Source organism: Leopardus geoffroyi, chromosome C1 (assembly GCF_018350155.1).
Source record: "Leopardus geoffroyi isolate Oge1 chromosome C1, O.geoffroyi_Oge1_pat1.0, whole genome shotgun sequence".
Classification (NCBI taxonomy): domain Eukaryota; kingdom Metazoa; phylum Chordata; class Mammalia; order Carnivora; family Felidae; genus Leopardus; species Leopardus geoffroyi.
Window position 1 is genome coordinate 56,521,747 of NC_059328.1, and position 141,387 is coordinate 56,663,133.

Below are 141,387 nucleotides of genomic sequence, written 5' to 3' on the forward strand. Positions count from 1 at the left end.
AAAGGTAGTCTAGCCCATTGACAGCAGAGTCTTGAAGCTTCTTTTCCACAAAGGCTTATAAGGCAGTACTGTTCATACACAACATGTCACTAATTTTCTTAACCCTGTGAGATTGTCCCTAGTCACCATAAAGAAATTTAGGCTCATGGGGCACCTGGGTATCTCAGTTGGTTAAGTGTCCAACTTCCAGCTCAGGTTGTGATCTTGTGGTTTGTGGATTCAGGCCCTGCATCAGGCTCTGTGCTGATAGATCAGAGCCTGGAGCCTGCTTTGGATTCTGTGTCTCCCTCTCTCTCTGCTCCTTCCTCCCTCATGCTCTCTCTGTCTGTCTGTCTGTCTCTCTCCTAGAAATAAACATTAAAAAATTAAAAAAAAAAAAGAAATTTAGGCTCAGAACTAAATGACTTGCTATAAGGCACACATATAGTAAATGGTGGTGCAAGACTGCCTGCCTTTCAGCACATGCTATCTCGTAGAGACACAGAATGAACTGGGAATACAGAGAAACTCCTGGGGCTGTCACTTCTGAATCGTTAGAACATAACACAGAAAACTCATGCTTTTCCTGTCCCCACACCGCCACCTTAATATTTTCCACCCAGTATACTTGACTGTGGAAGTCAGTCTTCTTGGGGGAAATAAAGTGGTGTCATTAGGAATATACCAGCTTGGGTAGGGAGAACTATGTTATGGAGGTGGAGGAAAGAATTGGTGCTGAGTAGCCAGTCCTGGTGTCGGCAAGATGACAAGTATAGATGTGCCCCACCTCATAGCCAGTGTTGGAACTTATTCTCTGCTGCCTGGCCTCAGGGACCCCCAAAGTTTCCCAGCCAAAGAACCACCTCAGTTTCAGTGACTGAGAATGGTTCTGCTGATCTACTTGCCATTCCGTTTCCCTGGTTCTACAAAAAAAAAAAAAAATTGTTGGGAACACTCTCACTTTAGGAATAGACAAAAGAACCTTTGAAAATCTCTATAAGCAGAGCTGTACTAGTTGTTAACAGTGGTTACTCCTGGGAAGGGGAAGATTTTCACTTTTAACAAGTTGTATAGTATTTAAATTTTTACGACAGCATATTAATTTGCATTAAATAACACAACTAAATACTTTAAAATCTATATAAGCTCTATCAACTGTGCAATGAAAAAAAAAATCAGTATTTTGCCTTTTGACATTTCTTACAAAAACTCTCATTGATGTCTATACTATTACTTTCCTCTTCACAACTTTATGTAAAAAAGCACTTTGAAAGACAGCACAAGATGATATTAACAGTCTACCATTCAAAGTTGAGTGATACTAATTTGTGTCCTGGCTCCCTCTATAATTTGCTATGTGACCTTAGGCAAATCACTCAACCTCTCTGGACCTTGGTTTCCTATGATACAACTTGACTAAAGAATGCTTATAGGTTCTCCCTTATAACTCATTGATAGATTAGGTGATTATTTCTATTATGTTGCATGGTTGCTAATAGTTCCTTGGAATCTACTCTCTTTGCTGTTTACTAGAACTCCCAGCTACAAAAGATATTCCTCAAACTTCCTGTAGTCAATGCGATATGAACAGAAGTGATGTTTGCAACCTCTGGGTTGCACCTTTAGAAACAAAAAGCATGTCTTTCTGCTGAATCTTGCCCTCTTTCTCTTTGCTCAGATGCTGACTAAGGATATGTATTAGCAGTTCATCTTCAACCACGGGGAGAGAACAACACCATCCTAAATGGCAGAGACAGAAGGAACTTCAGGCTTTAACATTAAGAAGCTACCTTTATTATCCCCTATTTAGTTAGGATGTTTTATGAGGGAGAAATACACTTCTTTTTTTTTAACTTATTTATTTTTTGAAAGAGAGACTGAGAGAGAGAGGGGGGGGAGAGGGAGAGGGAGAGGGAGAGGGAGAGGGAGAGGGAGAGGGAGAGGGAGAGAGAGAAGGAGAGATAGAATCCCAAGCAGGCTCCATGCCATCAGTGCAGAGCCTGATGTGGGGCTTGAACTCATACTGTGAGATCATGACCTGAGCCAAGATCAAGAGTGGGACACTACCAACTGAGCCACCCAGGCACCCCTAGAAATATACTTCTACCTTGTCTAAATTACTTTTGGTAAATTGGGCATTTTGTTTTGGTAGTTAAAGTTGGAATTTGGAATTGCAAGGAAAAACCAGGTTTATTATACTCTACCCAACTATGTTTCAATTTGTCTTTCTTTAATCCCTTAGTTTAACCATGTCTACTCTTCTTAGCCGCACTGATTCTCTGTGGATTTATTTTTATTTTTTCAAAGAGAGAGAGAGAGAGAGAGACAGAGTGCGAGTGGGGGAGGGGCAGAGAGAGAGGGAGACACAGAATCCAAAGCAAGCTCCAGGCTATGAGCTCTCAGCACAGAGCCTGACGGGAAGTTCAGACCCACGAATCATGAACCTAAGTTGGATGCTTAACCAACTGAGCCATACAGGTGCCCCTTTCTCTCTGTGGATTTAAACAAACATGTGGTCCTATAGCAGGAAATCATAATCATAAACTCTAAGTATATCCTTGTTATGACAGATAGTCAGTTTTTTTTTTTATTGTTGGTTGGTGGCCAGGTAATTATTTGTGTATATGTTTTATCAGACACACAGGATAGAGAGTAGAGTGAAGGACCTGTATCTTGTTCTTTTTATCCACTATAGCAGTCTACACAGAGCCTAGCATATTGTAAATGTTCAACGAATAAATGCATAGTTTTTTTTTAAGTTTATTTATTTAGTTTTGAGAGAGAGAGAGAGAGAGAGAGAGACTGTATGTGCACATGTGTGCAAGTAAGTGGGGGAGGGGCAGAGAGGGAGAGAGACAGAATCCCAAGAAGACTCTGCACCATTAGCATGGAGCCCAATGTGGGATTCAAACTCATGAACCATGAGATCATGACCTGAGTTGAAGTTGGATGCTTAACCCACTGAGCCCCCCAGGCGCCCCAATAAATGCATAGTTAATGCTCTTGTGAAAGATAGAGGGTGCATCCAGTAAAGTTGGGTAAGAACCCTGACCTCTGGCTTTTATAGATCTTATGATTGAGGCTGATGCCACGTAGCTAGTCAATAGGGTGATGGCTGCATCATTTAGTTCAGAGATGGGTATATGACAAGGCCAGGTCAATCAGAAGCAATTATTACAAGATTTTTGTTTAAAGTGTGGACAAAGAAAAACTTCCACTCTGTCGGGGTTATATCTTGGAGCTGCCAGGAAACAGTTTTCTCCCAGAAGTGGAGAGCCTTCGTGGGAACAGAGACCACCTCGTGGAACAGAGCTCACTCAGAGGCCAAATCAGGATAACATTGTCTCAGCGTCTGGATTCAGCCCTACCCATGAATTTTTCAATAAAATGAGCCAATACATTACTCTTTTTGTTTACTGCAGTTTCAGCTCATCCTGACTAATATATAACACGTAGGTTCTGGTACCAGATTGTTACTCTTGGGGAATCATTTCACCTTTCTGAATGTTGAGCATTGGATTTGATTTCTAAAGTGCTCTCGAGCTGTAATTTCCACGATTCTTTCTTTGTGTGTATATGATTCAGTTAGGGTAATGCTAGTTGCTTTAGCAGATAGATACTAGCATCTCAGTAACATAATACAAAAGATGTTCATTTCTCATTCATATAAAGTCCAAAAGAGGTATCTGACTGGCAAGTGTCTCTCCTCCAAGTAAAGATTTAGGGCTTCTTTTATCTTGTGGGTCTGCTATTTTGACCTGTGGGCTCCCAGCCAGGGAAATAGAAAACAAAGATGGTATGTTATGGAGGGATGGAAGGTTATTGGACAGGTCTACAATTAGCACTTATCACTTTTGCTCACACTCCATTAGCTAAAAGAGGATCACATTTAATTACAAACAAGGCTGGAAAAGCTTCCAGGAAGGAGAAAAAATAGATTTGGTGTATAGCTACTCAGTCCCTGCCACAGTGAGCCCTTGACCCATGCTTGGTAGCTGGGCTCTGTATCTGTAATTCAAGCTGGTTAACTATATGTTATATCCCAGAAATTAGTCCTGTTGGTCCTGAAAGGGAATGCAAAGAGAAATATAGCCATCAACAAGTTGAACAAACAAAAGTTTGTTAGTAGAAAATACTGAAAGGAGGTCTTTAGGTCTGATTGAACTTCTAGGCTTGGTTGCTATGAAGTGGTAAGAGAGGGATGGTTGGACCTTCAGGCTGTGTTTACATTTGAAGGGTGGGGGGGACAAAGACATAAAAACACCAATCATCCATTCATCCAACAAAGCTTTATCGCACATCACAACTCTGCTGGGAAGCAGCACATTTAAAGGTTATTGATAGTGCTGGTGGCATTAGATAGAGCACAGAAAGGGTGAATACTCAAGTGCAGCTCTCCTCCACAGTACCACCAGTGTTGCCTCCTAGTGGCTTCCTTGCTGGTTTCATGCCTCTCGCTCAGGCAGTAGGGAGTCTAGAGAAGTGACCTCCTGTCTCAAGACATGGTTTATAATTCCTTGAAATGACAAATTCATGCTCTCTTTCAGGGTGTCTCGGAGGCAGTGGGCTGCTTCAGGATGAAGATGAACATCTCTTTCCCAGCTACTGGCTGCCAGAAAGTCACTGAAGTGGATGATGAACACAAACTTCCTACCTTTTATGAGAAATGTATGACCACAGAAGTTGCTGCTGACACTCTGGGTGAAGAATGGAGGGTTATGTGGTCTGAGTCAGTGGTGGCAATGAAAAACAAGGCTTCTCCATGAAGCAGGGTGTCTTGACCCTTGGCTATGTCCACCTGCTGCTGACTTCTACAGAGCAAGGAGGACTGGAGGAAAAAATGCAAATCTGTTCAGGGTTGCATTGTGGATGCCCATCTCAATGTTCTCAACTTGGTCATTGTAAAAAAGGGGAGAAGGATATTCCTGGATTCACTGATACTACTGTGTCTCATCACCTGGGGCTCAAAAGAGCTAGCAGAATCTGCAAACTTTTCAATCTCTCTAAAGAAGATGATGTCCACCAGTATGTTGTGAGGAAGCCGCTACACAGAGAAGGTAAGAAACCTAGAACCAAAGTGCCCAAGATTCAGTCTTGTTACCCCATGTGTCCCCCAACACAAGTGTTGGCATATTGCTCTAAAGAAACAGTGTACTAAGAAGAATAAGGAAGACGTTGCAGAGTATACTAAATTTTTGGTCAAGAGAATGAAGGAGGCCAAACCCACCAGGAACAGATTGCCAAGAGATGGAGGCTGTCTTCTCTGAGATTTTCTACCTCTGAATCAAGTCAAAAATGAGATTTTCTGGGGCACCTCAGTGGCTAGGTTGGTCAAGCATCTGACTCTTGATTTTGGCTCAGGTCATGATCTCACGGTTCATGAGTTCAAGCCCCACATCAGGGTCTATGCTGATAGCACGGGATTCTCTCTCTCCCTGTCTCTCTTCCCCTCCTCTGCTTTTGCTCACATGCTCTCTCTCTCTCTCTCAAATAAATAAATAAATAATAAAAAATTTTAAAAATGAGATTTTCTAAGAGTAACAAATAAGTTAGACATTAAAAAATGACAAATTCATCTTATTTGGTACCTTGCAACTTAATTAAGGAGTATTTTCCACTATGGTGAAACAAACCAGAACCCACATTTGAAAGAAAAATTCTCTACCCGATGTGCAATATTTAAAAAGTCATATATAGAAATGCCTGACCTTGACCACTCAGCCCCTCATTTCTCACTTCACTGTCTTTATCTTATGCATTACCATATTTATGCTTCCATTTGAGTCTCTGTGGCTTAAGGCTGCATTTGATTTTTTTCTTAGCTCCCTTTCCTGCATAATGTTTTTTTTTTTTCATACTTCTCTAGGCTATGTGATTCTGAGTTAACACCTTCCATATAACATTCCTCTCCAGACACAACCCAAACTCTCATCTTGGAGGGCAGTTCCTGCTCAGACTGCCAATATCACTGGGGTAAGTTCCACACACATTCCACACCACTCTAACAGCTTTTATCACTTGTCCAGTATGATAGTATTTGTATTTTTGTCCGCCCATCACTCTTACTCTCCCTGCTTCTTCTGGTAACAGAATCCTACATAGGAATTACCAAATGATGCAATAAGCTTTATGGTCACAATGGACCAGAGTTTACAATCTATTTTTTAATGTCTGCCAGAGCCATGTGAAAAAAGATAAGAAAGGATCTTATTTCTTTTCTGAATATCTCAACCAGTTGTATGCTTCCTTCATTTAAAAGAAAAGCATAAATGGAAATATATAACACACTGAGTTTTTCTCTTTTTTTGCTAGAGAAATATCTACAATGTTCTATGTGCATACTATGACTTCAGGGCAAGTGATCCTCAAGTAGCTGGGTTTTTTTGTTTTTTTATTTCCTACAAAAAAGTCTACATAGTTCACAACATTTTCTCTCTTTTTTTTAATGTTTATTTATTTTTGAGGGAGAGATAGAGCACAAGCGGGGGAGGGGCAGAGGGAGAGAGGGAGACACAGAATTCGAAGCAGGCTCCAGGTTCTGAGCTGTCAGCAAAGAGCCTGATGCGGGGCTTGAACTCATGAACCGTGAGATCATGACCTGAGCCCATCTATTGTCCTGGCATAATTTTAACAATGCCACTTTCAATCTCAGAAGAGTTCCAAAGTAGTTACTTCAACTAGATTAGATACAAAAGGGATCTTGTGAAAATAGAAGATAATTAGAGGTGCCTGGTGGCTCACTCGGTTAAGTGTCTAACTCTTGGTTTCGGCTCAGGTCATGATTTCCCAGTTTTGTGGGTTAGAGCCCCGTGTTGGGCTCTGCAGTAATAGTGTGGAGCCTGCTTGGGATTTCCCTCTCACTCTCTCTCTCTCTGCCCCTCCCCGGCTTACTCTCCCCCCCTCTCCCTCTCTCCCTCCCCCTCAATTAAATAAATAAATAAATATTAAAAACTACAGGATAATTAAATGTTGAAATGGGGTGGGGATATCAGAAAAGGTTATGTAATTTTCTTTACTGGACATTCCTAAAATTAATAGTCAGCTGAAGGTTCTAAGAAAATTTGTCTATCCAGAGGGTGGACAATGAATTATGTTTCTGATGCTGTCAGAAACACATAAATTTCAATAGAGGTCCTGGGTAAACTGATAGTCATAGAGATATAAGTTCATGTTAAATAATTCCAGAAGTTCCTAATTTATGCTAGAATTATCTTAACATTTGGCCTAATGTCTTCCTTAGTTATGTTCTTGATTTTTTTTTACATTTATTTTCTCAAACCGCAGGTAGGTATCAGAATCCACCCACTGTCTCTAAAAGTCTCTGAGTTGTTCTCACTTACCTGTCATATTTTCAGGACCCCCAGGAACAAGTCACAGAGGTTGTTCAGGCAAAACGATCCAGGAGTTAAAAACAACATGGAAGGCTTTCACCGCCCCTTGGCTTCTGATCCAACAGCTTTTCACTAAAACTGTCTTCACGGGTGTCAGAATAACACCTAGCTCATACATCCTACTTCTTGGTGCTTCATTTCATCCTATTGCTTGAACAGAAGCTCCTGCCTTCTTGGTTTTTGTGGTGCAGGCTGCTAACTGTTCCCCAATATCCAGTCTCTCTTTTCACCATGTTGATAGCGCCTTTCCCCTCTATTCCACACTTTGTTGCTGGTAATGTGGCTGCCAGCTAGAGATTAAAAACATTTGCTAGCCGCCCAGGCTTTAACTTTTTAATGTAAACAGAAGGTGTGTATATTATTTCCACATTGTTTGCTGAAAGGAAACTTCTTGCCCTGGACTTGTTCTCTTTTTCCTTCCTGAGAACTGTAAACAAGATGTGCCAGCCACCCGGCTTTGATCACGCACATAATGACAGTGCTCTAGGGCTCTGCTACCCAACGCGTAGTCCTTGGACTAGCACCATCAGCATCACCTGGATCCTTTTTATTTCTTTATGATGATTTTTTTAAGTTTTTTTTTTTTTTAATTTTAGTAACCCCCAACATGGGGTTCAAACTCATGATCCTGAGATCAAGAGTCACATGCTCTTCCAACTGAGCCAGCCGGGTACCCCCCTCACCTGGATGATTTTTAGAAATACAGAATCTTGGGCCCCATTCTAGGCCCACTGAATCTGCATTTAGCAAGATCCTCGGGTGATTTAAATGCACATTAACATTTGAAAAGTACTGCTTTAGTAGAGGATGATGAATCAACAGGATAGAAGGAAACTAGGTCTCAATTATTTTGTTAGAGCACAGCTGTCTCCTCACCTGGTCTGCCTACCTGTAGACTATTATGAGAGAGCAGATAAAATTGTATCTTATTTAAGCCATTGAATTTGCGGGTCCCTTTTTGACCTCTACCCTAACTTATATGGTTATTATTCCTTGTAAGAGCAAACCTCCTTTTTAAGCCTGGGCTGAAGTCTTATGGAGAAAGAGATAAGAAAGGATATTTCTTGGGGTGCCCGGGGGGCTCAGTTGTTTGAGCGTCTGGCTTCAGCTCGGGTCATGATGTCACCCTCCGTGAGTTCAAACCCTGCGTCGGGCTCCGTGCTGACACCTCAGAGCCCAGAGCCTGCTTCAGATTCTGTGTCCCCCTCCCCTGCTCACGCTCTGTCTCCCCCTCTCTCAAAAAAATGAATAAATGTTAAAAAAATTAAAAAAAAAAAAGAAAGGATATTTCTTTTCTGAATATCTGGAGTACTCACTCCACCCCTTAGGAGAGTACCTATATTTAACTCAATCTATGTTGATTTATCTGGGACTGGGAGAGTGGGGAGTGCTCTTACCCCATCCTCCAGAGTATCACTCTGCACATTGCAATGATCATTTTTGGTCTCCTTGAGGATGCTGAGTTAAGAAGTTCAATATAAATATTAAATGAACTGAATACACAATGTCTCCGGAGATGGTTTCATTATTTTTTTTCCAGAAGACCCAAATTCTAACTAGCAGCATTAATCAAATAGACCACATTCATCTTAAAGTACATTACGGCAAGCATGCTCTCATTTTAATATATAGACTCTCAGAGACTATTTAATTTAACAACCACCATTTCTTCTTACTTCTTCCTTTCCATCTCTAGTTTGGTAAATGTGTTCTCTAGACTTGCAATTCCCCTGCTTTAATCCAACAAATATTTACTTAATGCCTCTGAAGTGCTAAGCATTATATTAGATGCTGGAAAAACAGTAGCGAATTAGATAAAACAGATCTGGTCATGTATAGCTTACAGTCTAATTGGGCAGAAGACCAACGAACAAGTAATTACACAGCTGAAGAATGTTAAGAAATGGAAAGTACTTAAAATACTTGCAATAATGTTCATTGACTGAATAAATGAAGAGATAAATTAACCATTAACACCTTCACTCCATGCCTCCATGGAGATAAAGAGCACAGTTCCTTTATTTTTCCGTTTCTTGCCTCCCTCATTGCTTTGGGTTCATATTGGTCTTTGGGCCTGTGCAAGAGAAGTTGGATAATTAACCAGCTAAAAATAAGGGCTTACAGTTAATGGGCATGGAAAATGACTGGAAAGGAACTTGGCAAATGGAGATAGTTGATTGTGGCTTATTTTATTCTTTTCCTTGTCATTAAAATATTGATTGTACAATACATTAAAACTGGGAATAAAAAGGGCATGTTTGTGTGTGTGTTAATCTTCTTTATCATTTTATAAGGGAAGTGTGGTTGTATTTCCTGTGCAATACCATTATCTCATTGGGGGCTACTGAGACTGACTAATGTCATTTTCCTTCTTCTTTCCTTCCTTCTTGCCTAATGCAAGCAAGCCACTGTGACATCCGATTTCTAGTATTTGGTCTATAAAGGGCCCGTCTTTTCATTTCTCTATTGCCAAACAAAAGAGTTTTACATGTTATCTCCACCTACCTAATATGCACATCTGGTAGTCTTCTCTGAGGGCATTAAGGTCTTTTATACAACATCACTGATCTTCCTTGAAAATCCATGGATAATAGTGGGGTGCCTGGGTGGCTCAGTCAGTTAAGCATTCAACTCTTGATTTTGGCTCAGGTCATGATCTCACAGTGGTGGGGTCGACCCCCTCATCGGGCTCTGCGCTGATAGTGCAGAGCTTGCTTGGGATTCTCTCTCTCCCTCTCTCTTTGCCCCTCCCCTGTGTACTCTCTGTCTCTCAAAATAAAAATACAAACTTAAAAAAAAAAAAGAAAACTCATGGATAGCAGATAGGACAGGTAGTGGAGTGGCAACTGACAAAATAAAGAGGAAGTTGCTCAGGACATGAGATAAAAACTGAGACAAAACTGTCTCTATTGGATAGCCCCTTCTGAGGCTAGAGTTCTGCCCAGGGAAAACCACCCTGTTGATCAATTGCAGACTAGGGAACATCCCCCAAATTAGTGGCTTAAAATAACAATAACCATATTTTTGCTAATGACTCTCCAATTTGGGCAGGACTTGGTGGCAGCAGCTTTATCTCTGCTCCATATGGTTTTTGCTGGGATGGCTCGCCTGGGCTGGATGATTTCAGCTAGCTTCATTCACATGTCTGAAGCTCCAGCTAGGGTGGCTGGAATGGCCAGGGATGGCCAGGCCGATTTCTTTCTATATGGCTTCTCTTTCCTGTAGGGTACATGGACTCCTTTACATGGTGTCTCCGGACTCCCAGAGAGTGAGAATACAAGCTTCAATGCTTCACAAAACTTGGTGCAGTGTTATTTCTGTTCCATTCTCTTGGTCAAAGCAAGTCACAAGGCCCTCCCAGATTTAAGAGAAAGGAAAACAGACTGCTTCTAGATGAGAGACCCAGCAGATGTGTGGGAATAGGAAGTGTTGTTGCTAGCTGTGTTTGCAGATAATCTACAACACAGTGTCACCCTCAGTACTGAAAACCCACTGAGCATCTACAACCATTGTGAAGATTACAGTGGAGAGGGGAGATTAATGCCACCAATGGCGTGGTGTGTAAGTAGAAACATGAAGTTACGCTACTCACCTTTAAGATTACGATTATGACTGCAACAGCTAAAAGGTTTAAAATGTGTTAACCTTGAGGCACCTCGGTGGCTAGGTAGGTTGAGCATCCGACTTCGGCTCAGGTTATGATCTCATGATTTATGAGTTCGCGCCCCATATCGGACTCACTGTTCTCAGTGCAGAGCCTGCTTCTGATCCTGTGTCCCCTCTCTCTCTGCCCCTCCCCTGCTCGTGCTCTTCCTCTCAAAAAAAAAAAATTGTGTTAACCTTAACAAGTTAATATCACATGCGATACTCACATCAACCTGTGTGGCTGGTGTCATTTCTTAACTTACAAATGAAAAAACTGAGGCTTTTTTCTTTATCATAGCTTCTCATCTAACCTATATTTTCTTAGTACTTATGTGTATGAATATGTTTTGGTTCATTTTATGTATTCTTATAAGCTGTCCTAACCATGAGATGGATATATAAATAAATCAATAGTTTGGTACATAAATGTGTTACTATTTATCTATTTTAAATCAGGTTCAGGTTTAATGACTTGATCAATATTGCATATGTAATGCGAGACAGAACCTAACTCAGTATGTATCTGGACCCAAAGACCTAAAATAAGAAAATCCTAAGTGTATTCTCCATTTTAGATTTTCTTAAACTCCTGGGTTACACAAGGCTCACATGATTATTAAACACAGAGAATATGGAATATAGTAAGTAATTTTATAAAGTAATATCTTCTTTCAACTTCAGTTTAATTGAATTATATTCAGTAGATATTTATTAAGTGATTGTGCAGTGATCTGTGTGCTTGGAGCACATCGGTGCACAAAACAGATATTTTTGCTCTTGAAGAACTGAGTTTCTAAAAACGGCATCTTGTAAATAGAAAAAAAATCATTTCGTTGTGTGAAAAAGGATTTGCAAATGCACTTGTGCAGGAGATTGAGTATGAGTTTACGATGATGATTTTATTGTATTATTTTTTTGTTAAAAAAATTATGTCAAAGGAAATTGAACTTTGGCCTGTGTTCCCAGGGATCAGTGTGAGCTTTACTCTCGGCAATAGTTCTCTCAGCCTTGAACTCCTCTGGACATTTGAGTCATAGCAATGATTTTTACACATACTGACAATTCATAACCTAAAGATTTCTTCATGTTTCCTACCACCACTCTGTCCATTTTGGCAGAGCCTGAGAAGAGATTCCCAATGTTTCATGATAACCTTGCATTTTATTCTTATCCTCCAAAGTTGAATGCAGATATAGGTTGAAGTTCAATGAACATTCAGTTGAGGATATAGATCTGCCATTTAGGTGATGTCTTTTATCATCTCACCATCTTATTTATCACTTTTTTTGTCACTGTTTTGCACTTGTTATAAAATTAGAAGGACAAATGCAATAAACTATGCATATAAGAGAATAAACAAAAATGGTCGTCATCCTGGCAAGAGACACCACCATTTGAGAGTTCAAGTTCTTGCTCATTGGGTGATGTGTAGAAGTCTAAAATTAGCTTAGAACTGTCATTTTCGGAGTGTCAATGTGTAGTGTATCCAGTTTCATACATTGAAAAAATACCAATTTGAAAATTTGAGAACCACCTTCATGAGAACTGCTCGTGATCCCAGAGTTCCTACAATTTGGCTAAGAAGGCCAGACAGATACTGTAAACTGAGAGGTAACAATGCAGGGCAGCATAGGACAAAAGCCAAATAAATGATATAAGGGCTAATGGATGGGGCAGGAAACAGGATATTTTGATGCAGATGTAGTACTAGGTGCTTGAAAACATTGTATCATCTAATCCTCCTTACAATGGTTTTACTGATTAGACTGTTGAGAGAAACACAAGAGATATTAGAAATGCTTATGGACACATGATTAGAAAAAAATAAATCCAGTCAATCTAACTTTAAAGCTCAAATTATTAACATTTGAATTGATCAACAATTCAAAATGCACTGAATTCCATTGAATTGAACATTTTCCAGGTCTAACTTTTTCATAAGGCTTTGAAGATACCATAAAGGAATGTACTTGGAATTAGAAACACCTGAGCTTGAACCCTGATTCTGCCATTTCCCAGCCCTTTGGGGAAGTAGGTTTTCATTTCTTTAAATAGAAAGGATGATTGATACTCACCACATATAGAGCCTATGGGCTTAACGAGACACCTCGGTGAATGAGACGTGCAAAGTGCTTGGTAAAGAGAAGGTCCTGAGTAAATGAATACAAAGAGGAACCTGGCATGATTGTTATTCCCATTCCATCTGAGTCTGGAAACAATAGAAGAAAATGAACAGTTATCCCAGTCTGGTTCTTACATGTTCACAGGCTCAAGAAGGAGCTTGAAATATTTTTCTAAATGAGGTTTGGGAATTCTTTGTGGATTTTAATTACCCATCCTATTGCTGGACCTCATTAGCGGACATAATTGAAAAGTGACTCTGTGTAATAAGGACGACTGGAATCCCCAGCTCCAAGGCAGTTACTTTGGTGTTCCACATTCCCCATTCTCTCAGAACACACCTGCAGCTACCCCTCAAACACATCACCTTAGAAGTGGGGGAGAAAAAACTGAAATTCTTCCAATGCTGTATTTCCTGTGATTTCAGCCCAGATAGGAGCTTTTGTTTCATTTCATGTTTTTGTAACAGGTGGATAAACAGTGGCAATATAAAAGGCCTTGAGAAATTCTTGATATCGGCTTCCTTAGAACCTGTATTCTTAGCAGAGGACACTATTGCCAAGGAGGTAAAAATTGGTTCTTGGAGAATGAGACAACCAGATACTACAACGGTTTGTGTTCCTGCCCAGTACATAAATAGGTAAACAGTATATCTGTAGTATTAAAAGTTTACAGGGGGCACCTGGGTGACTCAGTCAGTTAAGCATCTGACTTCCACTTAGGTCAGGATCTTACAGTTTGTGAGTTCAAGCCCCGCGTGGGGCTCTGTGCTGACAGCTCAGAGCCTGGAGCCTGCTTCACATTCTGTGTCTCCCTCTCTCTCTGCCCCTCCCCCACTAGCGCTCTGTCTCTCAAAAATAAAACAAAAACATTAAAAAAACTTAATTAAAATAAAGTTTACAGGGAGGGGGAAATTAGGAAATAAAAAAAGTCTAAAAAGGCTCCTTAAAGGACATGATAATGAAAAAAACAAATGTTCAGAAACACTGCCTTTGAGAAAACATAAAAATTCTCTAGCTCAGCTCTGATTCCAGGAAGAAGACAGGAGACAGGACTATGCTAGGTACTCTATTCAATGATGGCAATTTCCGTGGTTCCAGTTCATCATGATAGTAGTTAAAGAGGAGGGCTGTGGGATGCGTTGCTTGGTTTGAAGCCCTGTTCAGTATATACAGCTGTGTGATCTTGAGCTAGCTAACTTTTCTGCACCTCATTTATTGGTTTCATTTGTAAAATGACTATTATAATACCTGACATGTAAGGTTGTTGTGAGGGATATAGGACCCAGGCTATATTTTAAAAAAGAGCCAGCAGATAGATGAATGAATGAATGAATGAATGAATGAATGAATCAGCAGAAGCCACTTCTGCCTTTATGAAAGAATTCCGATGCCCTTTAGTCCAGATTCTCTAGATGAGCAAATCTAGGCAACATCCTCTTTGTTTAATTTTGAGAATTTTTTGAAAAATATAGAATATAGAAAAGAACAGACATAATATATATTTCCACAACATGAAAATATATGTTAGCATTTTGTCATATTTCCTTTTGTCTTTTTTATATATAAAAATTTTCAATTACATAAAGAATACATATATATGTATATACATACATACACACACACACACACACACACACACACACACACACATATGGTCCCTCTGGCCCTACCATTGTGAATCAAACCTTTAAAAAAGTGCCTACTACCTGCTAGGTATAATTTCTTTACAGGTTTTCTTTCTAAACAGGTAGCCTGAGAGTCTATCTTGCAAAGCATGATCTTCTACCTAGATAGGTAAATGTCTTCATTCAGGTTAAGACCCCAATGACATTTTCTTCATTAATTGAAACTGTTTCTTGTGTATCTACTGTGTGGGTGATGCTTTTGAACTGGGAGAACCATAGCATCAGGCCCAGAAGTCAGCTTTTCAAAATGAAAATCCGGGTAGCGTAAGACAGGGACCACGGGAACAAGCGCAAACTGAAAAACATTATGCACCTAAGGCACTGTCTGATGGCTGTTATTGTTTAAACCGCTTCTTTTACAAAGCAGAACCAGAAAGAGGCCAGAATGGGACCCTATACACCAGCTGGACTTCATACAGAGGACCCAGATATTGACCAATCAGAACGAGGCCCTTCCAACCAATCAAGACAAGGTTTTTTTCTTTTTCTTTCCCTCATTGGCATATTGTGTGGGAATGGGAACCTGAAAGGGAAGTTTCTTTACATAGGTAGGACATCCCTGCTGTTCTAGGAGGCCAGCATAACTATTTTGTTATTGTTGTGTGTCCCTTCAGCTCAAGCTCTAATGCCAATAAAACCTTGCATGTGCCTTTGATTTTGGGGTCCAACCTCATTTCTAACGTTGTTGGTGACAGTTGGAGTGAGGGGGTAAAATCAAGTCTTCCAGTTTCAGGTGGCAGTCCAGATGTTTCTCACAAATGCTAATAAATAATCCACTTCCCATACTAATAACAAATCCAACGGTGGCATTTGCAGATGACTCAGACTCTGCCTTTACAGTGTAATCTCAGCAAAGGAAGATGTGAGCTGTTCGTTTAGGATCAGACCTGGGAACCACACTGGTTTGCACACTGGCCAGGAGACCTGGCAGTGGGGAATTCTGTGGTTAGCAATTGCCTGGGAGGCAAAGGAGTCAAAGTCGTGAGTCCTGAGTGAGGCAGCCCTTGGAAATGCTGTTGCTTGGGTTCCTCAGGCACTAGGCTGTGACCCAAGGGACTGGAATCTTTTGTAAATAGCAGAGGGCCTGACTGCCCTGTCCTCAGGTGTGGTTATTTACTAATCCAAACGTGGAGCCAAGGAGACAATTTGTTTAGATAACAGAGGTTTGCAAGATAATGGCCACTGCCTGGAAAGGCATGCTCTCTCCTGGGGGTAACTCTTAGATCTTGGAATTTGGCTAAAAGGAGGAAACAATATGTAGTGCTCTTGCAGAGGTCTGGAAAACAGAGCCTTGGAGTGCCCCACATGGTTTTAATTATGGCCTGAATGGTTTTTCTTTCTTTTTCTCTCTCTTTACTGTAAAAGCAAAAATAAATATTTTAAATGTTTTCGTATAATCCACTAAACTGTTAAGTATTGATATTAACAATACCACCTACCATGTATGAAGTGCTTCTCAAGGCCAGGCTCCCGGTAAGGCTACTCTCCCAATAGCACCGAGAATGAGAAGGAGGTATCTCTCTTCTACAAATGAAACCATTTCACTAATTTACAACATTCGGACTACGTTTTCTGAGGCTTTCCTGTGTGCTAGGTCCTGTGCCAGTGCCTCAGAGTCTACAATCTACCACAACTGACAAGGGGAAACGCTGTAACTCAAAGACATTTTTTATTTTGCTTGCTGGAAATTGGTGGAGGCAAAGAGAGGAAAGAGCCAGTACATAGTACTGGCTTTTCAGCACATGTCAAAAGGCAGGGGAGGGGGGTGGGGGTGGGTGAAAGCCTCACTAAGTTTGTTTCTATTTCCAAATGAATTCCTGGGGTGGGGAGGGGTTGAGAAGGGGAATATATGAAGCTAAATGTATTTGTAGAACCTGCAGAGAAAAAACTCCCAGTTTAGAACTTCTTTCTTTTCCTGGGTAAGTTTCCTAGTGCTTGGCGCTAACTTCTCATAGAACAAGACCTGCAAAGCATTTACTCCTTTGTCTCCAACAGAGTGTAAACAAATTGTAGTCAGACTCTTATAGGTGGGGGATCTCTTATTTATCTTCCCCCTCCCCCACTGTCAGAACTTGGGGCATTTTAAAAAGCTCATTTAATTTGATGAATATGAACAGAAGAATGAATGCATGAGTGCATGGATTTCTCTTGTGCGATTCACCTGCACACATGAACATGGACTCACAGGTTCACACAGAGGCCAAAATCACATACTTCATATATATTCCCAGAGAAACCAGGTCACTGTTCTCATTACCATAGACCTCCCTTTGGTGGCGTAGCCGACTGGTGTGGTGACCTCTTCCATCCCTCCTTTCTCCAGCCCCACTGTACCAGCTCAACCCATTCTACCACCCCCACCACCATTCCAGTCCCCTCTCTTGGCTGACCCAGGAGACACTAAGGTAACTGATAAGCTAATATAACAGTATGCCCAGAACAAGAGCTCGGCAGTTTCCAAAAGTCCTGACATTTTGACTGTTTATGGCCTTGGAAGGGATTTTGCCTATCATCCATTGCCTATTAAGAAAAACTCTTATTTGGGGAATTTTCACTTGGGTAGGAGAGAGGGTGGTTGGATCCAGATGTGAGGACTGCTGAGCTTCCTCACTCAGGTGTGTGCTCAGGAGGCGGGAGGGATCAGAGGAACTAACTTTACAGCATATCTTTGATGTCCTAGACTTTCTGCTAGATGCCTAAATGGGATGGCTCTTCTAATCGCTGGGTTTTCCACGCAAGTGCTAGGATTCTTATTTTGCAAAGGAGAAAGCTGAGGCTGAGAATGAAAAGGGACTTGTCCAAGCTAATAGTTAAGAACTGACCACCTTAGGAACTACTCCAATTCATAATGCTAGGGCCCTTAGGTAAGTTTTCTTCCTACCTGATCTCTATTATATACACAAAATACTGTCTTGGTATTACTTGTCACCCAAAGATAGGCTAGATCTAGTTTTTATCTTTATTTAAAAAATTTTTTTAAGTTTATTTATCTATCTATATATCTATATCTATGTCTATATCTATGTCTATATCTATGTCTATGTCTATATCTATATGTATATCTATATCTGTATCTATATCTATATCTATAGAGAGAGAAAGTGCAAGCAAGGGAGGGACAAAGAGAGAGGGAGAGAGAATCCCAAGCAGGCCCTGCACTGTCAGTGGAGAGCCCAGCCTGGGGCTTGAACTCAGGAATCTGATCATGACCTGAGCCAAAATCAAGAGCTGGACACCTAAGTGACTGAGCCAGCCAGGTGCCCCTCCTAGTCTTTGCCTTTAAAATACATAGATTAGGGGCGCCTGGGTGGCGCAGTCGGTTAAGCGTCCGACTTCAGCCAGGTCATGATCTCGCGGTCCGTGAGTTCGAGCCCCGCGTCGGGCTCTGGGCTGACAGCTCAGAGCCTGGAGCCTGTTTCCGATTCTGTGTCTCCCTCTCTCTCTGCCCCTCCCCCATTCATGCTCTGTCTCTCTCTGTCCCAAAAATAAATAAACGTTGAAAAAAAAAATTAAAATACATAGATTATAATATGAGGGAGTAATACAAGTGTATACATCATTGTGGAAAATAAATGACTTTTAGGAAAGATAAATGGGCCCTTATGAGAATAGATAGGGGATAAGACAGTTCTATGACAATATCTGTTTAGATGTGGTTCTGATTTCTATTCACCAGTCATTAGAGTCATGTTTTCCACGGTGCCTGGCTGGCTCAGTCAGAAGAGCATGCAACTCTTGATCTCAGGGTCTTGAGTTTGAACCCCACGTGGGATGTAAAGATTACTTAAATACAACTTAAACAACAACAACAAAAAAGAGTCAAGCTTTCCTGGTTGCTCCCAAGGGTTAGGGGATTTATGACAACTGAGTCCTCTTGTGTTCTTTTGGGAGGCTCTGCTCTTAGTCACATAAGGGAGTTAAGGAAAAAGCCCTTCTCAAATGCCTTCAGTTCAACATAATTTTTATGCCATAGTGAAGTCTTCTAGGCCCCTTCAACGTAAAGAAAGGCGATAATGTCTTAATACTTAATTTTACTTTATGAAAACTATGCCAGGGACACACCTTACCTTAAATTAAGCAGGATGTTTTCACAGGGCACTTTTGGCTCCCTGGCATTTGGAGACCTGAAAAAGTTAACCACTAAGTTCATAGCTTCTTCTTCTCCTTCTGTTTATCATCTTCACCATCATCATCTTGCTCACTCTTCTCTGAGCCTGAGGTCAGAAGAGAACTGAGTGTGAGAAACAGCATAAGGGCCAGCATTGGGTTTGCAGATGATTGCTGGCACATTACTTGATTTTTATTTATTTTTTATTTAAAAAAATTTTTTTGAAGATTTTATTTAAAAAAAATTTTTTTTCAACATTTATTCATTTTTGGGACAGAGAGAGACAGAGCATGAACGGGGGAGGGGCAGAGAGAGAGGGAGACACAGAATCGGAAACAGGCTCCAGGCTCTGAGCCATCAGCCCAGAGCCTGATGCGGGGCTCGAACTCACGGACCGCGAGATCGTGACCTGGCTGAAGTCGGACGCCCAACCGACTGCCCACCTAGGCGCCCCTGAAGATTTTATTTTTTAAAGTAATCTCTACTCCCAACATGGGGCTCGAACTCATGACCCCAAGATCAGGAGTTGCATGCTCCACTGACTGAGACAGCCAGGTGCCCCTGTCTTCCAGAGATTCTGACCTAAATGTAACATCCCCTAACAGAGTGGCAGGACCATTTAAAATAAAATTCTGCAGCACCTGGGTGGCTCAGTTGGTTAAGCGACTGACTCTTGATCAGCTCGGGTCATGATCTCACTGTTGCATGATCGAGCCCTGTGTTGGGCTTTGCACTGAGTGTGGAGACCGCTTGGGATTCTCTCTCTCTGCCCCTTCCCTGCTCGTTCTCTGTCCTCTCTCTCTCTCTCTCAAAATAAATAAATAAACTTAAAAAAAAGTTCTTAGAGGGATGTATCTAAGGTTTATAATCTAGATAGGTTTATAAAATAAATATAGGTGGTTGGATATAAGAATGAATCTCTGGGTTCTCATATCCAGGAGCCATGGTCCTGGCTTCCAAATCTCAGGCTCCAAGGTGGAATGATGAATTTTCTAAGAAGAAACACAGGTTTAGATTTAACTATTGGAAATGAGGGCAGAAATACATCAAAAGGGACCCCTGGAGTGAGAAGCATTAAAAATAAATTTTTTTCCGAAACTGTAAGAATCTTGGATTTTGACATGTTCTGCAACTGACACCCAATGAGCCCTTAGGGTAGGGAGGTAGTACTTTTTCCCCTCAAATGTCCTAGACTAATTTGGGGAAAAGAAAAATGTTTAATTATTAAATTAACATTTTTTTAGATTTAATAAACTCTAAAAGAATAATAACCATTATAATAAATATGATCATTGATATTTTCATCATTTCTGAAGCCTTTTCATGGATATTTTATTTGAAAACAATAACATCAGCTTAGTATATCATATCCACGGATGACTTCTAAATTGGCAAGTCTAGGGGCGCCTGGGTGGTTCAGTCAGTTAAGCATCTGACTTCAGCTCAGGTCATGATCTCATGGTTCGTGGGTTTGAGCCCCGCATCAGACTCTGTGCTGACAGCTTGGAGCATGGAGCCTGCTTCGGATTCTGCGTCTCCCTCTCTCTCTGTCTGCCCTGACCCCACTCACACTTTGTTTCTCTCTCAAAAATAAATAAATGTTAAAAAAAAAAATTAAAAAAAAATTAAAAATAAAAAACAAATTGGCAAGTCTAAAGAAATAGGCCAGTGCTTGAAAACAGGTTTTGGAAATTAATCTTTCTCCCCCAATGACAGTGTTTAAACATGGATTTGTAACACAAGCTCTTTCTTGTAATAGTGCAAAGTGAAGAAAACAACAAAAATATTTTACAACAAAGTGAAAATTAAAAATGAAATAAAAATACACACTAGGACCACTGCCAGCCTCGAAGGAGCATTTGTGGAAATTTGAAGAAAGCCTGTTTCTTTAGGATGTACAGAGCAGGACCACAGAGCATACAGCTTGGCCAGGGAAACACAGCTGGATTCCAGCCCCCCAAAAAACACCCTTTCCACTGGGTGCCCTTGGTTAAGGCACAACCTGCCCAACATGATGTGCCCACCCTGCAAAATAACATGAAAGTATACTGCCATTTGTGTACATATATACACACACACACACACACACACACGCACACACACACACACACACATATCCACACTTATACAGACTATCTCTGAAAAGATATGCAAGGAATTGGTAACATTGGGTGCCTCTGGGGAGGAGAACTGGTGAGGAGGGTAGGAAGCAGACATGTTTCCTCAAATATCCTTTGGTGACTTCTGAACTGCATGATTATTGTATGTATGCATTACTTATTAAAAATATAAAAAAATTAAAGGAGTTTTTATTTTGAAGTAGGGGATAAAGCAAGTACACAAATGAATCTTAGAAACCGTGGGATAGAGTAATGAGGCTGTGGCCATCAAGAGAAGAGTGGGCACTTCTATTTGGGAGGGTCAAGAAAGGGGAGTGACATTGGTCATCTGTTTTGGGGCCTGGATAAGATTTCAGTTAACAGACAGGAGGGAAACTGAAGGAGGTATTTTAAGGGGAGAGAGAATGGTAAGGGTAAAAACTAGAGATAGCCAGGAGACTCATCCCCAGAACTCAGTAGGCCAGTTTGTAGTGTAGTGGGTCTGTGTAGGGAGGGGTGGTGGATAAAACTGGCAGGAGTCTGGAATCATATGTGGAAGACTTTGGTTTCTAGGCTGAGACATATAAAACTTGCATAATAAATGAATTAAAGATTTGTAGTTAGAGATGACATCAGATCTCTTCCTAACAGGTTTATATATATATATATATATATATATATATATATATATATATGTATAAATTTTTCTTGGAAAAGGGATTTTTTTTAAGTGTTTATTGATTAGCAAATGCTGGCAACATTGTATCAGTTATCTGAAGTTGTATTCTTTTTTTTAAATGTTTATTTTTGAGAGAGAGAGAGAGAGAGCAAGCATGAATGGGGGAGTGACAGAGAGAGAGAGGGAGACACAGAATCCAAAGCAGGTTCCAGGCTCTGAGCTGTCAGCACAGAGCCTGACATGGGGCTTGAACCCAAGAGAAGTGAGATCATGACCTGAGCCAAAGTCGGACCCTGAACTGAGTCACCCAGGAGCCCCTGAGGTTGTATTCTTTAAAAAAACTTTTCCCCCAATTTTTCTACACTAAGTATTTACTAAAGTATTATTAATTTTAAGTGTACTAGAACCTAAAAAAGTTTTAATCCCATCTATGCTAAGTAAGAAAACTGCAGTATAACAATTAATGAGATCAAGAAAGGGGAGGAAAAAACCCACCCAATAATGACCCCAAAAAAACAAAATCAGAAAACATGATTTTCTAGATTACAGGTCAGGTTTTGAGTGAGTATGAGGCAAATAAAAATAGAATTCCAATTCCGAGATTATGACTTTCTGTATTGCAGGAGTGTCTCTCTCTTTTTAAACCTTCAAACATATTAATTTAAAATTTTGTGTGCATAAATGCTTTTTGTAGGTTAAGTCCAGAAAATGAACTGCAGATATCATATCCAAATTCTGGAGGAATGGAAAATGTATTTAAATTAAAATAAGAAGCTTAAATTGGATAGATGTGAATGAAATGCTTCATCGAAGGTATCCATAGAAACCACTTAAAATAAAGAGAAATGTTAATTCTCTTTGTAAATTGAGCTCCCGGAATCAAAATGAGAGTGAGACATTTAGTATAGGTATGAATACACTTTGGCCTTATCTACATGAAACACACTAATTGACAATTATATTTTTTGGCCATGGTCTCAACTGATAGTGACAACTTATGGCTATAAAACTGATGGGATTCAGCTAGTAAAATAGCTAAGATACATTGGCCTAACTTGTTGATTTAGTCAGCCATGTGATCCGAGAACCATGGCTTTAAGTGTCCCAACCTTTCAGCAGTTTTTCAACAGACAAGAAATTAAACTTTACCACTTTATAGTGATTATATAAGCCGTGTGGGGACACCATTAAAAGTAATTTGTAAAAGAACAAATTTTCCTATGTAAACTTCCCAAGCCAAGTCTCCATTTTTCACATTCCCATTTTAGGTGTGTGTACTAGCAGACATGTTTTACATTGCTGCAGTCACAATGTTTGGAATTCAAAATTATTTCCCTGTTATACACACACACACACACACACACACATATATATATATATATACACACATATACACATATATACACACATATAACATTTTCTGGTTACTAGATTCTTAATTCCTTTTATTATTTTCTATTTATTTATCTATTCAATTTTAGAGAGAGCGAGCGAGCACAAGAGGGGACACGGGCAAAGGGAGAGAGAAAGAGAATACTAAGCAGGCTCCACACTCAGCACAGAGCCTGACTTGGGACTTGATCCCATGACCCTGGTATCATGACCTGAGCCGAAATCAAGACTTGAACGCTCAACTGACTGAGCCACTCAGGTGCCCTCTTCTTAATTTCTTAATTTTCCCTTGTCACAATCAGAAATGATGTCCCTGAGTTGATCATTTGGGAAGTGCTAACTGTTCATTATTACTAAATATAATAATTCATTATTGCTAACTGCATGGCTCTTTCTTACTCCTCCCCATTATGGGTAATTTTATAATGAACTACTTTTGACTTCGCTCATTTCATATTCCAGCTGATGTACACTAGGCCTGCTGTTTTTAATGGCCTCAGACATTCCCAACCATTTTTGCTACAGGACATCTTTCTACTCTTAAGAATTACTGAGGTTCTAAAGAGCTTTTGTTTATGTGAATTCTATCTACCAGTGTTTACTGCATGAGAAGTTAAATTGGTACATTTAAAAATACTTGTCTTAAAATAACAATGACGCATTCATTATATGTTAACGTAAATAACTTCATTTTTATGAAAAATGACTGTGTTTTCCCAAATAAATTCAGTGAGAAGAATGGCATTGTTTAGCATTCTGCAAATCTTTTTAATATTTGTGTCAATGGAAGACAGCTGGATTCTCATGTCTACTTCTGCATTCCATCTGTTGTAGTATCTCACTTCACGTAGCCTCTGGGAAACTTAGTGAAAAAGGCATGAACATCTTAGTATTATCATGAAAATAGTTTTGGGGCACCTGGGTGGCTTAGTTGGTTAAGCGTCCAACTTCATGATCTCACGGTTCCCGAGTTTGAGCCCCATGTCAAACTCTGTGCTGACAGCCCAGAGCCTGCTTTGGGTTCTATGTCTCATTCTCTCTCTCTGTCTTTCCCCTGCTCGCACTCTGTCTCTCTCTCAAAAATAAATAATAGAAACACTAAAAACAAAGTTTGAAAATAGTTTTGACCTGAAAGGATGTTGGTTATCCCCAGGGACTTCAACCACACAAGTCCCCAGGGACTTTCAAACCAGTAGGTTTGAAAACCTACTGGTGCATACCCTAGCAAATACACAAAATTCTTACATGGCTATGGGGTGATATACTTTGTAGTCCTCGAAGACACTTCCCAAAGAAAAGTCTTCATTTATTTTGCTGTTTAAAGAAATTGATAACAGTGATTGTTTATTGTCAAGATCTCTTCCTATTTTCCTTTCTCTGCAGGTCGGTGAGTACTCACTGAATGCTAGTGAATTAAGTTCCAAATTTAATAGGCGTTAATATTAACTTTTCTAGTTAGAATTGAAGTGTTTCAGAGTTGGAAATGCTCAGAGAGAAACACAGTATCTATCATCTGCTCACATACGAGATGGGGACTTCTGGTTGTATGTAAAACAGTTTTAGGTGAGATAACTTGAGGTAGTACCATTGTTAAGTACTACCTCAAGTACTTACTGATGTTAAGTAACATTGAGTAAGGTAGTGAGAAAGGTGTTTCCAGTTGGAGTCTCTTCCCACCTGGTTACATTGAGGAGAAAGTCTCAGAGTGTATTTGTTAATATGTCTTCCATATACTTTAACTAACTGCAATGTCTTTAACTAACTTGCATATTTTCCAATTTAACATAAGGTTAGCCTAAGTCTTAGAGCTAGCCTACGGCTGGCAAGAGTGTCTAGCTAGAATTTAACGTTATTATTTTTAATCATCTCATTTTTATTATTACCATCTATTTAGAGCAAGTCATGTTGGTTTTTAAGTTTAACTTACTTAAAAATATTTAGTTTTTAAAAGTACATTGATTTAAGGAAGAATAGTTATTAAATAATAATATGAGTGGTATCAGTAATAAAGTGAATGACTGAGGTTTGGAAAAAAACTGCTTTAATTCTATCTTCAATTTGCTGGTGGTGAAATCAAGGCATAGAAAAAATGGATTTGATGGAAGTGGCCACAGAGACGCTGGCCTCTTTACTGTCCGTCAAGAGCTCTTTCTACTACAGCCTAAGGAGTGCTAACGTCTAACATTTAACATTTCAGCATTAGGGCCTGCCCCGGAGGCCAGACAAATCCAGGTTAAAACCCCTGCACCATTCCAGGCTGGCAGTGTCATCTTGGACAGAAAGCTTAGCTTCTAACTCCTATGTTTCTTTACTTAGGAAGTCAACATAATTCCTATTTCACCTTAATACTTTGCCAATATTAAATGAGATAATATTTTCAATGATTTAAAATGGCTCCTGGCAACTTAGTCGACAAAGCTATTTTTATTAGCCGAAGTTACTCTCAGTGAACTGCAGAGCATTTGGAGCAAAAGAATCTTCTTAGCCAGGGCTTGGCTCCAGTGTGTGTGAACTGCATCTGCCACTTGGATCCTTAATTAATTAAAGACTGGAAATCATTGCATTTCTCCGGAGGAGATGAACACGTCAATGGTTGCAGGGAATGAAAGGTAAAAAGGGTTAACTGGAAAACTTGTGCAACCAAGGGTTAAAATAGCCTTGAAGCAAAAGCAGAAGAGTTCTGGCCTCTGGCTTATGATGCAAAGCCAAGTGTGTTTGCCTTTGTGAGACCAGGAATGCTTCTGGTGAGCCTTGTTTGTTGTGGAAACTGACATGATCAAAGTGGGAAGAATTAAAACGATCCATCAGAATAATAGCCAAGGCTGTATATGGACTCCCCAGACAGAGACTTGAACCTGAAAGTTCCCACTGAGGACAGACAAGCCGGCTGACAGCAAGCAGCTGGAAAGGACGGGAAAGTGTCTCTCTAGGCAGACGTGTGCAGCTGGGCAATAAAAGCCCTGAGTCTGAAACTAGATGAGAGTTCATTCAGATTTGGGGAGATGAAATGGTGAGATGGAGTGTGGACCTCGTGTTCTTCAGGAACCTTGGCAACACCTAGGCTGTGGTTTTCAGGTGTCAGCTTGTTGAGTGGAGTTACTACGTGAAGCAGGCACTTTGTATTAAAGCATTTGGGGTAAGAAAACTGCTAATTGTGATGGAGATTCTGTGCCAATGGCACAGCTCTAAGTGTTGGAGGCATTATGTCACGCTTTTCCCCAGAGCAGTCTCCAAATGTTGAAAAATTCTCATTATGATTAAGTAGAATTAAGAGTCCCTAAGTGGCTGGCATGATTTTGTATTGTTTGCTCACTTAGTCCTTTATCCCAGGATGAGGATTAGTTAAACTCTTTGATATTCTATCAAGTATGAAATGACCTTGGAGCCCCAACTGTTGCTAAGTTAGGATGCCTACTGGAGGCATCCAAGGAATTACAAGACAGAAGAGTGGGATAAGATCTTAAAGAAGCCCGGCGCTACTTACACATTTTAGAGGTGGGGAAACTGAGGCCTGGAGAGGAGAAACAACTTGCTCAATATTACACAGAGTCTTCTGCTTTTCAGGCCAAGGTTTGTCTGTTGCTATGTTAAGGAACCCCCAGAAAATGGACTATTGGCTTAGAACAACACCCACAAGAGGTAGTGTCACATTGTGGGCATATGTAATTTGAGATACTGAAAGGTTATCACACTGTTTTTATTTTCGAAAATAATAATGATCTTGCTTTTTGTCTGGGTTTTTCTTTGTATATATTGGCATAGCATTTTAATCTCTCTGCCTCCCAGGGCACATTTTACCAGGACTCTCCTGGACAGAGGCAGGTAGATGCAGAGTGAGGCTTTTACAAAGATCACTAACATGCCCAATACTGGGCCCAATGAGATAATTTAATAATCATAATACCTTACACTGAGCGCTTTACAAATCACTTTTTAATCTCTTCTTTCATTAATCCATACACAATCCTAAGAGGGAGGCAGAGCAGTTATTACCACCATCCATCTTATGGATGCACTAAGCAGGAGCCTGGTTGCTTCCCTGGGGTCACAGGCCCCAGAATAGGTGAACAGAGTCCAGCTGGGGGCTCCAGCCTCCCAGGACTGTCAGGTTGGGCACCTCTCCCAGTGAGCAGTGGCCTGGATGCCTGAATTCCCTAGGGTGCATGCTCTGAGCTCTTGACTTGATGGGAGTTTCAGGAAATTCTTTTTTGCAGAATTCATTTTTTCTTTTTTTTCTCCCAGAGGGAGGGACTAGAAGTGAAGAGAGGTGCTCAGAAGGAGCTAGAGCAGGTTGGTGGTGGAAAGGGCAGGGGGGTGGGTTGAGGGGGTGGGTGAGTGGAGAAGGCAGCCTGGAAGTCTTGGCATAAAAAAAAATAAGAACCGGGAAAAGGTTTGAGTCTGTAGACTTCAGATGTGAAATCCCAGGAAAAGGCTCCTCCTTGTCCTTTCTGTGGGCTCCCAGCATTTGCTAACTTGAGGAAAAAGTTTGACGTTTGCATTTCTTGTTATCTGCCCTCCTCCAGGAGGGTACCCGAGGAGTTTGGGTTCACAGACTTCTAGGCACTGGGCCCCATTCGGCAGGGAGGTGGGGGAGAGCCCACAGGCCTCCTGTGGAGCAGCCTGGGGATGGGAGGAGAAAGTCGGCCTGGAATCAAAGCAGTAAGAGAAACCCGGGAGGGCAGGGGGTGGGGGGGGGGGGCGGGAGCGGCTATTGGGCTGCCTCTCTGCTCTCAGCCAAGGCTTTGCCCAAGCTAATTTCCTGCCAGGCCCTAACACAGGTACCACCCCTTTCCCACCCTTCTTCCAGATCCACTCCATCTTTAACATCGCTAAGGGAGGGAACCCAGAAAAAGAAAGCTGGGCCTTATAGGTTTCTGTTTGCTTTGAAACCACTTATGGAACAAGAATCAGGGCCCACAAATGTGGCCCCTCAGGAATGACCCCCACCCCCACCTCCCAACTCTAGTTGAGTTACCAAATGAGGCCAATTCATTCTCTGGAATGTTGCAGCCCAGGCAATGATGATTGATACTGACAGGGAAGCTTTCATGTAGCAATATCCCCGGCCACCGGCTGTGAGGCAAAGAGAAAGAACTCTCTGGAATTCACAACATTCCCCCTCCAATTAATCCCCAGCCACCCCGCTGTGTGTGAATGGGTTGTGCTGGGGATTCGTAGCTCTGATGCGGGAGATTTGCTGATTCCTTTGAGCCCCCTGAGGAGAGGTGATATGGAGAGCAAATAATCAGCATGCAGCACGGAGGCGAGGTAATGAATTGGCTCGGCTGGGCCTGGCTTCACTATTTGTACACTTTTAGGCACCTCGGAAACTGGGTTTGCAGACAAAAACCTGTGCTGAGGGGCCCTCAACCCCCGACTTTTTGTGGGCCTGGACCCCTGCGGCCTCTCCTACTAGCTTAAGATTGGAGCCCTGTCTCAGAAAGGAGGAGCCAGAGGTAAAGTGCCCAGTGCCCGGATTCTGACTCTCCCCACTCCCACCCCACCGGCGCCGTCAGACACTCACCCCAGTCAGGACCAGTTTCGCTGTTTGCATTCTACTGAGTTGCAGTTTTCAGTCTAAGTCCACTGCCTTTCAGAATGCGGTTTACTTTTCACTCAGGGCTCCAGGTGCATTTCTGCGAAGACTTCGCCGCTGGCAAGATTAAGCTGTGGCTTTTTCGTGTTTGCAGAGCATTGTGACAGGCCAACGGTATTTTGTTTTGCTGGATGAGGGGTCTGTCTCGGTCCGCTTCAGTGCCTCCCATGGTACTCAAAAATAATAATAGTACCTGACTAAAATAGTAACTAACGTTTGTTGAGCACTTACTATGCAGGCACTAAGAGTTTACATGCATTATCACATTAAATCCTCACAGGGATCTCTGAAGTTGGTGCCATTCTCTGCTTTATTTTATAGAGAGGACAAAGAGGCTTAGAAATTCCTAACCAGCACGGGGTCACAGACTGGAAGTGGTAACTGGTAAGTAGGAGGAGTCAGATTCCCACAAGGGTCTGTCCCTCCGTACAACCTCCGGTTCCCACCAACCCCTTGCGTCTGTTTAGGCTCTCTAGGCTCTCTGTTGCTTCTCGCCTGGAGAGCCTGCCACATATCTTCCAGCTTCCAACCAGCAGAGCTCCAACCCCCCATCCACACTGCAGCCAGGAGGAGGGCTCTAGGAGAGACACCCCAATGGGCCACTCCCCTCTTAAACTCTTCAGAGTTTCCCCAAACCACCTAGAAGAAAGTTCAAATGCCTCAGCTTAGCACACAAGCCCCTTTATGATTGGGCACCTGGAAAGAATTAAATAAAGATTGAGGAGATAATCCTAACAACCCCTTGAAGGAGTCTGCTGGGTGGGGCTGTGAAGGGAATATGGGTCCCTTTTTCTGAGACTCCAGAGTCTCCTTCTGGGCCTGGCTCCCCAGGGCAGTTTCCACTCTGACCCTGCCCTCATCTTGTCATTCTTGACAGTTGCTACTATTTACTTGCCTTCCTGTGTCCCTCCTCCTCCATTCAGGATCGAAGGTGTTGGATGCAGATTTTACTTTTGGTTCCATGAGATCTGAAGGGAATTCACGCTGAACACTTTTATTTTTAAGGATTTTTGTTGTCAGGAACCACAGGGCACTAGACAAAAACTATGACAATGTCCCTAACTATTTGATGCTCATTGTCAACCACTCTGAGGTTTCATATTTTACGGGCCAAGAAATTTCATATTTTACGGGCATTTTTGTACACTGAATTTGGGTTTTCCTCGATTGACTGACAAATGAGCCCCTCAGGCTCTCCCACGGGTCCTGCCTGCCAGTCCCTGTGTGGTGTTAGCCACAGCATCTTTGTTTTCACAGCAGTGCTACTATAATTATTTAAGCATTTCATTATAAGCTGTCCTTATTTTATACAAACATGTGTAAAACTGAAATAGTCAATAGTCTATCAACCGTACCTATTGAGATGCTGTTATAAGTGGCGGAATGTGGCAAACAGGACAGCTAAGATCCCTGCATTATGTAATTTATGTCAGGAGGGCTGAGAAAGATCAAGTACAAACAAATAAATATGCAAGATCATGGTTAGCAGCATAAAGAAATAAAACAGGGTAATGTGATAGAGAAGTGGTGATGCTGCTTTAGATTAGTGACAGGATGGGCTTTCTTTTTTTTTTTTTTTAATGTTTATTTATTTATTGAGAGAGAGAGAGAGAGAGAGAAGAGGGGCAGAGAGAGGGAGAGAGAATCCCAAGCAGGCTCCACACTGTTAACCCAGAGCCTGACCATCAGTTGCAGAGCTTGACCTGGGGCTCAGTCCCACTAACCCTGAGATTGTGACCTCAGCCAAGAGTCAGATGCTCAACTGACTGAACCACCAAGGTGCCCCTAGAGGATGGGCTTTCAGAGCAGGTGATATGTGAATGGTAACCTGAATGGTAAGAAGGAACCATCCATGCAAATAATAGGAAGTAAAGCATTCCAGGCAAGTGCCAAGGACCCGAGATGGGAAGAAGCTTCTCTTTGAAGGCACAATAAAGAGGCTGGAAGCGATGGAGTATGTTGAATGAGCAGAAAGTGGGATGGGAGATTAGGCAGGAGATGTGAGCCAGCAGATCTTTAAGATCTTGTAGGCCAGTGGCTTTCAAACGTATTTCCCAGAGAAAATACATTTGACATTGCTTTCCACTACACACACACACACACACACACACACACACACACCTGAAAGAGAAGTTTCATGAGATAATATTTATTCTTACTACATACAATAAACTCTGATATTTTCTATTTTATTTTATTTTAAAATGCTGATCCTTCCCCAGAACATTGGTTTCACACCTTACTAAATGGCTTGGTTTGGACTGCTCTGTTCTAGACCTTAGTAAGGAGTTTGGATTTTATTCTTGGTATAATTGGAAACCTCTGGGAAGTTGTAAGTGGAGAGTAATATGGTCTGATTTATGTTTTTAGCTTTGCTGTCTAGAGAGCAAATTATGTGAAGGTGGGTGAGAACAACAGCAGGGAGATGAGTTAGGAAGCTATTGCATTGCATCTAGAGGAGAAATAGTGGTGGCTTAGACTAGAGTGATAGCAGAGGAGACAGAGAAGTGGATGAATATTATAACATTTGGAGGTAAAGCCAACATTGGATATGTGTGGAATGTGAAGAACAGAGAGGAGGCAAGGATAACTCCAAGAGCTGTTTGTTTTTAGCAATATGTAGTGTAGTCATTTCCTGAGATGAAAAATTGCAGAGTGATCAAATTTCGGGGAATGAGAACATTGCTTTGGATATTTCAAGTTTAGGATTCATACTATACATCTTATTGGAGATGTTAGGTAGGGATTTAGAAATACCAGTAAGGGTGCTTTGGTGAAATATCAGGGTTAGCAATGAAGCTTTAAGAGTCAAGGGCATATGGATATGATTTAAAGCCATAGGTCTACAGAAATTTACCTAGAGAGAATGTGTGGCTAGAAAGGAGCAGTAAATCATTAGATTTAGTAAATCTAAGTCATTAGATATACTGAAAGTCTCAGGTAGTCATCCATTGGACATAATGAGGACAACTGTTAAATTACAGAGGAAAAACCAAATCTAAGAATATATGTGAAATGTTAGCAGTATATCATCTAAAGTGTCCTTAGGAATTTTCTAATACATTTAATTTTATGTGGATTGACCTCCTCTCACATTGTTTGCATGACTTCTTGTTGAACTTTTACTCATACAACTTTAGTGTGCTTTTCTAGAAGTTCTTTACAAAAGTGGAAGACTATCTGTATACAAGATCTTATTCTTTGATTTGTTTAAAACATTGCTCTTATTCTCTCACATCTATGTAGATATTCTAGCTGAAGAAGTTTATATTCTCATTCAACCTAACTTTCTTTCTGGGGCTGGAACACATCTATTTTCACCTTTCCTGCTAAGGAGACACCATTCTTTGTCTACTATTTCCCATCTCTTTCTGTCACATAGGGTGTCAGGATGACTTAATTGTGTAAGCCATTCCAAGAAAAAAAAAGATTCTTCCCTCCTTTCCTTTCCTTTCCTTTCCTTTCCTTTCCTTTCCTTTCCTTTCCTTTCCTTTCCTTCCCTTCCCTTCCCTTCCCTTCCCTTCCCTTCCCTTCCCTTCCTTTCCCTTCCCTTCCCTTCCCTTCTCTTCCCTTCCCTTCCTTTCTCCTCTCCCTTTCCTTCCTTCCTTCCTTCCTTCCTTCCTTCCTTCCTTCCTTCTCTCTTCTTTTTTTTTCTTTCTCTTTTTCTCAAGGGCAGTGGTTTTCAAGCTTCAAATGAAATCTTAAGTTAAAGCTCCAGAGAGAAAATGAGCAATGGAATAATGGTACCTTCTTCTTTCCTTTGTGGAGACCTTATCAGCAACTTTATGAAATCTAGGTTTCCTCAAATTATTACTGAAGTGGATTCATTTCCTCTTTGAGGAGTCTTCAGGTAAGAGGAATCTCTACTGTCTATGAGCCAGTTGTTTACCCAGAGAAGGTAAGTAAAGATGGTTTCCTGTGACAGCATCAATGATAGTATTTCACCCTCGAGGAATAGTGGAGAGCCAGAGAGCTTATACAGATTGCATCTTAAAAAGAGAATCATATTTCGCGAGTTGGTCAGAAAATACGGTATGCCCGATGATTTAAATAGTTTAATACAAATACGTCGGTGTGATTTCTTTTTTCCAAAAGACAATACAGTATAGTTTAAATAATGCTCCCTCTGGAATCAGAAACCTTGAGTTCAGTCTCTGCTTTATCTCTTATCAGCTGTAAGCCTGGCATCAGAGCAAATAATGTAACGTCTCTGAGCTTCAGGTTCTTCGTCTATCGGTTGGGCAAAGAATCTTCCTCATTTGTTGCAAAGATTAACCAAGAAAAGAACACACAGAGCACCTAGTACCAGCAGTACTTGTCATGCAGTAGGCTCTTAACATAAGACAAATAGTTATTATGATTATATTGTTGCATTGCCTACTTTGGTGACAAACATGAAGACCTGGATCAGATATGACCTCCAACCCTGTAAATGCTGATGAGACATCTGGCTGATATTGAGATGGAGCATGACATGTGTCTAAGGGCTAAGTGAAATGGGTTTTGTAATATATGGTCATACCTTGGATGACTTCTCAGAAATTCAAGTCTGTTATATACCTAAAGAAATGAAAAAGCCAAAAACTTCTGGCACCTGGCCTAACGGCCTGGGTTCTTTTGAGTCAATATGGTTTGTCCTCTTTGTTCTTATTTAATAGGAGTTAGGTCCTGACCATAGCTCATTTCTACATGACTTCACCACTGGGATGCCTCCCTAAGTTTTCACAATAGCAGACCACAGAGGATAAACATAACTAAGACATAATTTCTATGGAAATGGAGGCCTGCAAAATGAAAACTGAGATTCATTTATCCGTTCTTTCATTCACTCCATAAATATCTACTGAACTTTGTGTACTGAGGACACATATGTATAGAGACTGTATCGTGATAGTGACAAGACAAACAAAATCTTGCCCTCATGTGAGGTCAGGCAATAAATAAATACATAAACAAAAAAAGATAATTACAGGTTGTGGTAAGCGTGGTGGGGAAAGTAAGCATGGTGCTGTGACAGAGACTCTAATAGTTAGGAAGGGCTTCCCATAGGAGACGGGGTTCAAGATGAGACCAAAAAACCAGCCACATGAATAGTCAAAAGAGAAGCTCTCCGGACAGAGGCAGCACCAAGGGTGCTGAGGTGCGAAAGAACTGGAAAGTTTAAGAGCTTCTAGAAAGCCAGCATGACTGGAGTATAATGAAGGAAAGAAGGGGAAACTTGAAAATTTGCTGCATCTATGGGAAGTCACTGGGGGCTTTGAAATAAGGGGAGTGACATAAGCTGGTTTTTATTTTCAAAAAAATCAATGTAAAAAAGAGCTGATGGGAGAAGGCTAAGAGTTGGCACAGTAGGAGAGCTAGGAGGTGACATGGATGAAAATGGATAGTGGCTTAGGGCAGAGAGGACTAGAGAGTCTCAGGATTTAGTTTGGAGACAGAGCAATATCATTTGCTGATAGTGAGAGAAAGGAAAAAATCATAATTTCTGGCTTAACAACTGGTGGTCTGTCGTTTTCAGAGGAAGGGAAGACTGTGATATGATCAGTTTAGGAGTTGAGTGAAGAGGGACTCATATGTTTTCATTTCAGAAACGTTTAGTTTGAGATGTTGGTGAAACCAGCAGGCAGATATGCCAGAAAGTCATTGGATGTGGAAGAAACTCTAGAGCTCAGATGAACTGCTAAGCTGGAGACAGAAGTTTAAGGATCTTTAGAAACTGTTTATATTTGAATCCAAGGGAATGGGTAAAACCATCTAGGGAGAGGAAGAATGAAAAAGGGCCCAGAATCTGCCCTTGGGGACTCCAAAATTAAGATGATTATAGAGGAAAAGGAATTAGTAGTAGAAACTAAAAAGCCATGGCCTTGAGGTAGGAGGAAAATCTTAAGTGATGTCTCTAGGGGGAAAAATAAAAAAGCTTGGAGAGGTAAGTGTGGTAAGAGTGAAGAAGTGGTCAACTGTGTCAAAATCCATTTGTAAACCCAAACTTCTCTATATGACACTCAATAGCACCCACTGGGGCAAGGTTGATCCTGGCTAAATCTCCCAAAAGTATCAGAAGGGCAATTTATTTAACCTTTTTTTTTGAAGTCAATATAAGAACTTTATTATTTTTTAATTTCAGCTTTATTGAGGTATAATTGAATTACTTAAACTTTCTGAGTGTTTCTTCATTTATAAAATAGGGGAAATACATGCATCTCTTAGGCATTTGTAAATAGTGAATAAGATAATTTATATAAACTATTCATAGAACATCAGGTATATAGTGTTCAATAGATGGCAGTTGTTATTATTAAATAGCATTATGTGTAGAAACCAGAAGACCCACATTCTAATGATTTTAATGTAGACTCTGCATTTAACAGTGGTTTTATTGGGCAATAGTAGTAATTTGAATTTCAGTTTCCTTACTAGTCAATTGGGGACAATAGTTCCTGTCCTGCCTTCTTTTCTTATAGGGCTGTCAGAAGGATTCAATGGTGTAGTGACTATGGGAGGGCTTTGTAAGCCATCCAGTACTAAGGAGATATGAGGACTTTCTATTTGTTCAGTAGAATTTCTATTTGTCTAGCTTTCAAATCAGCCCACTGTCTACACTTTAGGAGTGCTGGGAATAGGTTTGAGGGAAGCAATAGACAAAACTGGAAAATGACGTTTTTTAACTCGACCCAAACTTATCAGATTTAAGGTTCAGCTTGGGCACACTCTGTTTCCTTCATTTTCTTTTGAAGGGATCCACAAGAATCAAGATTTTTTTTTTTTAATTTTTTTTTCAACATTTTTATTTATTTTTGGGACAGAGAGAGACACAGCATGAACGGGGAGGGGCAGAGAGAGAGGGAGACACAGAATCGGAAACAGGCTCCAGGCTCTGAGCCATCAGCCCAGAGCCCGACGCGGGGCTCGAACTCACGGACCACGAGATCGTGACCTGGCTGAAGTCGGATGCTTAACCGACTGCGCCACCCAGGCGCCCCTTTTTTAAAATTTTTTTTTTTAATTTTTTTTTTTTTAAGAATCAAGATATTAATGCAAGTGCAGAGCCAGAATCTCTCTGATATTCCTTTGATGGAAGCAGAATGTTCCTACCTCAGGCCCTTTGTACTTGATGGTTTCCTCTGCCTGAAACATAATCACTTATATATCTATATTGGCTCATTCCTTATTCTTTCAGTTCTGCTCAAAATTCAGCTTATCTGAACCTTTTCCAGACCAGCTGCTTTAAATTAGCACACACACTCAGCCCCCCATCCCCCCACTTCATTTTCCTTCTGACATGGTCCACTCACTAGAATAGAAATTCCACAAGGAAAGAGATTTGTTGGTTCTTTGAGTCCTTTATTTCTAATATCTGGTGCTTATTAGGCACTGAAAAAAATGTTTGCTGAATGAATGAATAAATTAATCAGAACCTGATGACTCCATAAAGGAGCAAAGACATTAGGAGTTTAAAAAGATGTGGAGACAACCCTTAATTCTATCATTCACCACAATGATAAACTGATCAGTGTCAGTTTCTTTGGTCTATTATGTGAGGATACCTGACTATATTCCTTAGAAAGCTGTGAGGATTAAAGGAGACATGGAATTTAACTGTAATCAGAGTAGAGAATTAACATTTATTGAGCATCCACTACAGGCTGGACCCTTTACATAAAATCATTCTCATACTACTATTGTAAGGCAAGTATCATTTTTTTCCCTATTTAACTGAGATCAGTCTGAAGCTCAGAGAGTTGTTACCCAAACAGTAAATGGTGGAGTTACTGTTTTCATCTAGCACCTTTCATACCCTTTTCACCATGGGCCACTTTTCACATGTCAGTTGTTATTTTCAGGAGCCAAATGTGGAAGCCAATGCTGCATATTGAGTTGTCATCAAATCTTGATAAAAGGACAGCAGTGTGAAAGAAGAGATTTTGGCAAGTGAAACTTGTCTCCTTGTTGTGGTTAAATCTTGCAAAGGAAACTGCAGCCAACTCTCCTGAAAGTGCTGTAGTCAATTTGTAGGGTCAATAACAGCTTCCTCAGTCTCTGCCTGACCAGGGGGCTTGACTTGTTTCAGAGCCTCTCTGGAGCGTTTGGTGGCTCATTTCACCTCTGCTCTTCAGCAAATGTGGGATCTACTGAAGAAAGGCTCTACACTCTGCAGACTCCCTTCATGTGCTACAAAATAGAGACAGAAGGGCCAGGTCAAAGCAAAATCCTGGCTTTCTTCTTTCGAAGCCTGTTCTGGCCCTTTCTTTAAAAAGATTTTTTTATATATATTTATTTTTGAGAGGGAGAGATACAGAGCGAGCAAGAGCGAGCACGCAAGCTGGAGAGGGGCAGAGAGCAAAAGGGAGAGAGCTATCCCAAGCAGGCTCTGCACTTTTAGCACAGAGCCTCAATGCCGGGCTTGAACTCAGAACTGTGAGACCATGATGCAAGCTGGAACCAAGAGTCAGACATTTAACTGACTGAGCCACCCAGTTCTGGCCCTTTCTTTATTTAAAAACAGTTTTTAATGCTTATTTATTTTTGAGAGAGAGAGAGAGCACAAACAGGGGAGGGGCAGAGAGATAGAAAGAGAGGGAGACGTGGAATCTGAAGCAAGCTCCAGGCTCCCAGCTGTCAGCACAGAGCCTGATGCAGGACTCAAACTCATGAACCATAAGATCATGACCTGAGCCAAAGTCAGAGGCTTAACTGACTGAGCCACCCAGGAGACCCTGTTCTGGCCCTTTCTAATGTATGTTGTAACTGCTGCCCAGGTCTCAGAGAATTTCATTTTTAGATTTTCTACGTCCCAAATATATTTTTAGTGAATGGTGTCTTCTGCCCTTCAGGGTTTCTGGGCCACTTGGGCCCAGGTGAGTCACCTGTCTCAAAGGAATGCTGCTGATTCTGACAGAAAGCTCCATGAATGTAGATTTCTGTCTCACTAGTCTTCTTCTTCTTCTTCTTTTTAAAGTTTATTTTACTTATTTTGAGAAAGATAGTGCACAGGAGAGGCAGAGAGAGAGAGAGAGAGAGAGAGAGAGAGAGAGAGAGAGACTCCCACACAGGCTCTGCTCTGTCAGCACAGAGCCCGACGCAGGGCTTGAACTCACGAACCTCAAGATGATGACCTGAGCCCAAATCAGGAGTGGGTCACCTAACCAACTGAGCCACTCAAGTGCCCCTTATTTTTCTTTTGGTTGTACTGGTGGGGAAAGGTGGTTTTTGAACACAATAAATTGCTTTAACAAGCCGGGTTTCCCATTTGTTTCTCAGTTTAGGTGAGGTGGCAAGTCTGGTTACATAAATAGGTTTCTTAGAACAGTAATTCTCACACTTTTCATGTTCCTGGTATTTTTAGTTGCAGGACTTAAAAGGATTAAAAGATTCATCCAACAGCAGTAAACAAGTTAGCAGTCATTATTGATCAGTCTGAACTACAGAGAATAATATTGTCTTACATTTTAATTTTTTTTCAGTATTCCCTTGATCTTCCAGCATTGCTGTTGCTGTTTGCTAGAAAATTTGAATATCCTAACTACTCTTTCTTATATACACAGAGGACAATGTTCTCAAGTGTTCCAGCAAATACTTCTTTCTTTGGTACCTGCTTGAATCTGTGATACAAATCTTTCTGGTTCAGAGCAAGTTTTGCTCTGACTACATCATGTTACATAAGCCACTGAATGCAATGCTTAATCAGTGGGCTTGGCTAAACAGAATATCTTTAGTGATAGCCAAAGTGTATTGAGCATGTTGATAAAAAAAATTAGTTACACATACAGATTGTTGGATGCATAGGTGTTCTGTGTCACACTATTGGTAAACTATTGATCTAGACAAATGCAGTCTAAGCTTCTGACTTTCTCTGTTCTCTTTTATTTTCATCTTTTACATATAACTGTATTTAACTTCTGCTTTTGCCAAGATAGTTTGTGGGAGGTTTTTTTTTCTTCCCCAAATACCAGCCTTCTTTTTCTCTGAGTCAAATAAGGTCACAAAACAGAGTATCTTAACACAACTCTGGTCCTGAATAAAAGAATCCAGTTTGTAGAAATTACATTAGTGGGAAAAAAATATGAGTTTGATATTCAGCCACTTGGTAATTGGGTGGTGTTGGTCTGCACTCCTATTCCTTCCTCTGTAAAATAGAGATAATAATACCTCCTATTTGTGAAAAGTGGATAATATATGGAGTATATGTGGCACAGTGCTTAGTCAGTATTCATTTCCTTTTCTTTATGGCCTTCTCCTCTTCTGGGGACCTCTATGTGTTTGCTGGTGCTGCCATCTGAAAAATTTGGGTGAGGTCTGAAGGATAGATGAGTTGGAATTGACAGACAATGAGTAAGCAAGAGTTGAGGCTGCCTCCCTGAAGTGGACAGATGCATATTAACATTATTCTTCATAGGATGTTTAAAAAATTTTTTTTTCAACGTTTATTTATTTTGGGGACAGAGAGAGACAGAGCATGAACGGGGGAGGGGCAGAGAGAGAGGGAGACACAGAATCGGAAACAGGCTCCAGGCTCTGAGCCATCAGCCCAGAGCCCGACGCGGGGCTCGAACTCACGGACCGCGAGATCGTGACCTGGCTGAAGTCGGACGCTTAACCGACTGCGCCACCCAGGCGCCCCTCTTCATAGGATGTTTAAACATAGCCCCCTGTTTTCGTACAAATGGTGTGTGTGTGTGTGTGTGTGTGTGTGTGTGTGTCTGTGTGTGTGTGTGTGTGTGTGTATGTATGTACTGTGTACACATACATACACACACACCCAGAAAATCTCAGTAATTCCATTCTCCCTTGGCTTGGGTTCTCCTAATCCTAGACAGCAGGGCTGAAGAAAGAGGAGAGCAAGATAGGGATATTGGGGGAAGAGCTGATGAAAAGGTGCATTATTAAGCTGGTTGTATGTGGTATCAAGTGTGTCTGTTACCTAATCTCATGGGACTTTCTGAGAGACCATAAAAACAATTGCTTCTTAAGTCAGTCCTTCCTGGGCAGAAAAGAGGGAGAATTTATCCATGTGCTTCCATTTCTTAGTGGTCAGAAGTTTGCTTCCTAGGACATTAATTCTTTTGCACTTCCAGGTTGTGCTATGTGGTACCTGGCAGGTCCCACGTCATCTCATCCTTCAGCATCAACTGGAGTAGGAGGCAAGATGTGCATTGTGTGGACATGTGTAAAATTCTGTTAGGTGGTGCCCACATTAGGTTTGTCAGAGTCCAGCCAGAGTTTGTCAACATGTCGGCTATTGGTGCTGGAATAGTTTGGTAACTACAGAGGTTGAGAGAATCTGAAGCAACCATAAGTGGTATATGAAACAATCCACCCCCTTGCACTATTCACATCAACCCATGTGCTGTCATGATACCTGTCTACCACATACAGTGATCTCTCTCTTTTGTTTGGTGAGAACAGCATGCTGTCAGCTTCAATTGATTCCAAGAGTATAATAAATATCATCTCCCTTCTTCTCCATCTATTCTAGAATTCCATCACCTTCAGTTGCTTGCCTGCTGGAATGACATGGATTCTCATCCCTGAGGGTATGTATCCATAGTTGCCTTGCCTTTGTCAAGCTATGGTTGCTACAATTGATTATATGTTCAGCAAAAAACCACCAAGAGATCCCATAGTGAGTTCCTGGGTTCCTGACACATCCTTTTTTTATCCCTATTACGTAGAAGTAATTCTGGATTCCTTCTCATGATAATGAAGATCAGTTACCCTTGAGAAGACAATAACTCCTTTCTTGCCTATTGTTTCCTGGTATAAGGAGCTCAAAGTGAACAGGTAGGTCACACCTTTAAGTTCAGCAGGAACCTTTCTGTGTCATGCAATAGAAGCATTCTCCCATCCCACCCTACCCATCTGGTCCCCAGGAACCACAATCTCTAACCTTGTAGAACCTATGATTGGAAAGTACAAATTCTATGAGTTTTAGAAATATGGTAAAAGAACCCATTTTATTTTCACCCTGTGCTTCTCATACCCATGTATTCATGCTATTTATAATTTTTTTTAACGTTTATTTATTTTTGAGACAGAGAGAGACAGAGCATGAACGGGGGAGGGTCAGAGAGAGGGAGACACAGAATCTGAAACAGGCTCCAGGCTCTGAGCTGTCAGCACAGAGCCCGACGTGGGGCTCGAACTCACGGACCGCGAAATCATGACCTGAGCTGAAGTCGGCCGCTTAACCGACTGAGCCACCCAGGCGCCCCAATATTCATGCTATTTAAAATAAAGCATCACTGTGTATATGCCATTAATCAGCACATACTCTCCATCCTAGAGGACAGCAACCAATCCTGACCTGGCAACCTTAGCTACATGGGGCTCTCCAGTGTTCTATCAGACAGCTTCTCCTGGTGAAGATCTACGTAGTTAGATGAGTGATTCATGTAACTGCATCCACTGCAACACTTCTTTTGGCATAAATAGTGATCTTGCTCCAAAAAGTGGTGTATAGAACAAGATGCTAATAGATCAGGTATCCTGTGAGCTGGTGGATGGTGATGCTGAGGGAAGTGCAAGGGAAGGCAAATTGACATCCTAACTAGATTTCTATTTCAGTGAGACAAAATCACTATCCTTTTCATGGTAGAGGTGCCCCATTGTATTTGTCTACTGCCAACCTTTAGGTTGCCTCGAGGGATGGTGCCATAATGTCCGTTCAGAGTTAGTCTCTTTTCCTGGGAAACTGGATACTCACCATGGCAGCAGCTGTATCTGTCTTGATGAGAGGATGTCCATGCTGTTAGGACCATCTAGTGTCTTTAGTCCTACTGTGTGGCCATTCTGTTGATTGACCCATTTCATGAATTTTGAGATTGCTAAGGCATGGGGCAAATGATGATATCTATAGGAAGTCATCCTGTTCCCTTAATTGTTGAGAGCCTCCTCTGCAGTGAACACTCTCTAATGAGCATTGTGGTGAGACACAAAGGTCTGCATGCTTCATCCTCACTTCTATTAATTCATTTGCATACATCTTCCCCAGAACTAATTGTGCTAAATCTTCCAGTGTTGTTCGTTTGAGGCCCCTCGACAGCTAGCCAAGTCATGCAACCTCTTACCAGGAGTCTAAGTATCTCATGTTACATTTCCCTCCATTAGAATTCGGTGACCAAGTGTACTGCTAGCAGCTCTGCCCCCTGGGAGTATTTCTCTTCACTGTTGTCCTCTAGAAATACCTCTGAGTGGAACTGTAATGGTAGTTGGCCATTTTCAGTCAGCACCAGCATATTATACTAACCCATCTGTGAACTAAGCCCAGATTCTTTCCTCTTTGACAATTGGTTGTAGGGAATCCCACTATGAGCTATAGGTTTGAGTTTTAGGAGAGATAATTATACAATAAAGATAGGTGAGTGGGAGTCTGAGTCACTTGCAATTTACTTGTACCTTGTTGAATTAGTTGGGCCCAATCCCCAATGTACTGTTTCCATAGATTGTGTTGCACTTGCTTGAACTTACAACACAGTGGATCAAACAATATCCAGCATATGATGGGGACCTCTGGTCACATAGTCCTTGATATCAGTACTTAGTTCCTCCTAGGGTCTGGGTAGAATGTTTGGTGTTGATTTTCAAACAGATAGTTGTTCTGTGCTACAAATGACATGGCTTTACCCTCAAGTTCTAGGAGATTATGTTGCGACTCTCCTATTGGGACTTGCCTGGTCCCCCACCCAGCATTCTCACCTGCCACTGCTACCTTCAGTTTATAGTCAGAGTGGGAGAGCAAGTGGGCCCAGAGTCTCAACTTCCTGCAAACTCCTCTCTTGCTTTGGGTCCTATATGAAGCCAGCAGCCATCTGAGTCATCTTATAAATGGCTCCCCATTTATATCATACATAAAAAATGTTCCCCATTATCTTATGTTTCTTCAGAACCTAAAGAGGCCAACTCAGTGCTTGAAGGCACAACCCTTTCTTTGTTTCTAGTTTATTTTTATTTTATTTTATTTTTAATTTTTTAATGTTTATTTATTTTTGAGAGAGAGACACACAGAGTGTGAGCAGGGGAAGGGCAGAGAGAGAGGGAGACACAGAATCCGAAGCAGGGTCCAGGCTCTGAGCTGTCAGCACAGAGCCTGACGTGGGGCTCGAACCCACGAACCATGAGATCATGACCTAAGCCAAAGTCGGACACTTAACCGACTGAGCCACCCAGACACCCCTCTAATGTTTTTTAAAAGATTTTTATTTTTAGGTGATCTCTACACACAATGTGGGGCTCAAACTTACAACCCCGAGATCAAGAGTTGCATGCTCCACTAACTGAGCCAGCCAAGCTCCCTGGCGCAAGTCTTTCTTAATGGGAGGAGGTACAAGATGCAACAGCTTGTTTTTATCTTAGAGATGTGCTTTCCAAAAGAGTAGCTGCTAAACCCATGTGGCTTTTTAATTTAAATGAATTAAAATAAAAAATACATAAAAATTCAGTGTTACAGTTTCATTAGCCACATTTCAAGTGCTCAATAGCTACATGTAGTTAGTGGCTATTCTACCAGACGGCAAAGATACAGAAACATCACTGTGTTGGCAGAAGTTCTATGGCACAGCACTGCCTTTGAGGCCATGTCTGTACGTGGCAGGTTAAGATTTGAACACAGGCCTGATATGATGTTAAAGGCCCACGCTTTTAAGACTTCAGTAGGTTGCGGAGGGGCTGAGTCTAAGCAGATGCTTCCCTGCAACTGTGTTCAACGGCAACATGAGCTCTCCAATTAGATTTTTGGGCAACTGAGTTTTGGTTCATGCGAACATTCTCTTTGCATTTCAACAAATGAAAAAGGCACTTTATGTAAAGGCCAGGTCTGCTGTGGCAGCTCCCCACTTCTACCCTCTATTTCTGGGCAATAGTCAACTCAGAAAGCAGTTTTCTTTTTAAAGGAGTTTTCATAACAACTCAGAAATATTAAGCCTTTCCAAAGAGAAGGGCTGACTAGAATTGTTGGCAGACAGCAGAATCTCTCTGAATGCCGCACTTCTGCATTTCCATCTGCACTCCATGAAAGGCAAGGATCATTGTCCCCACAGAATGCAGCTAAATGGCAGCTGGAGCATGAATGGACAGGAAAAACACTCTCCTCCCTCTAATAACACCACTTAGGGCAGACAGGCGAGGTTCTCTTCTGAGTGTGCTAAAGAGATGCTGTTATGATAAGAGTAATTATTGTACATTAGTTAAAATCCCATTTAGGGAGCATTATATTGCTGCTATTTTAAAAGAGGTTTGCTAACCTTCCAAGTTGTAGGGAGAGATTAATTAGTGTCAATGGAAGGATCTCCAAGATAAAAACAAATTAAGCCTCCTCATCCAGCCTTGCCTGCATGTCCTTGAGTTGCTGCTTCCTTTGTGACAGAGATAGTATTTGGTCTGATCTATTCTGGTTGGAAAGAAAGGAAGGGGACGCACACTTGCTGAACGGAATCTGATGTGTCAGACACCATGATAGGTACTTTAAAAGAAGAAGGCACCTTTGAACTAGGCTTTCCCATTGTCCCCACCCAGCCCACTGGAGAACATTGCTAAACTGAGGCATTTGTACCCTACGTACTACTGTGTTTGTAGCATAAATGGAACCATCTATTTTGGATGGCCCCTCCCAAGCTATTCCAGATGATTTACTTCTGCTTCATTCCAATAGGCAAAAGAAAATAGGGGATTAAAAAAACCACGTTAGTTATTTGTTTCTTTTAAGTGTTTCCATGAATACTGAAGACATTTCCTTTGTGATTGATGGCTCAGAGAATATTTTAAAAATATGGCAGGACCAATACCTACCTGAAATAAGCGTCATTAACTTTTATCCTTTGTCCAGTCTCACTGGCTATAATATCTCATCATCCTTCCCATCAAATATTTTGAACTTGTAGCCCAGATTTGCTGAGACAGACCTCATTTCATGTACTGCAACTATTGCCAGGTAAGGCAAATTACTACATGTGTACTAACAAGGATTTTGATTTTTTTAAAGTTTATTTTGAGAGAGAGATAGAGAGAGAGAGAGAAAGAGCGCATGTGAGTGGGGGAAGGGCAGAGAGAGAGGGAGAGAGAGAGAGAATCCCAAGCAGGCTTTGGGCTGTCAGCTCAGAGCCCAGTGCAGGGCTCAGTCTCATGAACCCTGAGATCATGACCTGAACCAAAATCAAGAGTTGGATGCTTTACCGACTGAGCCACCCAGGCACGACCATTTTGATTTTTTAAATTGTTTTGAGATTTATTATGTAAATAATCTCATGGCATGTGCCTAATTTTAGTTTCAGAAAACTGATGCACCTATCACCCAATCTTGACCTTTCCATGTACTTCAGTTAGTTTTACTAACTGTGTAACTTTAGGCCAATTATGCAGCCTGAGACTCAGTATTTTGATTAAAAAAAAAAAAAAAACGATAATAAGAGTCACCTTGTGAGGGTTCCTCTGAGGAACAAATGAAATGATGTATAAGAGCATTTTTGACTTTCCTTTCAGATTAAGATTGGGATAACAGGGACCAGATTTACCCTCCTGGCCAAAACAAACCAAAACTGGCTAAAATATGTGACGCAATAGTTTTTAAGACACTGGACAACAGGCAACGAAAGGCAGTAATTCTTGAGATGGGAAACACATGAGGCAAGCCATGTAATTGTCCCATCTTCCTGCCTTTAAAGAGTTTCCAGGCAGTGGAGCAGGGAGGCAAAGTAAGTTTCAGAGAAAAGAATATTACCATGAATAATCAATGTCATTTCATTATGATAAAGGGGTCATTGCATCAGGAGTACATTATAATCTTAAACACATGTGCACCTAATGATAGAGCTTCAAAATACATGTCGCAAAAACTGATAGAAGTGCAAGGAGAAATAGATCAATCTACAGACAGCTTTCTTAAACAGCTTTCAGTCTTAACTGCAATGAAACATTTGTCAATAATGTGACAGACTAGAAAACTCAACATGTTTTGCAAGTAATGTCATAGAAAATAACAAACGCAAACACAAATGAAGAACAGCTCAGCTGCACTTATGAGAGAGGAGGTTTGGATGATGGAGCATTAGGAAGCTGTGGAAGGGCTGGATAGGGAGCAGCAGGTGAGGTGCTGAAAGTGCCCGTGGATGACTGGCAAACTAGGGCGACCATGTGTAAGATGGCAGGATATGGTGTTAGGGGTGTCACAGCAGAAGTCCTCATACTTACCATTTTGTGCGAATGCCTTCCTTCAGGGTTGAACCAGATGTTCACTAAAATGCAATTTCACTTGGATAAAAATCTAAAAGGATGATGTATTGGTCAGGGTAGGCTGTTGCCCAAATTCAGTAGTTTAACACAATAGGTATTTTCTTTTCCCTTTCATGTGACCACCCAATAGCATTCTGCTCTACATAGTCATTCGGGAGCAAACTTCTTTTTGTCTTAGTTCTGTATTCCTTCACTACCTTCCAGATTCTGTCTATTTAGCTAGTGGTTGGGGAAGTGGTTGGGGAAGGAGGACCAGGAATACGTGAAGGAGGTTTTTATATTTCAGCCTGGAACTGGCTCATGCCACATAGGTTCACATCCCATTGGTGGACGTTCAGACACATGGCCTCAGCTAACTGCAGGATGTGGTCCAGCTCTGTGTCCAGAAGAAAAGCAGAACCCTGGCATTTGTAAACACCAGTAATCTCTGTATCGGATGTCCTGATCTCATCTATTTATTGATGCTCTGAGAACCGCATGACTTTGTTGGGCACAAATCCTAATTCCCAGTTTCTTTTATTTTTTTAAAGTTTGTTTATTTATTTATTTATGGGGGGGGTGCGAAGGGGGGGTAGAGAGAGAGGAAGAAAGAATCCCAGGCAGGTTCTGTGCTGTTAGCACAGAGCCTAACGCAGGGACTTTATCTCACAAACAGTGAGATCATGACCTGAGCCAAAATCAAGAGTCAGACACGAAATCAACTGAAACGTCCAGGCACCCCACTACCCCAGTTTATTTTCTAAGTGAATTCAGTGGTTTTTATTATAGTAAATACTCATGGAAATAATTTGAACTGGAGTCAAGCATGAATATTTTCTAACATAACTGAATGAAAATAAACCATTATACAAAGATATAAAAAGGCTTAATACATCATCAAATTTCAGAATGTTAGAGGAGAGCAAGAGAGTCTTAAAAACAATCCATTTCGGTCTCCTAATTTTGCAGTTAAGTAAATTGAGACCAATAGAGGCTAAATGATGTGTTTAAATCTATGTAGACAATCAGTAAGAGATCTGGGGTCAAAACCTAATTGGTGTGGCCTCATGCTTTAAACTACCAACAAGAATTTAACACATTAAGATAAAAAGTCTCTGTGTGATACTTTCATAAGACACAGAATAGTTAAACAGTTTTGAATTTAGTAAGTCTTTTGATTACATGGTTGCATAAAGGAATCTTTTATTTTTGATAGGCATTTTGCTATTTCAATTGATGAGATGGTAAGGGTCTACCAGAGAAGTACTTGTTGCCCACAGACTGACAATGACTTGAACTCAGAGTGGGTTTTCTTTAGGCAATAGTTGACCAATTTTCTTGGTTTTCATAGTTATATATTTAGATCAAATCAGAAATCTGATAAGGTACAGCCCTGTGCTCTTCGGATAGTTGCATTTTTCAGTTCTACACATAGACTCGCTTTGCAGTAAATGTCCTTTTTTTTGTTTGTTTGTTTGTTTATTTATTTATTTATTTATTTATTTATTTATTTATTTATTTATTTATTTGCGAGAGGGATAGAGAGTGAGCAGAAGAGGGGCAGAGAGAGAGGGAGACAGAGAGTACCAAGCAGGCTCCACACTGTCAGTGCAGAGCCCAGTGCGGGGCTCAAACTCATGAACATGAGATCACGACCTGAGCCAAAACCAAGAGTCAGATGCTTAACCAACTGCAGCACCCAGGTGCCCCTCAACAAATGTTCTTTTTCTTAATCTGATGTAAATGCTGCCATTTCCCCCTTCTTCATCTTTTGTATACACTGCAATACCTCACTTACTTGCATTTGTCACTAGGGATTCTGCATGAATGGATTTTCCAGACAAATTAAAGTTTACCCACATTACCAGAACACAATAATTTTACAAGGAGATCTCTCGAGCTTGTATCATGTACATATCTATCACCTTTAAAAAAGCTATGATGTCTTCCCTTTAATGTAGAACTAAGAGCGGGGGTCTGAAGCCATACTGCTTAGGTTTAAGACCTGGCTCTGACTCTTAACAGCTGTGTGACCTCTAGCATGTTACTCAATTTCTCCATGTCTGAGTTCCTCATTTGTAAAATGAGAATAATATTAGGACATTCATCTTAAAGTGGTTGTGAAGATTAAGGGTTGATATATGTAAGACTTAAACCAGTGTCTGCGATATAATCCGTACTAAGTAAATATTAGCTCAAAGCATCACAGCCTATACTGTGGAGGAGGGAGAGGGAGAGCAGAATTAATTACTGGAAAAGACAAATACATTTTCTAACTTATGACAAGTTATAGGAAGGCAAAGTACTAAGTGCCATTAGAGTGTTAACAGGGAAACCAGATTTAGCCTGGCATTGTATTATAGAATTCTTTACATTTTAGTTTTTCCTGCTGATGTGTGAATTTTTTGAAAGCGAGAAGCATGTCTTAATCTTCCTTATGTAACTGTCAGTAAGCACAGAATCTGGTGCATAGCAGGGGCTCGAGACTACTATGGAAAGAGAGATTAAAGGAAAGAAAGAAAGAAAAAAAATCGTGATTCTACAGGTATCACGATGAGAATATAAAGATGTTGGAGGCAAGTATTCCACAGAGGGTAGACAATTATGCTCCCTGGTGACCCCCACCCACAGAGGGGCAGCGCCTCCTGAGTGAGGGTCACTGTCCTGGTGATTCCAGCATCTGCAGCTTAATGAGGATGTATCCATTTATGCATTAAGGCTTATTCACTTTATTCAAAGCAATCCCTCAGGTCTTCCCGGAGGACTGGTTTGCTTATTTTATACAGGATTCTTAGAATACTGCTGACATATTTGATAATCAGGGAGCCTTGGTTGGGGGCGGTGCTTATCTTGGGGAAAGGCAGTAAGCTATGTTTGAAGGCAGGTTTTCCTCCTCTCTTGAGAATTGAACAGTTTGAAAACAGGCTGCTTTCAGTCTTGCCTGGAATCAAGGGTGAAGGAGAAACACGGGGATTCAGTATCAAAGGGGCCCTGCCATTCTCCTGGCCTGAAGGTGAATTGATGCCACAGATCACCTGCTAAGAGTGAGCCATGGAGGATAAAAGGGAGGAGCAGGTGGCCAGGTGCCTTGCCCCAGGTCACACAGTGGCTGAGCCTGAAGACCTCAGACCTGTAGGCTCCCAGTCTGCCACCCTGCACCACAACAAATGGGATTTTGAACAAATGAAACAACTTTTTAAAATCTATAAATAAGGAGAGAGAAGGGAGAGACTGAATTGTTTGAACCTTCAGTTTTAAATTGTGTTAACCTAGATGGAAGCCTATTTCATTTTATTAAAAGATTTTATTTTTAAGAAGTCTCTACACCCAAGCTCGAGCTTACAACCCTGAGATCAAGAGTTGCATGCTCTGCTGACTGAGCCAGCCAGGTGCCCTGAAACCCAATTTCAAAAAAAAAAAAAAAAAAAAAAAAAAAAAAGCAATTAAAATAACGAATAATGACAATAATACCAACAAACCCTTATATGCTATTTATTATTTTCTGGGCATCATTCTGAGTTTTATATGTATAGCTCATCATATTTCTGTAACAACCCCATGCATGACCTAGCTTCTATTATTATCCCTATTTTACAGATGAGAAAACTGAGGCATAAGAGGTTAAGCAGCTTGCCCCCGGTCATACATTTGGTAGGCTGAAGAATTAGTAAAGATTTAGTTAGAGGAAGCAGGGTCATTAGTAAATGCCTACTATGTGTTAGGTGCTTCCCATCTTGGTCAGGGTGCACCTCTCTGTCCCTTTAAATTGGTCCCATTCTCACCCATGGTAGGGACAGATCTTTCAATGTTATTATACATCCAAGCTATGCTAAGGAGACAATCAGGATCAGCAAGAGTGTTGTTTCATTTCAGGAGCTCCACTCAGAAGGTGCCTGGAATATGGCTTGTCTCAGGCTCAGCCACGAGGGACAGACCCTGCCTGTGGCTGGGACCCAGGGCAAAGGCTAGAAAGGAAAAAGGAAGTAAAGAGGAAATAGAGATTGCAGATTCTTTGTGGACTGAAAGACAACCTGTTAGGAACAGTAGCAAAAAACGTTTGCAACATCCTCTGAATTCCAAGTGTGTTTGTGATCCAGCTACAAGAAAACCAGGCTCTTTCTGGTAATGGTCGATATCTGCATTCCTTCCCAGATGCTGTATAGCATAAAGGTAAAACCTCATCTCGTCCAACTGTCAAAGTTGTCCTCTAAGCTAAATAGTTTATTCCCATTTAAAGAACTAAGCAGGCTGAGATCTAGATAGCTTACCCAACATCAGACAGCTAGTATAAGGCCAAGCGGGCCTGAGACCCAGGTATGCAGTTTTAAAACTGAAACACTTTCCTATACTCCAGATGCTACTTAAATATCCAGCCCAGCCCATGAATGCTTCCCCTTTTCTCATAAGCTAGCTGAGTTAGGGTACTAGCTGTTTAAGTCTAAGTCCTGGGTCCCTCTTCTGCGCACCCTCCCCGCCCCCCCCCCCCCCCCCCCCCCGCCCCAGCCTCCGAACCCCAGCAGCTCAGGATCCTGATGCTGCCCAGAGCCAGTAAAATCAGGGCCTGGTTGGGAAGTCCGAGGAGAGTAAATGGGTCGTGCCAGGAGGTGTCAGTGGAGGAACACAGGGGTGTCAGTGGGCTCCCAGGGGCCCTTTCCATCACCCAGGTGCTCAGTAACAGACTATCGATAACATCTTAAAAGAGAGAGCATCTAACAGCCCACCGACCCAGATGGCCAGCACCAGGAGCATTAGCACATTTTGTTCTTCTAGGAAGAAAAGAACCGCAACTGTGTCCTTGAGTCTGTTAAACAATGTTAACTAGAGGGAGGGGTCAGGAGAGAGGTACGTGTGGTGGTTTATGGGCAGGAGATGAGAGAAACCACACGGCTCATTTGCCCGGCGCTAATGGATCTGAAGTGAGGAGCCCTGATGCCAAGGGGACTGCTGTCTTGAAATGAGAAGAACTGAGAACAAGGGAAGTCCATTAGTGTCATGTTTGTATTTCTCCTCCTCTGAAGCTGGATTCCAGGCACACGGGGAGAAAAGACCAACAATTTCCACCCTCAATAGTTTTGCCCATTAGTGTCAAATTATCCCAGGAGGGAGGAGGAAAAGAAAAAAACTCCAGCCGTGTAAACAGAAAATTTGGAAGCTTACTAGGAGGCCTCTCTCAGACCCAGGGCATAGTCTGATGTCTTGGGGAGATGATTCGTTGGTAATTGGGGCAGGGGCTTGTTCCTTCCACCCTCTCCACCTACAGATTCTCAGCAAGAGATCGCCTTAACCTATAACAGGGTGTGAATCGGGTTCCACTGCCTAAGTTAAGCCATCATTAAATTTGCCAAAACAAAATGGTTTTGATCTATGGAAACCAAACATAAAGAAGTAAAATAGAAATATCTAATATTTATTAGCACTTACTTTGGGCTGGGTATTGTTTTAAGTGCTTTATAAATTCTAACCTGTTTAACTTTTATCGTAGTGCCAAGAGCTGGAAACTGTTCTTATCTTCATTTTTAGTCAAGAACACTGAGGCCCAGTAGTGTTTCATCATCTATTACCTCTTAACAAACTACTCCAACACTTATTGGCCTAGAACAACAATAATACTGTTACCTCTTGCTGCTTTAGGTCATGGATTTGGACAGGGCATAGCAGAGTCAGGCTCGTTACGGTGGGGGTGACTTATTGTCTGGGTGCTGCTCAGGCATCTCTTTCTCTGCATGGTCTCTCTGCATGGCCAGCTTGAGTTTCCTCATAGCATGTTGGACTCAGGGTAGGTGGGCCTCTTGCATGGTGCCCCAGGACTCTGAGAACAAGGATTTCAGAGGCCTGAGCTGAAGCTGCAAGTCTTCTTATGATATAGCCTCAGAACCCCCAGAAGGTGACTTTACCACAGGCCAGTCTTTAAGACCAGCCAAGATTCAAGGAGAAAGGAATAGGAGGGACATCAAGGAATTTAGAATCATTTAAGATTTACCATAGGAAGTAATTAATCAAGTCATATAGACACTAAGTTGGAAGACAGCATTTTAATCCTGACACTTACCCACTACACCAAGTTTAGTAATCTGGAAATTGAATTTATATATCATTAAGACAAATCCAGTGGATGATGGATGTTCTGGCATTTATTTGTAATTTGTAATTCATTTGTAATTCAATTGTAATTCATTTGGAATACAGATTACATTATCTTCTAAAGATGTGATGTTTCTTTCTCTCCCTCTTCCTTAGACCTTTGTTAAACACCAACTTTGTGCCAGGTGCTGTCTTAGGTGTTAGGTGTATAAAACAAACAAACAAACAAACTACTGTCCTTGCTTTTAAGACTCTTGTGGACTGACAAGGAGGGGACAAATATGTATTTAATCATTGTTCAATCGGATCAGCACTGCATGATAGGAACTAATGTGGAAACTGAAGGGGAGACATCTAATTCTCAAGTCTGGGAAGGCTTTCCAAAAGGAGATGAAGTTTTTTTTTATATCTTAGAGGATTAAGAGGAGATTTCCAGGTGTTATAAACTGAATGTTTGTGTCTTCCCCAAATCCACATGTTGAAGCCCTAACTCCCAATGTGGCTGTATTTGGAGGTAGGGCTTTTACCAAAATACTTGAGGTTAGATAACACCATCAAAGTGGAGTCCTGATCTAAAAGGATTAGTGTCCCTATGAGGAGAGACATCAGAGAGCTAACTCCCTTTTCTCCTGCCACCCCATGCACTAAGGAAAGACCATGTGAGGACATAAGGAAAAGGTGGCCTTCTGCAAGCCAGGAAGAGAGTCCTCACCAGAAACTGAATTGGCCAGAACCTTGATCTTGGGCTTCTAGAAACTGTGAGAAAATAAATTTGTGTTAAGTTACTCAGTCTGTGCAATTTTATTATGGCAGCCTGAGCTGATTAAGACACCAGCTAAAAAGGGAAGGAAGAGTATTCCAAGGAGAAGCCACAGTGTATTTAAGTGAAAGGAGACTTAAAAGAGCATGGCGTATTTAGAGAACCAGCAGTAGTTCATCAGGCCTGAAGTATAAGGTGTTGTGGGGAAGCAGTGGGAAATAGGCCAGAAAGATGCCCAAATCTGGGTGCTTGCACCTCCCTAAATTGCTGAATTAACCGGTCTTGGGGATGCCTGACTTCTGGATTTCTCCTTATGTGAGATAAGCTTCCATATTCTTTGGACCATTGCAACGTAAGTTTTCTGTTCTTTGTATTCCAAGGCACTGAATCATTTAGGATGAATCTTGACTGCATGTTACAAAAATCCTAGAATAATCATGACTTAAACAATACAGAATTGTCATTCTCTCTTGACAAAAATGTACCGGTGTTGGCAGTCCAGGGTAGGCATACACAGTGGCAAAGGCCTGGCCTCCCTCTGTCATGTTGTTAGGCCATCCTCAATGGATGACTTAGGGATCGTGTTATAAGAACCAGCTATCGTGTCTATGTTCCAACCAGGAAGACAGAAGGATACTGATCACACGTGTTCCCTTTTTAGAGAAACCACATTCAACACTTCTACTTGCCTGCCACTGGTCAGAACTTAATCACACAGGAGCACATATGTGGAAGCTGGAAAGTCTGTCTTCACTTTGGGAGGCTATGCCTCCAGATAAAATTTACAGGCTAACTAAAAAAAGAAGAGTAGATATACTGAGGAGCACTTACGGGAATTTGCCACAGAGAGACTTCCTCTAACTGATCTAGATGATGATGCAGTTGTATGAAGTGTGGTGAGGGGAAAGGGGAAATGAATTCTCAGAGGGGATTTTGTGTGTTACTGTTAGGGTAATTCTGGTGTAATAGAACTTTTGCCATGGTACCACTTTCCTGGAGTTTTATAGGATTTTCATACAGCTGTCTTTGTAGATAAGGAAGAGGCATAAAATAGAATATTTTTTTATCAGTGGGATATATGTTCTTGTTATTTCTTAGTATTTCACAGTCTTTAGGGTGCTTCTGTATCATATAGCCCACTTGGACAGTAAAAATAAAAGCCATATTCAAGAGTCATTCTCATTTAAAGAGGAATTCTGGCTTTGACTACTGCAGCTACTGGAATCGAGACTGTAATACTCAGGTAGAAGACACCAAGTTCAGATATTTAGAATAGACGCTAGAGAGCTTCCAACTCAGGGCTGGAAAGACTGAATTTATATTGGAGCTTGAGAACCTATACACTGTACAAAAACAGCATGATAAGATAATTTATAAGCAATAAGAATGTGTACTTATCAATGAGGTTCTGTCACTTTCTATTCTCCTTTTCCCTGAGGAACTGATAAACGTCCTTAGATAGTATATTGCTGTTCTGGGGATGCCATAAATAAATACCATAAACTAGGTGGCTTAAGCAACAGAAATTTAGGGTAGAGGTCCGAAATCAAGGAGTTGGAAGGGTTAGTTCCTTCTGAAGGATTTAAGGGAGAATCGGTTCCAAGTCTCTCTAAATTCTGGTAGTTTGCGGGCCATCTTTGGCTGGTGGATGTCATTCCCTCTGTGTCTTCACATCATTTTCCTTCTATGTGTGCCTGTCTCAGTGTCCAAATTTCCTCTTTTTATAAGACTGCCTGTTGTATTGGATTATATAAGCACACCCTAATGATCTTATGTTAACTTGAATACTTCTGTGAAGACCTTATTATTTTTTAAAGTTTCTTTTGAGAGAGAGAGAGAGAGAGAGAGAGACAGAGACAGAGAGAGAGAGAGAGAGAGAGAGAGAGCGCGAACAGGGGAGGAGCAAGAGAGAGGGAGAGAGAAAATCTCAAGCAGGCTTTGCACTGTCGGCACAGAGCCTGATGCAGGGCTCGAACTCACAAACCATGAGATCATGACCTGAGCCGAAATCCAGAGTCAGACACTCAAGCAACTGAGCCACCTAGGTACCCCAGACCTTATTTTAAAATAAGGTCACATTCTGAGGTACCGAGGGACTGGGAGTTAGTACCAACATATCTTTTTGTGGGGAAGCACAGTTCAATTCATAGCAGACAGGTATTGTTGAGGAGGTTAGGTTTCATTTTGATACAGTTTAGTTTTATCTTCTTCCAGCTTCCTCTGATTTTCCTCTGGTGTCCCACACTCTTTGTTCCCAAGTTACTCTGTGCATATTTGTTAGGGCACTTAGTAGGAATTACTTATGGTATTACTCAGGATTCCCATTGAGTATCAAATTTTATCATCAGTATTGCTGAGGAGACTGGAATCCCCCCAAACCTGCTGCAAAATGCTGGCTGCCTGCCTTTGTGCTGTGGGAATGGTTGCGGGGTGTTTCATCTCTGTTTCCCTCATTTCATCTCTATACTCTGGGTGCTGAGTTTATATATGGTACTTGCCTCCTCTGGTCTCTCCCATCCCCTCCCCCCATACATGTTAACTTTCTTTTTTTCTCTATTTGCTGCAATGAAGGGAAACTTTAAGCAAGGAAAATTATTTTCTGACTGGAACCTAACCTCTTTTTCCCTAAGCCATGGCACCTTCTGTGGGACACCATTCAATATACCCTCTGAGTACTCAGGGGCCAGTTTCTATTTACTGCTTCTTTCTCAACACAGTGTACTCTGTGTTCCTGACTTATTTTGGAAATGTCAGTGATGTTTCCTGCCACATACAGTATCCCTTGGCCCATCTACAGCCCCTTAATCAGAAGAGTAGTGCTTGACTGTTCTTTGAGCAGGAGTGGCCATGGATTGAGCCAGTGTGGGCTTGTTTAGAGACAATCTTGTGTGGGGTCCTCTGTTTCATGGAGGCCATAATGATTTGCTAACTTACCCAGATTGGTTTGCTTCAGGATTCCTCTAGATTATACAGTGAGCACTAACCAGATAGGTGGAGAGAAATAGATGCAATGAGAAAGAATTTGAAAGAATTGTCTGGTTCTCAGAGGGGTCTTAAGTCCTGTCACCTTCTTGTTCCTCCTCCAGACAATATAAATCCTGAAAATAAATGTTCTCTCTTTTTAAAGATGGCCCTTGCAACCAAAAATCTACCTATCTACTTTCCTTTTCCCCCTCCTCCCTTACTCCTTCCCTTCTGTCCTTCCTCCTTTCCTTCCTAACCTAATTCCTCTCAATAACCTCTTGAAGCCCAGAGACTTTGAGAGATTTGCCCAGTGCTGCACGGCTCTTAAATGGTAGAGCTGGGACTTAAACCTGATTTTTTGGTAACAAACGTCACACATAAAGTACTACATAAGCGTTAGCAAAAATGTGCTTAGAAGCAAGGCACAAGGATGACATTATGTGCTAAAGGGCTACAGTGGTGCTGGACACGTTATAATAATAGCAGTTCCCTAGGGGTTTCCTTCCTTTTACCTCACTAATTTCATTGTATTTTCAAAGCAACTCTGGAGAAGAGGCATGGAGGGCAACTTTATCTTCAGTTTTAAATGCAGAAATTGACCTTCTAGAAGTTAATTTACTTGAGTAAGTCCATGGAATCGGGAAATAGTGTGGCAGAAATTAGCACTGTCCTTTTAATTTTTAAAAATTTTATTTATTTATTTATTTATTTTTGAGGAGGTTCCATGCCCTATATGGGGGCTTGAACTCACAACCCTGAGATTAAGAGTCACATCCTCTATTGACTGAGTCAGCCAGGCACCCTGGGACTGTTTTTTTAAATAAACAGCCCAGTGAGTGGCACATTCGATAAGTGTTTTTAAGAAAGAAGAACATAGGGGCACCTGGGTGGCTCAGTCGGTTAAGCATTTGTTTCTTGATCTTGGCTCACTGTTCACTGGATCGAGCCCTGCATTGGGCCCTGCACTTACAGTGTGGAGCCTGCTTGGAATTCTCTCTCCCCCTGTCTGCCCCTCCCCACTCACACACTCTCTTTCTCTCTCAAAATAAACATGAAAGAGAGAGAGAGAAAGAAAGAAAAGAAAGAAAGAACAAACGGACATAAGGCAAGGAAGGAAGGAAGAGAAGGGAGAGTCTCTTCATAACTTCAAGCTATGGTCAACATGGAATGAGCAGACCCAGCTCTTGTTATCATTCCTTCAACCTAGGCACCACCTAAGCCATGCTAGCAGTCCCCAAGCTTATTTCTTGTAAGCCCTGTTGGGGACACCTAAGGCCTCAGTAATTCTGCACTCAGTGAGTCATCCTCTCCTCCATCTGTTTATGTAACAAGTCTAACCACAGCCATTGTTGCTGATTACATGCTGGAAATGACCTAACAATGTTGTATTTAATGATCTCCAATCATTTCCATCTGGTCCGTGGGTGGCTGCATAGTCATTATTCATCAATGAAACTTTGCAAACACAAACACATATGTATGTATATAATAAAACCTCGATAATTTGCACTAATTGGAGGGCAGGCCTATCTGAATTAACAAAAAGTAAGAAATGCTGTTTTATTACTTTCAAGCTCATGATGTAATTAACCACCTAATGAGAATGAGGCATGGTGGAAAGGGCACTGTAATGGGAGTTTTGTGAACTGGATGCTGTAAAGGAGAGAGATGAGATGAACAGAGCAGATACTTAGTCTGGATCACACAAGTGCAACACAGGAGCATGGTGGCCACGTTTTACTGTCTGGCCCTTAGATCTGTGGGTTCAGAAATGTGAAATTGTTGGTATTGCTAGAAATGACCACTTAGAGAGTCTAGAAGACACATCCCACACAATAAGAAAATGAATCATGTTAAACAAAGTCATATATGACCTCAACATAAAACTTAATGCTAATTTGTTAGTTTTGTTTGAAAGCGATCTTTCAGTTGGACCAAATATGTATGCTGGCTGATTGGTACATTGTCTCTTATGTGGGAAAGTCCTCACGATAATCCAATGCTGACTCATTAGGTTGCATTTTGTTGTAAGTAACAGGAACTGCATTTCAAAATGCGTGACATGAATGGTGGCAGTGGTGGTGGGGGTTGATGGTTTCTATGTTTGGAAATCTGAAGCAGAATGTAATGGGGAGTTCTACTGACTTAGGTACTCAGCCATTTTATCAAGTTCTGGTTTTACTTGTTTGTTTGTTGTGTGTGTGTATATGTGTGCATGCTCTTGTGCCTTACCTCTGCCTCCTACAGTGTTGTATTCATTCTGAGGCTAATTTCCTCTTAGGGTAGCCAAATGAATGCATTGGTTTTACATCTGCATACCACATGGTCCTGAATAGAGTGGGTCTGAGGAGGGTAAGGGAGGAAGATAAGGGGAGAGGAGGGGAGAGGAAGCCAGAGGAGAGGAGAGAGAAGGGGAGGGGAGGGAAAGAGGGGAGAACTAGAGGTTGAGAAGGCAAGGATATTGTTCTAACATTTATTACTCTCAGGTGCTTAGAAAGCACAGAATCAGAAAAGAAAGCATTCCCTGGATGAATGTAACAACCAATATCATCCAGCTCGTGGCATCACCTCTCTTGGACAAAATTGGAGGCAACATGGCCAGTTTATGTTCTTTTCTGGCCCTTTTTTTAGTTCCTCTGCAGATCCCCTTCCATTGTCATCTTTCTTTAGGAAGATTAAAATAAAATTCATTAGGCCACAGCTCTTTTCCCACCATCAATTGTATTCTGGTTATACCTTCCTGAGACTTCACCTCAATTATTTTACCTAGACTTTGAAAATATCCATGTTTATTAGGCTCTCAGGATGGTTGGCTTTTTCTAATTTTGTGTAGATTCCAACAGGGCCCTCTGTTAGAGAGGATACTAGTCAACAAGTTCGGGGTGGGGGGAGCATTAAGTTCATTTAGTAAGCTTTTCCTGTGTGGCAGCCACTGAAATAAATGTAAACTTAAAGCAACATCCATATATTATCTCATGTAATACACAGAAGGTATTAGTTCCATTTAGAAAGGCTAAGGATCTGACCCAGTAACCAACAGCTCTGAGGGATACAGCCGGTTCTTCCTCCATGTCCTCCAATTCTCTGAGAAGTAGAGGTTTTAGTTCTAGCCCTGCTATTATCATCTATGGTTGTGGCCTTGGTGTCTTCACCTGTGAAATGGCAGGAGGGGACTACATAATCTTCAAGATGGTGTCTAATTGTAAGATGTGCTGCATTACATATGGAACTATGGTCTTACTTAATCTGCTTTACCTAAATAGATAAACTCAAGAGTGGTTAGCAATGTGTAATGTGAAAATAAACACGACAAAGGGACTTGAAAACTCTTTATTCTTTTTTACTGGCTAGATATTGCCCTCAAAAAATCCTAAAAGGCCACATGGTGAGCTCCAGCCCCACTGTGGTGGAATGTGGGTGCCAGAATCAGGTTGACTTCCCCTGGGGATAGGCAAGATCTTCTCCCATTAACAGTAGTGTCTTCTTAGGGTGCCTATCTGGCTCAGTTGTTAGAGCATGCAACTCCTGCTTTGTGTTGTAAGTTCAAGCCCCATGTTGGGTGTAGAGATTACTTAAAGATAAAACCTTAAAAAAAAATAGTGTCTTGTCTTTCTTTAATGCCTCTTATGTCCTTCATGGATCAAGAAGGTCTCGATATCATCTGAGTAGTTCCTGAACTGAAGCACAATTAATGAACTTTTATTATATACGTTTGTCTGAAAAACAAACAAACCAAAGGGTGAATGTTCTCAACAAGAAAGAAACTAAGCAAATTCACCTGGGTGTGGTTAGATTTTACACTTGTGTAGCAGTGGTTGTTACTCTGTTTCTTTTCCTAGTACCCTCTACTTTGTCAGAGATTATGCACGTCAGTGGCTACTAAGCCTTGATCCCCACAGTGCAGTGTAAGCAGAAGATAGTTCTGATATATTCAGGGAAATTTTTAAAATGCTACTTGCATGTGTGAACCAATTGGTTTAATTAAGAAAATGGTGCTTGATTTGCCTTCTGTGATCAGTCTTCTTTGCTACAAAACTGTTCCAGTAATGTAATGAGCACCACAACTTGGAGTCCATCCAGGGGTGTAATCTCAGGTCTGCCACTTACTGGTTGAGTGACCTTTCATCTCAGAGATTGCCATTGCTTGTTTTCTATCGTTGAGGTCTTTTTCATATCCTTAATTTCTTATCATGCTTATGCTTTGCTCCACCATTTTGAACATATGGAGTATATTTATAGAAGCTGTCTTAACCTCCTTGTTTATTATTTACATCATCTGTGGTATTTCTGTATCTGTTTTTATTGACTGATTTTCTTCCCCTCAGGTTTTGGGTCATATTTTCCTGCTTCTTTGAATACGTGTTAATTTTTTGTTGGGTGGAAGACATTGTGAATTGTATGTTGCTGGTTGCAGATTTGTTTTTCAATCCTTTAGATATTTTTTAGTTTTTTTTTCTTTTTTCTTTTTTCTTTTTTTTTGTGGGAATGCAAAATTCCAAGTTACTTGGAAACAAATTGATCCTTTTGACTTACTTTTAATTTTTCTTAGGCGGGTCCAGAACAGCCTTTAGTGTAGGGTTGATACAAGGTGATATTTTTTTGAGGAGGCAAATATTAGGAGATCTTTTTACTCTGGCTGGAAGGAACATAAAATATTCCCAACCCTGGGTGAGCCTGGGAAGTGCTCCTCTTTGATCATTCTGTCTCTGGGTCAACAGTTTCCTTACACACATGTGCTGATTAGTACTCAGCTAAAGATGCAAGGGGAATCCTCTGTATCTCTCTGGAGTTTCTTTCTGTGCAGCTCTCTCTTCTTCAGTTCCTTGCCTCAGAAACTTTAGCTGCTTTGGCCTCCAGGAACTCCATTCACGCTCTGTGTCCTCAAACCTCTTTCCTTTGGTATAGTCTGGAAATTCTGCAGACAGTAAGCAGGGGCATCCTTGGGCTTACCTCTTGATTTACCTTCTCATTGGGGTCATTGTCCTGCTCTGCCAGCTACTGAATGTCTGAAAAGCATTATTTCATGGATTGTGTTCAGTGTTTTAGTTGTTTAAGGTGGGAAGGTAAATTTCATCTCACCATGGCTGGAAGCAGAAGTCCACATTCTGCTTTATGAACCACAGCCCCACTGCTCACCAACTGAGTGGGCCTAAGCAAGTTCCTGAACCTCCCAATTCCTCAATTCCCTTAGATCTAAAGTGAAACTTCTGGTGATATCAGCATATAGTGTGCTTGTGAGAGTTAAGTAAACTAATTCATATGGTATTTTTAGTATATTGCTTGATGTATAGCAATTAAAGTTGATGCTTGAACAAAATGGGTTTGAACTGCGCAGGTCCACTTAAAAGTGGATTTCTTTTTAATAAATATACATATAGTACTATAAATGTATTTTCTCTTCCTTATAATTTTCCTAATGACATTTTCTTTACTCTAGCTTACTTTACTGAAAAGGATACAGTATTAATCTATGGAACATACAAAATATGTGTTAATTGACCATTAATGTTGTAGGTAAAGCTTCCAGTCAACACTAGGCTATTACCAGTTAAGTTTTAGGGCAGTCAAAAGTTATACGTGGATTTTCAAACCCACAGAGGGTTGGCATCCCTAACTCCTACATTGTTCAAGGGTCAACTATCATCATAAAGTTCTAGCAATGATGATGATAATGATGCTCAGAAAACATCTGTTTAAGCTGGACTCAAAACCACACGTTTCCATATGCCACAAATTTCACGTGTATAAAATGACCACAATCTATTTTTATCGCCGAGTCTGATCTGGGTTTTATAAGGTTCTCCTCTCTGCTCTTTAGAGTACCCCTTGGCAAACTGTGTCTTGTGAACCAAATCTAGGCTTCTGCCTATTTTTGTAAATGAAGTTTCAGGGGAACACAGCTGCATCCATTTGTTTATATATTATCTGTGGCTGCTTTTGGGCTACAATGCCAGCATTGAGTAGTCGTGACAGAGATCATGTGGCCCACAAAGCCTAAAAAGTTTGTTATCTGGCCCCTTACAGAAAAAGTTTGCCAACCCTTCTCTAGAGGTTGGGTCAGAAAAATCTGAAAGATGTTAGCAGATTCCTGCCTCTTTCAATGCATGCCTCTGGCTTGGAAGGATGGGAGTGAAGAGAGAGGCTGCATATATCAGGTCATACAAGGGCCCTGTCTGGAAGAGGTGGGAGTTCCTAAACCAAGCCTTTTGTGGGCCTTAACTCATCTTGACCACCTGGCCCTTCTCCATGGCTTATCCCTACTCCTTGCTCCTTGCTGGCAATTCCTGAAGTGCTAGGAGAACTGAAATGTCACAGACGAAAAAAAAAAAAAAGGTCACAATAAAATTTGAGAAATGATGTGGGCTTGCACCTTTTATTTTGGTTCATTAAAACTATTTTTTATTTTATTAAAGAAAGGACATTTAATCCCTTATGATAGTTCCCATGTGGAGTAAATTTGGCTTTATAAAAAACTCAGGAGAACGTTCTTATTTTTCTCTTTTCACTGCTGATTAGCTATCATTTGCCCACAGACAGATGTTTAGGACAACCTGCTCTATGTGTTCCTTTTAGCCCCTGGTCTGTCTCCCTCTGTAGTTCCTGACATATCAGTTCAGCATCTGGCTCTGTGTTTACTGCACTCCTTAGTTTCCACTTCCTGTGGTCCTATCTTCCATCAGTGATACTCGTTAGGCTGTGTCTGTTTTACTCACTTCTTCATGAAGAGTTACTTGATCACATGCATGCAGAACGGCTTCCTTCCACATGCCTTACATGTTTATTGAATTTATTTCATTTTATTTATTTATTTTTTCAACGTTTATTTATTTTTGGGACAGAGAGAGACAGAGCATGAATGGGGGAGAGGCAGAGAGAGAGAGGGAGACACAGAATCGGAAACAGGCTCCAGGCTCTGAGCCATCAGCCCAGAGCCTGACGCGGGGCTCGAACTCACGGAACCGCGAGATCGTGACCTGGCTGAAGTCAGACACTTAACCGACTGCGCCACTCAGGTGCCCCGAATTGATTTCATTTTAATTTTGGGCTGACTTTCCTTTGGAAAATGTCTCTCTTAAAAAAAAAATTATTTATTGTGAGAGAGAGTGAGCAGGGGAGGGGCAGAGAGAGAAGGAAGCAGAGACAGGGAATTCCAAGCAGGCTCCACACTGTTGGCCCAGAGCCCCATGTGGGGCTCGATCCCACAAACCATGAGATTATGATTGGAGCTAGAACCCATACTTGGACACTTAACTGACTGAGCCACCCAGATGCCTCTGGAAACTTTCTCTTATTAAATGCTATCTTATCAGGTAGCTGTGGTCTTTCTGATTTATTACACCTTCTCTTCTCCTGATTGAACTCAGGGACAAGAAGGCTTTTTTCAAACTGTCCCCAGACCCATCCCCATGGTAGAGGAAAATTGAAGGAAGGAGAACAAATGGCATCTCCTGGGAAATCCAGGGGCGTAGATCAAAGATGCCCACCCAATATAGGAAATTTCTTTGAAGTCTCATGGTTTAACTTGAAAATTTATATGAATGTTATATTCTACTCCATAATATATCCATTTGTTTAGTAGAAAAATATTTTTTTTAAGTTTCTTAACAACATGAAAGGATGCTCCGTTTCATGAATCTTTAGGGAAATGCAAATCAGCACATTAGGTAAATGCAACAGCCATAATGAGATACCACTACCCACCATTAGGGTGGCTATTATTAAAAAAAAAAAAAAGGAACGTAAAATTATGAAGCCACTGTGGAAAACAGTATGGCCATTCCTCAAAAAATTCAATGTAGAATTACCATATGACCTAGCAATTCTGCTTCTGGGTATGTAACGAAAAGACTGAAAGCAGGGACTTGAACCAATATTTGCATACCAGTGTTCACCTTATTCGCAATAGCCAGAAAGTGGAAGTAATCCAAATATCTATTGATGCATAAATGGATAAACAAAATGTGATATATCTCTAGAATGGAACACTACTCAGCCTTAAAAAAGAGGGATATTCTGCTACATGCTACAATGTGGATGAACATTGACAGCATCATGCTAAGTGAAATAAGAAGTAAGCCAGACAAAAAAAGGACAAATATTGTATGATTCCACTTATTTGAAGTGTCTAGCTAGAATAGTCAAATTCGTAGAGACAAAGCAGAATGGTAGTTTCTAGGGACAGGGTAAAGGGATCGTGGGGGTTGTAATTTAATGGGTACAGATTTTGAGTGTGGAATGATGAGAGGGGTCTAGAGATGGATGGTGGCATGGCAGGTGGTTGCACAACAGTGGGAATGTACATCATCCTATAGAACTGTATACTTAAAACTGGTTAAAATGGTTGATTTTATGTTACATGTATTTTACCGCAATAAAAAAAAAAAACAAAAAAAAAAACAAGTGACAACAGTAATAATGGTTCATTTTAGAAAACTGAGAAATGACAGAGGGGTACACACCGGAAGTCAATACTAACTGTTTGATATATGTGTTTTGATTTTATCCTTTCTATGCATGTGTATAAATTTTTAATGATTATGGAACCATGCTGTTTTGTATTTTTATAATCAGGGATGAGATCTAACATTATTGAGCCTCTATATGTGCCATTGTCCTGACTCTATTTGATTTCATTCTCAGAAAGCACTGTGAAATAAAAGGTTTTCTATCTCCATTTTGTAGATGAGGAAACTTAGAAGACTTTTTTGGGTTCATATAAATGATAAGAACAGGATTTGAAGTAAGTCTGTGTATTCATAAAGCCCATATTCTTTCTAGGATTCTGCACTGCCTGCAGCCCTGGGAGACAGAGCAAGTTCAGAAACCTGGTTTATGCTAGTTTTACAAAGGAGAAAACAGGATTGGAGAAATTAAAGTGAATTACCTACACATTTGGACATTATAAGTCCAAATCTCACCTTTTCACAAGTATCTTATAAGGCATGCGAAGTGGTTTCTGAGGGACTCAGCGTCAAATTCTTCAAAAGGTGCCCTGGTGTTGGCCTGGGTCACCTGTAGGTCTCTACAAGGGCATCTGTCATGTAGTAGATGGGCTGGAGAGATGTCACTTGACTCTTGGAGTCCTAGTTGCTCCTCTGGGCTTGAGACAAATCAGTGTCTTCTTTGCAGAAAGGCACTAGAGACTTTGCTTTCCCATCTCCTTTTATAGCCTGATAAGACTCCATTTCAAAGTCTTGGCTACTGCCGGGCTGGAATATTCTGTTTGTTTTGGTCCCAAATTCTGAAGGCAAGTTCTTCCTGGAGATGGGGATGGAAATAGGGAGTGGCCAAGCAACCATGTGGCAATCCTGCCGGCTAGTGGCGACACAAAGTATGGGCCTAAACTAAGGACCCTGCAGCTTGGGATGAACTACCAGGTTGACTCAGAGTCAGAGGACACAGGTTTTATCACCTTGATTTACACATGATGGGAGGGAAGGATGCCTAGAGAGAAGAAGTGAATTGTTCAAGGTGTTGACGGAGTTGGGATTAGAATCTGGTCTCTCTTGGATCCCAACTCATCTGAGACATTTATTAAGCATGTTCAGCAACAGTGACAAACAGGCTACCATGTGTAAGATGATTTCTATTTTCCACAACAATTCTCCAAAGAAGATATTTTTTATGTCTCTTTTATTGATGATAAGCACAGGCCAAAGAGATTACTTGTTCAAGGCTATTTGATAGCGAAATTAGGGTCCACCAAGCATGACTTGGGTCTGTTGAGGCTAAAGTATCAAGCCCTCACAGCATATTATCAGGTGCCAATTATTTTACTCCCGGTCCCAGTTTCTTCCAAATTCTAGATAAGTAAGTGTTGTTTGTTTGTTTGTTTGTTTGTTTGTTTTATTTTATTTTTGGGACAGAGAGAGACAGAGCATGAACGGGGGAGGGGCAGAGAGAGAGGGAGACACAGAATCGGAAACAGGCTCCAGGCTCGGAGCCATCAGCCCAGAGCCTGACGCGGGGCTCGAACTCACGGACCGCGAGATCGTGACCTGGCTGAAGTCGGACGCTTAACTGACTGCGCCACCTAGGCGCCCCTGTTTGGTTTTTTTTTTTGATAAATACATACAAAAAACCCAATTATTTCTTTTCCCTAACTAAAACCAGTGTAAGTTAAAAAAAAAAAAAGCCATCATGGAGAAAGTAGTACTGAGGATGGATCTTGAAGGACCGATAGGCTTTCGAAAGGCAAGTGGTCTGATAATAAAAGACATCCAGGAAGAGTGAACCGCATGAAAGAAAAAGTATGAGAACAATTTGGGAAATAGCAGATAATCCATTTTGGCTAGAATTAAGGTATAGGCTGTAATTTGGGGAACCATGAGGCATAGGAGCTAGTTTGGGACCTGAGTGCAAAGGGCTTGGAAGAGGAATTTGTTTATTTTCTTTGAACAGTTGGAAGTGAAGGAAAGTTTTGATGGATAGGAGCATGGCATGTGTGAAGTTACACTTTAGGAAGATTTTTTTGGAGAGCTGTATATGGGACAGTTTATACAGTGGCACAACCCTAAAGGAGAAGCAATAGGAAAGGAGGTAATATGTTCTATCAAGAAGGGTGCTGATAGGTATCTGGGGAGAGAGAGGGCCAGGACGTGGCTATCCTGTTTGTTACAGAATAATAAAAATAGCAAAGGTCTTAAAAATATGCCTTACTGGAAGGATATATAAAATTGACCAAAATATCAACTGTCCATATAAAATTATCATTTTCAAAAATTTAGGTGTGGTGGGTGTGCTGATGGAGATTTGGGGGAAAGTTAGGGGCCCCCACCCCAAGCTACCCTTTAGCACTGCTTACTGACTGTAATTGATTACCTACAAGTGAGGTCAGTCTTTAACCACTTACCATCTTCTCTCTTTAGAAATGTGATCCAGTATAGTTTCTGGGATTTGACCAACTCTGTTCCTTGAGGTTTGGGGTTAAAGGAGGGTGAAAAGAGATTCTGGAGTTTTCTAGAGACACCAATTTATGGTCAAAATATATTGACCATACAGGTCTTGGAAAGTATCTGGGGGTGACGTGGGGATCTATATATGTAGAGTTCTGTGTGCCAAAGCTGGGCACTTTGCAAAATCTCCTTCTTGTAATCTTCATAAAAGCCTTGCAGAGTATGTATTGTTATTCTCCTGTTTAAAGATGAGGAAACTAGTACTCCAAGAGGTGAGGTGATTTTCCTGATATCACAACTACATAGAAGAGCTGAGATTGATTTCAAGTCTGTGGAGCTCCAAATCTTGTGTCCTTTCTACTTTGCTTGAGAGATGGGGTGCTAGGAAGTGGGGAAAAAAGGAGATGAAGATTAAATCCAAAATTTTGAAATTGAATAAGGCTAAAAGAATAGGAATAAGGCAGAAGGATGGACAGCCTTGTTGAAGAAAAATTAAGTTTTGGATATATTGATCTCCTGCCTAGATGGGGTATCAAGCACATAGTTGTTAATATGAAAATGGGGTTTGGAAGGTATGGAGCGAAGGGTAGATTTGGGAGTTATCAAAGAAGACACTTAGGGGCAGGACATAGAATAATGGTTCTCAATCTTTTCGGGGGTTAGGATTGGAAATAAATTCTGAACTCTTCTTAGTAGTTTTGTTTATTATAGTACTATTGGGGAAGAAATTCTGAAACTATTGAGGATGTACTATTGGACTCAACAATTGAATAAATATGATGTTGGAAAACAGGATTCTCTTTGTGGAAGAAGGGACATACAACTGTGGAATATAGAAAAGCAAGAAAAAACACTGTAGGCATGAGTTACTGGAAATTTCAGTGTGGACCCTTGAGTTCTTAAAAAAAATGGATGTATGCATATCTTTATATGTCCATGTATTTTAATATATTTATGTATATATGCATATTTGTATGCCTGGGTATGCATAGGTTTCTTGGCTCTGGTTGAAAAAGCCAGGAAGTAAAGACCCTCTCTCCCCCAATGGTAGGAGTGAGCACACATATCACCCAAATCTTGATTTCTAATATGATTCCCCACCAAAAGGAAGTAGGGCTCCTTAGAAAAATGGCTGATTGCAGAATTGGAGCAAGTTAGGATCAAGATGGTTCTGGAATATCTTATTATACCAGGTAGTAAGGAAATGCTACCAAAAAAAGAATCATAAGGATGCAGGAGCTAGCTTTGAAGGGCTCCTACTGGCCAAATCTGGGATAATTTAAACAATAAAATAATTAAGTACAGTAATGAATTCTAAACTATTGAAAAGCATGGAAATTCATGAGTCCATACTGATGGAAGATATATGGAGGAGAAAGAAGGATTCTTGCTTATAGTAGAATGCCAAGGACTGACTGTTCTGTAGTAAATCATAAATTTTATAACCATCATAGTCAAGATTGGATGAGGCAAGCATCATCAACAGATGCTAAATTCAGAAGGAAATTTTGCTTAACAGCAGGATATTTGTATGGATTTTTAGTGTCTTCTCGCATATTGCTTATTATAAGGAGGAATTTAAATAGCAGTAAGTACATAGCAGAGAAGTGAGAGAACACCTTGACCAGATGATCAAAATTATTTCTTGTGAGGGACAGACGGAAGTGATTGGGCTCCAATTGTGATACCCTCAGAAGGACATAACATAGCCTATGCATGCTCTGGCTGAGAATATATTTGATCACATGGACACATTAGACAATCATAAAATGAGAGAAAAAAGGGAGATGGGACTATATTCTTCAGTAATGTTAAGTTCATGAAAAGCAAAGACTGTGGAACTATTCTAGACCAAGGGAGACTGAGGCAACATTACAACTAAAAACAGTACCTGACCCTAGACTGGGTCCTCTATTGGAGAAATGGTATAAAAGACATTAGTAGATTAACTAATAATATTGGAATTGGACAGTGTAATTGATTGACAATATAATTGATTATTTGATAGGCTATCCCTATTCTTGGGAAATACACTTTGAATTATTTAGGGGTAAAGAGTCACAAACTACAACCATATATAACGGTAAAATGTTAGCAATGGGCAGATCTCTATAATGAGTGCATGGATATTCATTTGTACTATTTTTATTTTTGCAACTTAAAAAATTTTTTTTAAACATTTATTTATTTATTATTGAGAGATAGAGAGAGACAGAGCATGAGTGAGGAGGGGCAGAGAGAGAGGGAGACACAGAATCTGAAGCAGGGTCCAGGCTCTGAGCTGTCAGCACAGAGCCCGACGTGGGGCTCGAACCCACAAACAGAGAGATTATGACCTGAGCCGAAGTTGGACGCTTAACCAACTGAGCCACCCAAGTGCCCCATTATTTTTTCGACTTTTTGGAAGCATGGAATTACTTCCAAATAAAAAGCCTATTTGAAAATGGCTTTAAATTAACATTTGAAGTGTTAAAATGAACAGAAGAGGATCTAGAACAAGTATTATCTAACAGGTAGAATAAACGGGTGAAAATTATTATGGCAGTTAGACAAATCCTTCTATACAAAATTGGCTTGATTTATTAAGTGGACAAATGTAAAACAAGCTTGTAGTATTGTGCAATAGTTGTTTAAAGACACAGCTTAACTGTCTTCTTGTTATAGTCTATCTGTTTCTAATGCCACAGTAAAAGTTATAAATATTTCAAAATGAATCAACTTGAAAACAATTCAAAAGTTCTCATTCTTAAAAAAATAACTCTGTTTATTCAATCACAATATGGCATTTATTTGGCAAAGGAAATAAGATTAATTCGGGGATAAATAACAAAACTGATTTCTTAACAAGTCTAATGCAATCTGTTTTCAACTAAGAAGTACCTAAGGGGGTGCCTAGGTGGCTCAGTCAGTTAAGCATCCAACTTTGGCTCAGGTCATGATGTCACAGTTTGTGGGTTCGAGCCCCATGTCAGGCTCTGTGCTGACAGCTCAGAGCCTGGAGCCTGCTTTGGATTCTCTGTCCCCCGCCCCTCTCTCTCTCTGCCCCTCCCCCACTTGTTCTCTCCCTCTCTCTCTCTCTCTCTCTCTCTCTATCTCTCTGTCTCTCAAAAATAAATAAACATTAAAAAAATACCTGAGAAACTCACAACTAACTGTCTTGTTAAACAGGATGTGTAATTAATGTTTACTGTCAAAGGACATACTCCAACTGCTGTTTGCATGGCATTAAATCTTTGGTAAGGTGTTTATTTTTCCTTTCAGTTGTGTATTGTTTATTTTGAGCATTGTTCATCATGTCAGACACCTTTTGTGTGCTTCCTGCTTGTCTCTGAGGCCTACGGCCACTTGTTCCAGACGTAGGCACTGAATACCTAGCTGTGCATGAACTGGGACCAGTTCCACAGAATAATCTGACATCATCTTTCCTTTTTCCGTTTCTGTGTATCTCTCACCTTCTGTTCTGTAGTCACTGGCATGAGACACTGAAAATATGCTCAGTGTCCACAAACATGCAACTCAGACATATGGAGTGAATTAGTGCCCACTGGGTGAAACTTTGACAATGGAAGATTGAAACAGTCTGGATAGTCAGTTCTATGAAGCAGCTTTTATGTGGCTTTGTAGTGGAAGGTACCATAAGATCTAGGAATCAGTGTGTTCAAGAGGTGACCTGTGCAGTAATGTGTCTTCTTGGATTGGCTCTTTTTCCCAGCCTTCTTCTCCTTTTCCCTCATTCTTGCTCCCTGGGAGTACATTCTATAATAGAGTAGTAGCACATAAGCTTTGCCTCAGGCTCTGCTTTCTGGGGAATCCAGGCTAGTACAATTATTAGTTGCTCAATGAATATTGAAAAGTATGGGAAAATCGAAAGTACTGTACTTGGTTTGTATTTTTATTTTGAGACTTAGCACCCTCTAGTGGAAACTATTTTTCATTTTCAGTCATTCCAAGACAGCCCCCAAAAGGGTTTTTTTTGTGTACCAGTTAGTTTTCCCAGATAGAAATAGGTTTGGCTGATACAACAGGAAATAAAGAAGCTGTACTCCCTCCTGCTTTTGTCCATTTTAGGTTATATTTCTATTGCTATCTGGAGGAATACTTAAAAAAATTGTAAAAGTAAGACAGACTGACTGAACCCATATCGTGTAATGTGAATCAAACATAAATAGAAAGAAAATCAATTTTGATTATGCCACAGCAAGATACCTGATGGATCTTCCAGAGAATCTTTTTTTTTCTTTTTTTTTTTTTTTTTTAATTTTTTTTTTTCAACGTTTATTTATTTTTGGGACAGAGAGAGACAGAGCATGAACGGGGGAGGGGCAGAGAGAGAGGGAGACACAGAATCGGAAACAGGCTCCAGACTCTGAGCCATCAGCCCAGAGCCTGACGCGGGGCTCGAACTCACGGACCGCGAGATCGTGACCTGGCTGAAGTCGGACGCTTAACCGACTGCGCCACCCAGGCGCCCCTCTTCCAGAGAATCTTTATTAAAAAATGGATTTTCTTGGTTGTATCTTATGTCGCTTTTGCCCCTTGCAGTCTGTGTTCCTGTATCAAGCCAGTTGTCACTGAAAGCCCATAGTCTTGACCTCTGCCAAAGCTCAGAGCTGATTTTAACTGCACCTTGTTTATCAGTGAGGTTTAGATTTTCTTAAATGTCCACCATATCCTGACTGTTATTAACCTCAGAAATCATATTTACCTATAAGAGATAGTTATCTTTTGGTTTCACTACTTATGTCCACTACCCTTTTTGTGGCAATAATGCCTGATTTTGTTTTGGGATATATAACCCTCCATTTTTAGCCATGAACTTTTTTTGAGTATGACTTAGCAGGATCCAATGAGCACATATTATCATCTTAACAATAGTGATTGGTTCAGGGTTAGATCTCTACCATAAAGGATAAAGAGACTTGATTTTGGAATTTTTTGTTTAACTTTTTGGAAAGAGAATTTCCTCTTGCACTGAATGAAGTCTTGTGATGATGTGCACCTGAAGCTGCCGGGAGCCACCATGCAATGTTTGAAAATATAGCCAGTCTAGAGGAAGTAGAATTGAGAGATGGATCCTGGTGATATCACTGTATTCTTAAATGAGGCCACTGGTAATGCTAGCCGTACTTATTAAATTATGTTTAATGTTTGTTTATTTTTGAGAGAAAGAGAGAGAGACAGAACGCAAGCAGGGTAGGGGCAAAGGGAGAGGGAGACACAGAATCTGAAACAGGCTCTAGGCTCTGAGCTGTCAGCATGGAGCCCAGCGCGGGGCTTGAACTCATGAGCCATGAGATCATGACTTGGGCTGAAGTCAGATGCTTTATGGACTGAGCCACCCAGGTGCCCCCTAGCCAGCCGTACTTATAAATTTTACAATTACATGAGCTACCACATTTTTTTCTTTCTTCAAGTGAGGTTGACTTTGGTTTTTTAGTCACTATCAACTAAAAGATTCCTAACTGGTAAACTGTTTAATTCTGAACTCATAGCCTTGTCCTCCATCTTGGTTCTCTTTTGTTTTTTATTATTTTAGTGAATATCATTATCATTCCATCTATCTGGGCCTCTAGCTAGAAACCTATGAGTCATCTTGACACCTCTCACTCTCTCTCTCCCCTTTTTTTTTTTTTTTTTTTGTTATTTATTTATTTTTGAGAAAGAGAGTATGTGAGCCAGCAGGGGAGGGCCAGAGAGAGAGAGGGAGAGAGAGAATCTTGAGCAGGCTTCTTGCTCTCAGCACAGAACCTGAAGTGGGGCTCAATCCCACGAACTATGAGATCATAACCTGAGCTGAAATCAAGAGTTGGATGCTCGATGACTGAGCCACTCAGGTGCCCTGACACCCTTTTCTTTCTTAAGCCCCATATCTGGTCCACCAGTGAGTTTTGGATATTTTGCCAAGTAAATATTTCTTGAATCCATCTACTTCTCTTTGTCCAAGATAGTCTCATCTTTCACTTAAGCTCTAAAACAAAACAAAGCAAAACAAAATTAAACAAATAAACAAAATGTCCTAAGTATCTCTGAGTATCCCCTCATGCATCCTCTAATCTGTTCTCCATTCTTTATCCAGAGAGATTTTTTCCGAAGTACAAATTTGATAATATCATCCTTCTTCTATCCCATTCTTCTGATTAAAACCCTACCATTACTCTTAGGATAATGAAACTTATGTGAGAATGTCTGATTTTCAACTACCTTTCTAGTCTCATTTCATAACCCTACCTCAGTCATTCAGAGCCCCTGTACATGTAGATTCTTCTGCCTGGATTGTGTGCTTCCCTCCCCTTGTAAGATCTTAACTTTGAACTATTTCTTCAAATAAACCTTCTCTGGCCCCTTTGATTAGATTCAGTAATGCTATAATAGCCTCTCATATCTTGATTTGAGATCTATCCTGAATTAGGGATGATTTCTCTTTCTTGGCCACGTTTAAAATTTTTTAAAACAAGAATGAGATGCTAAGACAAAAACTGATAAAAAAATTACACATCCTTTTATCAACTACTAAAAGCAACGTCCCAGCTATACTTAAATTATTACTTGCACTGCCATCTGGCAGAATGTGGTCTTGATACCAGAGGAGGTGTTCTTAGGACAGGTATGTGGTTGAATGGTGAGAGGAGGCAGTGAGTGGGAGGAAATGAATATATAAAAGGATTGATATAGAGTAGATGTACCAGGTTTCCTAGTTCTTTCTTAAAACATGGTGAATGAAGAGGTTGCGACTGGTCTTACTCCCCTAGTAAAATCTTTATAATTGGAGCAAAATCTTTATAAGTTCACTCATGTCCAAGTTTGAAGCCCAATCCATCATCCCAGATTAGACATCATAGATCTTGTGGCAGCTAATGGTGTATGTTGCTCATATCTTTCTTGATGTGAGAATATGCTACAAAGAGAATAGTTAGCTGACAGCCTCCAGATGCCGTACCTTTGGGATCCGTTGAGGTGTCTGTGTCAAGGAGCCTACATGCTCTTTGGGCTGCTCCAAGCCAACAACAACATGGCAGAAGTACTACAGCTGGGCCATTCCTACCCAACAGAAGGCTTCTCGAATGGGTAAACTTGGCTCTGGGGTGCCCCACTGGTCTGCTCAAGACTTTCTGAGATCTGTACTGTACTGAGATCTATAACTACCTACCCAATCCTCCTTCTTTCCTCTCCTTTTACAACTGCCAGGTGGCATCATGGTCGGAAGGCTTTTTCCATTTACTATTCCTTCCCCTTTATTCTTCATAGTTGTCCCCCCCCCCCCAATTAATTGTCTGTTTCCTGGAGGATCTGAACTGACACACACATTTGGTTGGGAGATAATAGTGGAAAAAAGAGGTGTGAAATATTATCCTCCTTCCTTTCATCGTTTCTGGAAGAAGTAGTGTTGGGGGACAGATCCTTTCATGATCACCTAGATGTTGGTGTTGGCTAATGAACTGCACACTCCTCAATTGGTCATAGCCATTGATCAAGCTCATTCCAAATCTCCTGTTGAGGGAGAACTTTAGGTCTGTACAGGTCTGGATGGTGATAGACTTGTCTCTGAACAGCTATCTAGGCATCTGCGGTTTCCATTAAGTAATTGGTGGCATCTTCCATTTGACAGCCATCTTACCTACATCTCTGGTGAACATGATCCATTAGGTAAAAACCTTCCCTTCCTGTCCATATTTTGATATCCTTGTCTTCCTGTTCTTGAGGTCAGTGGGGGTGGTTGTGATCCCGTTGTTCACATCTCTCAGGAAACATGGTGTATGTGTGGTGGGAAGAAGTTGGGGTCTGAGCCTTGCCCTCTTCTGCCTGACCTCGCCAGTACTCATCCCTTCCTCCTCATATTCCTTTACCCAAGTTCTGGTAGCAAGCCCTAAGGCTCAGCTGACAAGAAATTGGCAAGCAAGGTACAAGTCCCCACTTCTTGCAGCCCCACAATAATATAGCTGTCTGTCTCATGGAGCCCTCAAACAAGCAGTGAGGGAGTAAAGGTTCATGTAGCAAATTCTAACATCTAGGAACTTGGATCTGACTTCAGCTTATTTTATTTTTATCTCTTTTCCCCTAGTAAGGAAGGCTACAAGAATTGGGAAAATGAACCACTCTAATTTCCTCAGACTTTTGTGGTCTCACGCAATAAGTTCTTTACTGAGTTTAATATTGGCATTTTTGAGTGGATATGAGGAAAGCCATGAAAATGAAGTAAAATCGATGTCTTAAGTGGCTGTCACATATATCTTGCAAATCAGTTATAGTGCCCACGTTACTGAGTTATGAGGACTAAATAAGATAATACACATACTGTGTTTAGAATGGTGCCTGGACATTGTAAACAGTAAGTGATATCAACCATTATTTTGCATGATGAAAAATTTATCTGAAAATAAAAAACACTTTTACTCTCTAAAAATTTTACAATTTTTTTCCTGTTTCTATTTCTTGAGTTTTCCAAAAAAAAAGAAAATGAAAAAAAAGAAAACAAAATTTCCATTTTGTTCCAAATGGAAAAAGAAAGTATTATGTTGTATTTATAACAACAAAATCATGAAATTCTGATTTACCGGGAAATCTTTGTTTGTTTGAAGCTAGAGGTGTGATAAAATGACATGAATAACCTTTTATAATAGCAGGGGCAGAATCCAAAGGAAAGGGCACTGTGGTAAGCCTCCTTCAACATCATCTGCTTTCTAATGCTGTGCTTCCTTTGGGATTTCTTCTCCGCCTGTACATCAAGGTATCTCTTACGCAGAAGTGAATGACTTTCACTGTGTGAAAATAACAAAGTTTTTGCCACATGTAGTGCCTTCTGAAAGAGTCATTTTCACTCCATCTGTTAAGATCTGTATCAGCATGTGTACGTTGTTTAGCAGACTATTGCCTTAACCACTCGGTCACTTTATCCTTTATGAGTAAGTATATGGTTTAAATTGGGCCACTGTGACTCACTGGGATGTATTTCCCAGGCTTTTATATTATCACAATGCCCAAGTGCTAGAGCATGTTTTTCCTCAGTTATCATATTGGCGTGAGTTTAAAAATGAGTGACCATTAAAATATCATTTTAGTATAGTTTCATTTCTTGAATGCTGCCAGTATTTGTACTTCTAGATAAGGGGTTACCAATTGTAGCCCACCAGCTGTTTTTGTAAGTAAAATTTTATTGCAACATAGCCATGCTCATTTGCGTATGCATTGTCTGTGGCTGCTTTTGCATTACAACGGTAGAGTTTAGTAGTTTCAATACAAATCATATGGCCTTCAAATTTAAAATACTTGCTATCTGGACCTGTACAGAAGAAGCTTGCCCCCTTCTGTTCTTCCATGTGATTATTTCTGCATAAGGATGTTCACAACTGGGACACAAAAGATGGGCTTCTCACACCTTCTCTTAGGGGCAGATCTTTGGCCATTTCTGACAAGGAGGAAGGGTGGATATAATTATTTTCTAGATTGTTTTAATTGTGCAGGGTTTATATGAGCAGGGAGAATGAGCAACAATCAATGCTGCTTCCAGAAAACCTATCATCCCCTGTGCCATGGTCCCATTATAAGTTTATCCTTAGGCCTGTGGCTTTTAGGACCCAGCTCCCCACTTCTTTTGGGATTGTATAAATATGACACTATTGATTTCAGTGAGAAGGGAGAAGAGGATGGTCAGACTTTCCCTTTCATGTATCTTTTGCCTCAAGTTGGCAGACTTTCCTCTCTGCTTTGGAACTCAGCAATTACCCATGCTCTTTTAATATTAATAATCTGCATAGCAGGGGGCAGTTTTTGAAGTCACCTGAATTTTGCAGTTGATAGAGCTCATACTCCCTTCAGAGTTTTCTTACCAATTCATTGAGTAAGGCAGACTTTCTCACTATCTCCTTCAGTTGTCTTATCCTCTACTTCATAGTTTCCTTTGTCTTTCTGGGTAGTGATTTGTAAATTTTTGTTTTAATATCTATCTTCCAATTCACTAACTCTCTCCACTGCTGAGTCTAATCTGCTGCTTTTTGATTTTGATTTTTTTTTTCTGTTTCTAGAATTTGTATGTGGTTCTATTTTAAATCTCGCTGTCCAATTCTTATAGTCTCTTGTGCCTTTGCAGTATTTCAATGCTTGTTTTTGTTTTTTGAAACATCTTAAACATACTCATTTAATATTTGGGGCCTGGTTATTCCAACACCTAGTCTTTATTGTCTTATTCTATGTATTCTGCCTGCTAACTTTTATTCATCATGGTTTGTTTCCTTCTCAGTTCAACAATTCAAAAAATATGTTTTTTTTTAATTAATGTTTACTTTTGAGAGAGAGAGAGAGAGAGAGAGAGAGACCGCGAGTGGGGAAGGGGCAGAGAGTGAGGTAGAGAATCTGAAGAAAGTTCTGTGCTGTCAGTGCAAAGCCTGATGTTGGGTTCAAACCCATGAACTGTGAGATCATAACCTGAGCCGAAGTGGGCACTCAACCGACTGAGACACCCAGGTGCCTCTCAGTTCCATAATTTTTTATTGTGAACTTATGTATCTTAGAGTTTTATCTCTGAGAATTTTCTTTGAGTCTGTGCCTAAAATTAATTTCTCTACAGTGGATTTAATTTGTCTGCCAGGTTTCTGGGAGCACTATCAACCAAGGGTCAATCTACCTTTGGCTTAGGGTTTCAAATACATGCAGTGTAGACTTTCACCTTTAAACCATGAGAATGTACGTTTTATGAGGAATTCCCAGGGGAAGCATTACTTTTTCTTTTATTTTCATATTTTTCCTTTTCACACAAAGCTAAGGCTGAGAAAGGCAAGTATCACCAAGAGTCTCACTATAGGGAGAGAGAGACTCCCTATTTCTAGTTCACTCGTTGAGGGTATTACCCTTTGGTGGTCCTGACTTTATGGAAGAGTCTTTTTTTTTTTTTTTTTTTCAATGTTTATTTATTTTTGGGACAGAGAGAGACAGAGCATGAACGGGGTAGGGGCAGAGAGAGAGGGAGACACAGAATCGGAAACAGGCTCCAGGCTCTGAGCCATCAGCCCAGAGCCTGACGCGGGGCTCGAACTCACGGACCGCGAGATTGTGACCTGGCTGAAGTCGGACGCTTAACCGACTGCGCCACCCAGGCGCCCCATGGAAGAGTCTTTGATTCAAACTCCCACTCTACTTAGGCCTCTGACTGTGTCTCCTGCTTGCAGAAACTCATTAAAATTCAGATTTTAGGCCGCCAGGAATCAGCAAGTACCCCGAGGAAAAGGTTGGCTCTTGCATTAACTTAACTTTTTGTGCATTATTGGACTCCTTTGAGTAATTCTGTTCCTTCCCACCATCTCTCTTATACATTAAAAAAAATTTTTTTTGCAATAAGAAATTTTTTTTTTCCTTAGCATTTTCTGGTGCGTTTTATTACAAGCGGTCTCATTTAATGTTTATAAAGCCATATTGCCAGAAATGCCCATTCATTTAGAAAGATCCTTTTTATCTTTTCTTGTATGCTTATGTCTTTTTTTTTTTTTTAATTTTTTTTTCAACGTTTATTTATTTTATTTTTGGGACAGAGAGAGACAGAGCATGAACAGGGGAGGGGCAGAGAGAGAGGGAGACACAGAATCGGAAACAGGCTCCAGGCTCTGAGCCATCAGCCCAGAGCCTGACGCGGGGCTCGAACTCACGGACCGCGAGATCGTGACCTGGCTGAAGTCGGACGCTTAACCGACTGCGCCACCCAGGCGCCCCTGTATGCTTATGTCTTGAACTCCCACATATCTTGCATTTTTCCTTTATTCCTCATGTTTCCCATTCTCATCTTCATTCAAATTCAAGTCCTCTATACATTTGGACTATTGCAAGGGCCTCCGATACAAACTCCTCCCCCCACCCTGCCACCCACCATCTCATTTTCCAGTTCACCTTGCTTGTGATAGCCAGCCATTTACTTAGATAAATGAAACTCAGAACAGTCAGCAACGGCATTTTGTATCAGCATCTTGGAAAAGAGCTCAGAAAAAAAATCATCAGCAATCCAAGGAAATGGTATATTGTTGGAGGAAACCTGTAAGTAAATAAATATATGTAACAATCAGATGAACAAAGCAGGTCCAAGAGGCTGTCTCTGGGATCAGAGAGAAAGGGAGAGCTCAAAGCTGACTGGATAGAGGAGTGGGATTCTGAATGGCTTTACAGAAAAGGTGGTCTCTCAGTCAAGTCTTGAAGTTGTTATTATCTAGGAGAAAAGAGGATAAGAGAAGGTATTCTGGAAGCAGAAACAATATGTTCACACACTACTCTTACGGTTTATTTGGAGACAAGAAAGTTGAATAAGATCTAGAACAGAGGATATCCCCATTGCAGAAGACGTAGTTGCGATTTGGATTTCTGCCCTGCAGAAACATGTAATAATAACAATCCCTCTCCAATTCTTTCCTGTATTTTATCATAGCTCACCAACCCAACAGGTTGGCAAAGAGGTAGTCTTATGTTCTAGACATTTGAAGTTACTTTATTTGATACCTAATCCGTGCCATATCTGAGGTTTACATTTTCTCAACTTCATTTTTCCAAATGGGTTTGGAGTCTCTTCTTTAATGCTTTTATGTGCACATAGTGTGGAGGCAGTTATTTAGACCAGGCTTAGGAGTCAGATTGCCCACCTTCAAATCCTAGCTCACTACTGTGGCGGGCCATGGCCACAGTAATGGCAATGGCATGGCATGGAGGCTCACATGGGCACCTTGCCCAAGCAAGAACCAAAAAATGGAGATAATTAGATTAGATAACAGTGGCTTAACCAAAAATTATGAAGCTGGAGCCTTGACACTAGGGTCTAAAGGTCCTTCCACCTTGAAAAGGATTAAAGGGCAAGTAAAGTATTGCAGATTCTTCCAACCTGGAGGATCTCCCAACTACATGAGTTGCTGAAATGATTTCACTTTAGGCTGGTTCCTTGAGAAAAAATGTTGTTGCTGGAGAGCTTTATCTCTTTTCATTTGTCTTTTATTTATTTTTTTAAAGTTTATTTACTTTGAGAGAGAGATCATGCATGAGCCGGGGAGGGGCAGAGAGAGAGGTAGAGAGAGAATCCCAAGCAGGCTCTGTGCTGTCAGCATGGAGCTGGATGGACATGGGGCTCAATCTCATGAACCGTGAGATCATGACCTGAGCCAAAATCAAGAGTCAGATGCCTAACTGACTGAGCTGCATAGGGATTCCCCCATCTTGCTTTTATGTGTGTTTTGGTTTTGTTTGTTTGTTTGTTTGTTTTCGCATGGCTTACTGGTTGAAGCAAGAGTAAAACAACAGGAAAGTTAACCTTAACTCACTCAGAGTTATCAGTTTTGCCAGTCTGAACTCAGACCAACCTCTGCATAGCTTAATCACTTACAAACTCTGATTTTCTCATATGTGAAATGGGACTGATTTGAGGATTAAATGAGATAATGGTGAGAAGAAAAGCTAATAAAAACAAGATAAAAGGGACCAGCCAGATGCCCAAGCTGGATACTCCCCTTGCATACTTTTGGCTTCTGTGATCTTGTTTGCCTCCTGCCTCCACCAACTACCTGTGTAGCACCACTGATAAGGGCCCCCTCCCCTTTTTCTTTTGTCTCTCAACCCCCTACCATCCCAGCCATAAAAGGCCGATGCCAAGGTTCGGGGCTCAACCTTTGGAGGTGACTCTGCTGGGCCGGCACTGGTGCACAGTAAATAGTCTTTTCTGATTCCCCGAGTACGTGTGGCTTGTCTCTTCCTGGGCGCAGAGTATTTGCTGTAACAATGGTAGCAAAGTCCTTAACAGTGTCTGGCTCACAGGAAGTAGGAGCAAAGGTCGGTATTATTACTAAGTCGCTGTCTCACATATTTACCCACTCTTTTGGTGCCACTGCTTTCTTATCCTGAATCAGATGGTGGTATCTATGCACTCTACCTCTTGGTTTTCATCCAAAACTTTTATAGAGTGAGTCAAATTCTTCCTTCACAGATGTTCTCTTTTCATGTTACCTTTAAATCATTTAGCTTGCCTACCCCATCTTAGCTCATGGCCCTCCATCTTTCCATCTTATTAAATCTAAAATCTTAGAGTCATATCGACTCCTTTCTTTTTCTGATATGCCAGGTCCAATCTGTTGTACTCCCCGTTACCCCTTGTCCAAGCTGCTATAATGTCTCTCCTGGCTTATTGCAGTAGCCTACTAATTGTTTTCCCTGTTTCTGTCCTTATCCCCATTTAACTTATACTCAATGCAGCAACCAAAGTAATCTGATAAAATAAAAATTGGGCCAATCAGTTATTCCTTTCTTCAAACCCTCAAACGACTTTCCGTCTCAGAGTAAATGACAAAGTTATCTTAATATGAGCTAGGAGACCCTGTATAATTGAACTCCTATATCTATTATCTCATCATCTCCTACTCTCCTTCTTGATCACCCGTATACACAATGACTTCCCCAAATTGGTATTTGTGCTATGGTATGAATTTCTGAGTTCCAATGCATGGCTTTACATTATGTATACACAAATATCTTTTGCTTAGATGTGGCTTTTTTTTTTTTTGTAAAATTGTTGTTGTTGTTGTTGTTGTTTTAAGTAGGCCCCACACCCAATGTGGGGCTTGAATTCATGACCCTGAGATCAATAGTCACGTGCTCTACTGACTGAGCCAGCCAGGCACCCCTAGATGTGGCTTTTCCATAGCATCTCAAGCTCTGGTACTCTCACCCAGCTAGAGACCATTCCAAGTACGTGTTGTGTTTACATTTGATCAACACATCAGTTGTGTCCTCATTCATATAAGTCATAATAAAAATGTTGAACAGATCAGACTGGAGAACAAAGACCTTTTGTTCATCACTAGAGGCTTTTAGATAATGCTACTAAGATGAGTCATCCAGTTGCAAATACATGTATCTTTTCACTTTACAGTTCTCAATCTTGTTCCTTAGCAAGATGAGGAAATGCAGAAAAGGTAAGTGAATTTCTCAAGGACACATAGCTTGTATGCAGCAGATGTGGATCTAGACTGTTAGTCCAAGGTCTTCCCTAATATTGCATAATACTTCTAGCATTTTTGTATTTTTCACCACACCAAACACTATTTTGCAAATTTTCAATACACATATGTTTATTATTGATTAATATGCCTTGCCTTTGCCTTCCTGTAAATTAAGTCCTTCATTTAGACCTATGGTTCTCCACTGGGGGCAATTTTGCTTCCAGGAGACATCTGCCATTATCTGGAGACAAATTTTGACTGTCACAAATGGGAAATGCTACTGGAGTCTGCTGGTTAGAGGTCAGAGGTTCTGCTAAACATCCTATGATACACAGCACAGCATCCTACAATGAAGAATTATCTGGTCCAAAATGTGCTGAGATTGAGAAACCCTGATTTAGAACTTAGCTTATTGATTTATAAGCAGTAAGAGAAGGTCTAAAAGTACACCAAAGCAAGCTGATTATTTTTTTCTCTCTGGTTTCCTTGTTAATGGACCCAGCTTTTAAATAAAACAAAAGAGCACTCGAGCTGAAAAAAACAGATACACAAATAAAACCTTGTAGCCCAGCTCCTTTTAGTACCTGAGGTCCTTGTACTTGTACTGAGAGGTGATAGCCAAGCAACAGCCACCCTCCTCAGCTGGGATAAAGAAAGTTGTACTCATTACATATTCATGTTTGCAGTGGCATTCTTCACTTAAGAGATTCAGGGCACATCATTAATTAAAGCAATGAATTCCCCAGAAACAACACTAATTAAATCTAAAAATCAAAACAGAATAAAAAGGCAGACCTCATTTTTCCATCCCATCTGAGCAACTGAGAAAAACCATCCAGCTTCAGTAAGCCTAGTGAGGGATGGTGGGATTTATCAAGAAGGCAGACCAGAGGGCTTCACTTACACTCTCTTTTCTCTCCTTTCTTCCTCCTGGTTCCAAAAACGAGCCATAGACAGAGCTGCCAAAAAGCAATAGCTGGTTGGTAGTGGCGGTACCAGCATTTACATGGTGTGGATTTTATCTTCCTTGAGGAAGCAGTGGGATTCTGTAGCAGCCGGAGGGTTAGGGTGTCAGGAGTCAGAGATCCACTGTTTTAACGAGGACAACCTTGACCCTCTGCTTTTCTCTTCCGTATCTGATATTTGGGCCGTCTCGTTTAACTCACACACATTTACTGATTACTTCCAGGTCTATATTTTTCATTCCAGGAACTGTGCTGAATGCTTTGTATGCCTTGTCTTTTTAAAATTCTTTAACAGCTCTATGTACTCTTATTCACATTTTCTAGATTATGAAATTCAGGTTTGGAGAAGTAGTTTGCCCAAGAGCACATGTATAGTAAGTGCAAAAGCTGGGGCTCAAACCGGTCTTTTATCCCCACTTCATTCTCAACTCCATTGTCTGGTTCAGGTTCCCATTGTTTCTCATCTGGGTTCTTATCCCAGTCTGGACTCCCTGGTCTTGCTTCCTTCCATGCCGTCCTCCACTCTGCGACCAGAATAATCTTTCTAAAATGCAGATCTAATAACCCTAATGGCCACAGTCCCCTATTAGTCTTACTAAATGATTTATGGTTCTCTGAATTCATCAGATTCTGTGTCTTCACACATGTTGTTTACCCAACTGACATTTAGTTTCCTTAAAAATCCAGCTAAAGGGTCTGCTATATTGAGTAGAAAGGTAGTCATACCTTTCTTAAAACAGAGACCATGTTACCTGCCTTATTAACATCTGTGAAAACAAAAAGAGAGGGGTGCTTGGGTGGCTCCGTTGGTTGAGCATCTGACTTCTGCTCAGGTCATGATCTGACGGTTTGTGAGTTTGAGACCCACATTGGGCTCACTGCTGTCAGTGCAGAGCCTGCTTCAGATTCTCTATCCCCCTCTCTCTCTGCCCCTCCCCCGCTTGTGCTCCCTCTCTCTCTCTCAAAAAATAAATAAAAAACACATTAAAAAATAAAAAATAAATAAAAATAAAACAAAAAGAGGAAAAAAAAACCTTTCTGGGTAATCCTAACATGTTTGTGAAATAATTTCCCATCCACAATATTAGAATACTTTGTTTGGTTTTGTTGATTAGGTCATTAAATGGATTGATTTCATCCAACCATCTTACTGTTGGATGATGATGAAGTTCACCACTCTTCTCTTTTCTTTGTCTCTAAAATGACAAAAATTTAATTTTTTAAGTGTTCTGAAGCCACCCTGAGCATATTCATGGATCTTCTTTGCCCTGAAAATTAAATACGTGTTCAGAGTACACGTTTGTGGGTGTTCCAGTTGGCGCTTCTTTCTGTCCACTGACACTTTGACTCATTTGGTCCAATCTTTCAGGAGATGCTGCATCCCGGGAAGTACAGCCCTTCAGAATCTGTTTCACGTGCTTCTCTTGAAGGGCATAAATGGAACTAGAGATTGTATCCAGTGGCAACTCATGAACATCCCTGGCTACCTCTGGTAGCACCCAGTAACTTTTCCCTGTCTGTCATTCCATCTCTACCGTCTTTCTCAATCTCCTCCTACTCTTCCTCTCCATCCACCTGCTCTGTCACTTTGCAGCTCTCTCTGCTCTTACTCTAAATAACCACCCAGTCAGCTTTTGTATTTTTGACACCTCCCCCATTCTGGGGACTCCATTACATGAACTCTAAGTATTAGCCTGGCGATATGAGAGCAGGGAGGGAGGGGACCAAGTGGACAGAACCAGGTCACTTATACTGACCTGACTAATAGTTTAGTCCCACTGCAGTGACAATTTTTTGGTAGGATGGGGTCCCTACTTCCACTTGTAATTATGATTTTAGTGGTGTGAGGAACCTTAGGTCAGATAGTCTACCTTTCTCATTATGTAGGTGAGGAAACAATGGATGCCCAAATAGATATGACTTGCCCATGGTTACTCCACTTGTGAATGCCATAGTTAAGCCAGACCTTCTGACTCAGGGGTCAGGGTATCATCTTAGTAATGCTTAGTAATGACCATATTCTAGAGTAATTCGGTGCTGTTTAAACTCTTCACTTATTGAAATAAGTCATACAGAGAAGGACAGATACCATATGTTTTCACTCTTATGTGGATCTTGAGAAACTTAACAGAAGACCATGGGGGAGGGGAAGGAAAAAAAAAGTTAGAGAAGGAGAGAGCCAAACCATAAGAGACTCTTAAAAACTGAGAACAAACTGAGGGTTGATGGGGGATGGGAGGGAGGGGAGGGTGGGTGATGGGCATTGAGGAGGGCACCTGTTGGGATGAGCACTGGGTGTTGTATGGAAACCAATTTGACAATAAATTTCATATTAAAAAAAATAAACTCTTCGCTTAGTACTAAGCACAGTGCCTCTTGAAAGATACGTGTTCGGTGAATGTGGGAACAAACATAAAGAGATGCAATTTAACTATTACAATTAAAGTAGAGGATCCTTCTCCCAACCACACTATGACCGAAGAACCAGAGGGAGTAGCAAAATAAATTTGGTCTGCCAGTCTGCTTGTGCTGTTTTAGTTATGATATTTTGTTATAGATTACTTAGGGGTCTAGTATTCTATTTTAATGATATCATGAACCTTTAAAATGAAGGCCAACACATCCCACCCCACCCCAAATGGCTTTTTGAGTTTTTATTAGCTATGTTTTATAATAGTAATAAAAATAGTAACAAGAATACTAATAGCTATCATTACTGATTGCATTCTATGTGCCAGCCCCCACTAAACACTTATATTCTTTCACTTAATTTAATGTTCAAATAACTCTGTGAGATACCAGTATATATATTATACATATACATATATATACACATTATGTATAATATATATATACACACAATATATATATGCTTATATATACATACATATATATATATACTATATATAATATATATGTTATATGTATACTATATATAATATAATCTTATAGATTAAGAAATGGAGGCTCAGAGGAACAAGATAATTTATTGTCATTTGGCAAATAGTAGAGTCAAAGTGTAAACCCAAGCCATCTGGTCTCCAAGAACCTATGCTTTTACTCACTGCCATATAAAGCAGAAGGTGACAACTCCTACCTCATCCTGCATTGTCCTATATATAGCTCATTCTTTCCTTCAAGTAACTTTTATAACTATGCACTGGTACCAGTGATAAGAATACAAAGTTGAAAAAAACGCTTTTCTACCTTCAAGGAGACTATACTCTAGCAGGGAAAACAGACAAGCAAATTAACAATTGCAAATCCACAATTGTGCTGCAGGAAACCATTTTCCTAGAGGTGTAAATGTGATACCTGGGGTGCCATCGGGGGCATCAAAACCAGCAAGAGTGGGGATGGTCAGGGAATGCTTGCAGGACCAGCAGGGTATTGAGCTGAAAGTTTAAGCAGGAACAGATGTCATTTAGAGAAACAATATGTGTGAGGATGTGGAACATGATGAACTCAAGGAGTGGTGAGTAATTCTGGTAATTACTGGAGTAATTCTGGAGGGAGGGGACCATGTGGGGCTCGGCAGAGAGGTTATCTGCAGCCAGGTCTTACAGGGCGTTTGGACCATGTTGAGTGGTTTGGAATTGATCCTCAGTGCCATGAGAAGTCACCGCTGAGTTTTTATCACTGAAATGATGTAGTCAGAGATGGTTTGGGGCATGTACTTGTATTGGGTGGGGTGTGGAGGACAGAAAGGCAAGGTGGGGCATTGGATGGGAGCATGAGAGATTGTGGGCAGGGTGCTAGAGGGGAAGCTGCTGTATACAATCCAGGTACAAAAGGAGGAGAGCAGACAGGCCCCTTGAAGGGAAAATTGGAAAGGAGGAAATGGGTTCCCCAGATTTACAGCAGATCTTCAGCTCCCTGGGGACTCAGTAGATGTCCCTTGTTTGCTCCCTTGACGTTTGACTCTACCCCTTGCTCAGGGAGAATTTGCTACCTGTGCTGGCTGTTGGAAAAGAAGGAAAAGGTCAAATGTGAAATGAATCACAAAGAACTGTGATGAAGAAAGAGAATCAACCAAGGGACCTGAGGGAGGTCAAGAAGGAAGAGATGTTACACCTTAAGTCTTGTATCCCCTTTCCTCTGCCTTCTCTCTTACTCTTTCTCTGCCTCTGCCTCTGTGACTTTAGCACACAGTGCCTTATGGCTAAGAATCCTAGGAGGGTGCAGAACTGAAACTACAGCACAGATTAACTCTAGAATATGGTCATTGCTAAACTTAGGGGCCTTTCCTAAAAGAACTGCTTCGTGGCTCAAACACACTGCGTTGGGGGAGGGCTGAATTCAGGGAACCTCAGTGTTTGCTTCTACAATATTCCTTGAAAAAACCTAAGAACTGCTTAAGAATAGTATCTATGTTTTTCCATTGATATGTTGCTATGAGTTTGAACCCAGGCCTGTAAAGTTGCTGGGATGCTAATGACCTTTTGTTTATAATAGATCTAAAAGAAGATTCTCAAATTATGCAATCCTCATTGCCAAAAAGCTTTTGGGTGGCCTTTTGAGCAAAATGAAGAAAAATAGCACATAAATTCACATCCATTTTCCAATGTAAATGGCCATTTTATTAAAAAAGGAGTCTATAACAGGGCAATCATAATTTAAATTAATGAATCCTCAAATAATACTTATTATTGCCAATTATTTTTCATATAATATAAAATCTCTGGGTTCATAAATAACATTCTTTCCCTATTCAGGAAAAGCCGTGCTCAGCAATGTGTTATTCATGACTTAATTATTCTATAGATGCTTCATTCATATGCATGCAGATATATCTGGCAGCATTGCATTTTAATGAAGATGCTGAAAGGCAGCAGGCTATAATTTTTAACAGAGAATTCTGTCAGGGTTGAACAATAGCAGCTCCTGGAGAGGACTAGGAAATAGCATAGCCCAGAAAGAAAATTAAAAACCTATTTAAATATTTTAATTATAATCTTCATTAGTGAAATTTTGAAATCCTTTTGCACATCCAGAGTGTCTGTAGTTTAGAAGCTGTTTTTGCTGGAGGAGAGTAATTTTGAGGAAGGGGAATATTTTCAAAGTTCCGTGGGTTGAAGTACGACCCCTACTGAGGGAGCAGGGGAATAGGCCTCTGTTCCTGTGCCCTGCACTTCCTAACCTGACTTCTTTTTATTGAAGTAGTGAGGTCAAAATGACCGATTAGGTCAACCTTGCAAGGTACAATGAGAGCAAGAAAGAGGGAAGGTTCATTTCAGATTTTTTTTTTTGTATGTGTGTGCTGCATGCACACATATGAGGTGTAGGATTTTAGCACTGGCTGGACGCACCTCACATATCTATCCCGTGACACTCCAGAAAGCTCAGCTTGACTAGAAACAATAAAGAACTATTTTGACTGCAGAGATTGCCTCAATTCTGTTATGGGAGAAATTTCAGAGAAATGACAGAATTGTCAAAAGCACATGAAATCAGCTAAGTAAATTGTGAAACAGGTCATAATTATACTTTTTCGGTTATAGAAATCTGTCTCTACTATGCCTAGGTATTTGAGGACAACTGGGAATTTGCAAGTGCCGTGGCATTTTGGGTATTTAGGAAGGTGTGGCATTTTCTGGAAGGGGATGTATAAGCAGTCCATGCACTACCTTGGGTTTCCTCCTACTTGGTTGAAACGGCTCTTGTTCTCTTCACCAGTGTTGTTTGTGTCTTTAAATCCAATGCACACTTTACTGTGTTCCTCTAAGTCTGCCTCTCAGTAGAATTGAACACAGATGGCAACTTCCTGTCTTCAAATACACTTCCCTGGTGACTCCTGAGACGCCATACACGTGTGCTTTTCAGACTTCTTGTCTTTTCCTTCCTTGTTTAGTTTTTTTTAATGTTGACCTTCCTTTGATAAACAGAATTTTAATTTTTGTGTGTACTTGAATTTTCAATCTTTTCCTGTATTTTAAATCTTTGAGTAAGGAATTCCTTAACCCAGGTTCATGAAGTACTTCTAAAATTTGTTATAAACATGTAAGGGCTTCTATTTGCTGGTCATATTTTAAGTAGAGATCCGGTCTTTTTTTTTTTTTTCCTGTGTGTCTGACCATTTGTCCTAGAATTACTCATTGAATAGACCTCCCCCTCCTTCATCAATGATCTGTGAAGTCAGCTCTGTCATATATCAAAATTTATACAATTTTATTCAAAATTTATAAAACTATGGATCTGTGTATTAGTTATGTAACAAATTACCACAAATGTTTTGGTGTAAAACAACACAATTTATTACCTCACAGTTCTATGGATCAGAAGTCCAGCTCAGCTGGGTTTTCCTAAATGTCGAAAGTGTTGTCTGGGCCAGGCCCTAATCTGAAGGTTTGGGAGAATAATCTGCTTTCAAGCTTATTCAGATAGTTGGCAGAATTCAATTCTTTGAGGCTATAGCATTAATGTCCTCATTTCTTTGGCTATGAACCTGGTCCACTCTTAGCAACTCAAGGCCACCCATAGTCTTTGGCATGTGACCCTCCATGTTCAAAGCCAGGAGAGGCATGTCAATTTCTCATTATGTTTCTAATCTCTGCGTTCATTTTCTTCAGCCAGCCAGAGAAAATTCTCTGCTTTTAAAGGGCTCATTTGATTTGATTATATTTGTTCACATCATCTCCATCTTTCTATATAACATAATCATATATGAGGGATATTTCATCATATTTGACCTCAAAGTGAAGGATATTACATAAGGGCGAGGATCATCGGGAGTCATTCTTGGAATTCTGCCTACCGCAATCTGTGAGCTTACTAACCTGTACCATTGGTTTGTCCTTGTGGCAATATCCACACTATCTAATCAAGTTCTATCAAGAATCCTTTTGGGATGCCTGGACGGCTCAGTCAGTTAAGCTTCTGGCGTGGGCTCAGGTCGTGACCTCATGGTTCGTGGGTTTGAGCTCCACCATTGGGCTCTGTGCTAACAGCTCAGAGCCTGGAGCCTGTTTCAGTTTCTGTGTCTCCCTCTCTCTCTCCCCTCCCCCACTCACACTTTGTCTCTCTCTCTCTCTCTCTCCCAAAAATAAATAAAACAGTAAAAAAAATTAAAAAAAAAGAATCCCTCTAGCATTTTAACTGGAATTGCATTGGATCTATATAATTTTATCTTATCTTATTTATTTATTTATTTATTTATTTATTTATTTAGTAGCCTTCACACCCAGCATGGAGCCCAATGCAGGGCTTGAACTCACGATCCTGAGAGCGACCTGAGCTGAGATTGAGTTGAACACTTAACTGACAAAGCCAATAAGGCACCCCAGTTTTATCTTTTAGATATTGATTTTTAATTTAAAATATCATATGCCTCCTCATTCATAATTTTGTCCATAAACTTTGCGTATCTTTTCTTTGTTCACATGTCATAATGAAATGTTACAATGACCCCTGACCCAAAGCAAAATTTTTGACTTGAAGTGCGACTTCTAGAATGGTTGAGTGAGGAAGTCAATCATTGTCTTCTCCCCAAAAAGCAAATATAAAACCAGACAAAACTGTCAAAAACAACCATTTTAGGATTTTGAAAATTGACCAAAGGCATCCATCTAGTTGAGAAGTATTTATTCAAGAAAAACCCCTAAACATCAGTAAGAATGGTGGGAATCGTGGCATTTTATCCTGGGGCTTCTGCCATTCTATGCTCCAGCTCTGCTGTTCAGTGATTTTACTGGGGGCATGGCAAGCTGTGAGGACTGACAGCCTCTTCCTCAGAGGGGACTGGCTCGCTTTGGAGTGGAACACAGATACCCAAGGGTATTGTCATAAATGATAGGAAAATCCAGGAATAATAGCAAACAATTTAAGAAGGACAATATTGCAGCTAGCCTGAGATCACAATACTGCTTGGATAAGCAGTAGACTGACAGACCAGCCAGAAAATTCAAAGGTAAATCCAGAGATTGAGATAGTGATAGTGGGCCTTCATAAGTGTTCACTTAGCCATGGTGATTTGGAAGACTGTATGCATGCTCCAGGATATACTCACACAGAGGAAAGATCAGATAGGGCCTTGGCTATCTACTTGCCTCTGATGAATGTGAAGCCTTGAGTGTGTGGGAAGAATAAGCTAGAGCAGACCTGTAAACTGCCTGAACTTTGACTACACTCCTTAAATACACACAGCCCCATTGGCAAAGAGTGGAAGCCTTACAAGATATTAATGCGTAACCTCTAATCAGTCACTGGCTGACCATTCAGCTGTGCTGACCCCTAGGGAGCCAGGCTTAAAAAATAAAACAAAAATACATTAAAAAAAAAAAAGAGCAAACACTGATTGCTGCACACTATTGGGAAGACAGACTCTACAGAGTTAATCCTGGCAAGTCATTAAACAAAAAAATCAGCAACAACAACTACCCCTGGAGGGCATAAGAATCCAGAGTTGCTACCATATATTATGTAGAATTTCCAATTTAAAAAAATGTATGCAAAAAAAGAGCAAAATCAACAAATACAAACCCAGGAAAGTGTGCTTATACACAGGAAGAAAAATGAATGGGTTCAGGACATGCCACCCCAAAATATGCCAACTTGGCATTTTGATTATTTTGAATTAAAGGCACTTAAAAATAGCAGGTGCAAGAAAGGCAGTTTGATTCCCCCTTTTCCTCCTGACAGCAGAAGTTGAAGGACCATGGGAGAGCTGCCCTCCCTATGCCAGGAGGAAAGAAACATCCTTATCACCAGAAGTGGAAGTCAGGGTCACGAGAATTCTGTACAAGCCCACCTTGTTAAAATAACTCTTATCTTCTTTCAGTCTCCTTATTTATTTTACTTTTCCACAATTGCCATTCTTGTTCAACCCAGTATATAAGTATTTAGGTTTTGCTACTTCTTTGGGTCTTCTTTTCCTTATGAAGGTGCCCATGTCATATAAACTAACATTAAATAAATTTGTATGTTTTTCTACTGCTAATTGGTCGTATGTAAATTTAATTCTTAGGCAGGCCTACCCAGAAACCTTAAGAGGATAGAGATAAAGCTTTTGCCTCCCCAACAGTTTCTGGAGATGAGAATGGGATTGTACTGGCTGGGACACTGTTCACTCCAGGGACCGCAGCTGACAGAGCCCGGGACATTGACAAAGTCTGCAGTAGGTAAAGAGTTCTTACATGTCAGTCTCCCAGATCTCTGCCTGTACGTTCCAGTTAGATGAGAGTGGGAGGAGTCTCCTCTTGTCCTTTTCTCTTTCCAAGTTCACATTGGCAGAGGAAAACATTCGTGTAAGCTAGTTCTTGGGGTATAGCAACTCCAGTACTTTCCAAATACTCTTGTTTTTGATTGATTTCCTTCCTCCCAGAGATGGTCATTGTTTTTCTTTGTTTCTGTCTTTTGTGTCACTTGTCATAAGGAGGCGAATTATAGGGTAAAATACAAACATAGGTCCAAGAAGCCTGCTGTTTGAGCTGGCCTCATAGACTGCTAAGTTTATAGTTCTCATCAAGTCAGTATCTGTTTGGACAAACTTTGCTGTGGGTCACAAACTAAAAACCCAACAACTGGCTGATCTTCTCCTTTCATCTTGTTTTATGTCCTGAGATCTTAGCTTGTGACTACTGAGAATATCCTCTTTGGTCTCTGCCAGTGTTGGTGGGGGGCGGGTAGGGCACAGATGGTGGGGTTTTTATCAGGTGGCCAGCCAACAGGCTGGAAACCTAAGACAAGAAGTGACAAGCAGCATTCTCTTTGTCTAACCATGCCAGTTCTCAGGGGAACTGGTCTTAATAAAAGGCCCCAGTCACCTTAACCTTCATTGCCTTGTTAGTGTGAGGGAAGTCCCATCCAAGTATTGCCTATCCTGTGTCACAAATGAGTAGGTCTGGGACTGGGGCAATTTCATGTTCTTATGGGACATTGGAGACACGGTTTTCACAAACACTATTATCATTTGTGACAATGAAGATCTTTGCTGAAGATCTTTGCTTACTTAGGGTCACTCTGGAAGTGAACTTTTTGGATCGTGGGGCTGCATCTTACATCCGTGCTTGGAAAGTGACCTCTGGATCTTTCCATAAAAAGGCTTATTGGATCGAGTGACTACTGAAATAAATATAACATTGAAGATCCTATTTGTCAATGGGCAGATAATGGATTGTTTGAATTGGAGAAACTTCTATATTTGAAAAAATTTTAGAGAGCTCTCATACTAAACAAATGTCTTATCAGTATTTCTGGGAAGATCAAATTAAAAAGAGGACACAACTGGGGCACCTGGGTGGCTTAGTCCATTAAGTGTCCAACTTTGGCTCAGGTCATGATCTGGCGGTTCATGGGCTGGAATCTGCACTGACAGTTCAGAGCCTGCTTAGGATATTCTTTCCCTCCTCGCCCCTCTCTGCCTCCTCCCCGCTTGCACTTTCTCTCTCTTTCTCAAAATAATAAATAAATACACTTAAAAAAATAGTGGACACAATGGCATGTAATGGCTAGCCTTATCAAGCTTAAAACAAAAATTTTAATTCATACCCATTTAAATCTTCCTTCTCCACCCACTTATACTCCCTGTACCCCCAACTTCTTGTCCCTGACCCTTCAGATGATCTACTGAATCTCTGAGTCCCTCCCTCAAACCCTTCTTCTCAAAATCTGACCTTATCGCCTTAGCAAATTCTGTTAACTCTCAAAACTCCTTCAACTTGCCCTCAAAATCTCTTAAACACCTATCTTGCCTTTCCCTGCAAGATATACAGAGAGCACTCTGGCCTGATCTCCAGGCCTGGAATATACAGATTACTTATGTAAATGCTGACAGCCAGGAAATAAATTTGCCGTAATTTACACCTCCTCCTACTACCCCCGGCTCAGTAAAACAAACTCAGTCAACTCTAGGGCTTTCTATGCAGTGCCCCACCCTGTGGGTGTATCCTAGACCCCTCCCACAGAGAATCCATGTACCTTGGACAGCAGGTCCAAAGAATTCCAAAGTATGATGTTTTGCCTCTAATTCCAGAAGATCCTACCAAACTTAAATTTTTAATTAAAAATATATTTTTTTAAAGTTTATTTATTTATTTTGAGAGACAGAGACAGCATGAGTCAGGGAGGGCGGGGAGAGAGAGAGAATTCCAAGCAGACTCCTCACTACCAGTGCAGAACCCAATGCGGGACTTTAGCCCATGAACCACAAGATCATGACCTGAGCCAAAATCAAGAATCAGATGCATAACTGACTGAACCACTCAGGCATCCCTAATTTTTTTTAGGTTTATTTATTTTGAGACCGAGAGAGAGGGAGAGAGCGCACACACTCGAGAGCAAGAGTGGGGGAGGGGCAGAGAAAGAGGGAGAGAGAGAATCTGAAGCAGGCTCTACACTGCCAGTGCAGAGCCTGAAGTGGGGCTCAGACTCATGTACTTGTGAGATCATGACCTGAGCCAAAATCAGGAGTTAGACACTTAAACAACAGAGCCACCCAGGTGCCCTGATCCTGCCACATTTAGAGATGAGTTAGCAAGATGTGTGGCCTTTCACACCTCCATTCAGGGGACCTTGACTGGCTATTCAGGGTTATTCTTCCCATCCATGGTTACATGGTAGTTGTGAGATAGGCTAGATGGTCCCAGGAAGAAAATCACCCCCAACAGAGGAAACAGGTAGCCAGAACTTCTCCCAGACTCTCCTGCAAGTGGCTCATCCAGGCCAATAGTCAGAGCTTGATAGTGTGGATAATAGAGGTCTTTTCCTCTAAGGTAGTTGGTTTTAAAGTTGAAAGATGCACTCAAAAGGAAGGGGAACATCCTAAGACCTTTGTGGTACACTTTCTACAAACATTACATTAAACCCTGAAACACCAGAATATAGAAATCTTTGAATTTCTGCCTTAGTCTCCCTGATATAAAGAGACAAACCCAAAATAGTGTCACTGGCTGGGCAGGTATCAGTATTATTATTGATATAGCTACATAAGTCTTTGAAAATGGCTTATAGGAAAATAAGACAAAAATATTAAAATCAACAGTCATTGCTGTGCATATTGAGTCTTTATAAGAGCAAAAATGATGACTCTAAGGGTAACTCAGAGTCCACTCATTTTCCTCATCAATCACAGGGCCTTCCCTATTTGCCTCCAGACTTCTGTAGATATTGTGAAAAACTAGGGCCTCAGAAAAACAATTATCCTGAACTTAAGTAAAAGGAAGCTCAGACAATTTCCCTAAACACCAGCACCCTCAGAAGGTCCATTTTTTCTCTGCCTGTAGGATGATACCCCACTAATTGATGAGATAAACTAATTCTCAGTCACACCTCAGAACCTACTATTAAATTTAAAATTGAGGATTGGAAGCTGTGTATTGTTTTTAAAGTTTATTTATTTATTTTGACAGAGAGAGTATGTGCGAGAGCACTGGTACGGGCAGAGAGAGAGGGATAGAAAGAATCCCAAGCAGGCTCCTCACTGTCAGGTCACAGAGCCCAATGTGGGGCTCGATCCCACAAACCACGAGATCATGGCCTGAGCTGAGATCAAGAGTTGGATATTCAACCTACTGAGCCACTCAGGCACCCCTGGAAACTGTACTTCTTAAGTAACACTGGTGCAGTTCTCTCTACCACTCACTCAGGATTATCGCTGTCATCTCTGATTCTATTTAAGCTGCTGGAGTGTCTGGACAATGTATTCCATTACCCATATCTCAGGCCACCCCAATATCCTTAGTCCCTCTTAATACCCCTCATGCCTTTCTTATTTCTGAATCCTCACCAGTGATCTTTTAGTTAGGGATGTGGTGTGTAACTTAATGCCACCATACAATGCTGTAAGGAAGGCATTTTTATTTCCATGCCCTTGGACTAAACCTCAAGCTTGCTACTTTCCCTAATGAAAACCTGTCTCAAATTAAAATCCTCTGAAGAAGATGCTACCTTAAAATTTGCACCACTACTCTCTGGGCCTCACATGCAAATGAGACTGGATTGCACTGAGTGAGTGTAGATCCTGTGCAAGTTTCCTGGAAAAAGAACAAATTTTTCCTATTAGTAGCCCAGTATACCCCTCAGGAGAGGCAGAATTAGGAATTGAACCTATAATAGACTTTTTTTTTTTATAGCAGGGTGTTCTTATCTTTACTTCCTCACCCTGTAACATCCTAATCTTGCCAAAAAAAAAGGGGGGGGGGAGATTTTATTCAAATGGGAATGAAATCTGCCCATTTGTACAAGATCTAAGGGTATAAACTCCTTTGTAATTCCTCGCCACCCGTAGTTTCTAATCCAGCTACCATTCTTACCTTGATTCCTGCTGACGCAGCCTGGTTTACAGTAATTGATGTCTGCTGAGCCCTCTTTTCAATTCCATTGCATTCTGACTTGCAATTTCTCTTTGCATTTATTTTTAGAGGGAGACAGTTGACATGGAGACTCACATCCCTGAGGGATATTTTGAGTCTCCCTCAATATTCTTCCAAGTCCTTAAAGCCAACTTAGATTCTGTAGCCTTTACCTGAGGCTCCACACTTGTTCAGTATGTTGATGACCTTTTACTCTGTAACTAAACTGCACACAGTGCTCTTATAGATTCTCTCATTCTCCTAAAGGCACTAAAAGCAGCCATAAAGCCTCCCAGAGTCTAAACTTCAATGGGTACAAACAACTGTGACCTACTTAGGACATGAGATATCTCAGGCACTCAAAAGCTAACTCCAAAATGCCTTGACTCAATTTTGTCCATTCCTCTCCCTAAAAAAATGCAACCACATTTATTTCTAGTGGCAGCAGGCTATTGTCACCAATGGATTCTTAACTTTGTTGCTTTTTCTAAACTCCTGCATGCTCTCCCCACCATACCACCTCAAAGCCCATTTCCTGGGGCTCCCCCACTCCCTGCAGAGGCATTAATTTTCTTTGAAGCTCTGAAATGAGCATTGTCACACCCCCAGATCTCAACTTACCTAATTTTGACAAACCTTTTCAGCTATATTGCCATGAAAATAATGGGATTGCTATAGAACCACCTTTTACCTTTCAGATATGTCCTAAAGCATATTTCTCATATCGGTTGGACCCTGTAGCAGCAGGCATGGTCCTGTACCTGTGTGTGGTATCTGTGGTAGCTGCGACAGCTGCCCTAATTGACGAGGCCAGTACTCTTATATTAGGCTCCCCTGTTCACTTCTATGCTCCCCATGCTGTGTCTGCTCTCTCACAAGCGCATAAGACACAGCATCTCTATGTGGCCACAGACCACCTATGAACAAGCCCTACTAACAGTCTTTCCATCATCTTACATCGTTGTAACACTTTAAATCTGACTATTCTATTGCTCCCTGATGATTCCATGTCACTGCCTTGTGACTATAGAATTGGTCCCAAAGCCACCAGAAAGCTTCTTAGATGCCCCTTTAGACAACCCAGACTTACTTCCATTTTGCGGTGACTCTTGTCAATGACATTTCTGGGGAAACATAATAACTGGTTATGCCTTAGGTTCCCCACATGAAACACAAGGCATACTCTTTGCCCACTGTAAAATCAGACTGAATTGCTAAACTTACAGATCTTACTAAAGCTTGCACACTGATGAAAGGAAAAGCTACTATTTACATTGACTCCAGACATGCTTTTGGAGTCAGCCGTGCTGTTGGCACAATGTAGAAACCTCACAGATTGTTAACCTCTGTTGGTAGTCCTATTGCCAATGGGCATATGATTGGTCCTACTATAGGCTATATACCTCCCTACTAAAATTGTTCATTGTCCACCTCATACTAAGGAGACCAATACCGTATCTCTAGGAAATAATAGGGCTGACAAAGGTGCTAAACATACAGCCTGAAATAGGCCCCCTATTTTATCACTACCCAATTTATAAACTTGCCTTATCTTTGGTTGATATTATTGATTATCAAATGTCCCCAAGTCTGACAAAGACAATGAATACAAAAGCGTGGCCAGTAATTAACTAGATTATACATTGTGCTAAGCGAACTTCTGTGGTCCTTTTTCTTTTGACCTTTCGGCTTGCACTTATCTCCCATCAATGGGGACATATGTGCAGATGGGGGATAGTAATGGAATTAAAAGATAATTGGTTCTGTTCTGGCATCCACACAATTTCTGACCAAATTATTTCCCAGTGTACTGCTTGTAAATGTCACCAAAGTTTTAGAAGAAACCAACTTGCTTTAGGAAGTTTAGTGGATGGACCGAATGCTATTGAACTAGATGTGCTGATGCCACAACAGTAGTAAAGAAATTAATAACTTAGATTTTCCTTGTTTTGGCATTATTTTATGGATTGAATCAGATCAAAGAACTCATTTGACAGCAGAAATAAGTTGCTGCTTGCAAAACCTCTGAGGTACTCATTTCATACCTCAATGATAGGACAAGTGGAACATAAAACTCAAGACATAAAAAGGATTTTAGGAAAAGTCTGTCAAGAAAATGGACTTAAATACTATCTCTTACCCTTATAAAAATCTAGAATACTCCAAATAGGGGACATGGTTTATCCCCTTTTGAAAAGTAAAGTTCGGTTGCCCTATGCCTACTGGCATCTCTAAACCTTCCATTTCTAGACTGAGTGAACATTATGGGGACTTTAGTGAGCAATGTGAGATTATGATTAGCTATATACAAGAATTAATTAGGATACTTGGAACAGATCATCAATAGGTAAAAAAAAAAAAAAAAAAAAAGTCACAACCTCCAAACATCCCTTACCATCCGTTTCCACCGGGAAGGTGGAAAGAGCAAGGTTTTTAGAAGATAGTACACGCTGCCATCTCCCTGAGAATGACCTTATCAAGTACAGTAACCATTTACACTGCCATCAAAACAAAAGAAAAATCCTCCTGAATTCCTATAAGCTATGCCAAACTAAACCCAGATCAGCACTCCCAAGACAACTGGAAGACCATTCCTACAGGTAACCTTACAGTAAGGATTTCTAGGATCAATTCCCAAGCCCAAGAAGCATATGATATCATGAAGTAAACAGCTCTCCCCAAGAACATGGATTAGAAACTATACTTTCATCTATTTTCTCCTTCTACTAAGTCTCCTAGTCTACAAAAACAAAAAATAAAACAAAGTAAAACAACACTGTTACTTTAAGTGAAGCCTCCTCTTTCTTTGACCATTTATTTAAAGGCTTACTAAAGATTGCTTATCTCAGTCTTATTCTCCCTCTGATCCTCCACTATGGCCTTTTTCTCAAATTGTGTCTTGCTCTTATTAACCCTCACTGTGTTTTTCAACAGGTCAAGCATAGACCTGACATTCCCTTACTCTGGTTTTCCAAACACTGGCCACATTAACTAACTAGTCTGGCTATTGGTCATGTCAACCTCTAGATCATGCAAAAGAACCTGAAATGAGTTTTGTTCCTGCCCATATGAACTACCTCTGGCAAATGGATATATGACAGGGTATGGTATCCACATCCACGAAAACAATATCACTTTGTTTCCCCTTCGGCTAATCAGACATGAGAAAACATTTAAAGATTCTCAAGGACTGTTCTTTGCTCAGGTAAAGTCATTAGAAGGGAATTTTTCCCTCTGTGTTGAAAACAGGAATGGTGCTGGATCCTTCCTAGGTGACATACCAAGGCAATATTACAGTAAAACTCTGGTTTGGCTCCATAGGTGACGTCTTCAAGCCTCACAAAGGTCATAGATGGCCCTGGCACTGACTCTTATAGTACAAACACATGTCAAATTACTAGATGTTACAGCTAGCTCACAGGCCACCCTTATGCAGTCTGGGGTGGCTTAGTTGCTCCCCTAATTATGCTCCCCAACACCAAAGATTACATATGGCTAGACCAGAATTATGGACTAGGTCACAGTATTTTAGCCAGGTAACAAAACCAAGTCTCATAACTGCCAAACCTGAACTATAAGTCTTCTGTATCAGATACTTCACAATCTATTCTGTTCCCATGGATGGATATAAATGCATGGAAAATGGGAGGTATCAGATGACAGATGACAGATGACAAAACACACCAAACACCAACCTGATGCATCAAAAATTTCATTCCGATCTTATTTGATGAGGTATATGAAGGATTCAAAAATGGGCAGGACGATATGGACTTGGATACCCGATGCCTTCTGTCACCAGGTGCTCTACTTCGAATGTAAGCCAAATCGCAAACTTGGGCACCTTTGTTTATAAAGTACTGCCGCATAAACATACTAAGTGTACTAGGCACAATGTCCTAGAAGACCCACCTTTCTAAATTCTTTTCAGCATCGAGACCGCTTTTCCCAGGCTTTGGTAGTGCTGAGCTGGAAAAGGCAGTTTGTAATCTTTCCGTAATAATAGAAACGGAGTTCAAACTTCAATGTGCAAACATTGGAAGCACTTCAAATGGAAGTTAATAGTCTAGCCTCTGTTTCATTCCACAAATGTGCCCTGGACACACTGATGGCCCAGTTAGGAGGAGCTGGTGCAATTACTGGTGGGGAACACTGTTCCTGTGTAAATCACATGGGAAAATAGTGTCTAATCTGCACCTTTCAAGGACGAGATAAACACTCTCCATCAGATGTATGAGGCTCAACTATTTTTTTTTTAATTGGATTGGACTATTCCCAAGGATGGGAGACTGGTTTAATGGAATATGGAGAAATGTGCTTAGATTTTTTTCTTTTCTGCTTATTCATTCTTGTTCCAATCTATGTTCTACTCTTCCTTTAAAGATTTCTTGCCAGTCAGTTACTAACTCATTTCTTCTCTGCACAGTCAACAGCTTAGCTTTTAATATGTGAAACTTTGGGGAATTTCTCAGATGGGGGAAATAAAGAGTTCAGGACATGCCACCCCAAAAGAAGTTGTCTTGGCATATTGATTATTTTTGAGTTAAAGGAACTTAAAAAATAGTGAGTGTAAGAAGGGAACTCTGTTTTCCCTTTTTCCTTCTGGAAGCAGAAAGTAGAGCTGCCTTCCCTATATCAGGAGGAAAGAAACATCCTTGTCACCAGAAATGGGAGTCAAGACCAGGAGAATCCTCTACAAAGCAACCTTGTTAAAATAACTCTCAATATTCCTTTGTTCTCGTCATTTATTTTAATTGCTTTTCCACAATTGCCACTCTTCATTCAATGCAGTCAGTATATAAGCATTTAGGTTTTATCACTGCTATGGGTTTTTATTTCACTATGTAGTCTCCCGTGTCATGTAAAACTAATATTAAATAAATTTGTATTTCTCTTGTTAATGTGTGTTATATCAATGTAATTCTCAGGCCCAACTGGAGACTCTAAGAGAGTAGAGGTAAAATTTTTTGTTTCTCCTACAAAAGCAATCAATAGAAACTTTCTCTGAGGGGGCCATATATTGAACTTAGCAGAGGAAGACTTCAAAGCAATTATTATGAGCATGTTTAAAGGAACCAGTACCTTAAAAAATAAAGAGAAATATAATAGTGATTAATCAAATAGAGGATATCAATAAAGAAATACAGATTATTTAAACAATCAAACAAATTCTGGAATTGAAAAGTACAATAATTGAAATGAAAATTTCACTAAAGGGGCTCAATAACAAATTTCAGCTGGCAGAATAAAATGAATCAGTGAAAGTGAAGATACATCAAGAATTATGAGAAATTACAGAAAGAAAAATGAACAGAGTCTCAGAGACCTGAGGAGTACCAACAAGTGATCCAACATAAGTGTTTCAGAAGTAGAGGAGAGAAAGAGGAAGAAAAATATTTAAGAAATAATGCCAGAAAATAGCTAATATATATATATATATATATAAAATATGTACATATTATATATATATATATATATATATATATATATATATATAGTAAAAGACATCTGTATTGCTCCGCTCAAGCTGCTGTAATAAAATACCCTTTACCGAACAGCTTAAACAACAGATACTTATTTCTCACAGTTTTGGAGAATAAGTCCAAGATCAAGGTACTTGCAGATTGAGTTCCTGATGAGAACCTTCTTCCTGGCTTACAGATGGCTGCTTGTCCTCACATGGCAGAGAGAAAGCATTCTGGTCTCTTTTCCTCTTCCTATAAGGGTATGAATCCCAATATGGAGGCCCTTCCTCATGACCTCATTTAAACCTAATTACCTTACAAAGGCCCCACCCCTAAATACCATCATAGTGAGGATTAGAGCTTCAACATATGAACATTAGGGGGACACAAACATTTAGTTCATAACAGCATCCTACAAATGAATTTAAGTCGTGCACTAGAAAATATTAAATACAATAAAAGCAATAAAAGAAGAACAGAAATACAAAAAATGCATGATATAAATCCGAATAAAATTTCAACAAATATGTGGAAAGTAAAAGCATTTGACAAACATATATTGGAAACTGACAATACCTGTTGCTGGTAAGGATGCGATAGGAACTCTCATTTATTGCTGGTGGGTACATAGAAACGGACTCATTGGAAGACAGTTTGGCAGTTTCTTATAAAGCTAAACATAATCTTATCTTATGAGCCAGCAATGTGCTCCTAGATATTTATCCAACTGATCTGAAGCCTTATGTCACAAAAAACCTGCACATGAATGTTTATAGTAGCTGTATTTACAATGGCCAAAAGCTGAAAACAACCAAAATGTCCTTTAATAGGTGAATAGGTAGACTGTGGAGTGAAATATCATTCAGTGATAAAAAGACATGAAGCCATAAAAAGGCATGATAAATTTTAAATGCATATACTAAGTGAAAGAAACCATTTAAAAAAATTTTTTTAATGTTTTTGTTTTATTTTTTGAGACAGAGAGAGACAGAGCATGAACGGGGGAGGGGCAGAGAGAGAGGGAGACACAGAATCAGAAGCAGGCTCCAGGCTCTGAGCCATCAGCCCAGAGCCCGACGCGGGGCTCGAACTCACGGACCGTGAGATCGTGACCTGAGCCGAAGTCGGACGCTTAACTGACTGAGCCACCCAGGCGCCCCCTTTTTTTTTTTTTTTTTAAGAAACCATTTTTAAAAGGCTGCATACTCTATGATTCTAATATATGACAATCTGGAAAAGAGAAAACTAGAGACAGTAAAAAAGATCAGAGTTGACAGGAGATAGGAGTGCAGGGGAAGTCCCAGTAGATGAAGTACAGGAAATTTTTTAGGGTGTTGAAAGAATTTTGTGTGGTAATATAATTGTGGATATAGGACACTATGCATTTGTCAAAACTTTAGAGCCAAGAGAGTGAACTTCAATTATGCAAATATTAAAAAATCATTTAGGAGGTAGAGGAATCCGAGGATTGAATCCAGTATGTGACAACACTGTCTCTGTTGTATGTCTTAAAAATGTGTAAAACAACCTCACTGAAGGGGCTTGGGTAAGAGGTGCTGACCTAAGTAACTTTGGAAATGAATGAAGTCTATAAATAGTGACAAAAGAAACTATGCATATGCACTGTCACTAGTTGATAAAGTTATTTCCCATGGGCATACAGCTTAACAAATCTGATACTGCTATTCTGGAATTGAACAGGTAAGTAAACTGATGTCATGATGGGAGTCAGCTGTTAGGTGATGTCTCACTGTTACAATGATAAGTCATGTCCACAGTATGTATCCTTGATAAACAAAAGGAGAGGGCTAGAAGGATTCAAGTGGAAATGGACTAGAGTTTGAGACATTAGTATGAACTCATGTTAGGCTTAATATCAATATAGATGTTTATATACAGAGATGTGTATGTGTGCAGGTTAGTACCTACATGTATATTTCCTTGCTCTGTCATCTGAGCAGGCCAGTAGCAATTAGCACACTTAGTGCCCAGATTTTGGTTTCTAATGACATTCACCAATAAAAGGAACCAGGGCTTCTTGGAGAACTAGTTGATTCTAGGACTAGGACAGGAAATATACAAAATGAGCCTGGATCATCCTACAGTGTCAGAAAGTAAGGAAGTGTTCAAAAGCAAGCTAACAAACAGACACTCACAGTGTTGGGCATACATCTGAGGGACACAGGAACTAAATGAAAGAACTCCCAGTGGCCAAAGCTGGAATAATTTAAGCAACAAAATTTGTAAGATACTATTGGGCCATAATCCAAATTATAAAATGGGTATCCATGAGTCCATACTGATACAAATAAGTGATTGAATAAATATTAACTGGGGTGAAGAGACAGATCTCCCATGCAGAAGAATTCCAAGTTTGGGCTGTATATAGTGACTTTCTTACAAAGAGTACGGTATGAAAAGGAAGGAAAAATGAGTAACTTTACAGGAGAGAAACCTGACAAACACTTACCTCAGTCAGCTAAGCAAGCTCAACATCAGCAGTTACAAGTCATATTGATAGTATATATACTTGATAAGATGTGATGAAAATGGCACTACCTTTGTGGTTTTCCTCTCAAATGCATAACCCCAGTCTAATCACAAGGAAACCATAATAATGGAGGGACATTACACAAAGTACCTGGCCAGGATGCCTCAGATATGTTAAAGTCATCAAAAACAAGGAAAGTCTGAGAAACTCTCATGTCAACGGGAGAATGAGCAGACATGATAAGCAAATGTAATGTGGCCTCCTGGATGGGATCCTGAATCAGAAAAGGACAAAGAAAAACTGAGGAAATCTGATTAAAGAATGGACTTTAATTAATAATAGTGTATCAGTATTAGTTTATTAATTTTAATAAATGTACCATACCAATGTAAGATGTTAATAATAGGGGAAAATTAATGTGAGTTGTGTGGAAACTCTGTATTTTACAATTTTTGCAAGTTTTCTGGAAATCTAGAACTTTAAAAAATATAATATTTAAAAAATGTGTATATATATATATATATCTATCTGTGTACCTGTGTGTGTATGTATCATGAAAGCAGTAACCATAAAAACGTTATAGTGGCATGGGATACCTGGGTGGCTCAGTTGGTTAAGCATATGACTCTTTATTTTAGCACAAGTCCTGATCTTGCAGTTTGTGAGTTCAAGACCCGCGTTGGGCTCTGCACAGACATTGTGGGCCCTGCTTGGGATTCTCTCTCCCTATCTCTCTGCTCCTCCCCTGCTCACTCTCTCTCTCTCTCTCTCTCTCTCAAAATAAATAAATAAACTTAAAAAAATTAAAATACATATATTTTTTAAAAAAGTTATAGTGGCTCTAATAATGTCAAGTAAAATAGAATTTAAGACAAAAATATAATAGATAAAATGTGATATGTCCACAATGCCCATATAATGAAATATTATTCAACAATAAAACGGTATGAACTATTGATGAACATCACTACAACATGGATGAACCTCAAAAACGTTATGCTGATTGGAAAAAGCCAGATGCAAAAGATCTGTTGTTATAGATTCCATTTATACCAAATGTCCAGAAAAGGCAAACCTATAGAGACAGCAAGTAGATTAGTGGTTGCCTCAAGCTGGAAGTGGAAAAGTGGTTTGGCTGCAAATAGGCATGAGGGATCTTTTTGGGGTGATGGAAATGTGGGATTGTGGCGATGACTCTAAATTTAATTTTACTGAAGATCATTGAACAGTACGTTTAATCTGGGGCAAATTTTAGGGGGGGGCAGTGAAACTTCTGATGTGTAAATTATATGTCAATAAAGCTGTTTAAAACATAAAAAAATTAAATTTAGATAAGTTAATGATTAACAAGCAGATTAATATCAATATTGGCCATTTCTATGGCCTATAGCACATGATAGCCCTGGCACAGAAGCAGGCCAAGGAGTCAATTTAATCATAGGTCATGTTGCATTATGCTTAGGCAAGGTGCTGGCTTTGTTTAGTTTTGCCTTTAAAATGTTGTAATGAAATTTTGCCCTACTTTCTAAGAACTTAAATTACATCTCTTCTTCCTTTTTTCTTTGTAGTTGGAGAATTTGTGGCACATTGACTGAACAAAACACAGTCTTGTTCTTATGACTCCTTGCCGGTGTGATGTGGAATTACACTCTCCTGAGGACATGGTCAGCACTTAAAGGCCCTTCCTTCTCAATGTCCAGAGAAAGCTGTTTCCAAGCTCTTCCTCACCAGCCATGGTGGCCTCCTGGTCTTTGCTGGGAATCCGGGAGGCAGACACAATAGCTAGACAACCTCAAGGATGGCTAGAATTCTGTTCCTTCTGGCTTACCAAAGGGCAAACCCAGGGTCAGTAGGTCCTTCCCAGTGTTGGATGGTCACTTTCAAACAGCTCACAGATACACTGTGGAAGCAAACCTCAAGAGCAGCAAAGCCTGTACAAAGAGGTAATTCATACACAAGGGTAGTTCTGTGGTAGTTGGTAGACCCCCAGTGGGACATGTAAGTTCATAACCAGCCTGAATTGAGTTATGAGAAAGTTAAAATCATCACCATCATTAGTGATACAAAGATGGTAGGAAAGAAGAGAGCTGTTCTGAGTTATTCTTGTTTCCCAGCATTTTGTGAGTTGTCCTATCTCTAGGCCTTTGTATATACTTCTCTCTTCTGTCATGTCTCTCTTCCACATAGGAAAATCTTTTAACACTGTCAAGATTCAACTCAAGTGTTCTTTCTTCCAAGAAGCTTTCCTTGACTCCCTTCACTTTAGTGAAGGAGGTACACTCTCCTTTGTATGCCTTGGGGCTTGGTGCCTGTCCTGGTTTTTGTCTTCCTCTATTATACTCTAATTGATACTCTATTATATCATGTACCTTCCTGTTCTCAGCCTTAGATGAAGAGTATCTTGAGGAGCTCAGTTGAACTGTTGACTCATCTCTACATCCCAGTACATAGTACAGTGACCGGCATGGGGAAGGAGAAGTGGCTCATAATAAATATTCCATTAATGAGCAAGGAATGAGTAAAAGAAGAATGAAGAGAGACCAGCCTCCAGAGGAAACTTTGAAGTTTCCTCTCACCCTATTCCTGTATCCCCCAGTTGGCCTGGGTTGCCACACCCTTTGTGGGATCTGTGCTATTTCTAGCCCATTTTTCAAAAACATTTTTATTATAGGTTGAAACATGCAACTTTGAAAATTGTCTTTCAAGTTCATGGCCTTCAACCCTAGAATTAGGCTGCAAATATGTGTCTTTGGTTGCTAGTAATGAAAAAAAGATTGAATGGGGAGAACTTTCCATGGGAAGGACATATAATAATGTTACAAAGAGCAGTCTTTATAACATTGCAAGGGAATATCGTATTTTTTTCCAAATGCTTTACAAGGATGTTGGGGAAGAGGATGACCTTAGGCCTCACCAATTCTTTCTCTATGGTTCTACGTATTGACTTGCAAAGAGGCCACACTGCATTGCTCTTCGCCAAGATAAGCATTTAGAAATGCATTTATTCATGTCCTGCCTCCCATATTTGTGAAACAAACTCATTTCATACTTCCTTCTTATCTCTGAGCAATGTATTTACTGAGATAAACAGATACATAGCATGTCCTGAAACTTCCCACAATGCACCTCTTTCACAAACTTGATCTCCCTTTCTCCTAATATACAAACCTCTTCTAGAAATATACTTGTTCCACTGTTAGTGTTCCCTGGAAAGCAGTCCTACCTCAAATTCAACACACACCCAGATATTTTTGGAAAATTTTTGTTGTCTTGTACCTGATTAGGTTTGGTAGTATTGAAGGGTGTTAAAATTTAGCCTCCCTTAGTGCATCAATTCAGGATAAATCCACATTTCGTGCTCTCACATAAAAACTTAATGCAGTGTAGACCCTTGTGTGTGTGACTGTTTCTTCCATGACCTTGAAGGTAGAGAGTGGGTCTAGTTCCCTTCCTGATACCCACGGCCTAATTCTGGGCCTGACATCGAAAAGGTACTTGATAAAATGTGACTTTTAACTTTGAGCCCTTAGAAGCACAACATGACTGTGTTTAGCACCTGAAGGGCCAGTGTTAGCAGAAGGGTGAAAAATTGGGGATGTTTGGGCAGCATTTGAGAATTAATGGTGGCCAGGAAGATCTCTTAAATGAGGAAAGGCAAGGAAGCTAGTGGAAGACAGTTAAATGGGGCAGAGGAACTCGAAAAGGGGAATAGACAAAGAACCACTGTCAGGTTGGGCTCTTCCTCCTTACCTGTCCTCAGCTCCAGGACCCATTGAACTTCTTTGGGTTTTTCTTTGTTGTCCCACCTGCTCCAAATCTGGCCAGGGGAGTTGCAGTGCAGGATGAGTAATTGTAAGCAGGTGGAGAACACTAACTGATTGTAAAGTTTAGGAATTTATTTAGTCAAGAATTTTGAAGTTATGTTAAAATGTCAGGCTGCACTATAATATTTCACTGCTCAAGGAGTAGACCTTCTAAACGACTAATCATCTTTCCCCTGTAAAATGTAGTATGCTCCAGTGGAAACAGCCCATGAACAACAGCCTGGTGTTCCATTTCTCCAAGGTCTGCCAGAATTGCTGCTGGGTTGATTTGGAGGATTGGCTGGGTTGGGCTAAGGTTAAGCCAAGAAGATTTTTTTCAAAGTGGCATTTGGGGGTAACTATGGTATGTTCCCAAACAACAGATGATGAAGACAAAGAGATGTGATCGTAAAGGTATGTGACCTCAAAGGTATCTAACTTTGGTCTTTTGCCAGATTCTTATTTGTCAAAATAGCCCAGAGAATGTCAACCAAAGGTCATGTTGGAAGAAAAATTACAATTTGCCAAATTTTTTTTTAACTTCAGTTTTTTAAGAAGTAGGAAATAAACAGTGGTTAGACTGCAGGTGTCTTTTTGTTTAATTGTGAAGACACTTTTAGAATATCTTAAATGCCTTCCAAAATTTGGTAGTTAATATTTAAAGTATAAATATTTAAGCAAAATAAGAAACTTGCCTATTGGGCAAAATGAGAAATTTTGAACTCTTCATTTGAGTTCAGAGTGTACCATCTGTAACTCTGTACCCGAGTTCTTGGCATGTAGTGGGAGTTCATAAACATTTGGCGAGTGAGTGGGGAAGCTAAAAACCAACTGCATTATGCAATCCTGCTCTGCTATTTCAGTTGGAAGCAGCTAGTTGGTTATACCTAATGGGGCCTTAGTATTGTGATTCTTTTGCTATAAAAGTAGATAGAGTGAGAAGACAGGCACAACTTTAAACTACCTATTCTCAACAGCAAGAAGACTATTTTATTAGAAATGCGTGTGTGTACTTGTGTTTGTAGGAAAAGCTTACAATGCAACAGAACCAGCTTTCTGAAAATTGGCCATGCAATCTTTGTAATCAGTACTTCATGCGCTTGTCTTCGTTACAAATGGGTGAGCAGATAACTCCAAGATTCTATAAGGCCACAGTGATTTAATTAAACTAATGGTGGTATCATTTTGCATTTTTCTTGATTGCAAAGTCATATATTTTTTAATTGTACAAAATAAAAAAGCAGAAAGAAATGAAAACTCAGAGTCACTACTATTGATACGTTTTTAGAGTATTTTTAGTGCAAAGATATGTAATAGGCAGGATTCCAAGATGGGGTTATTCTTGTGATTATGTGATGTTACCTGGAAAAAGGAATTTTATAGAGGTAGTTAAGTTACTAATCAGTTGACCTTAAAATAAGGACATTATTCAGGTGTGGGCCTAACCTGATGATAGGAATCCTTTAAAAGCAAAGTTTTCTTTCCCTAGTTGAAGAAGTAAAAGTCAGAGGTTCAAAACATGAGAGGAATTCAACATTCCAGCCAACATTGCTGGCTTGAAGATGGAGAGATCCACAAGTTGAAGAATTTGAGAGATGGGGCGCCTGGGTGACTCAGTCAGTTTAGCATCCAACTCTTGATTTCAGCTCAGGTCATGATCTCATGGTTCCTGAGATTGAGCCCCACATTGGGCTCTGCACTGACAACTCGGAACCTACTTGAGATTTTCTTCTTCCCTGTCTCTGCCCCCACTTGTGCGCACATACTCTCCATCTCTCTCTCTCAAAATAAATAATTTTTTTTAAAAAAAAGAATGTCAGTGATATGTAGGAGTTGGAAGTTACTCCTAGCCAACAGCCAGAAAGTGAATGGAGACCTCAGTCTTACAGCCAGAAAGAACTGGATTCTTCTAACAACGTGAATGAACTTGAAAACAAATTCTCATACAGAGCCTCCAGCTTAGCCAACATCTTGATTTCAGTATTTGAGATCCTAAGCAGAGGACGTAGCTAAAGCACAGGTCATAGCTAAGACAGGTCTAACCCAGACTACAGACCCACAGAAACTGTGTGATGGTAAGGGTGGGTTCTTTACAGCTGCTAAGTTTGTGGTAGTTATGTCACAATAAAAGAGTAATATAGACTTTCCAGTACCTGAAAGTGAGGTCTGCCCCACAATAATAAATATCTGAAGTCTGGAAGTGGCTTTGGAATCAGGCAATAGCTGGAGGCTGGAAGAATTTTGAGGAATATGATAGGAGAGACCTAAAATTGCCTTGAACAGACTGTTAGCAGAAACATGGACACTGAAGATGCAGCTGATGAAAGTTCAGAAGGAATTGAGCATTATAGTGAAAACTTAAATTGTTTTGGAGAAATCATAAATCACCATGAACAGACTGTTATTAGGAACTTGGGCTTTGAGAACACTGCTGGTGAGGACTCAGAAGGAAGTACAAAGCATGTTATTGGAACTGGAGGAAGGAGGAAAATCCTTATGTGGTGGCAGAAAGCTTAGAAAAAATTGTAGCCTCTAGTTATGTCAAAAGCAGAATTTTGTGACAACTTGGATATAATAGCTAAGGAAATTTCCAAGCAAAGGGTTGAAGGAGCTTGTTTGTTTCTTCTTGCTGCTTATACTAAAATCTAAGAAAAAAGAAGTAATTTAATTTTTGTTAAGTTTTTATTTTAATTCTAGTAAGCTCACATATGTGTTATATTAGTTTCAGGTGTACAATATAGTGATTCAACAGTTCCATACATCACACTTTGCTCATCACAACAGGTGCACTCCTTAATTGAAAAAAGAAATATTTTGAAGGGAAAAAAAATCCTGGTAAACATAAAAGTCTGGATAATTGTGAAAAGTTTCAACCATTCCAGATGGTAAAAGATTCTAAATGTCAGAAGTGGCTTCTGAAAACATGGTATAGAGGGTTGTGTGATTATTCATCTTTTTGTCAAAACAACAGAAAGGCCAATAGGTCAAAGTATTCAGTCATACATAAGACTCTTCTAGGAGATTAAGGGTGTGATACAGGGCTCCCATCAATCAAACCAGAGGGTGTCTGAGAAACCTAGGGGTATTGTCCCTCAGCCATCTGAGCAGAAACCAGAGATGGAGAAGAGATACCTCAAAAAGATTTGCGGGTGTTGCTTTTGTTTAATGGCGCGAAACTGTGAAATTCCTGCAAGGATAAATAATATAATGGGTTGAATAATTCCTCCCTAAAATCATGTTTACCTAAAATCTGTGAATGTGACCTTATTTGGAAATATAATCAAGCTAAGATGAGGTCACGATTAGCATAGACCCTAATCTAATGACTGGTGTCCTCATAAGAAGAAGAAAAGTTGGACATTATTCTAAGTATTCTGGTAGCATTCTAAGTTAGTCCTTGATCTCTGTCCTCTGGTGTTACTTTCTGATTTTATTACATAGGAATAGGGATTTTACAGATGAAATTAAGGTTACTAATCAGTTGACCTTAAGAGAGTGAGGGTATCCAGGTACGCCTGTCCTAATCACATAAACCTTTTAAAATGAAAGTTTTTCTCTGAGTGGTCGGAGAAGCAGAAGTCAGAGATTCAAAGCATGAGAAGAATTCAACTTACCATTGGTGGCTTGAAGACAGAGGGAGCCGCATGTTGAGGATTGTGAGAAACCTCTGGAGTTGACAGTGACCCCTGGCCAACAGCCCCCAATAAGAAGATAGAGACTTTAGTGCTACAACCACAAGAACTAGTCTGCCAACAACCTGAATGGGCTAGGAAACAGATTCTTCCCTAGAGCCTCCTCATGAGAAGACAGCTCAGCTAACATCTTGATTTCATACAATCTCTGAGAACCTCAACAGAGGGCCACCTAAAGTGTATTGGACACCTGACCCCTGGAAATTATGAGATATAAATTTGTGTTGTTTACAGTTATGTTTGTGGTAATTTGTTACACACCAGTAGAAAAGTAATGTGAGTGTATGTGTGTATAATTAAACACACACACACACACACACACACACTGTTAAGCAAAAGAGATCACATTTTTAGTAAACCATATAAAATCAGCCTAGCCAGAGGTTTTTTTTTTTTAAGTTTATTTATTTTTGACAGAGAGAGAGGCAGAGAATGAGCAGGGAAGAGGCAGAGAGAGATGGAGACACAGACTCGGAAGCAGGCTCCAGGCTCTGAGTTGTCAGCACAGAGCCTGATGCGGGGCTCGAACTCACAAACTGCGAGATCATGACCTGAGCTGAAGTCAGATGCTCAACCAACCGAGCCACCCAGGCGCCCCCAGCCTAGCCAGAGGTTTATAGGACAATCTCATAGGTCACTGATTAAATGAATTTTCATAGGTCACATACGATTCTAAAAATTTTTTAAAAGCCCATAATAAAGAGGGGTAACTCTAGTTTTAAGCTCCTTAATGCTTTATCCCTCTGGGAAATTCTGTGAGGAGTATATATACCTGGATAGTATGTATTCTCAGAGAGTTGAGATCTCAGACCAAATCACTTCTACAAATGATCACTGAGCACCTTATATGCACTACTTGACATTGGATTAACACTGAGGATTGAATAATAAATATTTCTGGCTCTTCAGGGACTTTATGTTGGATGAGGGAAATAAGGAAATATATAATGGTAATATGATGTATTAACTATTATGATTGGGTAATACAGAAATGCATATGAGGATTACTTAATCCCAACCTGAGAGTGAGGTGGTGATAGGAAATTCTGTAGATCTGAGGAGCAAGGAAGTAACAACTAAATTGGATTATAGTGTTTATGCATATACAGGTAGGCAGATATGAGTGTGGTGTGTGTGTGTGTGTGTGTGTTTGAGCACAGGAAATACATATAAAATATACTTGAAGGTATGAGAGCAATTGATAGACCTACAAGTATTTCAGTGTATCTGGAGCTAGAATGCAAGGGGCAAGTGGCTAGAGAGAGATGAAGAGGTAAATACAGACCGCTTACAAAGGGTCTTGTATACTAATGTGCACTTTATCTTGAAAATGGTGGGAAAAATAATTTAAAGTATTAAGCATAGGATGTTACCAGGTTTTCCCTTTAGAAAAAACTGTTTGCGGTATAGAGATGAATTACAGGGAGCAGACCAAACTGCAGGGCGATCAGACCAGACTCTTCCAGACTAAAGGTATCTGAACTGAGTGATTGTGGTAATGAAAAGGAGTGCATGGCCTTGAGAGATAATAGAGACTAAATGATCAGCATGTGTTTGCTTGGAACTGGGCTATGAAGAAGGGGAAGAAGAAAGGTTCACGTGCAGGTTTTGGACTTTTGAGGCTAGGTGACTGGCTGCACCAACAAGTTGGAGCAGTATTGAGGAGATGAGCTCAGTTTTGGACATGCTGAGTTTGAAGAGTATGTGATATAGCCAAAGGGAAATATCAAGTAAGAACTTGCTTGTATTGTTCTACAGGACACAGGAGACAAATCTCAGCTGGATAGAGGTTTGGACAGGTGGGTGCAATGAAATTACCATTGGGGAAGGGAGTTGAAATTGTTGGCAAGAGAATGGCTGAAGTGATAAAAAGCTATACTATTTATCTGTAAAACCAGGATAATAATTTATCTGTAGTAATACATTAGGAGACAGTCAGGCTGGAGGCTTGGCAAACTCTGACACATAAACGTATAGATGTTATCAGAGCAAAGGATAACATGCTAAGCAAAGGATTTTCAGGTATCTTACCCAAGATCTGTGAGGTGAGTGTAGCTTCTCAGGTTTCCTTAGCTCTTCATAGAACAACTGCCTACGTTGATGGTGGTCATGTTTCACTTCACCAGGATGAGGTCCTACCAGGTTGCAGGAAGCCCTGCATAGGGGCTTACCAAGTCTCTTATATTCTGAAATGTGTCACACCCAGACTTCAGTATAATTACTTTATAAGGCTGAGGAAACCTCCTTTTACAAACCTGTATCTAGTCGGATAGGTTCCAGGTACAGTTCCTCACTGAGCCACCAGTGCCATCTTGCCACGTTGTCCTAGATTTTAGAATGATGGCTAGGCATCTAGTGTGTGCAGTTGCACTGCAATATAATGAGCAGTGTCTACATATTCAGTTCAAGAACTTGAATGAATGGGCTTAGCATGGAGGGCTTGACTGAGGGCCTCAACATCTAGTTCACAGAGTAGCCCTGAGAATTAAATGATGGGAAGGCAAGGAGATGCTTAGGACTCAAAAAAGTCACTACTCTTGTAAATTGCTCTTACTTACTTATTGCTATTACTACTGCTGTGGCAACTATTATTGGAAAGGAAGTGACGACAAGAGGGGCTGACATTGGGAGACAGAGGAGGGTGTGTGGAAGTCATGACGAGTTTGAATAATAGAATGGTAGTATCTGAATGAGAGAGGCAGAAGGTTGCAGTGAGTGGAGTGTTTGAATTCAAGCTTTATGAGGGGGAAGGGTTCCAAGTAATGGTAAGACTATAGCAATCTCCGGTGGACGTGGGAGTATGAGATATGAGAGGTGGGAGAGGGACATGTGAGATGAAGGTTATTAGCACTAAGAAGGTCAAAGAAGCCAGGGGCTGGGGAGTCCAGTAGGTCATCCATGGGATTGTGGAGCTCTCCCGGGATGACAGTGTGACTTGTATTAGAGGAGATAAATGTAAGTGCTAACATCTTTGATATAAGAAGGAAACACCTGAGCTATGTTGGTAGGATCCCCGTGCCCGACAGTGTCTCTGGATCATGTGGTTTTAGCAGAGCTATTATGCACACTACTTATACCCTTGGCAGAGTTCTCGCTATCCTCTAACTTCAGGACGTGACTCAATTGGGCTGATTTCCTGAGAGCTGCTGCGATAGTGTAGGGCCTGAGCTGGCTGGCTGGAACACATCCGATGTGCTGCACCCGTTCTTCCAGTCCCCGTCAAACTGCCCCGCTTCCAGGAAGAAAGACCCCTTAGAGCTACTTGCCTGAATATCACGAGATCTGTTCTCATTCTAATTTAGAATGCAGGGGCTTGTGTGATGACTCATACATTTGAAAAGCCCAAATTAAGTAGTGGTGATCTCAACCATGATTCACTGATGAAAACTGGAAAGTGATTCATCTCCTTTATGTGCTTGTCCTTGGGAGTCACAAGGCTTAAAGGTCTTTCTTCTGGAGAACACATCGCACTCAAGGAAAGACACTGGGCCCTCCTGTGGTGGTATTTTAGTAATGACACGGAGTCATTCACTACATTTTCTTACAAGTCCATTTGTTTTGGTTCATTTTACTCCCATCTCTAATCTGTTAGATGTTCTTGAGCTGTGGTGACTCATTGCTAATAAATTAGGGAAGGCAATGATGCTTTTAGGCCAAAGGTGGGGGGTCCATTTAATAAATCATTGGTGCAGTCACAACTTGGAAATGTGGGGAGACCGTTGTATCTTATGTGTTATCTATTTGTTATCAAGGGGTAACATTTTTTTTTCTTAGAAGAATAACTAGGCTTAAATAAATTTATAAGATCTTAAGAGAAAATATTAATAAAAATACTTAAAAGTAAAAATGACTTCTATTATAACAAATAAACCAAGAGATTAATCACTCTTGTGTACCAGAAATAGCATTTTATGGAATTAAAGTTAACACCCAAAAGATCCATCTGAAAAAGAAAAGACCATATAATTTGACCACAGTAAATAATTATTTGTGCACCTACTGTGTGCCCAATCACTGTGCTAAGACTAGGTAGGAGCTCTTCCTATGTGCTTCCTCAGCACCTTGTACTAACACTCACTGTAGCTTTTGTAAATGATCAATTCCAATGCCATTTGATACACCTGTGATTTCCACCCAGGTCTGTGAATGCTTATAGATAAAATTTATACTGGATTATTCTGTGCCAGGCACTGGGTCTAAGTATTGAATATGTATTAACTTATTTAATCTTTGCAGCAACACTAGGAAGTAAATAGGGGTTATTATACCTATTTAAAAATTTTTTTAAATGTTTATTTACTTTTGAGAGAGACAGAGAGACAGAGCGTGAGTGGGTAAGAGGCAGAGAGAGAGGGAGACACAGAATCTGAAGCAGGCTCCAGGCTCTGAGCTGTCAGGACAGAGCCTGACGTGGGGCTTGAACCTACGAACCGTGAGATCATGACCTGAGCGAAGTTGGGCACTTAACCGACTGAGCCACCCAGGTGCCCCTATTATCCCTATTTTTATATACAAATAAATTGAAACACAGAGACATCAAATTGTTGCCTGTGGTCACCCAGCATAAGATAGGGGGAGCCAGGTTCAAACCCAGGTAGAATTGCTGGAGCCCATGTTCTTCATCACTCTCCTCTGTGCCTCTCTCTAAGTCTTTTTCTTGCCCATCGTCACATCCTTGGGTGTACTGAGTGTCATGTCTGGCCACTCAGGTTCACGTTTGCCCCACTTTGGACTATTCTCTACACAGCTACCAGAATAATGTTTTAAAACCATTAGATCAAGTTACTATCTTCGTCAAAACCCCAAGTGACTCCCCATCTCACTTAGAAAAAAATCCAAACTCCTACAAGGTCCTACATATTCTGGCTACTGCCTACACAGCCTCATGTTTACCATTTCCAGCCTTGCTCACTCTCTTCCACCTACATCATTCTTTTTGCTGCCCCTGGAATACAGTGATACCTTCCTGCCTTGGGAGCTGGAACATTGCTCTTCTCTCTGCCGGTGGCTTTTTCTTTCTTCATTGATATCTCTTCTCAAGTATCATCTTCTTGAAGGGGCTTTTTACGACCCTCCTATCTATTATAGCCCACCCACTGTCAGCCACTGGCTTGCTCTTACCCCACTTTATAGCACTTAACCATTAGCTCAAATTTTTTTTAACGTGCTCTTTTTTTTTAAGTTTATTTATTCTGAGAAAGGGGGCGGGCAGGGGCAGAAAGAGAGGAGACAGAGAATCCCAAGCCGGCTCTGCGCTGACCACATGGAGCACAACACAGAGCTCAAATTCATGAACCATGAGATCATGACCTGAGCCGAAATCAAGAATGGGATATAGAAGAACCATCCTTTCCCCTACCCTCATGTGCTGCCTGGACTCTGTGGTACTTGGAGTTTGACAAAATAGCCTTGAGGGGGCTGAGGGGAAGACGAATTCTCATAGGGGATTCCAAGTTTCTGGTAAGACTAGGAAGGCAGAGGAACATTGTTTAACTAGGTTGGGAATATAAAAAGGATTGTTGGAGGAACTCAAGAATTCTGCAGAGCCCTGAGAAGTAGGACAGCTATGGGAAGAAGAATCACAAGTGAGGAAGGAGTGTAGGATAGTATGGAAAAGATAGCATGTAAGGGAATAGTGGATTAAAGAAGCTTGTGTTTTGGCTGATTACCAAAGACAGCAGAGATGAGGGGAACAGTTACATTGACTGTTCTTGAGGACTTACTGTTAATCTGAAACTATCTCCTGCAATGTTAATTCATTCTACAGGTATTCATTGAGGATTTTCCAGTCACATTCTAGTCAATGTGAATACACAGGAGAGTAAAATGGCTCTGGCTCTTTTTCTGGTATATGCTATAGTCTAGCAGAACAGATGGATTTAAACATAGATATTTATATAATGGCAAATATAATAGACCCAATGAAGAAAATATGTAGATATAGTGGGAATTTATAATTAAGAAATCTACTTTAATCTACAGATTCAGGGAAATCTATTCCTAAAAGATGAGCAATAATAAACCAGATTATAAGTGTAGACAAGCACAAAGTCTTTGAGGCAAGAAGGAGAAGGTGCCTGGCACTGTATTATATACATAGTGTTCTCTAAAATGTAGCACTAGGTAAAGCATTAGTATTCTGTTATGTATTATAACATGGAAAAGTGTTTTGTGTCATATGTGGAATTAGGTTAAGTCCCTAGTGCAAACATTTAAAGTGATTTCAAGTGCTGTTGTCATTTATACATTTTCAATAGTTTGGCTTTGACATTTTCCTTCAACACCATAGGTCTATCTTTCTGACTGATACAGAAAATTTAAAGAATTATTTAACTTTTAATTGAATTTAATCAGCAATCTACTGCCTGCAAAATATTGTAGAAAACACAAGGATAGTCAATGAGCTCAATTATTAAGAATGCAATATACAAAAATAATAAGAGGGGGAGGCTGGGTGGCTCAGTCAGTTAAGCGTCGGTCTGACTTCAGCTCAGGTCATGATCTCACAGTTCACGAATTGGAGCCCCGCGCTGGGCTCTGTGCTGACAGCTCAGAGCCTGGAGCCTGCTTCACATTCTGTGTCTTCCTTTCTCTCTGTCCCTTCCCACTTGTGCTGTCTCTCTGTCTCTCTCTGTCTCTCTCTCTCTCAAAAATAAATAAACATTAAAAAAATTTAAAAAAAAATAAGAGAAGACTGATAATACAATATAACAATATACTAGGTGTTACAAAAGAGTAACATCTATAAATGAGAGGTATAAACAAGAGGTACTCTGGAGTTATAGGATGGTGATAAAAGTGTCTCCTGGAGTTGTCTGAGAATGCTTTATAATGGATTTGGAGCAGAGATAGCCTTTGAAATATTTCTGAAGAGAGTCCATGGCCAGATATTTTGATTTTGAAGTAAACTTTTTAAAAAAATTTTTATGTATTTTTGAGAGAGCAAGAGAGTCGGGGAGGGACAGAGATAGAGATAGAGAGAGAGAGAGAGAGAGAGAAAGAGAGAGAGAGAGACAGAGGATCCCAAGAGAGCTCTGCGCTGAGAGTGGAGAGCCTGACATGGGGCTCGAACCCATGAGCCGTGAGATCATGACCTAAGTTGAAGTCAGATGCCTAGCTGACAGAGCCACCCAGGCACCCCTAAAGTAAACTTCTTAGAGTTTGTATTAGTTAAGATAATTTCATTTGCAAAAACCCCCAGAAAATATAACCCAAAGTGGCTTAAGTGAGAAAGGAAATGTATTGGCTCACAAAACGAAAAATTCCACTGGTAATGTAGACAACAAGCATTTGATCAAGGACCTGGTTATATTTCTCTTCTATTTTGGTTTTAGTCTTTGTTCTCAGGCTGTTTGCCTGGATGGTTGCTAGATGACCATTTCCTGTAACCAGGGCTACATGCCTTTTTGTTCACATCAGAGCGAGAGCAAGTCTCTTCCACAAGGGTCCTGAGTTTTGCTCTAACAAGGTCATCTTATGTCATAGCACTATGGCCACAGATATTATTATTAGTAGTAGTAGTATTAGTAATACTATTATTATTATTATTATTAATTTCAGTGGAATCCACACCCAATGTAAGGCTGGAACTCACAACCCTGAGATCAAGAGTCAGATGCTTTACTGACTGAGCCACCCAGGCATCCCAGCCATGGAGATATTCTATAACTGGTTGTCTCAGATTTGGGTCACATCCTCATTCCTGTACTAAACAGCAAGGCAAGGAGGATTAAAAATTATATATTAAAAATCATGGAAACTAGTTGACTATGTGACAAGTTCATTGCAAAATGACCTATAATTTCAATCAATAGCAATCTACAAACCAGTAATTTTGAGATTGGCTATTTGTCCAGGCTTTTGCTATTTTTGTTATTCTCAGATTTAGTTCTATTCAACAGATATGTGTTTAGTGTCCATCATGGCATTGTGCTAGGTGCTGGAGGATATGATATCAAAATGAATCAGCTTTTATCCCTACCTAAAAGAGGTGTATAGTATGGGTAGGGGAGAGCAATTAATGTAAGAGTAATGATCATGGGGAGCAGAGAGTGCTGTGAGGGCAAAGAGAGGAGCCACCCAGGTCAGGCGCTGGACTATTCTCAGAAGGAAGACCCAGGATTAGAATAAAAAGTTTGAGCATGTGTAGTAGATTTTCCTGCTCATTATTAGTATGGCTTTTCTCCTTAAAGTAGAAGCAAAAAGCATGTGGATATATTAAAATAATTTTTAATGTTTATTTTTGAGAGAGACAGAGTGCGAACAGGGGAAGGGAAGAGAGAGAGGGAGAGAGAGAGGGAGACATAGAATTTGAAGCAAGCTCCAGGCTCTGAGCTGTCAGCACAGAGCCAGACATGGAGCTCAAACCCACGAACCCACGAGATCATGACCTGAGCTGAAGTTAGACGCTTAATGGACTGAACCACCCCAGTGCCCTCGGACATATTAAAGATTCAACTAACAAAATATTCTTGTCTTGAAACAATTTCTGATTCAGAGATACCTTTAGTTTTAGTTAGAGATAGCTACCTAGTTTCTTCTGTTTCCCTAAACAAAATGTGTCATTATTTCCAGTGTTTTGGTATGATAAACAATGCTTCAATATACAAATTTCTTGCAGAAATAGGGTGAATATTTTTGGAGAATAGACTTCTGGAAGTGGAAGGACTGGGTTCATTCATGTATGTGCATTTCACATTTTATTAGAAAGAAGTGCTTCACAAAAAATGGATATGCAAATGACCAATTATGCGTATGAAATGGTGCTTAACATCATTACCTACCTGGGAAATGCAAATTAAAGCCACAAGGAGATACCATCACATCCTCATGAGAATGGCTGAAATTAAAAGACTGGCAATAACAAATGTTGGGAAGCATATGGTGCAAGTGGAACTCTTGTATCTTGTTTGTGAGAATATAAATTAATACAACACTTTGGAAAATGGTTTGGGAATATCCATTAAAGATAAAGATCTTCCACCTCTATGACACAGCAATCATGCAGCAATGAGGATATATGCCTACCAAAAGACATATGCAAGAACACTCAACAATAGCTTTATTCCTATCAACCTTGAATTAGAAATAATCTAAATGTTTATCACCTGGAAATTGACAAAGAATTTGAACTACTGATACACTCAGCTATATGGATGAATTTTTCAGACATGTAATTGAAAGAAATCAGACACAAATGAATACTAACTATATGATTTCTTTTACATGAAATTCAAGAATAGGTGAAACTAATCTGTGATGACAGGAGTTACCATATCTTAATGCTGGTGGTAATTACGTGATATTACACATGTGTAAAAAATCAGTGAATTGCATAAATAATATTAGTGCACTTTATATGCTTGAGAGCATATATGTTATATCTCCATGAAAAATAAAATTAAAGTAAAAGAAAAAAAAACAAATTTTACTAGATAGTTTGTGACTGTCCACCAAAATATTGTACAAATACACACCCCATCGTTAATAAAGAAGAGTGCCAACTTCTTCTTATCTTCACCAACACTGAACATTTTTAGTTCTTTTTTTTTCTAAACTTGCAAGTGAAGAACAACCCCTACTGGTATATTAATTATGATTTTTGTATTGCCATTATTAAAAATAATTTCCATATTTTTATTAGACATCTTTACTTTTTTAATCCTATGAAGCATATGTTATATTTTTGCCAGTTTATCTATTAGTTAATTTTGGTTGTTATTCATTGATTCATAGGAGCTTTTTATATATTTGGGATATTGACTGCTGGTTTGTTATATTCTACAAATATTTTCTATCATACTATGTGGATTTTAACTCATTCAGAGAGTTTTTCTTCTATGGAAGTGTTGCTTTTTACACACTCAAATCTTTGTCCTTTTTCTGGTTGTTGACTTCTAGAGTTTGTCATATGTAAGAAAGCCCCTATTCCAATATGGAATTCATTTTTGTGTTTTATGAGAGATAGAAATCTGACATCATTTTTTTCTCAAAAGATAAGAACTTTTCCCACTGATTTGAAATACCACTTTTATTTTATATTAACCTAGCACACATGCATGGATCTATCTCTGGACCAACTATTTAGCTCCCCTATTCATTTGTTTATCAATCATTGAATACTACACAGTTTTAATTACTATGGATTTGTTGTATGTTTTGATATCTGATAGGACAAGTACTCTCCTTCCTGCAGAGTGTGATGGGGGGCTCGATCTCACGATCATGACCTAGTCAAGATCAAGAGTTGGACGTTTAACCAGTTGAGCCACTCAGGCACCCCTCTTTCAACATTCTTTATTGTATTTCATAGCACAGACAGGCAATATTAACTACTAATGGTAATAGTATTCCTGACTTAGATTTTATTAGAATGCTTCTACAGTTAATGTATCCTGCTAGTTTGTAATAGATGACTTTTATTAAGTTAAAGATGTTTCCACATATTGTTGATTTACTAGGAGTTTTCATTACAGTTACTTTAATGTTTAATTATTTTTGAGAGAGGGAGAGACAGAGTATGAGCAGGGGAGGAACAGAGAGAGAGGGAGACACAGAATCCAAAGCATGCTCTAGGCTGTGAGCTGTCAGCACAGAGCCTGATGCAGGGTCTCGAACTCATGAGCTGTGAGATCATGACCTGAGTTGAAGTCGGTCTACCAACTGAGCCACCCAGGTGCCGCTCATTACAGTTGCTTTAAAATGTATATAAATACAGGGGCACCTGGGTGGCTCAGTCAGTTAAGCATCACTCGGACTCTTGATTTTGGCTCATCATGATCCCAGGGTCTTGGGATCAAGCCTTGCATAGGGATCCATGCTGAGTGTGGAGCCTGGTTGGGATTCTCTTTATCTCCCTCTATCCCTTTCCCCTGCTGTGCACTCTCTCTTTCAAAAGAATGTATTTGAGTACATTTAATTTTGAGATTATTTTAAAGGAAAAAATGTAAGTTACTAATCACTTTTCTTTAAATTTATGACTGTTCACATTTTTAAAACCTCTATTATAGTAATATGTTAAAAGTATTTTAATATTTTTAAATTTAGAATATAATTTTATAGCTTATAGTTTTAGAGTGCTGAGTCAAAAGTTTGAAGATGTATAAGACATGATTAATAGTATGTGTTTCAACTTGTGATATTTAAAATTTTTTTATGTTAGAGAAAGAGAGAGAGCACAAGTGGGGGAGAAGGGTGGAGGGAGGGAGGGAGAGAGAGAGAGAGAGAGAGAGAGAGAGAGAGAATCCCTAGCAGGCTCCATACTCAGTGAGGAACCTGATGTGGGGCTTGATCCCATGACTCTGAACTGATATCAAGAATTGATGCTCAACTTACTGAGCCACCCAGGTGCATTCCAATTGTAAATTTTTTAATAGAAATTGATTTTTATTTTATAAGTCTTTAGTGAAGTCTTCTGTGGAACTTATTAGTTTATGTCTGATTCTCTTCTCAGGCAGACATTTTTCCAGATAAGAAGTATAGTGGTAGAATGATACACAACATAACATCATAATCTTCAATAAAAATTCCATAGGAAACTTCCAAATTAAAAGTTTTTTTTATGTAGGATTTAGAAAATGATATTTTTAATAATCTAATGTATTGCATTCCATTTATAGAACTGTTACCTAAAAATAAATTTAAATGTCTGATTTTTTTTCTTTCCTTTGAAAACGTACATATTTTTCTTAAAGAAGTATCACAGTAACTTTGAAAACAAAATCAAAATTCAAATAAAGGGAAAGCAATGACACATAATACTGACAAAACATCACTATTATTCTGACACATTTCTTTCTGGTCTTCTCTTCATATACATATGTGTACATATTTATAATCAGAATATGCATGTGGTCTTTGTAAATTGTATGCTATACTTTACATCAGTATCATCTGCATTTTCCTAAATTGCTAGGTTATCTTCATAGTCATTACCAATGGCTGCATAACATTAAATTTTTATAAATGTATTATAATTTTCTTAATCATTTCTTTTATTGAAAATTTAGGTTATCACTAATACTCTACTATAATAAACTTATTTGGTAATTTTTTTTAATGTTTATTTATTTTTGAGAGACAGAGTGCAGGCAGGGAAGGAGCAGAAAGAGAGAGAGAGAGGGAGACACAGAGTATGAAGCAGGCTCCGAGCTCTGGGCTGTCAGCACAGAGTCCAATGTGGGGCTCGAACCCATGAACCATGAGATCATGACCTGAGCTGAAGTCCTACGCTTAACTGACTGAACCACCCAGGTGCCCTTCATATGGCAAATTTTTTAAAGACTAGATTACTTAACAGTGGAATTACTGAATAAAAGGGTTAATTTTCTTATTTCTCTTGATACATTTTTGCAAATTATTCCCAGAAGGAAATACAGAACCTGCTTGGGATTCTCCTTCCTCTTCTTTCTCTGTCCCTCTCCTGCTCACATGCCTGCTCACTCACTTTCGCTCTCTCTCTCTCTCTCAAAATAAATGAATATTGAAATAAAAAAACCTGATCCCTCTTCAAAATGCTCAGATTATAATTGCTCAGTCTTCACAAGAATAGCCTTTGAAAAGTTGATACCTGCTGTCAACTTATTTTAATGAAGGGTATGCCTATTTATAATTCTTCCAGAAATATAGGAGAGGACCAGTTTCATTACATTCTTGCCAGCATTGGGAATTATCATGTTTTTAGAAGTTTTATATTACTGTTTCATAAGATGAATCTTCGGACCTTGACCTAGAAGGTAGATATGACAATATAATCTTAAGACCAGACAAACAATATATTTTGTTTGTTTCTCTCATTCACTTTAGCAGTTGTATATGGTTTTTGTGTAGCAGGAGCTGCTTTCATTTCTAGCCTGACTGAGGAATGTAGAATTGTAAACAAAATTGTTCCTATCAGGGCCAGCTTTAGTAATAGCTGCTACAAAAGAAGGTAACTCTTTGGAAGAACTGGGAGGAGCCATTCTGCATTCCTGGTAGGAAAGGAGATGAAAAACAGCTTAGTTGCTCTCAAAAGGTGGTATTCAAAACCCAGGGTAAATTGCAGGCTATTCTTGTGGACACTGAGCAATTGTAATCTTAGCATTATGAAGAAGGATCAGGGTTTTTTAATGTTCATTTATTTATTTTGAAAGAGGGGGGCATGTAAGCAGGAGAGGGGCAGAGAAAGAGGGAGAAAGAGAATCCCAAGCAGGCTCTGTGCTGTCAGTTCAGAGCCCTGGGCGGGGCAGGATCCCAGAAGCTGTGAGATCATGACTTCAGCCAAAATCAAGAGTCAGACACTCGACCAGCTGAGCCACCCAGGCATTGTGCAATGGCCATAACTTGGGTGATCACCCTGGCTTAGGGATGTGACCCTGAGCATCTCAAACAAAATCCAGAAGATTGAAATCATACAAAGAACAGACCAATGGTCTAAGCAGTCGTTCCAAGACGTTAGAAAAATGCCAACAAACTGAAATCACAATAAGCCAGAGAAAGAAAATAAATAATAAAAGCAGAAAATACTGAAATGGAAAACAAGTATATAATTAAAAAATCAATAGAGTAAAAATATAGTCTCTTTGAAAAAATAATAATATTGGTAAATATCAGGTATTAGTTGTCAAGACAAAAGGTGAGATACTATAAAAAATGAGAAAGCATGAAAAAGGGGATATTAAAAAGATCACAGAGATGCATTATGAACAAATTCATGTCAGTAAATTTGAAAATTTTAATACAATAGACAAATTTCTAGGAAAATAAAACTTACCAAAAGTAATGGAAGAAATACAAAATCAAGGAATTCTATAAATGGCAAAGAAATTTTTAACCTTTCTGTAGAGGAAACTTCAAGTTCAAATAGCATCACCAATGAGTTTTTCAAAATATGTAAAGGAAGAAATAATGCATGTCACACAAGCTTTTCTAGAATATGGAGGAAAAAAGAACACTTCCCAACATTTTTTAGGTAAGATTTGTATAACTTTAATAACAAAACCTGACAAGAGCTTGATAAACAAACAAACAAACAAAAACCCCTTAAGTCAATCTTTTTTATTGATCTAGATATAAAAATCCTAAATAAAATATTGTGACACCAAATCCAGGAATTTATAAAAAGAATAGTAAAACCAGCCAATAATGCAATATTCGAAATATTTCCAATAATGAGTTTATTTCCAATAATGCAAATTTGTACAATCAATGGAATTCACATCAACATAATATAGAAGATACATCATAGGTTGATAGACACAGAAAAATCATTTGATAACAGTCAATATCCATTTATGATAAAAACTCTCAGGAAACCTGAAATAGAAGGGAACATCCTTAAGCTGATAAAGAGTATTTACCAAAACAAACAAACAAAAGAAAATCCTGTTGAAAGCCACCACTCTGAGGCTGTAAATAAGAATGTTTCATATAGGGGCGCCTGGGTGGCGCAGTCGGTTAAGCGTCCGACTTCGGCCAGGTCACGATCTCGCGGTCCGTGAGTTCGAGCCCCGCGTCGGGCTCTGGGCTGATGGCTCAGAGCCTGGAGCCTGTTTCCGATTCTGTGTCTCCCTCTCTCTCTGCCCCTCCCCCGTTCGTGCTTTGTCTCTCTCTGTCCCAAAATAAATAAACGTTGAAAAAATTAAAAAAAAAAAAAAAAAAAAAAAAAAAAAAAAAAAAAAGAATGTTTCATATTACTTTCGCCTTATACTGGTGGTTTTATCCAGCATAATACAAGAAAAGGGGAACCTGGGTGGCTTAGTTGGTTAAGCATCCAACTTCGGCTCAGGTCATGATCTCTCAGTTTGTGGGTTCAAGCCCTACGTCAGGCTCTGTGCTGACAGCTCAGAGCCTAGAGCTTGCTACGGATTCTGTGTCTCCTTCTCTCCTTGCCGCTCCCCCATTCACACTCTGTCTCTCAAAAATGAATAAACATTAAAATATTAAAAAAAATAAGCAAGAAAAAATATAAAGATTGGAAAGAAAGAAATAGGTTGTTTTTAAAAAGTATTTTAAGGCAGTTTATTAAGTTATTTTAAATAAGGAATAATTAAAATTAAAAGAAATAAAAAGAAGATGGCAGAGAGGTAGGGTAGGAACATAAAATAGAATGAGCAATGAGTCCATAATAGACGTTTACCACAACATCTTAAATATTTCCAATAACTGAGACACAAACCTGATTCTAACCTTTCTAACAACGAGCAGCAAAAGGAATTCAAATTAATTTTACAAGTCACATAAGTTAAAAACAGTCCAGTTGTGGGGTGCCTGGGTGGCTCAGTCGGTTAAGCGTCTAACTTCATTCAACTCAGATCACAATCTTACAGTTTGAGCCCTGGGTTGGGCTCTGTGCTGACAGCTCAGAGACTGGAGCCTGCTTCAGATTCTGTGTCTCCCTCTCTATCTGCCCCTCCCCCACTCATTCTCTGTCTTTTTCTGTCTCTCAAAAATTAATAAATATTAAAAAAAGTCCAGCTGTTCAAGAGAAACACAATTCTTTCATTTTTAAATGTTTTATTTATTTATTTATTTGTTTGTTTGTTTGTTTGTTTATTTATTTATTAAATTTATTTTTGAGAGAAAGAAAGAGCATGAGTAGGGAGGGGCAGAGAGAGAGGAAGACACAGAATCCAAAGCAGGCTCCAGGCTCTGAGCTGTCAGCACAGAACCCAACGCAGGGCCCAACCCACAAAGATAATGACCTGAGCCAAAGTTGGATGCTTAACCAAATGAGCCACCCAGGCACCCCAAGAGAAACACAATTCTTTCTGATGCCAAGATCAGGTAGGATTTTTTTCTTGATGTAAAATATGTACACAATATGTACTGTGTATATGAGAATGTAATTATTTTCTAATCTACAGGCTTAAATTTTTATCTATAATTTGATGTCTTGAATTGTAGTTTTTCCTGTTCATACCTTAATTTTGTTGCATTTAGAGTTAGTGGTGGTATTGACTATTTTGCACCTATTGAAGAGGAAGCCTACAACTAGTTTAAAATATTTTTCTTACATTAAATTATGGATATCTACCTGAAGATCCTGTGGAATGTGATGATTGTTTATATAGCCCCAAAGAGCTAAATGGACTGGTATGTCAAAATTTTGAGTCTTATCTAGATCTTAAATTGGTAAAGGAAAAAGAGTAAACTTATTTCTAGATGATTGCTTGGACAAGTGAGTAATCATTTTCACTAAAAATTATGGTGCATTTATTCCAAGCATTTAGATTAGTTTTAAAATGTGGCACCAAAAGTTAAAGCTTAGTGATAGTGAATAATTATCCCTTTTATAAATTTTTGTATTTAATCAGGTAGAGAGTGACTTGAGCTAGAAGTCTGACATATTTTCAAGCTTACTCCAATTTCGTGGGATTTTATAGTTCCTGTGGAAATGTGATTTTTATCTTTAAACTCTGTTAGTATATTTCAAACACATGGGCGAAAGAAAATGTTAGAAATGTTTGAAAATCTATGGATTGCCTAGTTCCAGGATTCTATGGAAGTGGAGAATAATTAATGGTAGAAAGAAATCTTTGAGATGAAGAAGTTCAGAAAGGTTTATCAAGCAGGGATAAACGCTTATGAAACTGAAAAACCACAGGAGTCACAAACAGCTTTTACCATTCAATGATCCTGATTTTGAATCTCCTTTCAGCCGCTTAAGACTGTTGACCTTTAGTAAATTATGTACTCACTAGGTCTGTTTATCTATAAAATGCTTACAATGATAACATCTATTTCATAAGGTCATTATAAGAATTTAATCCAATATTCATGTACATTGTCTGGCACCATGTTAAAAAATAATAGCTATTATAATTGGTGGTTATGTAGGTACCAAAATTCGAAGGCACAGGATTGCTATTTTTTGATAGCATAAGAAAGCAAAGGGTCTGGCCATTAGCTTATTGCTTTACCAAGATTTGTATCCTTTGGAGCGACTAAAATATATTTGTTAGGTAAATGAATGAATACGAGGATACAATGAGTTTTTAAATTGTTTGTTAATTCATCTATTAATTTATTCAGCAAGTGATCACTGAGTACTTACTATGTGACACATGAACTTACTTGGCAGTGGAAAAGGCAGACGTTAACTAAATTAAATTACCCATAAATTTAAAACTATAACTAAATTTCTGCAAAAACCATAAAGGCATTTAAATTAGTTGAGTTATGAAGGCATAAGATCATATCTCTTTTTGTAGATGTTGAGCTGGTTAACGGATAGAAGTTGATTCCATGAATTCAAGCCAGAATGTGGAATGACACTTGTAACAGGTTTTGCTCATCTGCGAGGGTAAGATACACTTTTCAGGAGCACTTTTTTTCTTGTGAAACTAAGCTACAAGAGGACAAAGCACTCTTTCTCCTAAGGCTGATATTTTCAATGATAATCTGAACTAGTTCCTCTAAACCTCATTTTATCAACCATGTGAGAGGACTAAGGGTTTTTATGGTTATAAGAGAATTTCAAGTTAAGTTCCATTAGAGAGAATGCTATGATGTGAATATTAGTCCCATTCCCAGGGTTTGAGAGTGTTCTGCAGTGGGAAACTTGTTTCAGCATCTAAATCTTCAACAGTTCAAAGTAAAAATTAGGCTGCACTGAGTGCTATGCCAGTTGCTTTAAAATACTGCACTTTCCTGTGTCAGGCAAATTCACTTTCTCTAGAAGAAGGTCGTTGTTTAGTGCTTAAGTTAAAAATTTTCATGGTATTTAAGAGGCAAATTATACTGAATCATGTATCATCATCATAGATATTTAAAGAATATCTGGTGGGTATGTTTGAATACGCTGGACACATCATGAATTTTGAGTTTCTAGAGAGGTGTAAGAACAACTAGTTTAATAAATCTAGTGTTATTAGTTAAATGTTTCATTGGCTATATTATTTTGGAGGGCCCCCCAAAGCCTGTTGGATAAGGAATTAATGATTTTCCCCGATCCAGTGTTCTAGGAAATAATTGAAGCAGATGCCATTAAACTAAAATGCAAACAAACTTTCAGATGACTATGTAAATTGCCCCAACTGAGATGGTAACACAAAAACATATACTGACTTCTTGCTGTGTGCCAGAACCTGTTCCAAATGTTATATATACGTTACTTTATTTAATAATCAGAATAATCCTATGAAGTAGATACTACAGTCACCCTCATTTCAGGGATGAGACTAAGGCAAAGAATAGTTAAGTAATTTGCCAAGTCAATAGTAGTGAGTACTGAGGTTGGACTTCTAACCTAGTCAGTCTGACTTCAGAGACTGTGCTCTTAACCAGTATGAGGCAGAGGGAGTAGTAGTAGTATAATATAGTAGAAGGAGGAGGAGGGAGGGGAGGAAGAGGAGAATAGCTAGAGGTAGAATTAGTATAGTAGTGGCAGCTGCTGAATACTGCTGGGTGAGAATGAAGACTGCAGACAGCCTGCCTTGATCCAAACCTAGCTTCCATCTTAACAAGAAGTGAGACCTTAGGCAAGTCACACAACATCTTTGTTCCTCCACTTTCTCATCTGTGAAATAGGCGTTGGGGAAAGATTAAATGATATAATACATGTACTTAGAATAGAGCCTGATACATGATAAGTGTTCAATAAATGTTAGCTGTTAGTATTTATATCACTGCCAGTGTTATATACCCTCACAAAGATTAGGAAAAACATGCGCAAAGAATCCTTTTTTATTTTTCTTTTCTCTTTGCTCATTTTTAAAATTCTATCATATGATCCTTTCTTAGTTTAGCATGCTTCCCTTTCTCCTCATCCTAGGATGAAATTTTTTAGGACAATCTGATTTCCTGGTTTCTAGAGATTTATGCCTCACTGGTCTAGATATATTATAAATTTCTCCAGAGTGTGGTCAGCAACACATTGGAAATATTGAGTTTGGTAGGTGATGAGACAAACCAGTCTTGATGTAATCTGAATCTGGAAACTAGAAATCTATCCTGAGGGGACAGGCACACTTCTTTTAGGGGTATAAAGGGAGAGTTTTCTCAGCTAGTTAGAGCAAGCTTGCCATCCTCAAGGACACATAAAAATCAGAGTAAGGCAAAAAGAGTAGCTTTCAGTGCTGTGCTCTGACCCTTGAGAAGAAAGGGTGGGTTAGAGAAGGGAGATTTTGATGAAAGCAGGTAATATGCTTGTTGAGACTAGGTTGTCTTGTTTACAAACAAGCTTAATAAGACATGCTAGCCACATTTAAAACGCTCAGTAGCCATATGTGGCCAGTGGTTACACTATTGGACAACACAAGATAGAACATTTCCATCATCACAGAAGGCTCTACTGGTCTAGACAGTAATTAAAACATAGTGGTTGCTCAATTAATATTAGCTGAGTGAAAGGGTTGAATAAACAAAGAATATTTACTTTGCTACCTTGCAGAGTTTTTTTTGAGAATCAAAAACTTTTTTCAGATGGCGAATGATCTGGGCACATTGAAGAGCTGTCGTTTCCATCATGGCTTCCAAACAAATACTTCAGTGGATGACCTTTTGTTTATTGTTGTTTATGTTTTAGGATTGGTGTTTCCTCATGGCCACTATTCCTGCAATTAAATGAAAGTTCCTTTTCTGACCACAGGAGATAGGGTGAACTTGACATAACTGTATGGCCCTATTTGCTCTTCCTTTTTCCAGTGGGCTCCCTCAACCTTTTGATTCTCTGCTCAAAATGCTTTGGGATCACTCCTAGGAACATTTTGTGAAGTGAATCTGTGTTAAGGAAATAACATGAAGTGTGTGTGTGTGTGTGTGAGACAGAGAGAGAGAGAGAGAGAGAGAGAGAGAGAGAGAGAGAGAGAGATGGTTGTGAGCAGAGCTGGCAGTCAAGGGATTTGTAATCTGCTTGCGGTGGTTTCCCAAGCAACCTGTGTGGATAACAAAAAGTTGCTTTTAATAACAGGAGTAAACTTGACTTTACTTCTTTGGTACTTTCCGGTAGTTTTTTTTTTTTAATTAAGTTTTTGGTATTTAAAGTTTACTGCTAATTGAGACATTTATTACTCTCAAATTTAAGTTATATTATTTGAGTTAGCGCCTTACGTTTACATCCTTCTCCTCAATTTACCAAAGATGTTTATATGTGTTATCTTATATGTCTTACAACAGTCTTTGAGGGCTGATAGGGCAGATATAATTCTTCCAACTTTGTGGACAAACTTCATATCAGAGCATTTTGTGTGACTCATTTCAGATTACATAGCTTATAAGAAGCAAAATAGGGCTAGTACCCAGGGCTCCTGACCCTTACTCCTTTACAGTCTGCTGCCTAATTAACCTCATGGGAAGATGAAATCATTGGTAGGTTTTGCAGATGTAGACATTAAGATGATTCCATTGCAGCTTCTTCTGCACCTTCTTCATTTGTTGAAGAATCAACAATGAGTTTCCATATCCTATCAGATCAAACCCCAAATCCTAACCCAAGGCCCTCTGAATGTGTCTAACTAAACATATCTACTACTTTTCCCTGTCACGAACTCCATTTGTGCGTGTCGATATCCTTAAGAGGATACTGAGACTGGGTTTCTTTCTTATAAAAATGCCAATTAAAAATTCAGCTCCTCAAACACTAGCTACACTCAAAGCTCTTTTGTCACCAGTGACATAATCGTATGAAATTATTGACAGTCAAAATTTCAAACCAATAAAGGATAATTCCCTAATTTCCCTCAGATTGGTCATATATTCCTGGAAATTTCTGTGTATATTAAAATCAAGAAAAAATATACTAGACTTCTTATAAGATTGAGTTAAGTTCTGGTCTCTAACATCATTAATGAGTTTTTAACTCACCTAAGTGTCAAGATTTTGATTGTGAAGAGTACAGAGTTATTCTTCTTTGATCAAATTGTCCCTTAAATTGCTAGAAAACTGGATTGGCTTAAATGTCATCAGTGTGTCCCCTTTTCCATCTTCATGATGATCCAGTTGTGCCTCACATATTTCCATAATCCCGCTGGGGTTGTTTCACCCCCATGGGGACCACCTGCTCTAAAATATTTGGGGCTCATATTTCATGGGAGGTTAGACATTGACTGGTTCTAGTGAAAAATGTAACAGTTCTGGAATGGTTCTACCATGAAGGCTATAGCTATAACCACGATGAGAAAGGGCTAATATTATACTGATAGTCAATTTGCTTCTTAGGATGTTTAAACCTTAACCTTTTATTTTCTTAGATGCTATTGCTAGTATTCTAACACCACTTGCTTAGGAATGAAGGGTTCCTTTAAGCATTGAAAATATACAGAAATATTTACTATTAGCAACTCTCATGACAAGAGAATAGCAGATAGAGACTGAGTCTATGTTTAGAGAAGGAAGTGGATAGCCTTGTAAGTGGCTTACACAGTTGGCCCTTGGAAATAGTCAAGTGGATATTTAGGTCAAGAAACTTATATTTGAAATTTTATGGAGATTTTTCTTCGTAGATACAAGTAGCAATTTGGTCCTCATTCACTTGTTAATTTATTCACTCATTCAATGAATATTTAAGTCCTTATTAAGGACCGTGCACTGTGCTAGCTGCAGACACACAAAGATAAAACACAGATCCTATTCTAAAAAAGTTTAAAATCTAGTGGAGAAGACAGAGAAACAATTAATCATAAAACAGTAGGTAAGTGCTTTAGCAGAAAGGTGTATGGTACATGCGGGGACAAAGAAAAGACTCATCTAATAAGAGGTTGTGTGTTTGTGTGTGTGTGTGTGTGTGTGTGCGCGCAGATGCCTTGTTGAGTAAGTCACAAATGACTTATTGGAGAAGTTGATGTTTTTGCTAAATTTTAAAGGATGAGTAGAAGTAATGAGGGAAATGCATAGGGAAATTTAGCTTCCCAGGCAAGGGGGGCAGCATGAGCAAAAGCAAAGAGGCAAGAGAAGACATGATCAATAAGGGAAACTATAAGAATTATAATGTCACTGAAATTAAATTTTGGAAATGAAGTATGGTGGTAGGCTGTGAGTGAGATTCTGAATATTTGAAATTCTTGTACTTGATCCTCAATGCAGTGAGAAACCATGAAGAGTTTTAATTGTGGAATGACATAGCTAGACCTAACATTTCATTGTGTTATGAGAACAAAAGACCACTTGGAAGGGGATCAAGACTAGTGTGAAGTTAAAATATTTTAATTTGTTGCAAAGTAAATATGGACAAGGGTTTTGTACCAGAAGTTCAAGTGAAAAGAGTATCCACTTGTACATTGTTCTCTTACTTTCTTGAACGTAACCTGAATAAAAAATTAGTTGTTCATGACAATGTTCTCCAGCCCATAAATTTCAATCTTTCTGCTTCCTATCATGATTTCTTTTAGATCTGAAGCTTAGTTTTTGGTAAATAGGAAAAAGGGCTCATTATTGTAACTGTAACATTCTTTTAAAATTAAATCCTTATGGTAGTTTATAAGTGATTTTGGCTTAGCCAAGCAAAAATGGAGAAAATGGCTTTATTTTTCCAAAATAGTACTTAGTCTTCTTAGAATCAAAGTGGTCATACACTTAAAAGAATCTTGACTTTATATTTTAAAGTAATTAATTTTATTTGAAAGTATACTTGATATTGAATATTGAAAATAATACTGATCTTGATATTGAAAATATTGAAAATAATACTTGATCTTGTTTGTCAGATGGGCCAATTTACATTTGTTGTTTATATCTTTGAAAATATCAATTTAACATTTGATAAGCACCAAAAAGAAAAGGTAGAATAATGTAGTGATTGATTAATACTTTGGCAATTTTCAATATTGGATGTGTTAATTCAAATTAATTTAAATGAAGTCACTTTGAGAATAAGACGGAGCTATGAAATTTCCTGCACCATCCCTGATTTAACTCTACTGAATCTCCATTCCACTATTGAACTGTCTAAAAATATTTTTTATTAGTATTCAAGATCCTTTTTATGAAAAAAACATATATATTTTTATATATGTATACACCCATTATACAGCACATGAATATATATGTACATATAAGCATATACTTACATGAAAGTATAAATAATTCATTGTGAATATAAAAATAACCCTGGGGTTCCTAGAGGGACTTCAGGCAATGATCTGGCACTGGGGCAGGCCTGCCTAGAGCCTGGGACAACCAGTGCCAGTTTAGAGGGTGGGTTTGCAGGTGCTGGCCTGACTCCTGAGGCTGGGGCAGCTGAGTTTCAACATTATACTCAGTCTCTTTCCACCTTGTTCCTCCTCTAGGCCTAGCCTTTTGCCTAATCTGCAAGGTCAAAACTGTCTCTGTACCATGCCCTCATTGGAGTTAGTATCAAAGAAGAAAGTGGTAGGGGAAGATATTATTTTCTTATTAAGGGCAAGATCTCACCTTATCTCATATTCTGCTCATGTCCCATTGTTCAGAAGTTAACAAAGCTAGAAGGGAAGCTGAGAATTGTTGTCATTACCTTAGGCAGCCATTTACCTCCACCATTTAGAGGGTCTGTTACTTTGGCAGAGACTCAGAAGCATACAGAAATTCATTATTATTATTTTTTCTATTTTTATTGCGCCCTCTAGCTTTCCTTTGAATTTTTCTCATCTTTTAGCAGCGTTATAAAGTGCTCTTCATAAAAATCTCACATGTTTCTTATTACTTGTGTTTTACTCCATGGTACCTTTTGTGCTGAGTTTTTCATTTCTTGGCAGTTTTGTTGCACTTTTCACCTTTTTTTTCTTTCATTGATGTCGTGCTAGTCTCCTCTTAGTATTCATTGTTATGGATTGAATTGTATCCCCTCACCCGATGTATTGAAATCCTAACCCCAATACCTCTGAATGTGATCTTATTTGGAAATAGGGTTTTTACAAGGTGATTAGGTTAAGATAAGGTTATTAGAGTGGGTTCTAATTCAATGTGACTGGTATCCTTATAAAAGGGGAAATTTGGACACAGAAACAGACACACACAGAGGGAAGCTTATGTAAAGATATACAGGGAGAATGCCATCTGAAGACTGAGGATATGGGTCATGGTGTCAGAAGCCAAGAAATGCCTGGGGCCACCAGAAGCTAGGAAGATGCAAGGAAGGATTCCCTTCATAGGTCAGAGGGAGGCTGGCCCTGGTGATAGATATCTTGACTTCAGACTTCTGGTTTCCAGAACAGTGAGATAATAAATTTCTATTATTTTGAGCTACCCAGTTTGTGGTACTTTGTTATGGAAGTCCTAGTTGAGTTGGATTAATTACTGAGTTGGAATTTCCTGGGTCAGCAATTTTTGGGGGATTTATTTTTGTGTATTTGAGGAGGGTCGGCAGAGGGACCAAAGTAGCATGCCAGCTTTGTGCCCTAATGCTGCTCTTCTTTGCTGCTCCTTCAGAGACAGATAGCTTCCACAACTGTGTCTTGACTGTGTGTAGCCCTACCTTTTTAGCTGATTTTTATCAAATAAATCTTGGAGGCCTAAGGTTGCCAGCCCTTCTTACCTTAGTTTTTCCCTCATTTTTGCAAGCTTTGTGCTTGCCATGCAAGCCATGGTAATATTTGGAATACCAAGACCTCTTTCTATTCTGCTGCTTCTTTCACTTTTTCCCTGATGCCCCATCCCAGTTGCTTTCGATAGCCTTATGCTTATTTTGGAGCCTGAAAATATATTTATATATCTTATTTAAAATGAAGTAGGTAGGAAGTTTGTTGTTGTTGTTGTTGTTGCTGTTGTTGTTGTTCTCCTGTTGCTTTGCTATGGTTTACGTGAAAAGGAATGCAGATTTACACAGCCTTGTTCATGAGGGAAGACTCGGCATGCACTTTCAAAGCTGTTGGCAGTGGTAAGAACAGAGGTAGAAATTATTTAAGACTAAGGGGTGATTTTGTGTTTTTCTTTTACCAGACATCTGATTGGAATTGTAGCAAATAATGGTGGCATCTCGTACAGGGAGCAACTTTGTCAATTTGTGTAGTCACAGAAATATCCTGATTCTGTTTCTCCCAAACACACCCCACAGCATCATGTAGCAAGTCTTTCACAGGGATGTCACCTTGGACTTTTAAGCTGCTGTCAGAAAAGGCTTAGGTCTGGTTAGTTAATAGGCTTTCTGTATTTTCTATTTAAAACTTCAGCAAAGTAAGTGTTTCTGATACTTTTTGACTTGGCACCCATAGAGTCTTTTAGCATACTTTCCTTCAACAAATATTTACTGAGTGGTTTCAGTGTACCTAGCTTTGTGGCTAGAATGGGAAATAAACAATGACCAGAGGAGACATTTCCATGCCCGTGTGAAGCTCGGTTTAATTTCTTTGAGAGGGAGTTATCAAAAGCAGAGGTAATATTTATATTTTGGTCTTTTTTTTATTATCTCCATCAATAAAATTGTGTCTAAGTCATCTTGGTACTTAGTCTCTGAAAGAATTAGATATGTCCCTAACTAATAGTAAATATAGCAAAAAATATATCGTGACACGGTTATATTCAATTTTTTATTTTTTTCTCTCTGAAGAATGTTCTTCATGCTTCAGGAAAGTTAAGATCTCAAGATTTGGAATTGGATAGATTCAGATTCAAACCCTAGCCTTGTAAATGGGAAATTATTTAGCCTTTCTGAGTTTCAGTTTCTTCTGCTGGAAAATAAAAAATAATAATGCCAACTTTCTAGCTTGTTAGGAGGATGGAACATGCAAAATTATGCAAATCCCTTAGCATGGCACATAGGAAGAACAGTTTTATTATTGGTATAGTTATTTATGTCACTGGATTAAAATTAATTATATATTACACATTCCAGGGATGGCTCCTAAGTGACCTCCTTTCTATGATACTCTATTATGCAGAGATTTTTTTTAATGTTTATTTTTGAGAGAGAGAGAGAGGGCAACTGAGGGAGGGGCAAGGGAGAGGGGCAGAGAGAGAGGGAGACACAGAATCTGAAGCAGGCTCCAGGCTCTGAGCTGTCAGCACAGAACCCGACATGGTGGTCAATCTCACCAACCATGAGACCATGACCTGAGCCAAAGTCAGATGCTTAACCAACTGAGCCATCCAGGTGCCCTACAGAGAGATTTTTAAAAATTGTCTTCTCTAACCCATAGCCTTATTTAGTGCATTCTTTATTTTTGTTTTTGTTATTAATGATGATTTATTTTTCATTAAGTTTTGTTTTGTTTTACTTTTCTCCACTTCCCTTGCCTTTGACCCAGTGATACCCACAAAGATTTCTTAGAATAGGCCTTATAGAGTAATTCATTTTTAAAATCTATCCTCCTTGCAGGCAGAAGATCTTTCCAGAGGCTGAGAGCCCAGGCTTTTATGATGGCCACAGTTGCCCATGCAGTTGTACCCAAGTTAACTCTGGTCATTGGTGGTTGTTTTGGCAGCAAAAACTATGCCATGGTATCGATGTGAGATATTTTGAATACTGGCTTCCACAAGATGAGTTTTATTGTTTTCCCAAGCACTCAACAGTACAGAAGCAATTCTAAATAGTGTCTTGATTCCATGAGCAGTCCAAGAAAGATGATAGAAATGCTAATTTCAACTTCTCTTCTGGTAGCAGGCTATGGTCCTGCACTCAGAACTACCTCTGCAATCCAAGGTATAAGTAGATACAGTTTTAATAACATCATTATCAGGGAAGACATGGGTGATGTCAAAGGAGCAAGGGCTACTGAGAGTCCTGTGCTCTGTTATAATTCTGGCTTTGTCAGTCAATAGGTGGACTTGAGGGAAGTCATTACATTTTATCATTTCTTTCATCATCTGAAATGTCAACTTATAGTGTGACTAAACTCATAGACTCTGGAGCCAGACTGCCTTTGTACAGATCTTGTTTTTTGGTACTTACCGGCTGTTGGACAAATTCATTAACCTCTCACTGTCTCGAGTTTATTTGTAGTGAAGTAGTACTTTATTTGATCATGAATATATAATCATTAGGATCTAATTATTAGGATTAATGCATAGAAAAATGCATTGAGCATAGAAAGTGAGTACATAGAGAAAGTGAGTGAGTGAGTTAAGTAAGTAAGATTACTCCCATGTCAGACTGTCTTTGGTAGGGGTCAAGAAAGTGTCTGGTAAGACCATCATTGCAGCCATCGTCAACAAAGCTCGAGAGTGTCAGTGTCCTTAACTAAGACTACTCTTCTATAGGACCCCTCATCTCTGTCAGTAGGGCCAGGTGTGAGGCCCTGAACAGTTTTTGCTTTCTCTCCTAAACGTGCATAACCTCTCAACAACTTTGTGCTTTTGGTGCATCAGAAGTAATGTCATGATATCCTTTATCACTGTTCATGTACTCCCAGGTCTCTGTCCTACTCTAGGCATTGCCTCTTCTGTCCTCATCTTTTCTAGCTCCATGTACTAAAAGTCTAGAATTCTATGTGAATCATCAGTTAAATCCTCTTTATTATCAGTCTCATTTGTGAGGTTTCTCTTCTCCTTTTTCCGTAATCAAAACATGGCTCTACCCTTTTAATGCTGCATCTCTGCAGCCTTTTCAAGTGGTGAAAGCTTCCTTTCCCAAGCACCTCATACATACCATGGAGCCTGCATTTTCAGGCCATCTTCTCTTTCTCCTCCATAAAAAACACCCACTGGAATCTCCTGTTATCAGATTTTGCCATCCATCGTCCCTCCTAATGTAATCATTTTAGCGCTTCCCAGGTTGTTAACCTTTATTCCTTGAACATTTTATCTGTTAGATAACTCTTTCCCCACCCCAAATCACCCTTGCCATAATTTGGGGGGAAATTCAATATTTATTTAGATGATTGTACATTTGTTCTGGTATTGTAAATTGCTTAATCTCCTTCACCCTTCCTTGGTCATTCATCCTAATGTCCTATCCTTTACTGCAAACTCTCTATAATCTCAATTGCACACATTCTACTTTGCACCCACTATCTCCTATTTTCTCCTACTCCCAAAATGACTTGACCTTATGTGACCTCTGACCTTATGTCTATGATCTTCCATCTTCCTGTCTTACTGTGCTTAAACTACATGACTATTCATTATAATAGTTTTTTGTATAGATACTAAACTTCCTAAACTTATCCAATGTATATGTGTTCTTTTTCCCCATTTTTTTTTCTGGTCTATTCAAGGACATTGTCCCAGAAGAGTTCCTTTCTTTCTACTGAATCATCATGTTTCCCTCTCTACCAGATCGTTCTTAGTATTTAAGTGTGCTATAATTTCTCTAATTAAAAAAAATTTTTTTGGATATAAGTCTGTCCCAACCACCCCCACTATTATCTCATTGACCCTCTGCAGAGAAACTTATTGAATGTATGTTATATGCTTTATATTTTCAATTGTCTCTTCATTATTTCTTGTAGCTATTCCAATAAAGTATCTTTTCCCAGAAGAGTGCAGAAACTGCTCTTAACAAAGTCTATTAATGACTCCCATATTGCTAAGTTTGATGAGAAGATGAGGTCAATTCTCAATCCTTTAACTTGACCTATTGCAGGATGTGACACCATTGATTACTCACTTGTTTTAAAACACTTTGCTTCCAAAACACCCATATTGTTTGTTTTTTTCTCCTATATTTCTGTCTACTCATTTTCTATTTTCTTAATCTCTTCTCATCTCTCTGATTTCTAAATGTTGGAGTGCCCCAGAGCTCAGTCTTTGAAACTCTTTCTTCTCGTATCTCTGTCCCTTCCCTAGATGATCTCATTTAATTTCATGGCTTTAAGTACCATTTACGAAGTGATAACTATCAAATACATCTTCAGTCCTGAACTTCCCTCAACTCCAGAAATTTATAGCCAGTGGCTTACTTGACATACCATGGGATCTCTATAGACATTTCAAATTTACCATGTCAAAAACTGTTCTTAGTATTTGTCACTAAACCTGCTTCCCATGCTGATATTTCCATTAATGATAATTCTATCCCTCCAGGTGATCAGGGCAAAGATTATGGTGTTATCTTGGATTCTTCACTCTCTCTCCTGAGCCTAGTCTGTCAGAAAGTTGTGTTGGCCCTATCTTCACAGTATATCCAATATTCCTCCACTTCTATTACCTTCATCACCACTTCTTCTTCATTACCATTACCACTTCTTTAGTCTAAACCTTCATCCTGTCTCCCTTGGAGTATTGCAGTAGCTTCTTAACAGCCCCCTTATTTTTAGCTCTGCTCTATTTCAGTCAAGTCTCAGAAGAGCTACTTACGAGATGTTATTGAAATGTAAACCAGATCACCTTACACTTCTGTGTACAACTCTTCAATTACTTGCAATCCAAAAGTTCACATGATCTCACCAACCTCTTCCTAATCCTCAAGTCCTCTCTGCCTTCATCTTCATACTCCCCTAGTTCACTCTGCTGCAGATTCTTCCCTCCAACGTGACTAAAATTTTTACCTCCTTAAGACCTTTTCTAGCCATCATATCTAAAATTTTGATTCCCTCCAAGACAAAGAAAGTTTTTTGGTACCTTCCCAATATTTCATATACCTCTTCCTTCTTTATTATTTTCTGCTCAACACTAACCATTATTGAGCATACTTATTTTTACTTACTGCTCATTATCTGCTTAACCCACTAGAAGGTAAGCCTAACCCACTTGAAGTTAAGCTCCATAAGGTCAGGGATATTTGTCTATTTTGTTTCACCACTGTCCTTGGAACAGAGTCTGGCACACAGTAGATAATCAGTAAATACTGAGGATGTTACTATCTAAGTCTATATAGAACTAATTATCCCTAGGCTCTACCATCCTATACAGAATTTTCAAAGTTAGAAGAAACCATAAAGGTCATATAGTCCAGTCCTTCTGATCTGAGGGCACTGGAGATCAGAGAGGTGAAGAGGCTTGCTCACAGATTTATGGATAGCAACAGAGCCTTCCAAAGTGCTTGCATTACCTATCTTACAGTAAACTTTATCTTCAACATTTATGTTGAGTAAAGGCTTACTTATAACTTGAAGTAAACTCTAGGTATTATACTGTAATCTTAATTTACTAATGTTTTTCTTAAATGCTAAATCTGTTAGCTGTAAGGGAACTTCCACTGAAGTCAGGAAAAAAAAAAGTGTCCCCATTTGACTTGCCTCACACATGACCCTAAACACATTTCTAGTTTGAGGGGTTATGGTTCTGCCATTTAGCTTGTAAGACCACAAAACTTTAATATCTTAGTGATTCTCTGTTACCAGGCTGTTTTTGTTATTGTGGTTTATATGTTTT

General features: G+C 39.8%; 1 long non-coding RNA gene and 1 pseudogene across 2 annotated transcripts; both read left to right on the plus strand.

The window, feature by feature from the left end:
- Positions 1-3,809: 3,809 nt before the first annotated feature.
- On the plus strand, positions 3,810-5,310 carry LOC123600000 (annotated as a pseudogene).
- A 22,779-nt stretch (positions 5,311-28,089) lies between these two features.
- Positions 28,090-64,575, plus strand: LOC123598045. 2 transcript variants are annotated; one of them, XR_006712362.1, is made up of 6 exons: positions 28,090-28,369; positions 29,019-29,081; positions 32,538-32,595; positions 40,171-40,228; positions 40,367-40,475; positions 64,480-64,575. It is a non-coding gene; the product is annotated as an uncharacterized LOC123598045 (long non-coding RNA). The 2 variants fall into 2 exon arrangements; XR_006712363.1 differs by having other exon boundaries at positions 32,538-32,547.
- The last annotated feature ends 76,812 nt before the right edge of the window (positions 64,576-141,387 follow it).